The 128233-nt window shown below is 38.7% G+C and overlaps 3 protein-coding genes and 1 long non-coding RNA gene across 7 annotated transcripts; all 4 read left to right on the top strand.

Moving 5' to 3' along the window:
* The first annotated feature begins 21802 nt into the window (after window positions 1–21802).
* On the top strand, window positions 21803–51017 carry LOC108424566 (ubiquitin carboxyl-terminal hydrolase 32-like). The gene is made up of 34 exons (XM_017692695.2): window positions 21803–21943; window positions 22901–23028; window positions 26415–26520; window positions 26677–26795; window positions 27184–27343; window positions 28202–28333; window positions 28494–28601; window positions 29948–30063; window positions 30258–30320; window positions 30812–30895; window positions 31012–31073; window positions 31198–31300; window positions 32478–32661; window positions 32769–32932; window positions 33211–33351; window positions 33456–33573; window positions 35187–35341; window positions 36324–36405; window positions 36505–36579; window positions 36666–36804; window positions 38441–38546; window positions 39020–39193; window positions 39746–39920; window positions 40357–40508; window positions 40585–40702; window positions 41290–41498; window positions 42001–42185; window positions 43005–43091; window positions 43184–43304; window positions 45339–45530; window positions 45700–45934; window positions 46163–46563; window positions 49078–49170; window positions 49283–51017. Exons 1-34 carry the CDS (start codon window positions 21886–21888, stop codon window positions 49454–49456), a joined length of 4719 nt encoding a protein of 1572 aa, XP_017548184.2. The 5' UTR covers window positions 21803–21885; the 3' UTR covers window positions 49457–51017.
* Window positions 51018–54936: 3919 nt separating this feature from the next.
* LOC108413356 (fibroblast growth factor receptor homolog 1-like) lies at window positions 54937–71596 on the top strand. 3 transcript variants are annotated; one of them, XM_037547096.1, is made up of 12 exons: window positions 54937–55021; window positions 61785–61860; window positions 61998–62085; window positions 62202–62424; window positions 63440–63578; window positions 67784–67882; window positions 68423–68583; window positions 68697–68834; window positions 69737–69848; window positions 69975–70074; window positions 70987–71086; window positions 71256–71596. In XM_037547096.1, the coding sequence occupies exons 2-12, from the start codon at window positions 61812–61814 to the stop codon at window positions 71358–71360; spliced, it is 1314 nt and encodes a 437-aa protein (XP_037402993.1). In that variant the 5' UTR covers window positions 54937–55021; window positions 61785–61811; the 3' UTR covers window positions 71361–71596. The 3 variants fall into 3 exon arrangements, with proteins under 3 accessions (XP_037402993.1, XP_037402992.1, XP_017541323.1); XM_037547095.1 differs by having other exon boundaries at window positions 61785–61872; XM_017685834.2 differs by lacking the exons at window positions 54937–55021; window positions 61998–62085 and having other exon boundaries at window positions 61821–61949.
* Window positions 71597–74028: 2432 nt separating this feature from the next.
* On the top strand, window positions 74029–88040 carry apbb1 (amyloid beta (A4) precursor protein-binding, family B, member 1 (Fe65)). Of its 2 annotated transcripts, XM_017685835.2 has the most exons (15): window positions 74029–74159; window positions 75570–76418; window positions 77488–77693; window positions 77975–78028; window positions 78132–78208; window positions 78324–78384; window positions 78551–78697; window positions 78789–78916; window positions 81997–82002; window positions 82376–82490; window positions 83135–83219; window positions 83360–83440; window positions 84099–84214; window positions 84353–84529; window positions 85315–88040. In XM_017685835.2, the coding sequence occupies exons 2-15, from the start codon at window positions 75599–75601 to the stop codon at window positions 85474–85476; spliced, it is 2235 nt and encodes a 744-aa protein (XP_017541324.1). In that variant the 5' UTR covers window positions 74029–74159; window positions 75570–75598; the 3' UTR covers window positions 85477–88040. The 2 variants fall into 2 exon arrangements, with proteins under 2 accessions (XP_017541324.1, XP_017541325.1); XM_017685836.2 differs by lacking the exon at window positions 81997–82002.
* A 1365-nt stretch (window positions 88041–89405) lies between these two features.
* Window positions 89406–122425, top strand: LOC108413357. Its single transcript, XR_001856750.2, has 4 exons — window positions 89406–89549; window positions 90242–90424; window positions 121388–121550; window positions 122340–122425. It is a non-coding gene; the product is annotated as an uncharacterized LOC108413357 (long non-coding RNA).
* Window positions 122426–128233: the final 5808 nt, after the last annotated feature.

Below are 128233 nucleotides of genomic sequence, written 5' to 3'. Positions count from 1 at the left end.
CAGGTGAGCTTGTGAAGAAAAGGTATTTAAGTGCATTTTCTAAAATCATATTTCACATGAAAAGTACACATTTTTAATGACAAAAAGTGTGTTTAAACAGTAATTAAGCTATGATTAAATCTATATTAAATGCATTTATTTGTGTTATTGAGTGTTTTTTAAACAACCTGCGCTATAGTGCTATAAATTGAGTTACGCTGCAATTAAAATGCACAAAAATGTGTTTTAAATTTTATTTCAACATCGCTGAATACATTTAAATAATTTAAACATGTTATTAAAAACTAAATACTAATTACAACTTCTAATTTAATTTATTATATAAGTAATGTTGAAATATTGTATTCATGCTTGCAAGTAGATTTGAAAGTGTGTTGCAATGAAGTCACAAATTTTTAAGAAACAAATTCTACTACACTTAAACCTTATTTTAAACGGTGTACTGATATACAGTTACTTTGATTTGTATTAAAACTAAAATGTACTAAAGCATAGTTTAAAATGCATTGCTTTAAAATGAAAACTTGTGTTGACAATTGAAAGTACCTTGGTTTAACTAAAAAGGGGAGGCTTGCAAGCCAAAAATCACTATCCCAACCGTGAAGCATGGTGGTGGCAGCATCATGTTGTAGGGGTGCTTTACTTCAGGAAGGACTGATCCACTTCACAAATGGATGATATGTGGATAGAAAATCATGTGGAAATATTAAAGCAACATCTCAAGACATCAGCAAGGAAGTTAAAGCTTGGGCACAAATGGGTCTTCTAAAAGGACAGTGACCCCAAGCATACTTTCATAGTTGTGGCAATATGGCTTAACAACAAAGTTATGGTAATGGACTGGTCATCACGAATCCCTGACCTCAATCCCATAGAACATTTATGGGCAGAACTGAAAAAGCAAATGTGAGCAAGGAGGCCTACAAACCTGACTCAGTTACACCAGTTCTGTTAGGAGGAATTGGCCAAAGATTCCAGCAACTTATTGTGCAAAGCCTGTGGAAGGCTACCCCAATTAAACAATTATTTTAAGGCAATGCTACCAAATGCTAGCCATGTTTATGTTAACTTCTGAGCCACTGTGAATGAGATGAAAGAAATAAAAGCTGAAATAAGTATTATTCTGACATTTCCCTTCTCAAAACTGATCCTAACTGATCTAATAGAGGGAATGTGTACTAGGAATAAATTTCAGGAATTGTGAAAAATTTAGTTTAATAAATCTGGCTAAGACATATGTAAACTTATATATATAGACTTCATCTATATATGTATAGGATATGTGGGTACATGCACATGGTTAGGGCAGCAAAGACTAAATGTAAGCAGGGAAGTAAAGGAAAAGGTGAGCTGGGTGGAGCTGAGGTTGGGATGGGTGTTGAATTTCAGCTGTGTCAAAGTGCTTGGTTTAAGTGGATGGTTATGGCCTGTGTTATCTAGGACATCATATGCAGGGCTCAGTTATCAGGGTGAGTGATGAGGAGAGGAGGAGGAGGGGGAGGAAAGTAACTTAAGTACAGAATAAATAGTGAGCAGTGGAGTTACCTTAAGTGTTCACAGTGCTGGAAGGATTGAGCTTCATGCAAATAAATAAAATAATGATGCAAATGAAGGATGTGATATCTGATAGACAAAAATATCAGTTCTTTGATATTATTAAAACAATAAAATTAAAAATAAATGTATATGGTAAGAAACAATTTAACTGCTTTAATTCAACTCAATTCAATGGTTTGGAGACTGTGGCTCTGTCTAAAAGACAGGAGGTTGAGCTGGAGGTGGCAGAGATGAAGATGCTGAGATTTTCGTTGGGAGTGACAAGGCTGAAAAGATTAGAAATGAGCAGATCAGAGGGACAATGAAGGTGGAGCAGTTTGGAGATAAAGCCAGAGAGGCCAGGTTGAGATGGTTTGGACATGTGTTGAGGAGGAATAGTGGATATATTGGGCAAAGAATGTTGGAGATGGAGCTGTCGGGTGAAGGAGAAGAGGTAGACCTCAGAGAAGGTTTATGGATGTAGTGAAGGTGGACATGGAGATGGTTGGTGTGAAAGTAGAGGAGGCAATGGATAGGGCAAGATGGAGGCAGATGATCCGCTGTGGCGACCCCTAAAGGGAGCAGCCGAAAGAAGAAGAAGAATTCAACTCAATTCAATAGTTTGAATGAAACGATACAAAGCAATTTTTGAGTTTAGATGAACAAAAGCATCTTTTAAAATCACTTCAAACCTCAAAAATACTTAAAATCAACTTCTGCCATCTTCAACTTTTTACAGTGAAAGCTTCACTTAGCTAGCTGACAAACTGCTCAGCTAGCAGGGTTCATGCTAGCTAGTGTTTACTTTAGTGTTAAGAGATTTGCAACCAGCTTTCACAAAAGATCACACATGACTAACAATGGTTGAAATTACATGGGCCTATATTTTGTGATTAATGGGGGTATGACTTCATCACTGAGCTGGTATGAACAATCTAAATGCAACTTGGGACATGGCACTCTCTAAAGTCTTCAGTTTTGTAGACTCCCTCCCTGGAGTCAAATCGAGGGCTTGAGGGGCTGCCATAGAAACTTCTTGACCCTCTTGACCCCTAAGATTTCTTAGCTATTTGTTTTCCTCTACTCTGATGTTGCCTGCCTGTCTCCTGTGTTGCAAGTGTTGTTCAGGATGTTCCTTGTAACCCTGACCACCTGTGTTTTGACATCTATTCCACAAATGGTGGAAATGGTCAAAGTTTGCTGGCAGATGTATCTTACTGCATCTGGCTTATAGCAGATGTCCTGGATTACAGACGTTTGAGTTTATCAGGTACAGATTATCACTCACTTGTGAATTTGTGTTTTATGATGTATTCTTCCCTTTGTGACATCTCTACCAGTCTTTTATTTTATGATCATCACTGTTGTAGCAAAACCTTTTATCAGTAAAATTTTAACTGTATATGAAAAACTAGGAATATTTTAAAGCCCCAGAGTACCTAAAGGCTACCGAGAAAAAGCTAACAACCAAGCAAAAGCTAGCATAAACTATATATCTATCAAGTTGTGAATCTGTCTGTCTGCTATTTTTTCTGTTCCTGAATCCATTAGGTTGTTAATCCATTCAGCCATCTGCTTGTTCGTTTGTTCATCCATTTGCTGTCCATTCTTTCTTTATATCACTCAACTGGCTCTGCTAGCATTCCCCAAATGTACATCCAGCAGTAAAGTGAATAAGAACCTAGCCTTCTTTAAAAGAATAGTTCTGCAAAAAATCTAGTTTATATGATTTTTTACTTTCCCCAAATGCAGCTGATCAGCCAAGACATGTTTGGTGTCCAAATTTTGCTTCCTTAGGTTAGAACAAGGGCTGGTAGTCTAACATTGCTAACAAATGCTAGAAGTCAGGGCTCACCAGCAAATGTCATTAGTTTATCAGTGAGCACGCAGGAGAGTTTCACCACCTCATTCAGCAGCTGGAACTTTATGTGAGCTTTATGTGACTTTGTAAACACCACTGTGTCATTGCTAGACTGGGAATAGTTCACCAACCAAAAATATCCAGCCAACAGCATCCTGTGACCACTGATCAAGGACAAGAAGACGACCAACACAAACTGTGCAGTAACAAATGAGCTGTCTCTGACTTAACATCTAGAAGGTGGACCAACACATTAGGAGTATCTAATAGAGTGAGTCTATTAAAGTTTTTGCTGTGCAAGATTTCAGTTATACACATGTGTAACGTCCTGTCTTGCTCTACTTTGTCTTTCCTTGTGTGTGTCTGTTTGTCTGTCTTTGTCTTTATCTTCCATAGTGTGTCTTGTTTAATGTACTTTTGTGTATGTGGGCCATGTGCTTTTATTATTGTTCTAGTCTTTGTCTCCCTCCTTGTCCTGCCTTCTTGTCATCTGTCTCACCTGTCTGTTGTCTGTAGTCCTGTCCTCTCATTAGTCTCGTTAGGTGTTTCTGGTTTGGTCTACATGTATTTAAACCCCTGGTTATGAACTTTTGTGTTCGCTTGGTGTTTTTTGTTCTCAGGCCTTGGTTCTGTTATCTCTCGTTTGTTTTCTAGTCCTATTCATGCTCTTTAGTCTTGTTTCCTTTTTACAGTGGTATTCCATTAGTAAGTGGTCTTATTGTTTTGTTACTTTGCATCTTCATCCTGCCTCTTCATCTCTGTCTATGTTACGAACATGCTATGCTGTGAACATTTCTATTGGTTAATTTCTCATCAAGTATTCACACATAAAAGGTAGCTGGTGTTTTCAAATGGTAAAAAACAAAGCAATGAACTACTATGCTGGTAAAGCTTGCTCTCACCTTAATCATCCTGTTGGCCTGTATATGCTGAGGAGATTCTGAACCCTGTTTATTGTTCCTTGCCCTCTTTAGTCGCACCACCATCCTTCACCTCACTACACATACAAGCATGTAGGTCACAATTTTTCGATGTTTTACACTTCTATGACCCATTCATCTTTTTTTATGATTGAATTCTCGTTCTGTTGCAAGGGGCATTCATCACCGGCCCCCCTCCTCACTCATCATTTCATCCATCTCTTTCTTTGTTAATAACTCCCCCTCCACTCATTTGCCATTAATAAAGATGAACTGACTCCACTGCCACTCACCCCCACCCTCTTCTCTCTCTGCTACGTACTTTGTCTCTTTTTTTCTCCCTCTGGATTTTGCCCTTCCCCTCACTTTTCTCCCCCTTCTGCATGCTTTCCACTTGATCTCACCTCTCTTTCTTCATCTGTACTTCTCTCCTGCCCTCATTCATTTTTTTGTCCTCTTGACAGAGACGTCCATCATGAGCTGAGGCCTGGACACCGGCTGCCCTTCGATACCTGCATCATTTGCTCTCTCTCTCTCTCTCTCTCTCTCTCTCTCTCTCTCTCTTTCAGGCTGACATATTGGGCCATCAATCATGTTCAGCATGCAATCAGTTCAGGCTGCTGTGAACCTACTATGCCTTCGACTATCTCTCTCACACTCCTGCGCTCACCTCGTCCATTGCTTTTCACATACCATCCCCTGAGTCTGCACTGATTAACTGCTGCCATTGAAATCTTTAAATCAGAATAATAAAAACAGAACTGCAATTGACCTGTCCAAGCTCCGCCCACAAATGCATTGCTTCATAGCTACTATTGCATAGTTGGACAAGCAAAAATCCAATCCAACCTAAAAGCGTTGTGCAGTTTGTTTAGAGATGTCCAGTCCTAGCTGGACTGTGTTGTTGCACCAAATCAAAACTAGTTTGAAAACAATAACGAATTTGTCTTTATGTTCATGTGAGAAAATAATTAAACTAGATCTTTCCTAACAGTGTGACATGCATACAAAACTAATCTGATTTAAAATGAATAATGCACTTTACATTTGGGCACACTGATAGAAACTAAGGGGTGCACTACAGTTTCTCATTAAATTTTGGTTAATGTTTTGGTCAGTCTGTCCAACCTAGCAACAGTTGCTTTGAAAAACATAGATAATCAATACAGAATATTTTTTAAAAACCCAAGCTATTAATGTACAGTACTTAGCAGAAGTCCAAGACCAACTTTGATTTTTTTTTTTTTATTTCCAGTTAAAATGGCAATTAAAAAAGGACAAGTTATTAATTTTTCAGTGTCAGGGAAAAAAATGAAATAATAATAAAAAAAACATTTTAACAGAAAATGGCACATAAGCCTCAAAATTCTTTGTCTTTATGTTAGAGATTTGTTTTCAGTTTTTCAAAGGGATATTTTTCACACCTCCAAAGTCTTAGAATTTGTATGTTCTGCTTTCTGCGATTCAAGTGATCCAAACACATTCATTGTCATTAAGATCTGGACTCTGGTGTGGTCAGTCCATTGTTCTGAAAACAGCAGCTTCTTTCTTTCTTTTTTGTTAGTTTCCTTTTCTCTGTAAGGGCTTTTTGACAGCTACACATCCTTTCAGACTCATATTGTTGAGTGGTCTTCTCTCAGTGGAAGGATGGAAAGAAACATCTTTTTTTCTGATCTTAAGCAATAGTGGAGCTTTTTCTCCTCTCTCTCAAAAATGAAAGTACTGTTTATCTGATGGGGCATTTTTGGTGGCCTACCAGGTCTAACTTGTAGGGTTGCCAAGAGTTCCATTTTCCCCTCTGTATCTTATAATCATTTTTAGAACTCTAGTTCTTAAAACTAGTGTTTTTTACATTTGTTTTCCTTTGGTCATCCTCTTCTTTATGCATTTGGATTATCATATGTCTAATCTCAGGAATATGTCCTGAAATTGTGATGTCTTTTTTGTTTTTAATGGCTGTTTTAACTATAAATTAAATTAATGAAGGGTGAGTCTAGACCATTTGGAATAAATAAATAAAAAAAATCTCAGGGGGTTTTTGCCCCAACCAAAACTGTTTTTAGAGACAATAAAAGCTTTCACCTACAGCCACAGTTAATGTGTACAATTACCTGACTCACATACACATATATACTTACAATTAAGTGGAAAAAGAACATAACGCAGGTCATATAAATCAGAGCAACAACCACCTTCTACCTTCTGTGGAAAATAAAATTTAATGACCATTCATGAATTCTAGTCCTTCATACTTGCTGTAAAAACCCTGCTGCTGTAAATACAGGCCTTCTGTTGGATTTCTGGCATGCTTGAACTCCTTCACATTAGGGAACTGAAACAAGCATACCAAAATATACAGGAAAGAAAGATACCATGTCCTCAAAAATAAACGTAATGCAAACTAACAGCGTAGTCAAAGTCTCCTATCCATTTAAGCAGAGTTTCCCTGTATGTGACACATGTGCTTAGAGTCAAAAGTTTCTCTGAATTTGGACAGTGCCTACGTTTCCCATTAACCCCACATATGATTCCCATTGCACTCGTCATTGCGGAGCACAGCCACATGCCATCGCTCAATATTAGCACTCATGTGTATGAAATGTGCAGAGACAATAATGTAATATTACAGGCATATCAATTATGGAAAGACCCTTGGGGTCAGCTGTGGGGGTCCTGACAGGAAATGGATGGAGGAGGGTGAGTGGAATGACTGCATAAGCTTGATGAGTATGACATACTGTTACCTAAAAATACACTGGGTAACTAACAACAGGATTAGCAGCCATCTTAAGGCTGAAGTTTGTCTGTAATTTTGACAACTTGTATAGAACAGTATGTCGAACAGTATCAGAACCCACAGGCAAGTCTGTTTGAGATCATTTGTTTGAGGCAAATATGCATGCAGCTTACATAGTGCTAATTAGTGGGGAAGCTATATAGACTTTTGAAGGTATTATAGCTGGTGTTGTGCCTAGGAACTCCACATCTACATTAGACATCTCTGCTTTTGTATGTTGTGGTAAACAAAATTGTTCCAAAGCCAATACATTTTGCCATACAGACCTCCTCCTGTATTACAGGGTCGTTTAGGAGCCAATATACGATTACTGCTACAAGCAAGCTAACACTGCTATGCATTGAACTGACATCGTATGACTCACCTAAATATCCCACACACACCAGCTAGCTTTGTCAAATCTGGTAATTAAGCTGCCTTGGCAGTAGTATCTACAGTTTGAGTAGCTGGTGTTGGTTTATATAACACTGAAAAATTAGGATTTTATTATAAGCACAGCTGCATTTGCTTTCTATATACTGACTTTTACTCAAAATTAGCTAAAACTCTCACTCAAGACAGTCACTACTAAACCATTTGGAAAAGTTTAGTGTTATAATTGTTTTAGAAGTGACAAATCAGGCTGTTCAGTCATTTGTTTTAATAGAATAAACATAATTCATGTATTGGGTCATTGAAAGCAAAACATTTTTAATTAAGAGTCTGACATGTGTTTTCAACTCTAACTCCAGCTCAGTAGAATGATCCATAATAACATTATTTTAATGAATGATTTGCTTTGCTTCAAAACAAAGACTCAGAGTAATATATTTGATTGACCTTTCCATGCTCCTCCCACAAGTGCACTATTCATTTTAAATGACACTAATTTTGTATGTGTCTGAAAGATCACACTGCAACAAAACTGCAACTTAAACTTATATATAGGGAATTTAAACAAATTTTGGTACATTTAGGTTGAATGCCATTTTCCCAGCATTCTGTAAAGCTTGTCCCACCTTCCAGCAGGTGGGAATGAAAGAAAGCATGTGTTACTGGATCATAGAAAGGTCAATAAAATCTGTCCTAAACTGCTCTGATGTGCATTGTTGGTAATAAGACTGGAGTTATGGCACATCTTCAAGTATGTCACATGGACTGTGAGCATCATGATAACTTTTAGATCTCGGCCCCTCTGGTTCATTTTTAGAGATGAAAGTGTTTATGCGTGCCTGAAATGTTAATGAAATTGAGTTAACTTAATCCAGGGGACAGTGCTGTTTAACAACTGCCATATTCATCCACTTTATTGGATTTGGAACCACTGTCCTGCTCTCAGCCTTCATCTCTGATTAAACCTAAGTGGAGCTGATTGTTTCAAACTCTCTCCCAAACCATCAGAAGAACTGTTTGACATCTTTGCAGCCCAGCCAAGCCTTTATGTTAAGTGCGGTCACGAGAGGATAAAAGAGTCAGCATGAATCACAGAGAAAGGAGATCACAATACAATGCGGGAAAGAAAAGGGAATTACACCAGAGAGGGAAGCAGACACGCGTGGAAAGAAAGGCACTCAGATGAAGAAGCAAAATAAGGAGAGAGAAAGGAGAGGACAGATATTGCATGGGGACGGAAGGAACAGGGAGAAGAGATGGGCTTTAGCTGGGGATTGGGGCGGCCACAGCGGGCCTATCATTACCATACATCAGCACAATGAATGAGGCTTTCAGCGAGCGGTAATAAGAATTTGATAAATCATGAGCAGAGAATTAACTAGACGTCAAAACAATGAGAGGAGCCCTGATGGATGGCAAGACGGGACGACACCGATTAGTCTAGCCAGCCAGCGCGGGGAGAGAGGGACGAGCGAAGGAGAGAGAAGAGAGATGAAGGGAGCGAGGGAGGAACAGAAGGGCCAGACAAGGTCAAAAGTGGAACTTGGGAGGGAACAGGCGGGGAGGGGGGCTGCAATAAAAGCCACAGAAGGAGATAAAAGGAGGGAAGACAGCAGGCTGGGGTGAGAGAGGGAAACTCATATGAAAAGAAAATACATGGGCATGTTGTTTTTAAATGTAAAATACATTTCAAATTGTGTTGCATTCCCAAAATCCACTGAAACTATCTCTTGACTTACTGCCTGTATGTAAATATACTATATATATATATATATATATATATATATATATATATATATGTACAGAGAGAGAGAGAGAGAGAGAGAGAGAGAAATGTGAATGATTTACAAAGGCAGAAATGAACTGGCTTTTCATCTCTGTAGGCAAGCAAGTCAAAGGTCTTACAGATTGTACAATATCAAGAAGGCTCTGTTTCATCTTGGCCATCTTTGTGGAGAGATGGGAACTGTTTTTAACAGCAGGGGATTATCAGCCCTCCCCTCCTTGCCCCTTATAGCTCACTAGCAGCTCCACAGAATCACAGCAATTCACACACACACAAAACATACTTGCCATATAGGAACAACAAGGGAAGTTGAGAAAAAGGAGGTACACAAAGATATCTACAGATGATGCTGGAAGAATAAGAGCTAATCTAGTTTGGCATATTCGTGGACAGAATGAATGCTGACAGCTAACAGAAACAGCTTTCTCCATTCACAAACACACTGAAACTCAAACCCGAGGCACAACTGCCAAAACTATACACAAATCACTTGCACGTTTTCTCCTGTTGACCCAAAATGTAATTTCATAATAGGCTTTTGGCAAAACACAGCACGTAGTTTTCAACACAGGCCGCAAGCCTAATTGCTAAAATCTCTTGTGTTGAAAGAAAAAGCAGTGATCAATGAGTCAGCACAAATCACATGACAATACTGCAGACTGCTCACATTCACTGCACACATGTGAATGCTTACTGAGTAATTGTTCAAAGTGCAATCAGGCTTTAACAAAAGGCAACATGAAAAAAATTAGAATGAAAACTTCACAAGGAGAGTAGACAACAGAACTAAATGATGTGTTTAGCTCGCTAGCTAGATAGATGGACGGACAGACGGACGGACAGACAGACAGACAGACAGACACACACAAGTGTCTAGGTGTGGAGTGTCCAGATGTGCAAGATGCGTGATATGGGGTACAGAAAGTGCAATATGTGCAGTAAGGTGTCCACACAAAGAAACCACTGATTTAGCATGTTATGTACATGCTTTGGTTAAAAAATCTATACTTTAAACTATTAAACTGTACAAAAGTACAAACAAAAAAAGATGTTAGCTTCAAAAGCATGCAGTTAGCTCAGTGCTAACGCATGCAGTTAGCATGCAGTTAGCTCAGCTCAGTGCTAACTGGTGCAGTAGAAGCTTCCATTACTTGTAAGCTACGTTAGCCTCGTAGCCCTAGTGAAAAATAAAGAAGCAAATTTCAGACACTCAGCATGTCTTGGCTGATTGATTGTATATGAAGTAAGTGGAAAGCTGTGTCCATTAGATTTTTGCCAAACTGTTCCATTAAGTGAGCCTTAACTAGAGCAGCCCTCCTGTTGTTTGCTCATTGTTCTTGCCAGTATGGCTGTGCAAGGTGAGAACATGAGCTACTAATGCTCTTGATTTGCTGATACCCCTGCCGACCATTGCATGTATTTTTCATGAGGCCAGCCTGGGGAGGGTAATGAAATCTGCTGTAATGTTTATAACACCTGCTCTTATCAGCACCGCGAGAGCATGACTCTACACAGCAACACTTGTTTTGAGACAGGACGCCCAGTGACCGACTTTTTATCTTACCCTTCTTCTGACACCTGACGCCAGGCCACAAGTGACCAAATGAATGCTGTGCTGAGATTTAAAGCTTTTAATATGAATCTCGTATGTCACCTGTGCGTTCTCATTTGCTCTCAGCCTGTGTGTTTGCGTAGATTGTCAAAGAAAAAGCCTAAATCATCAACCATTCCTGCCAAATACATGCAAACTTCTTTAGAGCTAATACAGCTAAATGATTTATTCTTTCTTCTTGAAATTGTGCATTGTAATTGTTCTTTTTATACATGAAAAACAGATGATTGTTGAAAATGCAGCCTCGTGTTTTTTTGGAAGCCATGAGCACAAATCAATCTTTTCAGAATGCATGTCAAGAAAATTGAGTCAAGTTCATTTGTTCTTGGCCCATTCATGCATGAAAAATGCACAACAGAAATGGTTCATGATCGTACAGCCTAGTTTTTCAAGGCCTTAAACACAAACCGCAAATCATCCATCATTTTAACAAAAGTTCAGAAATGCATGTTAATATTATCCAGACTGACTTCTGTTATTTTTTAGAACGCTGTCCCATGCACAGTGTTCACCTCTGGATCAAAGATGTATTAAGAAAAATACAAAGATATATAAATGTGAAATATAAGTAAGTCGGTTGTCCACCTTATGAAAGCCTGTAAAGTGCTGTACAGAAAAAAAACAGGCAGCACTGGAATAATTTTCTGAATGTTTGCTGAACAATCAGAAAGCGATCCCAGAAAGTAGGCCTGTATGGCAGAATACCAGAGGAAGGCCTGCAAAAAAACTGGACAGCACTAGTATAATTTGCTGAATTTTTGCTAAATATAGACCTGTGTCTGGTATTGTTGAAAAGCTTGACCCATGTCTAGAGTTTAAAACTGTTAAAAAGAGAACGTAACAAAACACTGCAGGGTTTTAGAAGATGCAAGATCATAAACAGGCTGTTCACTTCATAAAAGCTCATATAACACAGGCAGCACTGGTATAATTTTTGGCATGTGATACTGGAATGTTGGTCTGTGTACCACAACACCAGACGTATGCCTGTACTTAGTGCTAAATTAGACAGCACTGGTAAAGTTTGCTGAATGTTTTTTGAATGCAGATATTACTGAATCTTTGTTGAATGCAGGCATTGCTGCATCTTTGCTGACCAGCGTTTATCTCAGAGCTGAATAAGAAAAGAAAGTAACTACAGCGTATTAGAAAAGAACTTTCTGCAAAAGTTCAGAAATGCCTCACAGGTAAAATGTTTTCATTTGTTCTCGGCCGGTGCATAACCTGTAAAAAGTGTAACAGGGCAGAAGTTGATGTTGAGGTTTGAGTTGATATGAAATATTGCCTTTGTTCACATAAGCTAAAATTTTGCTTTGCATTGTTTCATTCAAAGTATTTGCTTGAGTGGAACAGGAACAATGAAACTGCTTGTTACCACAAACCACTTTGACAACGTACAACAAAAATGCACCCAAAACAGCCTCGTTCTTCAAAGCCATAACCTGAAAAGGCTGCCCTGTGCGCAGGGTTCATCTCAAATTTGAATTTGTTTGACCATCTCAGAATTGAATTAAAGAAAGAGAAACTGCCTGCAGTGTATTAGAAGAGGTGGTGCTTCCTTGCATGCGCAAGCCTAGCGGAAGCCCAGCCTTTGTGCCTGATGTAACGCAATATAGTGCTGCTTCACATCCTAAAGACAGTCAACATTGCCCCCTGGTGTGCAATGAAAGGATTCCCATGCAGTTCCATTCTCCCAGTCCATAATCAAATCCCCACTAAGAAAGCTTGCTCCTAATATGAACACATATCCATTCACACTCTATGACAAAACAACACCTCACTTACTGCTGAATAGCCTTTAAATCTTATACAGATTTTGGAAAGCAAGGACGCGCACTATCGCAGTGCCTGTGCCTATTAATCCCCCCCTTCCTGCGCCCCTGGTGTCTGCATGTGTATGATTACTCCATGCTGATTTAGCTGTCAGACAGAGCATGTGTTCCCAGTGTGATTTATAGACTGTGGTGTCGAGCCAGTGGAGCGGCGATGAATTGGCCAATATTGCGCCAGGCTCATTTGCTTGGCATTACATTAGAGCGGAAATGATGGCCACACAAAGTCATGTAAATGAGCCTGGAGAGGCTCCACATCACTCAGCTTGTCAGCCCCTCAGCTCCGTCTTTATTTACTGCTCTAATCACCCTGATCTGCCTCTGGCCGTGACAAACCTGCGTGCAGTCTGTCTCCTGCCAGGCCTCCACTCATCTCAATATACTGTGCTATGATCAGCAGAGGCAGGAGAGGGAGAAAAAGAGTGATGTTTCATATTAAATCAGTATAGCTTAACCTTTCCATGTGCATATGTGTGGATCTATTCTTTTACCGTGTAAAGAACTGTAAGTGTACATTATCATGCTTCATCCTTTGTGAGTTATGGTGCAATTTAGATTCTAGATTTCTAGATTGTGACAAGTGTAATAGTGCTGCCGCCTATTTATAGAGCTGAAGTCATGAGACTGGGGTTGGCTGGAACAGTTTTAATTCTCAGCAGTTAGTCTGGTAAACCATATGTTACAACATAACCTCCCTGTCAGCAAATGAAAGCTTACAATCTCAAAAAAAAACTTATTGACTGTCAGAATGTATTTACTGAATTTAGTTTCTTTCTAATTGAAAGATGCAAAGCTGCTCCAACATTTACTGGAATAAATAAAGTCCTTTATTCAGTGTGTGAAATACAGCATTTTAACACTGAGCACCGTGTATCACATCATATGCTGTAACAGGCTAACTGAATTCAGGGCATAGATTATCTACCTTAACCTCTTTCTGCAGGCCTCCTAGCGGACATTTGGCAGACAAAAAATATATTGTCTCAGATATTTTTAATTATTTTAACCAAATAAAATGTTTCTTTTCGTGACCATGTTCATCAGATTAACTAGGACACTGTTGGCTCTCTGTGTGTGAAATGTAGTGACTGTTGAGTCGCTAGTGAGCAGCTAAAGAGAACAACCGCTGTAAAAACAATTCACACTCCTCGGTAAAGGCAGTTGTGCCGAGATAAAACAGATGGCTCAACTGCAGCTTTCTTGATGTCAAAAGATCCTGTACATCTGCAAAACTGATAACTCAAATAGCATTCAAACACAAAAACATCAGAATGTTGACCTGCTTGCTCACCTACTTAGACAAATATTTAGCTTGCTTGTTTTGCGAGTCCTACAGATTTCCATCAAACTACATTCCCTCATGGTTTGAGGACAAAAAGTCAAAAAGGAGGGACACTGAAAGCAGGCCAAAATTGAATTTTATAGCAACTGTGAAAAGGGGTTAATTTAGTATTCTGTTTAAATGATTTCATTGTCTGTTTACTCTATAAATATAAATGTAGAGAGACTGGGGCAAAATCAAAAACAAGCTTTTTGACCTTGTTAATACATGTTTCATAATATGCCATTTAAAAGACAGAACTCTTGTTATTCTGTGATCTTCCCTCAAAATGTAATGACTTTTGCTCACCTCTAAATGTCTTCTGATGTTTAATTATGTCACTGTGCTCTGGGTAAATAAAAAAAAAAACATGTTTAACCTTCCACCATGCCCACCTATCATCGAGCACAATGCTCAGTCAGATCCTTCCTGATACTGAATACCTGGTGTGATACCTTTCACACTGAAATATGTATGAAATGCATTTTCTGATTTTATAGGAAACTATTTGCTGGAATGGAAGTAGTACAGTCATATGCAAAAGTCTGGGCACCCCAGTCAAACTACATATATTTTTACTTGTACAGTACTTTTAATGTACTCTTTATTAGTCGTACATTTTGGTATAAATTGCCTAGCAGGGGTAATCCATCCTTCTATTACAAAGACAAATACTGGCATCCACACTGTGTTGATTGCTATTAGCAAACTGTAACACTAGCGAGGAGGCGGACGCATGTGCTGAGGTAAGTGACTTTTATTAAGGGCAAATCCAGGGTCATAGAGCCAACACGGATAGATCGAGGGTCAGACATGACCAAACCAGAATACACCACAAACAGAGACCAAGACATGAAGCAAGGCAAGGACAAAGACCAGCAAACACTAAGGCCAAACACAGGGCTTAAATAACAAAGGGTAACGAGGGACAGGTGAACACAATCAGGGGCGGAGTAACCAAACAGGTGGGAGGGACTTAAACCAAAACAAAACGCACATGGACCGGACTGGGAGGGGCCAATCGTGACACAAACGCTGAGAAGCTGAGTATTTTGGGCTTCTGTAGATCAGAGAACTGCACCAGCAATTGCCTTAAGAAAACTATGAAGCATTTAAGAAAGGGCTGATTTATGTTTAGCTGTATATTCACACAGTTGCTCATTGCATCCTACAATTTTGCTTTGACATATATGTGTTTTTATGCATATTAGCAGAGGCACACAGACGAGTTTTAGATCAGCTGCTATAGGTCTTTTTATAGTTTTACTACTGTAACTGTGAGAGACCCATCTCTAATGTGATGCTGCAGTATTAGAGCTGTCGAGAAGTAGTGCTCTTTTAGTCCAGCTATATAATGATCATTATCACTTCTTCTATTCAGTGTGTATGGTTGGATGAGGTGATTCTGGCATACTTCACATGTTGCTGGATGCCATTATCTGAGAAACTGGTTAAAAAAGAAACAATTTGGATTGTTATTTGATTGAGAAACAGATGTATGTCTTTAGATTTTGAATATTGAATATGTTTTGCTGTTGTTATTGTTATATTGTGTTACCATGTAAGTTCTAAAAGTTTCCTGTTGCCTTTCAGAGTGATCTGACCGACACATACAGATAGATAGAGGGAGAAAAGGGACATACATGGAAAATCAAATGGACTGTATTTGTCTTTCTCATCTGCACAAACAGTACTTTAATACTGAAAGTACAACCCCAATTCCAAACGTAAATAAAAACAGAATGCAATGATTTGCAAATCTCATAGCCCCATATTTTGTTTTATTTTCTACCAGTAAAAGAAAAACAGTTGACAGATTTGAACTCTGACTGCAGGTTCAGATCCTGTCACACTGATATGCATCACATTACAAGTCATTACCTGCTTAACAAGGGTGGATATTATCCAGGTCCCACACAGACGCAGAGAGAACATGTAAACTCCTCACAGAAAGGGACCTCTGGTGCACGAACCCAGGAACTTCTAGCTGTGAGGCGGCAGCGCTACCCACTGCACCAGCATGCACCACCCCAGTTACATGTAGTCATGTAAACATTTGTGTGGATTTGCATTTCCCTGAGTATTTTCAAGTGAGAACACTTTAATATCCCAAGTAAATTTGTGAGAACAGGAAACTGCTTACTCAGTTACATTTTATTGATTAACATTTAGTTTCTAATTTAATCTTGTTTTGGGGGTTTAATTTAAGAATCATATAATGAAGTTCAGCAGTTGCTACAATTTACTACAATTATTATATATACCATAAATATAATAGATTACTGAAGAACATTACATTGTATCGTTTGGCTAAACAGAGAGATAGATCTGGAAAGGATGTACAGCAGGTTAGGCTGATAAAGGACAGAGAGGGAAATGTACTAGTGAGTGAACAGAGAGTGTTGAGTAGATGGAAGGAGTACTTTGAAGAACTAATGAATGAGGAAAACGAAAGAGAGAGGAGGACAACGGGGGGAGAGATAGTGGATCAGGAAGTGCAGAGAATTAGTAAGGTGGAAGTGAGGGCAGCTTTAAAAAGGATGAAGAATGGAAAGGCAGTTGGTCCAGATGACATACCTGTGGAGGTATGGAGATGTTTAGGAGAGAAGGCAGTGGACTTTTTAACCAGGTTGTTTAACAAAATCCTGGAGAGTGAGAGGATGCCTGATGAGTGGAGAAGTAATGTACTGGTCCCCATTTTTAAGGACAAGGGTGATGTGCAGAGCTGCAGTAACTACAGAGGTATAAAGTTGATGAGCCACACCATGAAGGTATGGGAAAGAGTTGTTGAAGCCAGGCTAAGGCGAGAGGTTCAGATCAGTGAGCAGCAGTTTGGTTTCATGCACAGAAAGAGTACCACAGATGCAATTTTTGCGTTGAGAGTGTTGGTAGAGAAGTACAGAGAAGGTCAGAAGGAGCTACATTGTGTCTTTGTGGATCTAGAGAAGGCATATGATAGGGTGCCAAGACAGGAACTGTGGTACTGTATGAGGAAGTCAGGTGTAGCTGAAAAGTATGTTAGGGTGGTGCAGGACATGTATGAGGATAGTGAGACAGTGGTGAAGTGTGTAGTTGGAGTGACAAATGGTTTCAAGGTGAAGGTAGGGTTGCATCAGGGATCAACTTTGAGCCCCTTCTTGTTTGCAATGGTGATGGACAGGTTGACAGATGAGGTCAGGCTGGAGGCTCCATGGACCATGATGTTTGCAGATGACATTGTAATTTGTGGTGAGAGTCGAGAGCAGGGGGAAGAGAATCTGGAGAGGTGGTGGTTTGCACTGGAGAGGAGAGGAATGAAGGTCAGTAGAGATAAGATGGAATACATGTGTGTGAATGAGAGGGAGGCAGGTGGATGACTTCAAATATCTTGGGTCAACCATCCAGAGTAATGGACAGTGCAAAAAAGAGGTGAAGAAGAGGGTGCAGGATGGAGTGGGTGGAGATGGGTGTCAGGGCTGATGTGTGACAGAAGGATAGCAGCAAGAGTGAAAGGGAAGGTTTACAAGACAGTAGTGCGTCCTGCTATGATGTATGGTTTGGACACTGTGGCTCTGTCTAAAAGACAGGAGGCTGAGCTGGAGGTGGCAGAGATGAAGATGCTGAGATTTTCGTTGGGAGTGACAAGGATGGACAAGATTAGAAATGAGCAGATCAGAGGGACAGTGAAGGTGGAGCAATTTGGAGATAAAGCCAGAGAGGCCAGGTTGAGATGGTTTGGACATGTGTTGAGGAGGAATAGTGGATATATTGGGCAAAGAATGTTGGAGATGGAGCTGCCGGGTAGAACGAGAAGAGGTAGACCTCAGAGAAGGTTTATGGGTGAAGTGAAGGTGGACATGGAGATGGTTGGTGTGAAAGTAGAGGAGGCAGTGGATAGGGCAAGATGGAGGCAGATGATCCGCTGTAGCGACCCCTAAATGGAGCAGCCGAAAGAAGAAGACTGAAGAACATTACTACAGGATTATACAAAAGTGAAATATTATAGATTTTGATAGAAGTAGTATACAGCACTATGCATATATTACGTATAGTTTCTGGTGGTTTTGCCGTAGATCTGTTTAGTAAGTAAGATGCCAAAAAACACAATAAGGTTTGGTCTATGATTGATCATTTTGCTTGAATTAATATGAAATTCTGACAGAGAAAGTTGACAATGTAAGTCTTATCTGAACTTCATCCCTAAAATACAGTCAGCAGTACAAAGTGATGCAGCAAATAGTCCTAATTTAAATGATTTTGTATTGCATGCTGTTGGCAAGAACTGAAACACTGAACCTGAACATATATTAATCTCATACACACAAACATGCACATGCACACTAGCTGAGCTCTCTGCATTAATGCAGTTTTTAAAATTGACAGTGCTGTTTATGTAATCTTTGAATCAATATGTTTCTTGACAGTTATAGCCAACTTAACATACTACAGTAATTGGACACGTGGTTGGTTAGTGTAGTGGGTAATATCTCTGCCTTCTACGCTGTAGACTGTTCAATCCCCAACCTGGATAAGCACACTACACCAATAAGAGTCCTTGGGCAAGACTCCGAACACCACCTTCGCCTACCTGTGTAAAATTATCAAACTGTAAGTCGCTCTGGATAAGAGCGTCTGCCAAATGCCGTAAATGTACGTAGACACGTTATTGTGTTACTTTTATTTTATTATTATACATGTTAGTTTTTTCCAATATCTGAAACTCAGCAAGTGCCACAAACTATGTGCTAAAATTTCAGAAAAAGCCTCAAAAAAGTGTGCTCTCTATGCAGCAAGTGTGGACTCTGAAGATGAACTTTCCCCTGAGACCAGTGACCACAGAAAGAAATAACCAAGCAAATCAAAAGTAAATGCTTGTCAGGTATGAGACACATGCATACAGTAATTTTATTACAACTACATTTGCAGTACTGACTCATAATTTAATGAATAATAGAGTAAATACTTTATCATCAAGTTTTCCTAGTGAGTCATAGAGAGATTTGTTCATGTATCATTAGTTTCTGCCCTACAATGATTGATTGAAGAAAATAATAAAGGCATTAAAAGGGTAACATGATTGTTTTTGTGTCCTCAATCTCCATTTTTGCCACAGTTATGTGCTGTGCTGTAGTGAATGATGAGGATGCAGAGTAAGTCATCACTATTTGTGGATTAGCACTCAATTTTAAAACCAATAATTTTATCTGATGATTTGTGTCTATTACAGGTAATTTAACACATTAATGTTTGTTTGTTTGTTTGTTTGTTTCTCTTTCAGGAAATTAAGCATGAGTGGTTTAGCATGAGCTAAAGTAAATGGATTTAGTGCAACACAAGGTTCTAAATACTGAATAAAAATCACTGTATTCACAAGTTGTGAGGTTTTTTAAAATGTAGCAGTACTGGTTCTTTTGTCTCTGTTCCAATTGATCAGGTGTCTGTAAAAATAAGTATTATGACATATTGTGCATTGTGAAAATTCTTTCAATTACTGCACTATTTTTAAAAATAATATTATTATTATACTGATAAAAGTACTTTTTCACACAGATAAGAGGCGAAAGTTTCTGAATGCATTTCATTTGATGTAGCTATGTGTAGTTTGTACCTACTATAATCTAAACTATAACAAAAACTAAAATATAAAAACAGTAAAATATGACCTTAGCGCCTTTAACATCCTCTTTTTTCCATTTTAATAGCTACTAAAACAGATGAAAAAGCAGAAGTTCAGTGAAGTGCTGATCAATGTCTCGGACTGGGTGGAATCACCTGTGAATAAAATGTTTTTCCAGCTTTACAGAGGGGGATGGAGCAGAATATCTTCTCCAAGATGTCCTCAGAGAACATTTCAATGTAAAGCAGCCCACATGGAGTGGTGCACGAAGAGACATGCACTTTTCCACTTGAGAGAACTTCCCTCAGCCAGAGATTTGTTTCAGAGAAGAGCAGCCACAGCAAAGTCTGAGTATAAGCATTCTTGAATGGTGAAGTGGATTTTGAAAGAAGAGAGCAGACGATTCCAGTCGAGGAGCCAATGAAACTGCCAAACCAATGAAACTGCAAAGAATTAATAAAGGTCTAAATGTATATTATGTACAAGAGTGAACTAACATTATTTCTCTAAAATGATCAATGATCAAAACATAATGAATAGTTATTGCTTGATAGTGTTCATAGCATCATCTGTGGTTTGTGGTACTGTATTCACTTTAATAACTGTTTTAGCTCTCTCTCCTCAAGGGGCAGTGTAAAATCCCAGCTGGATAAAGCCAGTAAGCCACTGGTGTACCTGAAGCATGGATTGTCTTTGGTGGGCTGCAGTGAGATGAACACCACGCCCCATAGTGAGCTTCTCAGACAACTATTTGGGATCACAAAGCACATTTTCAGAAACGTCCACACAGAGGTCACTGATTCCATATGTAACATTGTGTTACCAAGGATGATGAGCACCCTGAGTAAGAAAACTTTCAACCTCACCTCTGGTATTTTGGTAACAGGTGAGATGCAACAGCTTTTGATTTCTTCCATTTTTTAAAACAAATGTTTCTACAGAAAATATTTATTTTATATATTACAGGTTTAATTAACAGGCCTGCAGGACTACAGCTGATAGATAGATAGATAGATAGATAGATAGATAGATAGATAGATAGATAGATAGATAGATAGATAGATAGATAGATAGATAGATAGATAGATAGATAGATAGATAGATAGATGCCTGTTGTCTAGCAGATAGATTTAACAGACCGGGCTCCTGAGGACATTTACATTTTTAATATTTCACATATTTGTGTTATATTTCAAGATCTACTACAACTGCCTAAAAAATAAACACTGGTCAGTTCAGTTTATAGCAAAATGTCAATTAAAGATGAAATAAAACGTAGATGTTCCCCAGCTCACGGGTTTGTTCAGATTTTTTAATATGGCCCTTTTAGTGGTTGAGTTTGACACCCCTGCTCTAAATGAGCTCCACCCTTACTGAGCATCATTTAAGCCACTTTCTCATTTTTGAGATGCTTTCTTGTTGTTTTGAAATTTATAAGTAAATATATAAATATATTTTATTCAAATATAAATAAATGTATAAATAAATCATATATTTATATATTTATTCGTTTTCATATCAAATGCAGAAAGCATCTGTAAAATAATGAAAAGGTTTCTCAAAATAACAAGAAAAGTTTTTAAAATCATGACTTGATGAGATAGTGTCTCAAAAGAATGACTTAGCATTTTAAAATAATCCAATATTATCTCAAAATAATTACTTAGTATCTCAAAAGAATGACAAGGTATCTCAAAAGAATGACAAGGTATCTCAAAATAATAACATAGTGTCTCAATATAATGACTTGGTGTCTCAAAATAATAATTTAGTATCTTAAAATAATGAGAAAGTATCTCAAAATAATAACGTAGTATCTTAAAATAATGAGAAAGTATCTCAAAATACTAACTTAGTATCCTAAAATAAATAATATACAATAATAAATAACTACGACTTAATATCTCAAAACAATGAGACAGCCTACTGTACCTCCTGTAGCCACCTCTGCACATTAAGCAGTGAATGAATGAAGTAATAAGGGGATGAATTGAATGCGGCTTCAATGTCCTCCGACCCTCGACGATAGTTAGCTCCCACGTCACGACGCGGCTCGCAACGGCGATTCAGGAGAGAGAGAGAGAGAGAGAGAGAGAGAGAGAGAGAGAGAGAGAGAGAGGTTGAGGTTGCAACGGCGATTCAGGAGAGAGAGAGAGAGAGAGAGAGAGAGAGAGAGGGGTTGCGGTGGCGGTGGCAAAGCAGCTGTAGTTGGTCGCGCTATGCTTTGCTTTACGTTATGAAATGAAGAAAATATGGGCGCCAAAGAATCAAGGATTGGTTTCCTCTCTTATGACGAGGCGGTGAAGAGAGGTAAGCAAAGCCGTTGCATATTTAACACCCTTAATAAGCCAGCAGTGCCCTGTTTGTGAAGCTAGCAGCGTTAGCTCGCTGGCTAGCTCGCTTCGGTTTGATACATTTAACGCTACGTTAGCGACGAGTGGCTTAGCACGTTAGCATCAGCTTAGCAGCTGTCAGCCTCAGTACTAGCTCTGTTTATCTAGCGATAGCAAAGGGTTGCCGTTGTTGTCATCTGTCTTAAAGACTTTAGTGCGTCTGTTTGTACCTGATACTATTCCTTTACAGCGTCACTGTTAGTTTAGCCTGCATATATTTACACCGTCGAGCAGGCAGACAGTGCAGCTGTCATTTAGCCTATAGGCTGATGGCTAGCTAGCTGTTGGAGCTAGCTGCTACAGCTGCCACAGCAGCCTGACTTAAAGCAAATACACTGTAAACGAATGCACATTTCTGCCACCGGACAGGCAAAATGATATGTATTGCTATTTGCTGCTTTTCACTTACAACTCTCAATTCTCCCTGGCCTCGTCTCTAACAGTAGCAGACTTGTTTATAGTCTGAGCATTTGGCTAGCCTATTGCGCAATTGCTGTCAGTGTGAATCAGTTCTCCTAAATATCCAATCTTAAAGCTGGAATGACCATCTTTAGCTAAACAGCTCCTTTTACACATCATACTTGCTTATTTCAGAGCTTCTTAAAACACTGGTTACTATTAACACCCCTGTTACCACATCCTGCTGTGTCTCAAACACTGCAGCTTAGCTCTGACCAATGCACTGATTACATTTTAAATATGTAGTCAGATGTTTCATTGATCTCACTTTGAATGGGAGACCAAACCTGACAGTGTTTCTGGAGTATCTGTGCATTGGTGCTTCAGGATGTTTCTGATGCATCAGCAAATTTTTGTTGTTGTTTTGCTGTTTTGTCTTGTATTAGATACCTAAATAGCGTTGTCTCTTTTTCAGTGACTGATGTTGAGCTCAAAAGGCTGAGGGATGCTTTCAGGAGGACCTGTGGCTTCTCCTGCTATATGAGTCAGCAATGCTTCTTCAAGGAAGTGCTGGGGGACATGGTTCCTCTCAATATCTCAGAGGTATGACTAGTCTAAATCTTCAGCGGCTGTATCTGTAGCGGTTGTTGTGAATTCCTTCGAGTTCACAGTGCAGAAATATGACCTGTCTGTGTCTTGGCCATGTGGAATGTGCCTCTGCGAGTTTCAGCAGGTGATAATTGACTTTGGCACATTTTGGTGGAGTTTCTTGTAAGTACCCTCAGTGAGCATCTGCACTCTAGATATGGATGGTTTAACTGTGTGTTTTTTCCTTTTCTTTTTTTTTTGCATTACAAAACACCTGACATGGCAGATTTGAAAAAAAAAATTCTTCTCAGGTGATTTGATAACCCAGATCAAAATGTTCTGCCTGCGTGATGTTTTATTCAGGATAGATTCAATTTCTATTGTAGCAAGCATGGCATAGCGACATTATTAATTAAGCCAGGCATTTTTGGGGGGATTTTTGCCCATAAAAAATGTTCTGTATAAAACTATATACTGTATTTTGCATTAAACTTATGCTGACTCAGAACAGCTCTTGAACAGCTGAAATAGCTGATTTGGCCTTTGTAATAATGCACTTAATTTAGTGTAATGCCTGCTAGACATGTAACAGGATATTGTGGTATTGCATATTATATCTTTAGGCCATACAAGCTTGATTCATTTAACTGATTTTCATTATTAAAATATGGAGGTGAGCACACAGGGATATGTGAGTGAGCTCTGTAACCTAACACAATTACAGATACGGGCATTCTCTATTGTAACGGCAGGCTGAACTTTCTATATGGATGAAACTGAAACAGTTCTTTCAAAGTAATTTTCTTTATTCATGTACACATATTGTATAATCTTTATTTGTGATTCATTTGTATTATAGCTGCTTATTTGGAGAAAGATTATATAAGCAGGCAGCAACACTGTTTGTCCCAAAAAAATCCAGACACTCCTTCTACTACTTTACAGTGCATTCATTGCTGACCCAGGTGTATAATCTTCATAGAAAAGCACTGCCAAAAGAATAGGATGCTCTGTAGCAGCCACGTATGAGTCTCAGGTCACTTATGCCCAATGCAAAGTGTCAGCCAGATGGGGTACAAAGTTCCCAGCCTTGGGCTGTGCAGCAGAGTCGTATTCTCTGGAGTGATGGAGCTCCATCCAATACCTTTGGGATGAGGTCGAGTGGAGTTTGTGAACTAAACATCCAACATCAGTACCTCATCTCACTAATGCTCTCAATCACATCCTCATAGCAATGTTTCATCTAGTGTTAAGCTTTCCAGTAGACTGGAGTCTGCTATTGCAGAAAAGGGGGCACAATTCCTTATTAAAACTCTTGATTAAAAAAAAAAAGGCTGGAAGATCAGGTGTCAAACCTGTCTGAATGCTACGATCATTTAATGTAATCCTATTATGTTCATATATACATATACATAGCTGTTGTCGGAACAAAACCTCATATCTCCAAATAGGTAACTTTACAAGAGATGGAAAGAACCTACTTTACTTATTATGTAAGTCAATGGAAATAGACGTCTTTCCAAGTAATTTTGGTCTGTTTCTTTTGGCCCGTTCATCATGAAATTTGCATAAAATGTAAAGACTAACAGGTATTTTCAGAATATGTCAAAAACTGAAAAATGACAAAAATGGAGGTGTGTGTGTGTGTGTATATATATATATATATATATACATACATATATATATATATATATATATATATATATATATATATATATATATATATATATATATATATATATATATATATATATATATTAGTTTCCCTTTGGAACATGCACTGCAATCACATACATTGATTGCAGTAAATTCTGCCTTATGTCTCGTATTTTTACCATGTGCTGTTGTTTTAAACATTAAAAGAAAATGACTGATTCTGTTTGAAACACCCCCTTTCCCCATATTGCACTCCAGTGTTACTTTCTTTCCAGACATGTGTATGCTTGGAATCCAAGGTTATGGGTGTAATAGTTTAACTATCAAGCTCACTTTGAGAAGTAAACAAACAAACGTTTGAGTGCCAAGCTATATTGAGCTGACACGCAGAGCGTATAATGTTTTCAAGCCGTGACGGGATCAGGACGTGCTAGAATATACTGTTTCATGTTCTAAAGTCATTATCCTAGGAATGTAGATCTCCTTTGGGTCTGAGTTTCATTACGACTGTTCATCACTCTTTCAGTATTCTTGTGAATAAATGTCAGTTCTCATGAATTTGAGGCACATGACCACTTCGTGTTCCTGTACAGGACCCATATCTGTCTCCCTAGGTTTTACTTGCCGCTTTGATGCAGTGTTAGTTGAATAGTACTCCCAGTAAAAAGACCTTTGGACTCAGCTTTATCTTCTGTCCAACCTGGACTGTTGAACTAAATTCACTCCTTTTAGTCAGTGTGATTTTGGCAAATAGAAACTTGATAAACCAGCCAAATCTAAAATATTCATCATAAATATGTTCAAAAAAGACTTTGAAGCAAAAAGCAAGCATAACATATTAACAATAAGGTGATAGCAAGAAAAACACATAAGTTAAAATGCTCACAGGTGATCAGCAAAACCAAGGAATTGAATGGGAAAGGAATATGGAATGTGATTAATATGGAATGTGATTCCTTTGGAATGATTTGGCCAGGACCTCATTTTCATTAACCCATTAGTGTCCATGTTCACAAATAGTGTCCATGTTCACAAATAGAAATCATCTAGTTAAAAAGTGTTTGTCTCTTAATGTATCATAGCAAAGGGCTTATATCATGTTTTAAAGATGGTTTAGTGTTGTTTTAAAATGTTCTTTTACTAGTCAATGCAGTACATAAACGTAAGCTTCAAAAACAGCCAATTTCCTATTCATTGTTTTTGTAATGTTATAAAAAGCAGTACATTTACATACATCCACCTACTTAGCCTACAGCAGTGTAGCCCATTCACTCTGAAGTTATAAGGCTTTTGAATTTGGAAAAATACATGGCGACCAATCATAACAGAGATGACTTGCATATATCGGTCTGAAAGGCACAGTAACATAAAACAGCCTGTTTAATTCTGAGGGATAAAGAGAGTTTGGGAAATGATTGAATTAGGACTGTTTTTGATTTGTACGCTCACATGAATGTCATAAGTGGACCTCAGTGGAAAAATATAAGAGACATATTGGATATGGACACTTTAAATCTAGCCTATTTGTACTGTAACTGTTTATAACAAATGCTCTATAATAATAAATAAATGATAGACAATGGAAATTTGACTCTGAACAAAAGCCAAATATTCAAATGTTTCATGTCTATGTAAAGTTTAACAATACAGAATTTCATCATGTTAGAACAAGTTCTGTGGCATTTTCCTCTTGTTAATAAACGCAGCTGTTTGACATTGTTTACCAACTATTCTTTCTTCTTCAGGTTATCTATAGTTCATTTGGTGGCACGTCGAAAGGCCTACATTTCAACAACCTTATCGTTGGCTTAGTGCTACTGACCAGAGGACGTGATGAAGAAAAGGCAAGATGTGAGTGACGTCTCTAACAGCCAGCTGTTTTTCTGCCTCTGCGGGCATAAACTGATACTAGTTATAGACAAAGTCATAAGCAGCAACAGAGGCAGAGCCCAAAAATTATATGTTTGGTATTCTAGCTGAAGACTTGTTCTTTTTTATTTTTTGTAGACATTTTTAGTCTTTTTGCCAATGAATCAGGCAGCTATGCTACACGTGAAGACATTGAAGCTATGCTGCAAGCTGTGGATGGAGAAGTGCATCCCTCACTCAGGAAGTGTTTTACAGAGGTAAGCTACTCACAAAAAAGTTCACCTGACAATGCATTTTAGGGAATAAGCAGATTTCAGTGCATTGCATTTTTTATTCTGCAGAAATCATGAATCTGATGTAGTGAAAAAAATCTTTTTCTACTTTAATGACTTACTTACAGATACAATCTGCTGTTCATGAACAAAAATAGTGGATCTTGTGGCGGCTCTTTTGTTGAATTGCATCACATTCATTACATAAAACGTATGGCTTGCTCAGGGATTATCAAAGATTTGGAAGATGGTGTTTCAAACCTAAATGTGTCTTATCATTTGCTGACCTGTAAGTCTGAATGCCTTGGTGCGGCACAATGCACTATGTAATGGTTTGTCTTTGTGTATTCTTCCTGTGCTCTGATCTTTGCAGGCAGAGAAGGTAAATTATGAAAAGTTTAAGAGCTGGCTGCTCCAAAACAAGGATGCTTTCACCTTCTCCCGTTGGCTCCTGTCAAGTGGGGTGTGTGTGACTCTGACTGATGACAGTGACACGCCCACTTTCTACCAGACCTTAGCTGGAGTCACACACTGTGAGTGCATTGTTGGCATTCTACATAGTTAATAGGCATTAAACAGTGGTAAAGTAACATGAAAGCTGATTATCTTACGGTATATCGTGCTCTAGAGGAAATTTACAACTCCAGCCAGGGTCAGTGTTTCTTGATATGATGATCTATTTCCCAAAATTCACTGTATCAGACCACAGCATCCTCTTGTTGCTGTTATATGGCCAGTATCCCATATGTGTATTGTTTTTGTCTAATCTTGACTGGTGACTCACTATTTACACTGCAGTTTAGACCAAAATTAGATTAAGGGAATTTTATAATGCACTTCAAATGCAGACCAGTATTTGGTCCTTAATTTTGGGCAGTATGGCCAAAATGTATCTCACAGTGTAAATAAGATTACAAGGTTTCTATATATGTGTTGTTGTGTATTTATGTGTACAATTTTTGAAATAAAACTATTTTATGATGCTTTTGTAAACCTATTTTGTAGATTAATAATGGTATATTTTTCTTGGACATCTAATTTTTAATTAGAACCATATTTAATAATTGAAGCAAATCTAAAAAAAATTTATTTGGAGAAATTTGTAAAAATAGAACCCTGACTTTGTAACCCTAACAAGACAAAAGAGAAATAAAGTGGGAGGTCAAGGAATTAGCATGTTTTGCACCGTATGTATGTTACCTTATCTGCGTGTATTGTAGGCAAACCAATATAACAGTATTGACAAAATTCATAATGTAAGAAGAGTTTCAGTTGATGACCCCATATATCAGCTCATACACTCTTACTGGCATGCTCTGCTATTTTGTGAGTGTCTTGATTTTAACTACATCACAGAAGTGAAACCTAATAAATTACTGTACTTTGAGCAGTAGAAGAGTCTGACATCATTGACCTGGAGAAGCGGTACTGGTTACTGAAAGCTCAATCAAGAACCGGACGATTCGACCTGGAAACGTTTATCCCTTTGGTATCTCCTCCTATTCATCCATCCATAAGTGAAGGTATGTGATTATTAATGAGATTTTATGAACTCTTGGTTAATGATTTTAGTGACTGACCCCTTTGATGGCCCCTTTGACTAGAACACTGTGTTTTTGTGAACAACAGCTATAAAGTCAACTTAAATGAAGGACTGTGTATTGTGCTTTTGCAATTCCTCAGGTTTGTTCCATGCTTTTGATGAGAACAGAGACAATCACATAGACTTCAAAGAGATTTCCTGTGGGTTGTCAGCATGCTGTAGAGGGCCACTGGCTGAGAGACAGAAATGTAAGTGCTTGAACTTGATGCTTTATTGATGCAAGATCTTTTCACCAACACATCAGTGCGTGCCTTTTGAACAGAGAACTGTTTATATTGTGGAGTGACTCAATCAGCTTTGAAGTTTTTTTGCTTTTTTTTCTTCTAAACCAGACCTTAAAGTGATAGTTTGCCAGTTTTACACAAAATCGAATATTGTTTTGTTTCATGTGAATGTTTTGAATTGCCCACAGCCAAGTTCATCGCTTGGTAAATAATGGCAGGTGACTGTGGAGTTCATTTTGTGCCAAAAATTTCATATAAAACATCCACAAGCTAAATATTAAGTATAAGAATACTGCTGCTATGAGGTAGTTGCATGCTTGTCAGGTGGTACAGTTTCATTCATTTATAAACAGCTAACTTTGTGTTTCTCAGTGCCCAAAATGACAAATGTATCCTTTTATACAGGTTGACACAAGATCCATAAACATGTGTTGTCAAAAAAATATGACAAACGTTGCTCATAATGTCAGATATGCCAGTATAAAATTGGGCCGGCTGCAGCATTTGGCACAACATGTTCCACCGTGCTTGGGCCAGTTCACCTGTCACCAGGTCACCAGTTCAGACCTGTCACTCCAAATCAGCTGACCAATAGAAAGTGCAGGTGGACACCCTCATCTTGGAACCACCCCATGTTAAAAAGTGACAAAAGTCAGAAGCAAAAGAACGATTCCAGAAGCAAATATATGTCAATATAAGCAAATAGAAAAATACGGGCAAAAAAGTAAATAAGTAATAATCTTTGAAAGATTTTTTTTTATTTAACTCATTATTTGTATTTGCAACATATTTTGGACATTTTAATCCTTTTTATTTTGCTTGTGGATTTTAGTATTTTAACTTTTGGCACAAATTGAGCTTCATAGGTGACACCCTTTGATTTTTACATGCTTATTAATTTTACATAGCGCAGAAGGTCAGGATTGATTTTATCACTAGTGCATAATAACAAGGACAAAGTCAAAACAAACTCGCACTGTTCCATTTCTAGTATCTGCACATGTTTAAATAAATGTGAACCTTGGAGTAACTGGCTGCCACAGTGCATTGTGGAAGATTATGGAAGTAATGTTCTTAGTTCAAGTTTATTAAGATGTCTATGGTAATAAATGTGTTGATTTTCACAGACTGTTGTGGGGTGATTTAACCATTCTTACGTAATGCACTGCATAGGTCAGAACAGCAGTGAACCACCCTTTTATGGCCTGAGACAGTGTTTACCCAGATAGTAGATTGTAGACTTAACCTGTAATAAGCTGTATATGTCAATACTCTGCTGTTGTTTATGCCTTTGTTTTTCTTTGGAACAGTTTGTTTCAAAGTATTTGATGTGGACCGTGATGGAGTTCTGTGTCGAGAAGAAATCCATGAAATGGTTAGAGCGCTGCTTGAGGTGTGGAGGGACAATCGTACTGACTCCATTCCTGTAAGTTTACCTTTATAGGACATTAAATCTACACATTGTCTCAGGTTAAAGTGTACTTCAAATTTTTTCATTGAATTCATTATTTATCATTTTCAGATTCTTGCTCACGTTATGTAGCACTAACATTAGCATTAGTATCCTTATGTTGCAGTTGCCAAGTTTACCCTTACATTTAATTTATTCTCTTCTTGCAGGAATTGGTGTCCAGTGTGTCAGATATTGTTGAAGACATTCTTAGAATACATGACACTACCAAGGTATCTTTGTGCACTTTTTTTCTTTAGTTGTTAGAAGCCTACTCTTACTACTATTATTATTATGTTTGGATTGTTATTCTAAATAAAGGTAAGTACATAATTAATTGCATTGTTAGTTACGTAACTCTTTACTTTTCCTTTTTTTGTGTTACATATTGACAAGTTTGATTCTGTGTGTTAATTTCATTTTATTTAAAGTATGAGCAAAAACGTGTAAAAATGTAAAGGATATTTTTTCTGTCCCCAAAAAAGTCAGCTCACAGCAATAAGGTTTTATAACAAATATAGCCTCTTCTACTTACCAAAACAAATATGGGATATGAAGAATCTATGCTTTTGACTAATTTCCTTCACTTGTTTCAGCGAGCTACAAATGAGAAATAATATTGAACTACACTTTTTAAGCATTTATCATCATACAATTGTGACCTCAGTCAATTATATTGCCATGCACGAGGGTGTTTACAGTTTCATTTTGCTCTGATGTTTAGAAAGGCCATTTGACACTTGAAGACTATCAAATATGGAGTGTGCAGAGTGCACTTGCTGCAGAATTCCTGAACCTCCTATTTCAGGTAAGAGTGAACACCACTGTGAATGTGTTGATGTTCTGTCATTATGACTGTATTTTAGTATTGGTTTATCACTTTATGACTAAGAAACTGTTTTTTTTGCTCATGAATCTGTTAAGGTATGTCACATTGTTCTTGGACTGCGGCCAGCTACTCCAGAGGAGGAAGGACAGATCATCAGGTTCATATCATTATCCCTTCCTGCTTTCTGTTCCTTTTACATGGTATTCACACAATAAGTGTAGAGACACACTGTGTAATAAAGTTTAAAGTGCAGTAATCAGTGGTTTGTACTCTGTATGCAGGGGCTGGTTAGAGAGAGAGAGCCGGCATGGCCTTCAGCCTGGAGACTATTGGTTCCTCATCTCCACACAGTGGTGGCAGCAGTGGAAGGATTATGTCAAATATGTAAGCTTAAAATTACAACATGGGTAACTTCACTACTTCACTACTTGTTCAGTGCTCACAGTTTGAAAAAGCTCTTAGATGACAAATGCTCTCATTTATATGCATGGACAACATTCTCTGTCACACTTATCTGTACTTATGCATAACATAGTCTAGTTTTTATTCAATAAATTTTACCTAATAGTGTTAAAGCTTAAATTTAAAAAAGGGTCAATGGTTAGTGTCTACAAGGTAAATACATTAAATTAAATTAAATTAAATTAAATTAAATTAAATAAAACTTTGTCATAACAAAGTCTAAGTACTAGACAACAAAATTCAGTAGTCCAGAAAGGTGCAAATAAAACCATTAAAAATATATCATGTGCTGACATAACTTATAATAACACTATGTACAGTACTCACACTTATTTAATTAACAGTCAGAATGTCCATTATTCATTTATCGGCATCATAATAAAAGCAGAAAACATATTTAACAGAACATTAAACAGAGATCTCCAAAAATAAATGACATAGCAAGTTTTTCATTATTTAGTGTGTCTACCCTTTGCCTGTATGCCTAGACTTTGAGTTTTTCAAAGAAATCTGCAGGGATATTTTTCATTTATTCATTCTTCCAAAGTTCAGTCTTAGAAGTTGGTTGCGTTTTCTGCTTTTTCGCGATCCAAATAATCTCAATTACACATAGATCAGTCTGCACAACCATACTCCACATCTCAGATGTTCAGTTTTGGTGTTCTAGTGCAACTTTTCTTCTTGTCCATTTCTTTTTCTCAGTAAAAGCTTCTTGACACTTGCATGCGCATTATCTTAAATCTTCTCAGAAATGTTCCATTTAGTCATTTAAGATGCACATGAAAAAGAACTTTAAAGGGTAGCTTGAGTAGTTGCTTGTGTGAATGTAACTGTCTTTTTGAAGGGGAGCATATTGTCAGTGACTCCTTTGGGAACAGCTTTTTTTTTTTTTTTGGAAGGATGGAAAGTATAAATAATGGCAGATTTGATGTTGTATTTAGTGTATGTGGTTTTTGTGTAATTTTCTATAATATATATATTTCCTACTTTTTTCTGACACTGAAAAATGAAAGCATAATTAAAGGGTTGTTTGGAAATTAGATAAACTTGTGCACAGTACAGTGCATGGCAGTTGATCTTGGTGATACTTTGCTTGTAGGACAGCAAGATGATAGTGGTGGAACAGCCATCAGTATTTGCTGCTGGCAGAAGTCCTACATCATCAACAGGGGTGGAACAGAGTGGTCAAGGGGAAAGCATAGCCAGCTCACATTCTTCCTCTGAGGAGAAGTTCTCTGACAACATCTCCAGTGCATCTGAAGCCTCTGAGACCACAAGTGGCAGTAAGTATTCATGTAAATTTCTATTTCTACAGTCTACTACTGGCTATAAGCCACAGCCACTGAAGCCATTCTTTCTCACTCATATGTTTTTGTCTTTTCTTCTACAGGTGTCCTCCCTTCCGGCTCGACCCCCACAGACATCTGCTTCTCACGACAGCCTGAGTCTTCTGAGGCAGAAAGTCAGAGCTTCCTGGTGCCTGATGGGAATTTGACAGCTCTGAGACCTGGTGCCATAGACAACCAGCCACTGGTTACCTCAGAGCCTCTCAAGGTGACACCAAATAGAGCTGTTGAAAGCAAAATACTTAACCACTTAAACTGGAGTTTATTTGGGCCCACTTCTTAACTCTCTCAACTGAATGGTTTATGTGTTAGTTTTAAAGTAGTTACAGAATAATTTATAGTATTTACTATTATTCATAGAATAATGAGCATTAATATTAAAAATAGATCTACATGTTAAGAAGTCATCCTGCTTAGATACAGTCTTACATCTGAAGATCCCGTTTTGTCATTTGATTAATTACCATTATGACTTCTGCCTAATAGGCTCCTACATTGACGATGGAAGGGGGGCTGTTGAGGCGCTCTCCCAGCCTGCATCTTGGCCAGGACTTTGAGGTTGTTCCTGAGCCAGTCTGGAGGGCTCTCTACCACTGGTATGGAGCAAACCTCAGCCTGCCACGGCCGGTACGTATATTAGTTGTGTTATACAGTCTAGTAAGTTTTACTTAATTCTCATTGCAGTGTCTCTATAGTCTTTCTTTATATGATGGTTTACTTCTGCTGGGCAGGTGATCAGGACAAGGGAGATGGAGAAGGCTGAATTGGAACTCTTTCCCAGACACTTGCTCTTCCTGAGACAGCAGCCTCCAGCCCGCACACCACAGTCTAATGGCTGGATCAACATGGGTAGGATTGAAATCTCTAGATAATCAAATTTGTAGCTTCAAATAGTTTTTAGGGAATTCCACATGTATTTTTCAAAATTTCTGTATTAATCTAGTTGTTAAGTAAATGAAGTAATTCAGAGTATTTTGAGTGCATTGAAGAGAAACTTTCTGGCATGGATATCTATACAGTGGCTGTGTTAGGAACCAGGGGTCAAGATCCATTACAAAGCAAATATAGCCTTCTTCTTTAGTACAGTTTGTTTACATCTTAACCATTTAATTTTGGACAACTTTTGAAAAACTGGTGGAATTCCTCCAGCATCGATGGAACAAACAAAATGCTTGTATATGGACTGTACTACTACTCCACCTCTGATGTACAAAGGGCTGTACAGTCAACTTATTTATAGTTCAGCAATGGGACTGGTTCCCCTAGTAAGTCTTAGCTTGCCAACTGGTCAGCTGGTTGCTCCTGGTCGTGTCACATGACACGTTGTTTAAAGCCTGATGTGAACAGACACCAAAGCCTGGGTGACATGGCATCATTTTTGTAAAGGCCTGCAATCAGCAAGGTGGGCTAACCTTTTGATAGATGCAGAATTTGCTAGTTTGTGCATAGACTGTCAGATCACTTGATAGCTTCATGGCTTTATATATATATCTCTCAACATGTAATTATATTATGTTAGTGAACAGTTAAACAGTTTTGTGCATGTGTGTTCCCTCATGTGTTACGTGACAGTTTGTTGTATGACTACTCTCAAAAGCAAAGCCAAGGGAAAGGCTATGAAAAGAATCTCTAAGTGGAAGACGTGTACTGAGTCTGTAAGAGGGGAAAAATCCACTTCAGCATTGTGAGCTCCCTTTTTCATGTGCACTTTAATGAACGTATGTGGCCGTTCATGAAAATCACAAGACTAGCGGTCTCTGAGCCCAATCATGTGATGTCCGACGCATGTGGTTAGACAGAAAGGCTTGACTTTGAACTAGATGTCAAAGCCAAAGCAAATGCATTGTGTCAAATGCAAGCAAAATGCCAAGTGTTAGAGCAGGTTTTTTACTAAAACTTGCAGTGGTCCAGTCAACAAATAAAACAACTTGTACAAAAAACACATAGTTATCTATTCATTGGTTTTAAAACTTCATTAAAATTGTTTTCATTGTCAACTTCCTTTTTTACCAAGCCATATTGTTGCTTCAGCACCCAAACCAGAAATAGTAAATAACATTAAAAATCTACAAAAATATGTGAAATTGTTTGCTTTCTGACCTGATATCTACCTCTGTCGCTACTTTCTGCTTTAACTAGGTGTCTTTGCCTAAGTTGATTACATAAAAGCATCAGATTGGAAAATTTGCAAAAAAGAACTGCTACTGAAGTTCATGTTCATGTATGTTGCTGAAATATGACAATTTTTTTATGTACATAGACTGGCTTTGCTACAGACTTCCAGTTTTTGACCCTGGGTTTAGAGTATGCATTGAGGCATTATTCAGTATCTGTATTGTTTTGTAATATTTTTTGTAATATCTTGCTTTGTGCACTTTATAATTCACCATTCCATTCTGTTGTTGGATTTTCTATTCAGCATGATTTATGTAACGATCATAAAACTCTCCTGTGTATTGTAGGTAACATGCCGTCTCCCAGTGCCCCTCTGAAGCGGGTGCTGGTCTACACTGGCTGCTTCAGCCGAGTGGGCACAATAAAGGACATTCATGAGTACCTGTCTCAGAGACTCCGGATTAAAGAGGAGGATATGAGACTCTGGCTCTACATCAATGAGGTGAAGAGGCTGTGAAACACACACACACACACACACACACACACACACACACACACACACACACATTCTCTGTGGTACACAGAAAATTACCACTGCATTCTCATTCTCATTTCCAGTTTCTGTTCTGTTCTACTTTTTATGTACACCAGCGTTCAAAAGCTTGGAATCACAATTTAAAAGTTTAGATCACTGTTTTCTATAGAATAAAAAATGGAGATAAATGTATGAGATGATTCTGTTTTGATGCTACTATACAACCTTATATATTTCAGCTAATGAGTAGGAAAAAAGGAGAACTTTTAGATGCGTCCAGAATGAACAAAGCTGTAAACGAATTCTTAAACTTTCAAGGCAGATGCAAAAAGTATCTATTTTTTGTTTATTTTGTTTCATATTTCAGGGCTGTTGTTGTGTTTATTGTGATATGGAGGAATATGATCTAAACAAAGCCTAACTAAGATTTTAACTCAACAAAACAATAATAATTGCTTACTGTTCTGAACTATGCTGTAATAAGCTAGTGCATTCACTAAAAAAAACAACTTTGCATACAGCAAAATCATCTTACTACATATTTTTCATAGTGACAGACAACACGACAACACAACAGAAAGCTGTGCTTTTACAACCTGAAATTGATCATATGATTGCCACTGGGTTTGTGCACATGGCGTAACTCTCTGGCTGCAGACTGAGGTTAATGACTGAGGAAGCTGTAAAACATTGAAAATTAGGTTATAGTAAAATTAGAATCATTATTAGAAAGCCTTGTATTTGATACGTGGTGATCTTAGGAAGATTACTTACCAAGAACTTGGCATAAATAAATAATTACAGTATATTACTCATCATTTAATAACTTTTTGGTGTTCCCAAAAAGCTATAAATGTTAAATAAAACATTGAAAGACCTATCGATGTCTAGCCTATAGTATTTCAGTCAAATATGCAGATACAAATTAGTGTTGTCTGTTCTTTAAAAGAATTACTTGACGCTTCTGGACGATGAAGATCACGCACTGGAAGCACTAAAGATCCCTGATGAACAGTACATGGTTATTGAAGGTACTGTTCTCACAAACAGTTTGCTATTTTTGTCTATTGTATTTAATACTGGAGTGAATTTATCGATCTTACTTACGTTGTTTGTTTCCTCTTTTGTAGTGCGCAACAAAGACATGAGCTGGCCAGAAGAGATGTCATTTCTAGCCAACAGCAACAGAATGAATAGACACAAAGGTGCATGATCACTGAAGTGTTGAAAGTGATTTCAGTGTATTGCATGCTTATGTTTGAAATTTGCTCATTGCTTTTTCTTTCTACAGTACCTACTGAGAAAGGAGCCACAGGACTCAGTAACCTTGGCAACACGTGTTTCATGAATTCCAGCATCCAGTGTGTTAGCAACACTAAACCACTCAGTGACTACTTCACAGCTGGGTACCACCTTTATGAACTCAACAGGTATGTGTCTATGCAAATGCCATCTGAGCTTTTTGCATGAATAATTTTTAGTATGGTATGCGCTTATATATTATGCTAGACATAACAGAAGAACTTTTCAGACTGACTTGGACCAAATGACCTATCCATCTTTGACCCGCAAATAGGTCCTTTCATTTTAGCTGAATGTTGGCAAGTACCCAATTCATCCTAATGAATTTTCAGATTAGTGTTTGAAATCGCTGCAAAGCATTCCAGTTTCCAGTTTAGAGGAGCATTCTGATCTAAAACTAGAGTTATTTGTTGTGTTATGCAGTATTCTGTAGCACTAGCCTGTGTCCCTAAGCTCAGTGGTTTGACAGAAGTTTTTATGCCTTATTCTTATATTTCTTCTCTCACTGCAATACACAACATGTGTTTTGCAAATGCTTTGTACAACAGCTGGTAATCTCTGTGGTATCAACCAGTCCTGACTGCTAGCCCAACCATTGAGCTTTAGGCTAATAAATACAGCCAAGCTAGCATCAGTTTAACTCTTCCCTCAGACAGCGATTCTATCTTGATTCTATCTATGCAGAACAAAATCAACATCAGAGTTTTCAGTCAGGAAAAGGAACCAAACTGAGGTGGGATAAAATAATATGCTAATATTAGCTTTCAGTTTATAAGTCATTTTAGTCATGTGAGTAATCCGTTTTCTACATCATGATGATCATTTGAAGACACAATTTGAAGTTACCACAATTGCACTTAAGATATTTAGCTTCCTAGCAATCTGGCTTCTTTCTGCAATTGACATCTAACAAAAAAATTTTGTTTTTTGCCAATAACAGTCACAAACATCCAGTTTGTATCTGAAAGCACTCATAGTCCCAGCTCCTGAATTAGGTGAAACTCTGCGCTCATTTTACTGTTCCAAAATAGAAAGTAGCCCACCCATGTCATCATTTGCCCATTTTAGAGGAGCAAAGTATATCTTTGTCGCCTGAAGACACGCTGCCCCTTTGTACGTTTTTGTCACAATGGGAAAAGGCTTGAGAGTCACTGCTGTATTTTTCTTTCTTCTAATGGCTCCTTTCAGCATGATAATGCGCCAGATCACAGTGCAAAAGTCATCTCACACTGGGTTTATGAACATGACAGTGGCCTTCTCAGTCTCTGGGTCTGAATCTAACAGAACATCTTTGGGATGTAGTACAATGGGAGCAACTCACCTGAAAAATGTGTTGGAATTGCATGATGCATTTATGTCAACATGGACCAGAATCTCAAAGGAATTTTCCAGCATCTTCTAGCATCTGTGCCAGGAAGAATTGAGGCTGTTTTGATAGCAAAGGAAGGCCTACCCAGTTCTAGTACAGTGTTCCTAATAAAGTAAAAAAATTATACTTCTGTTCAAACAGTGTGACATACAACATAAATGTCATTTAAAGTTAATAGCTGGCAGAGATTTAGAGGTTGTTTACTACAGTTTCTCGTTAAGTTGAATGGGATTTTTTCATTGTTCTGTAAAGCTTGTTCAACCTCGCAACAGCAACTAAAGAAGGCATTTGTGGGCATAGGTACATCAATTGAATGTTTCAGATGGTCATTGGATTGATGTATTTTCTTGTTAATGTAGTACATCACTTCCCTTACTTTATTCTTTTTCCTGTAGAACTAATCCTATTGGGATGCGGGGACACATGGCTAAGTGCTATGGTGATCTGATCCAGGAACTGTGGAGTGGTACTCAGAAAAGTGTTGCTCCACTCAAACTCAGGGTATGCCTCTAGCTTATTTACAGTGAGCAAGCAAATGTCACTCGAAGATCATAGCTTAATCAGGGTCTAGACACCATATAGAAGCAGGGCTGGCCGAACTGCATTTTACCGGCTTTAAATACTTTGAATAGGGGAAGTTTGGCTGCCCATCCATTGTTAACTAATAGCCATTTTTCTTGATAATAAAGTATTTTGTTTACAGTGATAAATGAGCCTCTAACGTCTACATTTTTGGTGGTGTCTGAAGCGTTAAGAAAAAAAATAAGTTTATGAGTTCTACATAAAGAAACAAACACCAAAATAACTAATGATTACTAGTATTCACTTTGTTTGGGCCCGCACTATATTAAAGTAACAGTGCATGAGTGTTATTACAGGAGTAGTATTAGTTTTGAAATAGAGACCGCAATGTTTTCACTTCGTGGTGACCCAACATTTAGTGTTTTTACATCTTGCTTCTGTTCATTTCTCAGTGGACTATAGCGAAGTATGCTCCACGTTTCGATGGCTTTCAACAGCAAGACTCTCAAGAACTACTGGCCTTTCTGTTAGATGGCCTTCATGAGGATCTGAACCGTGTCCATGATAAACCGTATGTGGAGTTGAAGGACAGTGATGGCAGACCTGACTGGGAAGTTGCATCAGAGGTTTGTCTTTTTATAGTTCATTATGGTTGTAATAATGTGTAAATTTATCAACTTCAGTATAAAATATTTCCGGCTAGATAGTGTCCAAGCATGTGGTGAGGTTGTTGAGCTGCCTACGTAGCAGCCACAACTAGTTCTAATTTAAATCTGTGACTTCATAACCAGGGGTATTTGTGTAAGCGTTTTGCTTACACAAGCTTTAGCAGTGAGAATTTCACAGCTTTGCGATACCACAATTTTGTAGGTAATAATGCAGGAGAGTGTAAGAGAGGAAAAATATAAAGCTTGTTCAGGTACATGAAAGTTTAAACTTGTGATATAGAGATACTGGGATATTGGAGTTTGGAAACCTTTCGAAATGGCACAGAACAAATGTCGGAATCTTGGAATGCTCAAACATATTAAACATATAAATTATTTTTTTTGTGCCTTAAGTGACTGAATAGTAGTTCTCCTGTAAATCACTGAATACATTTTTTGCAGTTTATTCTGCAGCAGTGTTTTCATACCTATATTGCTCTCAACATTCCTTTTTTTGCTGTGTCCATTTAGGCCTGGGAGAATCATTTGAGAAGGAACCGTTCCATTGTGGTGGACCTCTTCCATGGTCAGCTCAGGTCTCAGGTCAAATGTAAAACCTGTGGCCATGTTAGTGCTCGCTTTGACCCATTCAACTTCCTGTCTCTTCCTCTGCCCATGGACAACTCCATGCACCTCGAGATTATAGGTGAGTTCATGAGCGTGTGATCACATCAAGATGAAAGTTGTAAGAAATGTTTAAAAAATGAAAGTGGTACAGAAGGGGTGTGCAATATGACGTGATGAAAAGTGTCACTTTTTTTAGCATATTGTGGATATTCTCAGTAGTAAAATAACTCGCTACGTTTGACTACAAAGTGACCATAATTATGCCTGTTTCTTTGGATTTAGTGCAGTGTGCAAAACATTAACTAACTAAAAATCATGGGTTTATTATTATTATAAGTTCTATTCTGCATTTTCCAACCAAATCTCAGAAAACAAAATATTGTGATGAATATTGAGTATTATGAAAATGTTTGTAGTATCATGTGATATAGTGGTGAGACATGTACAGTATATATACAGTATACTCTGTTACACTGTGTTCAACTAACAGCCCATATTGGGCTATCTGTGTGCAGTTATAAGGCTTGATGGCTCTACGCCAGTGCGGTATGGACTTAGACTCAACGTCGATGAGAAATACGCTGGCCTAAAGAGCCTACTAAGTGAGCTGTGCCATCTGAAGCCAGAGCAGATCCTGCTGGTGGAGATCCATTTGTCCTGTATAAAGGTGCTTTAAACATACTCCCTAATTTCCTAAAGCTGTGCTGTTTGTGCCCCAAACTGACTGAGTGTTTTTGTTTTAGAATTTTCCACTAGATAATCAGAAAGTGCGACGTGCAGCGAGTGGCTTCCTGTGTGCATTTGAAATCCCACTGCCTGCATCCCCCTCCTCTGACTTCTCTCCAAAAGATGTGGCCACGGGTAAGAGTGGAAGATCTCTTTAACCTTGGACAATTTCATTTGCACTTTAGCATTTGTTGTGAACATGTATACTTGCCTCTTACACCGGTGCAGCAGCAGTTTCTGAAGCAAGATTTCCTGGTTTAAAGACTACCCCCTATTGATGATGTAGTTTGAAGATGGAAGTACATTTTTAAAAAGACCACTAGAGTTAAGAGGCAGATAATTTTTGTTTTTCACTTGCTGGCTAAATCATTTCTTTAACAACAATAACGTTGGATGACCATTTGAGGTTTGTGCTGCATCACTAATGCTAGCTAGCACGACAGATGTATTTATTTGCCTCTAGATGAGTGGCTTTCCTGAGCTCTGTAGGGATTCCCAATGATTACGTGATGCATTTGCACAGTGCATGCTGAATATTATGAGCGAATCATGTTGGATGAGAACACAAAAATGATTCAGATAAGTCTTGAATATGCTAAAGGGCTGCAATACTACATACAGAATATTACATAAAAAGTTACCTATGAAATACTAGGTTTGAACCAAATTAACATTAGGTTTGTGTCCAATTAACATTTTTTTGATGCTTATTATATTGATAGGCGACTTCCCACGGGTAGCAAATGGAACCAGCCCTTCAATCTCCAGTGGTACATCCCTAAGGCTTGACATAATTCCCAAGGGCATGCCAAATACTGTCGTGCCCTGTAGCACAGATGGTAGCCCTGCCAACGGCCTCCCTAATGGCCACATCATGACACCCCCTGCTGGCCCTTTCTCTGGATACATTATTGCCATCCACCGAAAAATGGTGAGAGCTGCAACTGACTGTTGAGTCTTATTTGTACGTATTTGTTATATACAAAATGGAGAATCATAATTAAAAATCATGTGCATCACTAATCTACATATTTGTAAGAATTTTTATGCAAAGCATACTTTGTATTTTACGTAGCCTTAGAAAACATAATCCATAATAGAAAACATAATTACAGATTATTATGTTATTTCTCTCCAGGATCAATAAAGATCTATCTATCCGTCTATCTATCCATCCATCCATCCAATTGCTGATTATTTTGTTCTATCTATCCATCTATCCACCCATCCTTCCATCCATCCATCCATGCAATTACTGATTATTTTGTTCCATCTATCCATCCATCCATCCATCCATCCATCCATCCATCCATCCATCCATCCATCCAATTGCTGATTATTTTGTTCTGTTTATCCATCTATCCATCCATCCATCCATCCTTCCATCCATCCAGTTGCAGATTATTTTGTTCTTTTTTTTGCACTTTTTTCAGATGCGTGCCGAGTTGTACTTCCTCTCATCTCAGAAAAACAGGCCCAGTCTGTTTGGCATGCCACTGATCGTTCCTTGCACAGCAGATACGCGTGGCCGGGACTTGTACAACACTGTGTGGACACAAGTGTCCCGTCTGGCCAGTCCTCTACCCCCTCAGGAGTCAAGCAACCACGCCCAAGACTGGTCAGTGTTTCGGCTGTGTATTGGCGATATCACAGTGTTTTTTATGCTGTGTGGTTTGGAAACATACAGGTTATCAGTGAAGGGTACTTAGCCTTCTTCAGCCAATCTAATACAACTTCTTGAAGGAGTTAAAAATGAAAGCGGGTGTCACACCTTGTTTTTGCAGACAAGTGTTCAAAGTGGTTTTTAAATCTAATTCCACCCGCTGGCTAGGTCTCTCCTTATCACATAATACTACCAAGCCAAGAAGGTGAAGGCTGGCACATTCTTCCTCTGTGACACATGAAGCACCACCACATCTTTTCAAGTTGTTGATAATACAAAGTAGTTTAATAGCTTAACCTGCTTGGAAGAGAATGCTAACTGTCAGTTATGTTCAGTCAGGCCCACATTGGGAAGCATCACACTAGGTAATGGGGGTAAAGGGAAGGCAGTCCTACCTCAGAGAGTGTGTGATGACTATTATGCTCTCTTCTTTTCTCCACCTGAATTAGTTTCTGCTCATTTATTTCTGTAGAGGTGGAACATCTGCACAATGCTGTGTGACAAGTTAAGAAAAGAAATGGTGCATCAGTCAAAAAGAACACGTGCATAACGCTCTGGTGATTGCTGCTGGTGTTGACATCTTTCTTGATTATAATAGCAGCATTCTGGTTTTGTCATTGTCGCTGTTAGGGCAAAGTGATTGAAAGCCTTTAGAATGAATAAATAAAAAATCACAAGTTCTCTATGCTTGTGGTTAGCAAAATAGTCACTCTAAAACTGAGCTCTGTTTATGTTAGATGATAAACTCTCTTTTGTTATTGTCCTTTCTTTTAGCGATGACAGCCTGGGCTACCAGTACCCTTTCACGCTACGTGTTGTACAGGGAGATGGGAACTCTTGTGCATGGTGTCCATGGTACAGGTATGAGTAAATTCTTTGGAATTCATCATATACTACCTTTTTTTTTGTACCTCTATTAAGAAAAGTTCTGAACCTCTGTCTCTTGCCCTCAGGTTCTGCAGAGGTTGTACCATAGAGTGTAATGACGACAGGGCTGCAGTAGGCAATGTTTGCATAGCAGTTGACTGGGACCCTACTGCTTTGCACCTCCGCTATCAGACATCCCAAGAGAGGGTAAGACCCCAACACCAATCTAGAACAGTTTTAGAAAGCTCTGGAGTCACAAGGATTTAGCTAGACATGCTGCACATCTGAGCAGTATAAGCTAACATTACTTGTTAGATACCTTCATAGCTTCAAACACCACACTTCATTTGACTAGTAAACTAAATTTGATTAAATGCATGTAAATTACTTTTTTTGCCGAACCTACTACTTTAATTGTACCGCTACCTCCAGAGCCACTAGCTTTTTTTTTTTTTTTTAGTAAAGTCTGGTTTTCGTTCTAGTACAGGTCAGTGCTAGTTCATGTTATGAATGCTCTCAGACTAAGTACTGATGCACAAAATCCCTCTGTTCTGGTTTTATAAGATCTTAGTGCAGCCTTTGATACTGTTGACCACAAGAATTAATCCTGCATATTGAATGATGGGTCAGCCTCTCGGGCACAGTTTTAGAATGGTTTAAATCATATTTACATAATAGGCAGTTCATGGTTTCTATTGGAAATCATCAAAAGATTTGCCATTTCTTGTGGAGTCCCTCAAGATTCAGTTTTAGGGTCTTTGCTTTTCTCTTTGTACATGGTACCTCTAGGTGATGCCATTGGGAAGCATAATATTAATAATATGATAAATGTTCTTAGCTAGGGCGGCACGGTGGCGTGGTGGGTAGCGCTTTCGCTTCACAGCAAGGAGGGCCTGGGTTCGATTCCCCGGCCGGGCGACCAGGGTCCTCTCGGAGTTTGCATGTTCTCCCCGTGTCTGCGTGGGTTTCCTCCGGGTTCTCCGGTTTCCTCTGCGTGGGTTTCCTCCGGGTTCTCCGGTTTCCTCCCACAGTCCAAAGACATGCAGGCAGGCCAATTGGACATGCTAAATTGCCCCTAGGTGTGACTGTCTGTGTCTGTCTGTCTGCCCTGCGATGGACTGGCGACCTGTCCAGGGTGTATCCTGCCTTCCGCCCGAAGACTGCTGGGATAGGCTCCAGCATCCCCCCGCGACCCTGACGGAGAAGCGGCTTAGAAAATGGATGGATGGATGGATGGATGTTCTTAGCTAATCTGATGACACCCAGCTATGCATTTCTATTCCTTCTGATGGTCAAGATTCTGTCTTGTCGCAAAATATTCTACAATTAAATCATGAAAAAATGTTAAGATTGATTGTTGGCACAGAAACTCAGAGAAAAATTATTTATGAGAAACTTGGTTCTTTAGCTTCATATACCAAACCTGAAGTATGAAACATGGGTGTGATCTTAGACTCTGAGCTCTGATTTATCCCACACACACAGTCACTAAAGTAGCTTTTTATCATTTGAGAAATATCGCTAAAGTCTGTCCTTTTCTCTCTCAGAGCGACGCAGATGAACTTATTCATACATTTGTTACGAGCAGACTTTGACTACTGTAATGATCTTCTTACCAGACTTCCTTAAAAAAGTCCCTTCCCGTACAACTTGTACAAAATGCAGCAGTGCGCATCCTGACAAAAACAAAACAGAGAGATCATATCGCTCCCATTTTAAAAGAACTGCAATGGATACCTGTATCAATCAGGATAGACTTTAAAGTTCTGATGCTTGTTTTTAAAGCTCAAATGACATTAAAGCACCTGCTTACATCACAGAGTGTCTGTTTATGTTCTGGCACGTAATCTAAGATCTGCAGATAGTGGCCTTCTTCAAATAACCTCTGTAAAATGCAGAAAACATGAAGAGGCCTCTTTCAGTTATTATGCTTCTAAACTGTGGAATTCAATTCCACCTTTTATTAGACAGTCAAGCTCAGTGTTCACTTTTAAGAAGCATCTAGAAACATACATCTTTAACTTAGCATTTAATTAAAACTCTACATCTTGTGGTACTTATCTTCTAATTTGATTTGTTGAATTTTCTTTTTCTAAATAAATACTTATGATTACTTGTACAACTATATTTTATCACCTGTCTGTAAAGAACTTTGAGCTGCCACTGGCATGAATTGTGCTATGTAAATAAAAGTTATTATTATTTATTTATTATTAAGTTCTATGTCCTGCTGTCCTGCAGCTGGTGGATGAGCATGTGAGTGTAGAGCTGAGTCGCCGTGCACAAGCTGAGCCTATTAGTCTGGACAGTTGCCTGCGAGCCTTCACCACAGAGGAAGAACTGGGTGAAAATGAGCTTTACTACTGCTCCAAATGTAAGACCCACCGCCTGGCCACCAAGAAGCTGGACATCTGGAGACTCCCACCAATACTGGTACCAGTACTGCACTTTCTCACAGACCGCAACAAAAATTAAGAGAATTAATGATGATTAGAATTTTTTTATAATGCAGGCTGTGAGTTAATATCTGATTTTTTTCCAGCCATTGTTAGCTACAAAACAGTTATAGTGCAGTTAAACTTGTCTGTGTTCTCTGGTACAGATTGTGCATTTGAAGCGGTTCCAGTTTGTTAACGGACGCTGGATTAAATCTCAGAAAATCGTGAGGTTCCCCAGGGATAACTTTGACCCCAGTGCATTTTTGACCCCACGGGAGGCAGACCACAGCCAGCAGGGTTGGAGAGGCTGTTTGGGAGAAGAGCTGTCTGAACAGGAACACGGGTCAAACTCTGGAACAGGAGAGACGCATTCAAATTCCACCTTGAGTAGCATGAAAGGTCAGTCTTTAACCACACTGTGGTACATTAACGTCATGATTTAAACAAAAGTATGTTACATTGCAACAGTATTAGCAGCCATCTTGAAGCTTTGTCTATTTTTTGTCCGTTTTAGTTAACACCATGTTATACAGTGTCAGAAACCACAAAAGTTTTTGATCAGCAGCTGCGATTTTAAATTTTGTTATTGTTCAGAATATTGTTTGTGTGTGTGTTTGTACTACACAGACTCTCCAGGTTCTGGGAGGTTGCTGTCCACGTCTCTTAGCTTAGGTGGCAGCCCCACCAGCAGCCCCAGAGGTGACAGTCGTAAGCAGGGGCAGAAGCGAGCATCCCGGCTGGATTCCAGGCTGCAACTGTCCCTCAGTAAAGAAAGCTTGGACAGCGGCAGGGAGAGCCCTCTGGAGCTGGAGCCCAGTAGCACTAAACCTGACACTCAGAGTGAGGCTGAAGCCACTGGCCTGGACTCAGCACTTGGTGAGGACACAGGCAGAGACTGTGACAACGCCACGTCTGTTTCAGAACTGGAGAGCAACGGCTGCACTGAAGATAGCATAGACCTGGAGGCCTCACAGGACCAAAGAGACAGGATCTGCCTGGAGCCTATCTATGACCTGTATGCAATATCAGTGAGTGTCCCTACCTCCTGTTTTCATACTTTTTGTGTTGCCTGTGGCTATGCAGGGTCTAAAATTGCCTTCCTCTAAAATGTGACTAGGGCCTGACTGATTTTGTCACAGACTCAATTCAATTCAGTTTAATTGTCATTTCACCAATACGGTTGTATGCTATAGCAGAATACTCTCAGGCTACTGACAGACAGAAGATATAGACAGAAACCCAAAGACAAAAGGTGCATACAGAATAGGTGTGTATGGAGCCCCAGAGGACACAGAGGTAAAAATAAAAATTAATTAGAGTGATCATTTTGCAGTTTGTACGCACGTTTTCTTTTATTTGTGGTCATGATTTCCTAATTTGTTCACACAATTAACAATCCGTTTTCTTATCTTCTTTTAATCGTGTGCATATTTTCTTTACTTTGTGGGTATTTATTTATTTATTTTTAAATGTGTGATCATGATTTCTTAAACCCATCTCTCATTTTATTATAATCATTCTCATGTTTTCTTTTTAATTTAACACATATTGTTTTTTTTGTTTGTTTTTTTTTTTTTTTTTTACGTGCTAGATCCATGCCGTGTTATTTTTCCTGTGCAGAAGTGGCGAACAGCTCGTTGTGCCTGTCTGATGGGTTTAGATGTATTAGATTGATGTGATGATAGACAGAGTTGCTCAATTGGTTTGATTCTGATTTGGGGGCATTATGAAGGCACTGTAGCTCCTCTTCACAGCAAACAGCCCACAGATTCATCAGTGTAGGTGCAGTTTGTTGTTGAAATGGAGGAACACAAAAAACTACAACCACAGTCTTCACTAAACTATACAGATTACAGCTTAGGTGTTTTAGTGTGCATTATTTGGAAGTGTACAGTATGTTGAGATAAACCTAAATATAGTATGTATGGTAAACACCATGTAAACACAGCATCATATTTGTTATATTCACAAAATGCTTTACTGAATGGCATGATTTCTTAAAGTTATTAAACACAATTAAACAGCAGAAACTTACAAAGTCTCAAATAATACAATTACAAAACAAAAGCCGCTGTCTTGATGGGACATGTGACTTATATATGTTCTTATTATAGTCAGCCAACGTCCCATGTTAACAACCCCAGAGTGCCCATCTGTATATTTGGTTATTGTTCAAACAGTGGCAATGTACTGAAGTGCAGTGCTGGGCTGGGAACATAATTCAGCCTTGGACTTTTGTCTACGCTGCACTGACTCTAGGATGCAGTGACACCACTCTACACTTACAGCGACCACCACTGGAGTGTGTAGTTAGCCAGTTAATTAGCCAGACTTAGTTAGTAAACCGTCTGTAGCCTCAGTTTAAAAGTAGACTGAATGAACTGGCTAACTTGACCAGCTAGCTAATTAAGCAAAGCACAGGTGTCGCAGGCTCCGAATGTACCCCTTCTGCACTGGGGTTCCTCGTTCTGTCCACACAAACTGTGTATTTTTTGCATTTTCCGCGTGGTGTTCAAGTACCTTCCTGTTTCCATTGTCATGCACAACCCCACTATGCCTTTTGGAGGTTTTCTCCATCTCTCTGTCTTGCTAGCCTTCACAATTTACATTTCCCAAAATATTGCTCAAATCTAATCACCTATCCTGTGTCTATAATTTGTTTAAGCATTTACCTGCTGATATATTTTAGTTTATTGTACTTTGGCTCTGTCATTGGTGAATCCTTTCATCATTTGAAAAACTGTGGTCTCAGATGGCGTTGGCGTGCTCACAGGGACTTTCCTTTTTGCTTTGGTTGTGGGTTGTCGTGTTTTTAAGTGGTATCACCTGTTCATCTCTCTTTTCCTCATGAGCAGTGATTACAAATCACCTGTTCAACATCCTTTATTAAAACCGAGGCACAAGAGATTTCAACACAACTGACATTTTCATGGATTATCTGCTGCTGCTCTGTTTGAGTTTGTCTGTGCTGATCAGTGCTGGAGAGTAAAAGAACCCAACATCATTTTTAATGACCGTTTTCATTATCATTAAAATGATTTGTAAAACATTTTGACACTTGACTGTAGACATATTTAAACTTTTTTTGGCCAAAATCTCTCTCTATTTTTCTTTCGGGATGCACATTTTAGCCACCAATACCATTTGATTTTTGGCCAAAATCTTTCAGTGGCTGAAGATTTGGTGCATCATTAATTTAAAGAAACAGTATTGGTGCTTTATTGGCAGGATTTCTGCTGATCTTAAAAGCTTAAAACCTTGGAGTCATAATGTCAGCCAATTTTATGGACAACGTGATAAATTGATGGGCCCGAATACAGACAGATTGTGGCATTGTAAAAACTTACTTGTAAAAACTGAGCTAACTGAACTCATTTTGTAAAATATTACAGTTTTTTGGAAATGGGTCATTTTGCTCAGATACCTAACGATGCTTTTGAACACGCATGTTTGAAAACCTTGATAGGAATGTGCTACGAAACGCTTCAGACATGCTATGCCCTTTTTCATTCCTCATGTAATTATTGCTTACATGTTTTCAGTGTCACTCAGGGATACTTGGAGGAGGCCATTATGTCACATATGCCAAAAACCCCAATGAGAAATGGTACTGCTACAATGACAGCAGCTGCAAGGTAAGTTCTCTCACACATGCAGACATGCAGTGTTAAACCTCTGTCATATATTTATAGTAACTTCAACTGGACGAGTCATTGTGAACGTGTTTGTGTGTTTTAATGTGTGCAGGAGGTGAATCCAGAGGAGATCGACACAGATTCAGCGTACATCCTCTTCTACGAGCAGCAGGGAGTAGATTACTCTCTGTTCATGCCAAAGACTGATGGGAAAAAGATAGCTGACACCAGCAGCATGGATGAGGATTTTGAAACAGACTACAAGAAGTACTGTGTTCTTCAGTGATGCCTGTGCTCTTGTCAGCGTCTGAGAAATGAACTCTCTAAAGATGAAGTCTCTCAGATTGAGAGGAGCCCCAACCCCACCCCCCACTTTTTTTTTGTTTTGTTAATTTTAGCCAAACTGTGGTACTGTCCCGTTATTTCAGGCTTGCAGTGTCTGACAGTTCAAGAATGCATCTGTTCTCCTGACAGCCTTGTCTGTCCTTCTCACACAAGGTTTTTAATTTCTTTGTGTTGACCTCTCATGTTTCTGTGTACAGAAGAATTTAGTAAGTGCCGGTCACATACTGTACGAACCCTGCGTGACAACAAACAGTCATTAGCATCAGTATGTATAGACAAGATGCGGTTGGTACTAGTCCTATTTATTGTTTAGAACCTTTGGAATACTTTGTGGCATTGATCATGCTAGTATGATTTTATTTTCAGTGCTATCCTAACCATGGGTATATTGTTATGTAGATTACATATGTTTGATAATTACACATTTCTTTGTAAAGAGGAGTGGAGGATTGTAAGCATTTTATCTTTGTTGTAAGATGTTATGAATACTGGATGCACTTTTATGCTTTAAGTTGCTGTCATTTTACGGTCCCATTCTGCGATGTTGCACATTTTGGCTAAACATTCTATCTTCATGTTGAATGTCATTCCACGCTTGTTTACAGAGTGTGTCAGTTTAGCATATGACTTAACCATTATGCTTATTTTCTGTGACTCAAGCAGTTTTCTCTGTGCCAACACGTCCTGTAGTAGAGTTTGTGCCATTGTACTGTCATCATCGTCTTCGCTCAGGATACCGGAATTATAAATTGTGTCAGCATGTCACAGAGGAAATGTCTGAGTACTTTATTTATTCGTAGATTGCAAAAGAAAACATACAACAAAGAATTCATATGTAAAGGGTTGGACTCTCTTCCACATATCAGCTGTCTATAGCTAAATATGAAGCGTTTTACAGCGTGGACCTGTATCTTTGTGCTGTAATATTAATGTTAATATCTCTATGCCCAGAGAAGTCAGTCACAGAGCAGCGAGTTAAGCAAGTACAATGATTAGTATTGTTTTGATCTTGTTACATTGTGCCACTATGACATTTAACTTGAAGAGGTTGGATTAGTAAATCTTGTCGAAATAGTATTAAATATTATCCAAATGTGGAACCCCAGCCCTCTTATAGTGTCTCTGATTGTCTCTTGCATTATGCTGAGCGTTAATCCGGACTTGGCTATTAATGCTAATCAGTTAGCGGTGTCTTTTCCTTGTCTGTACCGGTTCTTGATTATTCCTTCTCTTGGCTCTCAGCTGAGCACCACTGTAGTCTCCTAATTGGGCCTCTTTTGTTATATCGATAATCTACTACTGAAATGCTCTTTTTTTATATTAACTGTAAATGTTTGTTCATTTGTCGCATTAAACTGTTTAATGGAATCCCTCGTAAAGTTGTACTCCGATCAAATGATTTGCACTGATTTGACTTCTCAAAAGATGAAAATTGTGTACAGAGCATTTTTGAAAATATGTGTACTGGAATGTGAAATATTAAAATATGTACTGAATATGAAGTAAAGCAGTGTTAATTAGTGTGCAGGTCAAAGATGAATAGAAGGTTTCAGCACAATGATTCGGCACAGCTCAGGTCTACATTTGCGCATTTGGCAAATGCTCACTTTTAGCACAACCAACAAATAAATCATGTTACAGAGGAAGGTGAATGTGGCATTAAAGGATGTTGAGATGATGCTTTTATAAACATCACGTACTCAGAAAAGTGAGTGCGCTTCGTGGGGAGCGGGTTAATGTGATTTGTGCGAAAACAAGACTGAGATCATTGATAAACATTTCATATAAAAACTGACGTACACATAAGCATGCAAAGGTAATTCAATCAGGGGCGCCCAAACTTTTGCATACAATTGAATATAGTAGTATATAGTAAATGCTTTTTTATGTTCAGATTTGTGTTGAGTGTTGTACAGCTCTGGGTGTTCAAAAACACCCAAAACTAGCTTTTCCTTCAAGTTGGATGAGCGACTGGCTAGAGACAAGTCGTCCTTGATGTTGATTGGTCACCTGTGATAATGGATGGCGCTTTTTCAAGGCTCTAAGCAGAAAATTTTAGTGTTTTTCAACGTGATGCATAGAGGAGCGTTTTCCAGTTGTCTTGCACATAATGCTCCATAGTGGAAGGTAGCAAGTTTAAAAGAAAAGGTGTCATCTGAAAGCCTCTTAGGAGTTTGGTCAAGCTTAACTGGTGTAGCATGATGTGCTTGCCTGGGCGGGAAGCAAACCCCTGTCTGCTGCTTAAAGATCTGGCGTTAGCCGCTGTGCTGTACCAACAGTAAGTTTTCATTGATTCTGACTGGTGGAAAGGTAAATCATGCCTTCACTAAAAATGAACATGCTTTAAAAAAAAAGGGTTCTTTGGAGTGATGCCTTTGACGAACCTCTTTTGATTCCCTAAACCATTCTTTAAAAAATATTTTGGTCAATGGATGTGTGCGTGATCATTTTTTAAATTAACATTAAAGGAAATTCATTTTTCCTTCTGTATTATGACATATTTCTGAGTGAAACATGGTATCAGGGAGGGTCTTTAATCCATCTGATGTTTTATCTCAGTGCTAGGTGGGAGTGGTGGAAGGGGAGGTGAAACTTTATACTATTGGTTAGGATTATTTTACCCACCCATTGGGTATGTCATCACACCTAAAAGACGTTTTTGAGGCAAGGAAAACGTCAGTCAAAGGTTTAGGAAAATGAGCTTCTTGTCTTTTAAGTGGTAGGTTATGATGAACCGTAGTGAAAATGTCATGAATTGAAAAGGTAAAAAGGTGAGTTTTTTTTCAGGTTGACTTTAAGAGGGTTATGTCTTCGTGAGTGACTGAATGACTATTTAAATGCGCTAACCAAAAGAAACATTTCACAGCTATATCAGTGCTTACAATTATCTTCTTCAGGAGACTCCTTGGATATAACAGAAAAATGGGAAATGGAAGTGATAATTGAAAAGGACACTTGGGATGATCCGTGCAAGAACTGACAAAGTGGTCAGTAATGAGAAATGAGATGCTTCAAAAAAATGATATACTTCAAAATATCTTGTATCTAAATATGATACAAAAAATTCAGAGTTGTGTGGTCTTGACTCTGAGACCTTGCCCATAATATTTGCTACTGTCTGGAACTAAAGCCGTAGACAGTTTTTGCAAGGAATTATATGCCTTTGTAAATGTTGTAGAGTAAAACACAAGGGAGGCCATGATATCCACCATGTGAAATGCTATTTATTAAACACTAGTCAGAAAGTCACATACAGAAGCACTGAACTCATGGGTGCGGTCACTATAACAGTGATCAGCTCACACCACAAAACACCCACAACCCCAGACACATTAATGCAAAAAAAAAAATACACAACACATCTTTACACTAAGAAACCATAACATTCAAATAGCATTACGTGAGCCCCCACATGTGGCTGCTCACATGGCCACACCTCCCAAGCTTCTTGAAGGCTGTGCCTGAGGTAGCGGGTCACTACAAAGGCCTCACTTGCAAAGGTCAACTGTCCCAGTGACCCACCAGCTCAAGCCAAGTTCTATGGACATTGCTCCTTGGTGGCAAGTGCAAACAGTTCTCACCTAGAGCTGTGTCATTGCCTCCCCAGCTCCTCCTGAGTGTGGTATGACTGCCCACATTGTGCCATGTAAAGTCCTGTGCAGCTGGGGGCAACAGCAGTGCTCCTCTTGGCCACCCTGCACTCTCTCTGCCACCCACCACGGCATCGACATTGACATGAGTTCCCCTGTGCACTTTTAGACTCTGCCACTGGTGACCAACCTGACCTGGATGATAATTGCCTTCCAGCCATTTGATGTGCCCCTCTCTGTGTGTGTAAGTAAGCTTGGTTGCATTTAACCTAAAACCCAGGCTCACAATGTCATATGACACTGTGTCCTCTTTCTCTCTTTCTGCAATGCAAGGTCATCAACCACTCCTCTGCTTGCTGCCGCACTTTCATACTGAAGCTTTTGACGGTCCTTGTACCTTGCTGAGCTGACTCTGGTCTCAAGCCTTGCCGCACCAGTTTTGTCATCAAGCTTTTCCTGTGCCTGCTCTGCTGTCGGGCAATCATGCTCTTCTGCCAGGCATGGCCTCTCATGCTAGTTGCCTTCTTTGTAGCACAGTTCCACTCCAGACTGCTGATTGGGTACCATCCCACTTCTGACACCTCTGTGGTATCAGCAAAGACTGTGATGTCTATTATAAATCAGGGCACAAAGGCACATATAGATGCAAGAAAACTTAAAAAAAGATTAGTTTACCACTAACCACTAATATGATGAATATTATTGGGGTTATCCCTGAGGGAGCCTGGGACAAAAAAGCATCTTACATTCTAAGTGGTGGCAAGAAAGATGATTACAATGTCCTGGCTTTAATCACAGACACCAACCAATGGCTAGAGGTTAAATGATTATTTTTTAATGGCTAAAATAACTGCAAAACAACAACTTGACATTTGTGGTTTTGTGTCCCGTTGGTGTCCTCTAATTGCTTATATTGATATGCCCATATAGTAAGACAAGCTTTCAGAGCCGGCCTACAGTCTTTAATATTAAACAGTTTATGGTAAATGGAATCCCAACCAAGCCCATGTCCTTTTACATAACTATTATACATTGTTAAATATTATGTTTTATATAATATTATATTTTATATAACATAGATTTTACAATAAAATTAGAGGTTTAAAAAGTTACATACAACATTCCATTACAGTGTCATTAGACAAATAAAGAAGCATATGTGGTTTTTGCAAGCCAGAGCTTTTAGGCCTCCTGTGAGTAAACCATGTATTCTCGCATCAACATAATTTTATTTGTCCTCAGAGCACTTACTTCATTCACATTGACATGTCTTAACGGTTCACACAATGTAACCACTGTTAAAATGGCGCGATGGAAAAAAGTGTGCACAATGTTAGTGTGTGTGATGATTTAACTGACAGGAAAAGAAACTATTGTGCCCTTCCTCTGCTGTCTGCTTCTAAAGGCTAAAAGTTACCTTTTGAACGGGTGGTCTATGTGTATTTGACGTTCTAGCAACATTTCAGACCTGATTGAGAGAAACTAGCCCTGTTATGCTCCTTTTATCAAGTCTGTGTGTAATCTCAGTTTCTATTAGTGGGCTTTTGGGTGTGACATTTTCAGGGGGATATATAAAATGAAAAAACTATACATTTCTGTTGCTTTCACATTATAATAGAAAACAGCTGTTAGGCTGAGTCAAAATAGCCAACAATAGCAGTATGAAGGTGTGTTTTGTTTTTTTCATTTGGTTTTGTTTTTTCGACAGGAAGCCACAACCATAGTGGGCTTTAAGCTCTGCTGACCTGCTAAAACACTGGATGCAACTCGTGCAGCACTTCTGTATATATAGACATCACAAGAGGAAATGACAGCCCCTTTTTCTTTAGTAGAACTTATCTCCTATGTAGGTTCACCACAGAGTGAGATCACTTAAGACCATGATAGAACACCAGAGTTAATCCTCACCTTTCTAAGTAAGTGGGTTTTCTTTTCTTATTAAAAGCAATGCCTTGAATGTCTAGTATTGCTGCTTTCCCTTAAAATGTGATAGTTTTGTTACTCTTCTCTTCTATTGGCTCAGATAGTATTAACAAACCTGCTGGAATAATCCTTGTTCCCATCATACACCTGCCCAACATTTCAGTTACTATTTATATTAAATTATTAATAATAATACTAATAATAGTAATAGTGTTGGGCAGTGAATGCTCAGAGGGAGAGGTTTTTGCTCCCATCTGGTGGATAATTCTTGCATATATTTCCAATTTATACAAAATTCTGCAGGATTAAATGGTTAAAATGGAAATGCAGTCTTTCAGTGTGGTTTGATGTGAACTGTTCTGTTCTAAAGAGTCCGTTCACAGTGGTGGTGATAGGAACTGGACGTCAGAATAGCCTACTGTCTCTGAAAGTGCTCTCCCAGAAAGTTTGTAAAATGAAATGGTTAGGAATATGCTGCTTTGTCTCTGAATAGTTTTGAGAGAAGGTAACAGATTAAAATATACTTTTTAGAATTCGTTTATGGTGGCAAAGTATCACTTTTTTACCAATGTTAAAAATCTACCTCTAGTTTATCTTTAATAACTCAGAAGTATATTGACAGGAATTTAAATACAATCACTAGAGTGGGAAAACACATGACGTGACTTTTCCATAGTGTCATGCTGAATGTGTGTCAAAATGAAAAGCAATTCCTCTATTCATTGTTTATGTAAAGAGTACATTTACCTCTTTACTGGAAAAAAAAACTCATGAGGATTTGCATTTTAAAAAAAAGAATGCTGAACTGATGTCCAAATTGAACACAGTCCACCTTGAAATGTAATCAAGGCACAGCTATATTGTAGGGATGCATTAATTCCATTTTTTTTGAGACCGAGTACTAGCACACAATTTAGGCTACCTTAACAGTTCAATCATTAAAATCTAGCTAAATGATGTGCATTAGCTAGCTTCTTCTTCTTCTTCTTCTTCTTCTTCTTTCAGTTGCTCCCTTTAGGAGTCGCCACAGCGGATCATCTGCCTCCATCTTGCCCTATCCACTGCCTCCTCTACTTTTAGACCAACCATCTCCATGTCCACCTCTCCTGGACTTCCTCATTCCACCACCAACTTTCCTTGTCTTCTTTCCTCTGACCAGACGAAACACCCAACACATTTTTGCCAGTTTCTCTCACCACCTTAGCTGTAGTCCTCACTGCCCCCAAGGGCCTGTTGCAATTTTTCCCTGAACTGCCTGCAACCATCCTCCTTCTTCAGCTTCCACCATCTAATCTTTGGCTCTGTCTTCACTCTCTTCCTCTTCTTTGTTTCTAATCTCATTCTACAGACAACCACCCTATGCTGACTTGCTACACTTTCCCCTGGTACCACTTTACAATCTCCATTCTCCTTTAGGTGGCATCTACTGCTAAGGATATAATCCACCTGTGTGCACCTCCCTCCACTCTTGTATGTCACCCTGTGTTCTTCCCTCTTCTGAAAATACGTGTTCACCACAGCCATTTCCATTCTCTTTGCAAAATCTACAACCATCTGACCTTCCGCATTTCTGTCTTTCACACCATACATACCCAGCACCTCTTCATCCCCTCTGTTCCCTTCACCAACATGTCCAATGAAGTCTGCACCAATCACTAATCTCTCCTCTCTAGGGACACCATCTACCACTTCATCCATCTTACTCCAAAATTCCTCTTTCTCCTCTAAGTGACAACCAACGCGTGGTGCATATGAACTGACCACATTCAAAATTACACCATCAACCTCCAACTTCAGGCTCATGATCCTGTCTGACACTCTCTTTACATCCAGAACACTTTTCACAAGCTGTTCCTTTAGGATAATCCCTACTCCATTTCTCTTCCTCTCTACACCATGATAGAACAGTTTGAATCCACCTCCAAAGTTCCTGGCCTTGCTTCCTTTCCATCTGTCTCCTGGACACACAGAATATCTACCTTCCTTCTCTCCATCATGTCTGCAAGCTCTCTACCTTTAGCAGTCATTGTCCCTATGTTCAGAGTCCCTACTCTAACCTCCACACTCCTGCCTTTCCTTCTCTCTCGCTGCCTTCTAACACGCCTTCCTCCTCTCCTCTTTGATGGTCTTCGACCTACAGTAGTCCAATTCCAAGTCCTCGACCGATCCAGTATGGCAATCATATTTGTGATCTGCATGATAGTTTTGGCACACGTTTTATGCCGGATGCCCTTCCTGACGCAACCCTCACCATTTATCCGGGCTTGGGACCGGCACCAGAAGTACACAAAGTACACCCCTAATGGCTTGTTTATGTGCATTAGCTAGCTATGCTATATTAAATACCTTGGATCCAGTAGCGCTGCATTGGAGATGTTTGGTTCTAAGAATAGCTCTTCTGTACAGCTGTAAGTAAAGTACATTTCATAGTTTTGATCATTTGACAGTTTCTGTAGCCTAGTAACACAAATGACATCCAAGGTTCCTGCATGTGAGGAGCTCATGTGTCTATTTCTGTAGTTGTACTCAACAACTTGGCATTTGTGGTTCTGTGTCCTGGCGGTGTCCTCTAATTGCTTATATTTATAGGCTTATATTTAAAGGTTTATGATATACAGAATTCCCATCAAGCCCATGTCCCTAGAGTTTAATCAACTTACCCTGATAGAGGCATATTATTTAAGACAATATGAAACATTTATCAATGACTGCCTTGTTGTGTGCTGTTGTTAATTTCTTTATTTCCTTTTTTTCTCTTGTAAAGCCTTTTACATAATGATTATATGTTGCCACAAAAAGAAGGCACAAAAACACTGTATGATCTTAGAAATCTTCTTCTTTGGTGACTCACACTGTGTCAGTCAATAGGCCATTGTGTATAGAAAAGCTTATGTTTTATATACTCACTCTCTTTGAAAACACTTGGTCTGATTAAAGCGCTCAGTGAATCGCGGCCTAAAGCTGTTTCGTTCAAAATAACATACTGTACTGAGCAAACACACTGACAAACTGACCTGTACCATACATGTTTACTGAGACTAAAATAGGTGGTGATTGTATGTGATAGGTCACTGCCATTGCTCTACAGCCTATTGCACAAAAACAGACCCAATTTACATTAAAGATTATTAAATTATATACTTCTCAATTCTCAGTCAAACAGAGTAAAGTCTTTAGTCTTTTTAAAAACCTTAAAACCGCAAATATTGACTTTTTCTCTTCCGTTTAGCTGGCCTGCCAGTGGTTGTGATTGTGTTTATGTGTGTTTAAAACAGTCTGACACAGCGCAGTGCATCTCTGGCAGAATGTTTAAAGTGACTCAAAGGGTCTGCAACATTTCACTGTGCAACAGACCCTCGTTCACTACCAGCTTGAGCTGTCTGTTTATTAGCATGGCGGTGACACTCAGCTAACATTATATGGTATCAGGTGGTATCATATATTAGTCGCAGTGCCTTTTCATGAGGATGAGTGCAAGTAAGTAAACACAGCACAGGGTATGGAGAGAGAGAGAGACAGAGAGAGAGAGAGAAAGAGAGAGAAAACTCATTAAAGTACAATTAATAAAGATTTTAAGGTGGCCAGGTTACTTACATGTTTAAGTTAAAACTCCACATTAGTTTTATAGTGTACATAAAAATCACTCATCTGAAAAGCAGCCTAACATGAGCCTGATGTTTCATTTGCAGACCACAAACAATATTTTTTAAAATATTCTTTCTTTTTTGGTTTTAAGTGAGAAAAGTTCCACTGAAAGATTATTCCGTTTCTAAAAAACCTAAAAACTGCAGATACAGCCTTTCAGTGTTAGCAGGATGTTAGAGGGGAGACGTGTGGAGGAGCTGGTTAAAGTGTAGAGAGAGAGGAAATGTGCAGAGGACTTAATAATGTCCTTATTGGGGAGACATCTCTGTTTTTGACATTTTTTTCATTTTCTGTTGCAGAGGGTTCATATTTTCCTTTTGTTTTATGATTATTCGTATATAAGACACAATAACATTGCTGAAGTTGTGCACATTTTGTTGATGTATAAATCTCTATCTCAAGTAAAAAAGTAGTAGCTGCACATTTTAGAGGTTAATTAAAAAAAACCCTAAAACAGTTCTAGGATACTATCTTAACTTGTCCAGCCAACACCACTGAACCCTACTTTACTGCTTTCCACCATGCAATAGTTAAAAATACAGCAGGATGCAGAAGTTTGAATACCTGTCAAAGCGTTGTTTCTACGTGAGAATAAGTTAACACTCCTCTACAAGAAATAAACATAAATATGGCATTTGTTCTGCCAAATTTCTGTTTAATCACTGAGTTTAACAAATTGGACAAGTAATAAAGCAAAATGTGACACAACCTTTGCACAGGCCAAATGTTTTATTTTTCCCAATATGTTTGATTCAGCAAATAAACAGTAATTGTGCTCTGTTCTCTGTAGATGTGTTAAATTTGAAAATCAACATAATGTAATTTGACCAGCGTGCCTACACTTTTGCATATGACTGCATATGCCTCATTGAAATGCAGTCATAACAGTGAAAAGTGAAATGCAATGAACTTATGCGATATATACACACGCATTTAAACCGTGACATGCAGAAAATGTGCCAAAACAAAAGAGAAAAGATGCATAACATTGCTTCAGTGTTGTTTAGAGTGTATGGTAGAAAGCTACAGAGCCTGTGTACAAAAAGGCAATGATTTTATGTTCCCTTGCAAATACAATGGGTTTTTGCAAGGGAATGCAGAGTATTGGTAAGGAAATATAATGTCATTGCAAATATCATCACAATGGCATATAGGGGCTCTGTAGAAAACAATATAGCTGTGTGCTGATTACATTATATTGATTATATTCAGTTCTGATACAAATACAGCTTTTTGAATGGAAATCCTTATGTGTAATATTCAGTAACAAAAACAGTGGTGCCCAATCCTGGTCCGGGACATCTACCACCCTGGAGAGCTCTAATACACCAGGCCCTAATACTCAGGAGCCACTGAAGGCCTTCATTACCTGGATCAGGTGTGCTTGATTAGGGCTGGAGCTAAATTGTGCAGGGTATTAGATCTCCAGGAACAGGATCGGGCAACTTTGAGCAAAGAGGTCAAACACAATGTGAAAATAATGTAATAGAGGTTCACTTTGGTATGTATTCCACATGTCACTATGGAACAGTAATGTAATGTTTGCATTGCATTTCATGCTTTTTTACTGTAGTGATTGCAAAAAATCCTCTGCATACCGTGTAGGTTCACTGGTACTTTTGGATAGTAAACAAAATGGCCCTTTTTGCGTTGTAGACATTGTGACCCCTGGTTCCTATCACCACCACAGTAAAGAAATCAGAGCCAGTAAGATATTTTACAATGAACTATTTCACATCAGGCCAGTCTGAATGCCATTGTTTACATCTCAATCATGGAATTATGTAGAAATTTAGAAAATTCTGTGGAATTGCTCTTTAAGTTCTAATTAAATGGGATTGACTTTATTACCCTTCTAACAACAACATGCACCTCCATAATGGTACCTTCACAGGAGACGGTAAAAACGTTCCTAATTTCAGTCTAAGTTAATGGAACAGGATTTTATTTCAAGTCATTTTGTAACATTAGCATGTAAGCAACAGTGAACGTAAACATAGCAAGATTTTATTTTTTAGTTTTATTTATCATGAAATGCTCACACACTGTAAAAGGCAGCTTCTGTGTTCAAATGATGTTTAAAAAATACAGTGGAGATGTAAAAACATATATGACGTTTTTTTATTTTTGCTCATTTTTAATCATTTTTGTGTGGCTAACATACAATCAAAATTCTCTGCATTCCAATATCACAAAATGAAAAGGGATAAAAAAAGAATATTTATACATGTAAATAAGTAAAAAAATTAACACTATATAAAAGTGTTCAACATAATATGATGTATTCTGTCTATGGTTATACGGTTATAGCCTAACGTTAGTAGACTGTTTGTTAGTCTAGTTCCCTACATATTTGGAGTAGCTTCACCAATGTTTAGGTTTAAGTTTAGGTAAAATTAAATGACAAAATTAATGGTTGAGGCAGATTAACATTTCCATTAATTATTATTAGGTTCAGTTCTGAAGAAGATCAAATCAAATAAATATGAAATGCTTTTTTATACCATTTTTCAAAGATTTTGAGTAATGGCAGTTGAGAAACACTAATGTTTAAAACTCAAAGAACCCATTTCCTACAGTCTGGAGAGACCATGAGGGAGTTCTAATATTCTGGACTGAGATAATGAGTTGTTTAGTGGTCTCAAGATAACAACTTTGTGATCTTGAGATCACAAGATAATGAAATTATAAAATTATAACTACCCAATGGCCTCTCCAGGCTTCCATGAAATCCTATATTTTTCTTGTGTTCTATTTTTTCATTGATTCAAATTCATTTTTACATGACTGTTTTCCATGACTGTCTTTAAGACGGACGTAGATAAGATAAATGAGCTCTGTTCTGACTGTTTGGCAGTTTTTGGACTATTAACTGGGTAGTAAAGGGTATCTTTTAAAACAATAACACTGTTTACATATTACTTCACCTTTACTTAAGAAAGCAGGGGGATCTGTTTTTTCCATGCAATGGACCCTTTAATAAGGGTAAGATATGTCAGCTAATAACCTGCAGTAAAGTTTTAAGGACAAACATTACAGTATAAACCCTGCATAATGCCCTGTTAATATTCCTCAGTGATAACGTTTCCATTTTCTTTTCTTTTCTTACAGGTCCATATACAAGTCTGGATTACTGGTATGGCAGCCTGTAACTGCACAACAAAGCCAGATGAGAGGGGTGATTCAAGTGAGTCATTTGGTGAGAAAGGCCATATGGAACTTTCCATGTTACTGTCAGTGACCCGTGGGATGGAAAGAAGCTAAAAATAGTATGAAGTAGGCATGCATTGCAGCTTCATTATTAAGATCATTCTTTTTTTACAGATGTGCCTGATATGATGCTCTACATAATTATAACTGCATCTGTCTTCATACTTCTCATCATTGGAATGGCCTTAATGTGGCTGAAAAAGTGAGCTTGCCTCCAAATGGTTTGAAGCTACACCATGAGCTGTGCCAACAATTTTGACTTTGCAAGATATGCAATATGTGACATACAAACAGCTTAATACCCTCTACCTCTTCCAGGTACAGGTTCCTAATGCGCACCATAAGGAAGCTACAGAATGTAGAACAGCCAATGACAGAACAGCTGTCCCCTGTGGACCCTGAAGCTGATCCTTTGAAGCAAAACTTCTCACCTGTGACACATGCAGCAGTCAAACCAAGAGAAAGCAACCTTATTATCTCCAGACCCAGAAGACAAAGCAGCAAGTCAGCTTCAAGAGCTCTGCAGAGGTCACCACAAACGGTAATATGGGTCAGAACGCAACTGAACATGCAAACCCTCCAGAACACGGTGATGTGCAAAAGTCTTAGGTGCAATAAACAAATACACAATGCATTGTAATTTCACAGCTACCATCCAATACCCAGTTCAGCAACTTAATCCTCTATTAAATGAAATCAGATGTGCTGCTGAAAGAATTTCCATGTCTGCAGCGCACAGAAATGTCAGGAATCAATCATGCATTATTACAACTGAGATATAAGCAATGATTAAAACCATTTAAAAATGATTTTACAGGCAATAACAGATATTTATTCAGTTTTTTTGGCTGCCTAAGACTTTTGAGCAGAGCTGAGTTTGCTTGCAATAACCTGTTCATGCTTAATTTCATTTACTTTATTCATAGAACAGAGAAATTCTGCTGAATCTGCTAAACCACAAAAGAAGAGATTTTTTTCATTTTTTGAATTTGATTAGAAGTTATTATTGCACATTTAGGCATGTTTTAGGAAAAACATTTTTCATGCTTGTATATATATATTTTTTTGCTTATACATTTCTTTATGTAAAAACAAAGAGAAAAGGTTCAAAGTATCAGCACAGTATGTAAATCAATAGTAAACATAACTCTTTGAATGTAAATTTAACAGAAATGTGATTCATTACTAAGTTACACAAATTACACTAATTACACAAAACAGTTTGGCCTACGAGTTATTAGAAAAAAAAAGAAAAATGAAAGAAAGGACTCCTAGCTGTCTACAAGAAACATCTGCAAGCTATGATATCAGCCAAATGGGGTCGTTACTAAGTACTGATTTAGTACAGTGTCCAAACAGGCCTACCTTGCTGCAGAGTGTTTACTCCATTTCACTTAAAAACTCAACTAAATATGTAGTCTGGCCAAAACCTTTGCATACAACTGTACATTTTTGGTCTTGGAGGTTGATTCAAATTGATACTATTAGGACTCATATAATAAAAGCACTGGCTTTGGTAACATAAAATGACTGACTGTCTAAACTACATTTCCCAGGATGGCCGATTTAATAAGAACGACCTCATTTTGCATCAGCTCATCAAAGCTGGAGGAGAGGGAGTGTTCTATAAAGCAAACATGATGCATGGAACCATCAAAGGCCACAGCATGTTCACCTGTAAGATCTTCAAAAAAGGTACGATTTCACTACTTTACATTTTTGCAGAACTTGCATTCATTATTTTTAACATTCCTTCATAATTTTTTGGGGGCAGTCGTGGGCTGGAGGTTAGGGATCCAGTCTCATGACCGGAAGGTCGCCGGTTCAATCCCCAGAGCTGACAGCACATGACTGAGGTGTCCTTGAGCAAGACACCTAACCCCCAACTGCTCCCCGCGTGCTGCGGATTGGGCTGCCCACCGCTCCGGGCAAGTGTGCTCACTGCCCCCTAGTGTGTGTGTGCTCACTAGTGTGTATGTGGTGTTTTACTTCACGGATGGGTTAAATGCAGAGTTGAAATTTCCCCATTGTGGGACTAATAAGGGTCATTTAATCTCTTAATCTAATCTAATTAATTATAAAGTTATAATGTAAACAGCGTCATTCATAGCGGCCTGATGTGAAATGTGTCTTTCTAGAGGAAACTCGTTCACAGTGGTGAAGAAATGAACCAGACATTTGCGGGCTTATTCCCCTTAAAGCCCCCTTACAGAACGCTGTTACATGAAAAGATTATAAATACACTGCCTATCCATGCTAAAGCTTTAGGCGTGAACCAGAAAGCAGGACCTACACTTTCTTCTTTTGAAGTTCTTGTACTCAATATACTTGAGCAAGGAACAAATAAACATTCATTTCTATTAATCAAAATTTACAGGCCACCCGGTCCGTATTCTCAGTTCTTACAGGAATTCTCTGAGTTTCTATCAAGCCTAATAACGTTTTCAAATAAAATATTAATTGTCGGAGATTTTAATATCCACATCGACAACCCTCATGACACACTAAGTAAGGCATTCATATCTATCATAGACTCCATGGGATTCACCCAAATTATAAATGGGCCCACACACCACCTCAACCACACTCTAGACTTAATACTGACCTTTGGTGTAGACATAGATAACTTAGCCATTCTCCCCCAGAGCACAGCCGTCTCAGACCATTACTTAATCTCATACAAAATCCAGTTTAGTGGTAATATGCGCTCATCACCATGCTACCAGGTTAAGAGGACTATAACTTCCTCCACAGCTGGCAGCTTTATCAGAAACCTCCCGCAGTTATCAACTTCAGTCAGCTGTCCATCCGATCCTACTGAGTTAGATACTATGACCAAATTCTTAGAGGATACTCTTCGATCTACGTTAGACAGTGTAGCTCCATTAAAAAGCAAAATAGTACGGCAGAAAAAACTCGCCCCGTGGTATAATGATCACACTCGAACTCTAAAACAGACGGCCAGGCAACTAGAGCGAAAATGGCGTCTGACTAAATTAGAAGTGTTCCAGTCCGCCTGGAAGGAGAGCCTTATACACTATAGAAGAGCTCTTACTGCAGCACGTTCAGCCTATCTCTCCTCTCTCATAGAAAACAATAAGAACAATCCCAGACTACTATTTAGCACAATTTCTAAACTGACAGAGAACAAAAGAGTCACTGAACCCCAGATGCCATCAGCCTATAGCAGCAATGATTTTCTGAATTTCTTTAGTGATAAAATTGAAAAAATTAGACAGACAATTCTGAACACACAGTTAAACTCCACAAACCTGGTGGCTTATAATTCCAGTCTAGACCCTGAGAATATTAGAGTCACTCCAGATAGGCTGGAATCGTTTACATTACTCCAAGAAAATGAACTAATCAAAATAGTCTCTTCTGCAAAACCATCGACCTGTATTCTGGACCCGATCCCTACAGGTCTACTCAAGGAAATCTTACCAGAAATAACTAAGCCTATTCTGTCAATAATAAACTCCTCTCTTAGCCTCGGATATATCCCAAAAACTTTTAAACTTGCAGTAATTAGACCGCTGATTAAGAAAGCTAACCTCGATCCCTGTGAACTATCAAATTATAGACCCATCTCAAATCTCCCCTTCATATCTAAGATCCTGGAAAAAGTGGTAGCAAAACAATTAAGCCCTTATTTGCATAGGAATAATCTACATGAAAAATTTCAGTCTGGTTTTAGGCCACATCATAGTACAGAAACAGCATTAGTTAAAATTATAAATGATCTTCTATTATTCACGGACCAAGGAAATGTGTCGTTGTTAGTCCTCCTTGACCTTAGTGCAGCATTCGACACAATAGACCACGCTATCCTACTAGATAGACTAGAAAACCTTGTAGGGGTAACAGGAACAGCTCTTTCCTGGTTCAGGTCCTACCTCACCGATCGATATCAGTTTGTTAATGTAAAGGGTGAATCATCTGTTCGTGCAAAAGTAATTTATGGTGTTCCACAAGGTTCTGTTTTAGGACCTATATTATTTACAATATATATGCTACCACTAGGCACCATTATCAGTAAACACGGCATAAATTTCCACTGTTATGCAGATGACACCCAGTTATATATATCAAGTAAACCGGATGATAAAATTAAACTTGGCAAGATTGAGGACTGTATAAAAGACATAAAAGATTGGATGTCAAATAATTTTCTGTTACTTAACTCAGATAAAACAGAGGTCCTGCTTCTTGGTCCAAAATTAGCCAGAGACAGACTGTCTAACTCAACACTAAAACTTAACAATCTCTCAGTTTCATCAAGCCTATCTGTTAAAAATCTTGGTGTCATGATAGACGCTGATCTCTCCTTCGACACACATATATCTAATATCACTAGAACAGCCTTCCTGCATCTCCGCAATATCGCTAAATTAAGAAATTCATTATCTCTACAGGATGCAGAAAAGCTAGTTCATGCATTTATCACTTCAAGGCTAGATTATTGTAATGCCCTGCTGTCTGGATGTCACAGCAAAAGCCTTAACAAGCTTCAGCTAGTCCAGAACGCTGCAGCCAGAGTCCTCACAAGAACTAGGAAGTTTGACCATATTAGTCCAGTTTTATCAGCCCTGCACTGGTTACCAGTTAAATTTCGCATTGATTCTAAAACTATATTACTGACTTATAAAGCTCTAAACGGGCTCGCCCCTCAGTACCTGAGTGAGCTCCTCTCCCACTATGAACCATCACGCCTACTTAGATCACAAGGTGCTGGCTTACTACTGGTACCTAGAATAAATAAAGCTACATCAGGGGGGAGAGCTTTCTCATACAAAGCCCCCCAGCTCTGGAATAATCTTCCTGCCAATGTTCGGGAATCAGACACAGCCCCAATCTTTAAGTCTAGGCTAAAAACTTATTTGTACAGTCAAGCATTTGGTGACTAGTCTTCCCTGTCAGGTCTAGACCTGCTGGAGTCTACACTGCTCTGTTTTACTGTAATCTGTGGTCCGCCACTCTTTACAGTACTAACTCTGTTTTTTCTTCTCCTTTCTCTGCCGAGCTGATCAGCTGCCCATCCTGTGCGCCTGATGCTGTTGCCTCTACTGCCTTGATTGGTGCCGCTGCTCACCAGCCTTCTGGACCGGTTTGACCACCACTGAGCTTCTTGCTGTACAGCGCTGTGCAGTCCTCACCCTCAGATCTCTCTCTTTCTTTTCCCACTTTACTATAATACTTCTTACTAATAATGTTCGCTGTCCGGTGTCGACCATAGGAGGATGGGTCCCCCTTCTGAGTCTTGGTTCCTCTCAAGGTTTCTTCCTCTTTTAGGGAGTTTTTCCTTGCCACCGTCGCCGCTGGCTTGCTCATGGGGGCTCGGACCCGGATTTTCTTTCTTCTTTTCTCTTCTCTCTGTAATACTGATTGTTCTGTGAAGCTGCTTTGTGACAACACCTGTTGTAAAAAGCGCTATATAAATAAATTTTGCTTGCTTGCTTGCTTGATGCCTGAGATAATCCTTTGTGATAGTTTTGATGCAAAGTTTTGGCTTAAAATTTCTTTATCCATTCATGGTGGACAGATACATGTGGGGGTTTTATAAGGCAAAACTTTTAGATTAAGTACTAATTATATATATAATTATATACTATAATCAACACTGCATCTTCAAAATCAGAAGACATGTAGGCTCACTGGTCAATTTGGATAGTAAATACTAAATCAAATGGTTTTGTCTGTGTTGTAGACTTTTTGACCTCTGGTTCCTGGTTCCAAAATAATAGTCTCTACTCTGCACCATTTCACATCAAACTCTGAATGACCTTGTTTATGTCTCAATAAGTGAGATTTATACAAACATTTTTCTCATTGATTGAACATGTTTCCTTGTTGTTATGCTTTGGCGTGCTGTCTTTTAATAATTTAGTCTTTCTTGCTAGGTTGCAGCCATAGGCAGGTGGAAAGAGAGGTTTCAGTCATGCAGAAGCTGGGAACACACAAAAACCTGCTGCAGCTTTTGGATTGGGACATCACAGAAGGTACAACTCGGTTTACATTCTATCTCTACTGAAAACCGCAATGCTGTAATCATTTCAAAATGACAGTTGAAGCAGTAGAAGGTAGGGGTGTAAATCTCAGACCTTACAACAAATAAATTCAATTATGAATCTTCAGTCAATTGTTCAGTACATTAGCTCAAACTTTACAATGATTTAATTAGATTCAGAATGATTTTTATGGAGTAGAATGTCATCATGGATCATCATTATAATGCTAAATCTAAAACAAAAAAATCTATATTCTTGTGTGACAGCAATACAGCTATAAATGATATATTGACCAGCACTAACGCCAATACATTAGAGCAAAGCCTGTGAATTTTATTCTGGCCAAAAATGGGTAAAAATGGAGCTGACTGCTACCTTCACATTACATGCATCAATGCATTTTACACCCCTAAAGGATTAACCCCTCAAGTACATCAGGGTGTGGGCAAATTGTGGGCTGTGTTTGGGCAAATTCAAGCATACGTACTTTATGTGCTATTGCATTTGATGGTCTGCCCCGTTTTGTCTCAGCTCCGTATATGTTGGTTATGGAGTATGTAGCCCATGGGACCCTACGCAGTTTCCTGCAGGTGAATCAAGAAAGACTGTGCAGGGATCAAGAGCTCCAGCAGCTCTTCACCACCGCAACCTACCATATAGCACACGCCATGGAGCACATGCGCTCTAAAATGGTACTTACACTACAAGAGCTTTGCTTTAACTCTGCATTGTAAAAACACAGATTTTGTTCACAACAAGATGCCTCAGTTTGTTTCTACTCATTGGCTGATTATATATTCATCAGATAGTGCACTGTGACCTGGCACTGAGGAATATATTGGTGCACAGTTTTCCCCATGAAGTAAAGGTAGCTGAGTTTGGACTGGCCAGAGAAATTGCACGGACATGGAGCAGAAGCAGCAGCTGCAAAAAGGACTACAGGGTAAGCCAGATGTGTTTGTAGTTGTGTCTGTACACTGCCTTTCAGAGTATTCAACACTCATGAGTCAACAGTGAACTTAGTAAAGGCCAGAATAAGCCTTTTACCTGCAGAAAGTTTAAAGTGGAATTTCATTGATTCTTGAAAAAAATTCACAATCATTAAATGGTTATGGTTTGAACAACGTCATTTGATGTGGTTTGATGTGAAATCCTCCTTTCTAGAGAAACTTCTCAAGTCAGAATTGTTTGCAGTGGTGCTGATGGGAACCAGACATCTATGATGTTTAATGCCTCTAAAAGCTAACTCGCAGAAAACTGTTACATGATGAAATGGTTATAAATATGCTGTCTATATATATATGGTGTCACTATTTAAGGGGTCCTATGTAAAACATATCAGTAAATTAGCAGTGAAGTAGCTGTAGGTCAGCATTTGAATACACTGCCATAAGATGTTTATGATAATCCTAACCCTAAACTTTACCCAAACCTATTCCAGTTAAGCTCCAGGCACAGAATATTGTCATCAGTGTGTCTTTTACAGCATGTTGAGGATGCTGAGGAGGTCAGTATTATAAATGGTACATGCTCAGTGACCTCACAGGTTAACATCCACAGACAGAGATTTGAACCCTCAGAGATTTGAAAATACAGTGGAAAACAAATGAATTCAGCAGACTACAAACAAATTTTATATATGCAGTTAAAGTTTCTTGAAAATCTACTCAATTGCTGCCGTGTCATAGATATGTTGATATAGATATCTTTTTATATCTTTTTATATATATTAAAAAAAAAATATATATATATATAAAGGGGTATGAGATCACTGCACCTTTATGTTTACTTTCTCAGTTTCAGTGTATAATTTCAGGTTGTGTTGCTCTTCTGTCCCTCCTGCAGCAACGAATTCCCTCGCGGTGGTACCCTCCAGAGTATTTCAAGAGTGATGTCTATGGATTCAAAGGGGACGTCTGGGCATTTGGCATTGTAATATGGGAGATGCAAACATTTGGTAAGTGTGCCATTCACAAGTAATTACAGACCTAAAATAAAGCCCACTCATAAATATGACCTGTTTCATCACTGTTTCCATATTTCTACTAGACAGCTGTGACTAACTCCTCATTGCATTCTTCAGGCACATTGCCTTACCCTAACCTGAACACATCAGAGGAAGTAGCTCGCTATGTGTGTGCTGGCCACAGAAATGGTGAGCCTGAACAGTGCAGGCCGGAGATGTGAGTAGAAGTGGTTAGGTCTTTTCACACCTCTCAGCTTTTTTCTCATCTCTCAGAAGAGAGTTAGAGGAGAACTAAAAGTGTGTTTTAACCACCTTCCATTTGTGAATAATTAAGCCAAAAATAGTGTCAATGGAAATATTATACCTGTTATTTTTAACAGGCTGAATATTTAAGATGAATTAAATATGATCCTATTTTATAATATATATCCAACCTAAAGGGATTTAAGTATGTGCAAGAAAATGACTACTGAAAAGAGGCTTTCAAACACTGGCAAATTTAGACTGGCAGATCTCCAACAGACCAGACCAGCAAATATCAGCGGAAAACACATACATTGACCGTAGTCCATCTGTTTCTCTGCACGAAACACACAAACACAACATCACCATATCAGTTCAGTGTCAATGCAGTGCTGAGAATGACCTACCACCAAAATAGTTTCTGCACTGTTGTGGTCCTGTGAGGGGGCCTGACTATTGAAGAACTGGGTGAAAGTGTGCAAACAAAGTATGCAGAGAAACAAATGGACTACGGTCTGTAATTGTAGAACTAAGTGCACTTATATGTTAAGTGGAGCTGGTAAAATGACAATGAGTTAGATACATGGATGTGTATCACATAATGAAGTGGCTGGACTCTGTTGTCTGTGTTTGAATCTGTGAATAAAAATGAGAGCTGCCAGCATGTCAGTCATTACTTGTGCATAAGTGTTTTAGGACAATGTGTCTGAAACACCTGATCACAATTATTAGTGGGGGTCTCCACATACTTTTGGCCATATAATGTATTATATATAATATAATCTGCAAAATAACTTCTTGTGGTTATACAAAGAGAAAAAAAAACAAGCTAGCTTCTAGTGCAGGCCCTATCTCTAAGAAATACTCTGTATTTTACGCTCCACAGGATACAAATGATGAAAGACTGCTGGCAAGAGCCCTATTCTATGAGGCCTTCTTTCAAGGATATTGTTAGAGTTCTGGAAAACATTCTTGAAAATGACCATGTAAGTGTTCTTCATGCTATAATGCTGAATATGCTTCCAAATCATTCCAATGTATTTGGAGGATCATGCTATAGCATAATGTTGTTTGCAGTGTGTTCCTTCTATGAATGTCTAGGATGGAACTACAGTGAATATTTTAAATTAACCTATTTTTTGTTTATCTTTATAGGACTACTTGGACTTGGACAAGAGAAATCAGAGGGCCTCAATGGAATCTGAAGAGTCTCAACCAAGTTTGAAAACTGAGGTGTATTGTAACACAGACGAATGTTAGCTCTGTGCTGTTGTTCAGGCGAAGACATCATGCACTGTGGTATTGTATCTGTAGTATTTTAGTAAGGATGGTAGAAGTCTATAAATCTGTCTGATGAATTACTGACCATAGACCAAACTACCAGGCAGAAACATTTCAAACTTTATATGTCTGTTTATGTGAACAGTGTTACTGCGAGTAATATTAAAATGACTTAAATAAACAAATAAATGAAATAAAAACGAATGTATAAGAAATTTGGGTCCGTCAAATGTACAATATTGAACTTGGTCCTTTATAACTCACTGACTACCACAAACTATAAACGATTTTATGATTAGTTATGAATGTAGTGAAATACTGAAAAGATCATGTGGCGTCCATACAGTATAATGCATACATCCATACTTCATTCATTTCATTTCTGGTGCGTTCAATTTTCTAAATAACCTGCAGGGACACTTTTGCACAGCTTTAAAGTTTAACAGCCTTAAAAGTTAGGTGCTTACTTCTCACGAACCAAGAAATACCAACTACAAATTTAGTCACAGCAGTACACAGAAGCATGCTGCACATCCCAGATATCCAGTTTCAGCACTTATGCATATTTTCTTCTTTTTTTGGTCTGTTTCTTTTCTGTCCTCCATGCTGCAGACTTGGGTTTGAACCCTGGGCAAGCACCCTAGCTACACCAAAAACTGTCCTTGGGCAAGACTCCTAACACTACCTTCACCTACCTCTGTACAATGATGGAATTATAAGTTGCTCTGGATAAAAGTGTCTGCCAAATGCCACAAACCTAAACACTGTTCAATTGTGTGCTCATAGTGGAAGAGTGGACAGAGGCACCTGTGGATGTGTTCAGACCTGAAGCAAGAACTGAGCTTTATTTTGTCCTCTGTCTCAAAGATGAAAGCTTTAAGTGCTGTTTATCTGATGGTGACAGTTTTAATGGTCTACCAGGCCTCGCATGGCTGTCAGGAGTCCAACTTTCTCTGTATGTTTACATTTTTTTTAACTTCAGCTTTAGAAATTCATATTTTTCACTTATTTTCTTGTGACTCTCTCCTTCCTCATGAAATCGTATATCTAATCTCCTCAGAAACATCCCCAGAAAACTGAATAACTTGTAGTTAATGGCAATTTTGACTGAAAACTAAATGAAGGATGGCCTTCATGCAAAGTACTGTAACTTTCATGCTTATGGTTTATAACATAAATGTTATCTTCACTCATCTGGCAGAGTAGCTTTTTTTCCTTACTTTTGACTCTTTCTTATTCTGCCTTTATGCATGACCCAATATATAATCTCTGTGTACTTTTTGGTTGTTAGTGGAGTTGTGTCGTGGCAACTCAATAGTTCTCAGTAGCAGAGTTTAGTTCACAGTGTTAGTAGATCAGAAGAGCAGGTGTGTGTAGCTCCACCATGTGGCAGTGATGCACCTTTACAGTCATGGAAGATCAAGTTATCGGGGCAGATGAAGAAAACTATGCGAAGTGTAGCCTATTCATAAAATACATTAGAAAGTATGCAAAATATAGTTTAGAATTAAACAAGGCATCTGAACTTCACATATACACTCACTGACCACATTATGAGGTCCACCTTTCTAGTAGTGAATTGACTACCTATCTTGTCAGATCTTCTTATATGTGCACCACATATGCGCACTGTATAGTTCTACATTTACAGAAAGCAGTCCATTTCTTTCTCTGCATAATTAGCCCCATTAACTCCATTTATCAAGGTGCAGGACCCCTCGTGGGACCACCACAAAGCAGGTAGGATCATTCATAGCACTGCAGTGACGTTGGCGTGTTGGTGTGTTAGTGTGTGTTGCGCTGGTGCAAGAGGATCAGACGCAGCAAGTTTTTAATACACCTCAGCGTCACTGCTGGACTGAGAATAGTCCACCAACCAAAAATATCCAGCCAGCAGTGTCAGGATCACTGATGATGATGATGATGATGATGTCTGTGGCTCTACATGTACAAGGTGGGGTGGTAAGTGGACAAGGGGCAGTGAAGCATGGTGGAGCACCCCCCCCCCAATAAAGGAGGTTGGCTAAGTAACGAAATGCGCTCTGGTGTTGAATTCCCTCAGACATGAGCTCTTCTGTGTGGACCTGAATACGGATGACGTGTTCACCGAACTAAGGGAAAAGTTCAGTGGGGCTGCACCAAGCACGGTAGATCTGAAAGCGATCTCAGTTCAGCAACGTAGCGGTAAGAAAGGTTCAAACTGACATTTCGTAAATACACAGCGTAACCGAACGTAAACTGCGGCCCAGCGCGTTAGCTCATGTACCAGAGTAAAACACTTTCACCACACTAACACAGAGCTACCACGTCGGTGTCACTGCAGTGTCGAGAATGACCCACCACCTCAAATAATACCTGCCCTGCGGTGGTTCTGTGGGGGTCCTGACCATTAAAAAGGGGCCTGACAAAGTATGCAGAGAGACAAAATGACAGTCCATAAGTATAGCTAACTACAAAGTGCACCTGTGTGGATCTAATTAATTAGAAATATTTGATAATTGCTTTCTATACAGGTAGAGAGTACCCGGACATTTTCCTCGATACGCTCTAAAAAACACGACAGCATCATTAAAGAGCCCCTTGGTAGGTGACGCTGCGTTGACGTGGGCGGTGTGACGCAGGCGGTGGCTAACGGTGTTAGCCTGGTTAGCTTAGCTGGTGCAGTCCTATGAATACAGCATAGCGGGCGAGCGGAGGAGGAGGAGGGGGACGTTTTCTCCGTTTCATTTACGTGGTTACATGAATTGCTGGATATTAATGAAGGATACCCTGTAAAAGGTGAGCTAACGTCGTTTCACTCTTTATGTTTATGTTCAAAATGGATAATTGGTTGAGGTTGAGTCTGGTTTAGCTCGTTATTCATTGACTGGTTCTGGTTCAGGGTGTGTTTATGTTGTGGGAGTGAGAGATCATGGAGGATGATGCTAGCGTTGGCTAGTAAGGGAATTAGATCGACATTACTGTATTGAATGAACGACATATATAATTATAGTCTTACACTGGTTATTTCAACAGTATCTCGTACCTTTCAGCGTTGTATGGTGGTCGTCAGAAGGCTGTCGATTAGCGAACGTTAGGCTCCAGCGCCACCAGCTAGCTAAATGCGAAGCTAACGTTACGGCCCGCGTTAGCCATGTTAGCTGCACAACAGCTGATATCACAGAGATCTAGCTGCCTAACGTTATTATGCGGACATTGTAGTTACAGTCCACTAATGTTACGATGCTAAAATAAGAACATAAACAAGCACAGACAGGTGTTTTACTCCATCCGTTTTACATGCGTGTAGCGTTAGTGCTGAAGAGATATGTCACGACCTGTTTGAAGAATACTAAAATAATTCTAGACCTGTCATTAACCGCGATGTCGAGCCGCTTTAAGCTTCAGAGACATTGAAAATAGGGAACAGGTGATGTTAATTTGCCATCATGTTCAGATGGACCTTTCTTCTCACTGACACAACGTTGAACCCACAACCTGAACGAAGCAAATATGTAATTTGAGGAATCTGTTCTATTCTTGTAGACACTTACCACGTTTATTAATATCACAAAATACCATCCAGTCTTCTCACGAAGTTGCTAACTACTTGTGCTGGACTATCGTGTTAACAGTTGGGTTTCTGTGTACAGTGTCTAGCAGAGAAAAATGATCACCACCAGATTTGGGCAGTAACTCTTTACATGTACCCAAGTAAAATGTTGATTGATTTTTAAGTATTTTCCTTCATCTCAGGTGTATTTTTGATGCAAGGGAACTGATCTACTTCTTACTTGGTTACATTTTAATGATCCATTTATGTGTTTTAGTTCCATAAGTGTTATATTGGTGACAACACGTAAACTTTGCTGTTGCTCATGTCTCTCACTTTTGAGGTTTACAATTTTATTTTAGATCAATAAGATCCCAAAAGAGAACAATAGCACTTAACAAATAAATGATGCTGTGTTGTTAGCTGCAGATGTACTAAGGAGTGCCAATAAGGTTAACTTAATTCGTATTTTTGTAAAGGTAGTTTTACCGAAGTCATTGTTTAATTGAAGTAACAGTCCCTTTTTCTTGATTATGAGTTTAGGCTCCCCTACCCGCCTCTCTTCACCCCCAAAAAAGTACTGTATTGTGAGTTACTTTTATTATTGTCATGCAAGTGAAAAAAAGTCATTTTTAAGTGATTGTTCTTTTTGACAGCCCTTTCCAGAGGCTTCCAGCTCTGTGCCATGTCTTTGGAAAACTCTTCAGACCTCGTCAATGAGAACACCTGTCTGCCCCCCTCACTGAACCTCGATCTGCGCTGCCCCCACAGTGCCCTTCTAGACACAGAATTAGGCAAAGCTAAAGGCTCGTGTACCTCATCTCCTAAGAGTCGCCGAATCTACGCCAGCACAACCCCATCCCAGCTACTCAACGGCATCATGGGTGGACTGGATGATGACGCTTCCCTCCAACACCGTGAGGAAGAGCGGGCCAGGAACCAAGAAAATGAGCAGGGTCACCCCGTCTCTGGGAGCAATGCCAAGTGGATGAAGGAAGGCCAGAACCAGCTGCGCAAAGTAGCTGAGAAGCAGCAGGACCTAAACAGAAACCCGGACCAGAACCTTAACCTGGTCGAAAATGAAAACGAAAGCCCGGACATGAACCCAAACCGAAACTCCATGCTTGGGGTGCAAGGCAATGATGTGGAGAATAATAAGACCCTAGAGGTATTGTGCTCTGACTTGGATGTTAGGAACGCCGCCAATGAGCCTATTTTAATTGATACCACCGAGGCCCCCAAGGGCAAGGTGGAAGAGAATGAAGAGGAGGAGGAAGAAGAGGAAAAGGAAGAAGAAGAAGAGGAGAACCTCCCTCTCGGGGGTGGAGAGAAGGACACAGACTCCTCTGAGACACAGAGTACCAGTGAGGCAAGGAAAAGCATTGAAGGCGGAGGCAGGAACACATGCTTACTGTTCAGCAAGAATGGAGCTAGTGATGAGGACTCCAGCTGTATGTCTCTGTCTCAGGGGAGCACTGCCAACAGCACCCCTGACGGAGATCCAGGTATCCAGCTTTATGTCCAGCAGTGTAATTGTCATATGATGTAGACCCTTGTAGGTGGCATCATGACAATATTAGGAACGCCAGTCTAAGCAGTTCTTTTCAAGGGTGAAAATAAATGGTGTTTTTGAAAATGCCATTTGTGTTCAGTGGTAAACAAAAATGTTGTATACATTTTACCACAAGGTGTTACTGGGTCCTCTAAATTAAAAGGTTGTGTAGGAGTCAGAGTATATATAATGCTACATACATGCTACACATGTATGTACACCATTGTATACCAACATCAGGTACTCAGACTGAAGGCTACTATTCCCAAAGCAGCTCAACTACCACATTTGACTAAACTTGCTTATTTGTGGTGAGCATGCCTGTCTCAATGTTCGGCATGTCGCAGTGTTGGCTTGCATGTAGCAAACCGACACTGACTCTATAATAATTTGACTCTCTGATTACTTTGTATATATGTATATTATATTTATACTTGCATATCTACATTTTGTATAAGACTCTACCTTCCTATATTGTACACATCGTAGTCACAGCATCACTTACCATGGTTACTTTCCTGCACATTATATGTAAATATTACTATATTTTGCACTTCTTGTTGGATATTAACTGTGTGTCATTAGCTATACTCTGCCTATACTCTGCACAAGTATTAGGTTCAGTCTAATCTAATCTATAACAACCTTGTAATTCAGGATCTGGTGAGATTTGGAGGTGGAATGTATGCTTGGCAAAATGTGTCAGCTGTTCAACATTTTTGTTTACCACAACGTAAGATAGTGGCAGCCTTAAAAATACTCTGTTTGTTTTCCCCATAGATAAAACACTGCTTACGCCCAGATTTCCTAATATGAGCATAATAACAACTGTGTGTACAGAGCTAGTGTAAATTGGGCTATTTCATGAAAGTTGGTTTTAATTAAATAAGATTAAATGGTTGTTTTTCCTGCTATGAACGATTTATGATGAGCATGGCTGTGTGTTGAGATTATAGCCTACTGTAACATTTCAATTTTTTTTCTTTAATACCACCCCCACCACCATCTGGCATGAATATTAGAGTCTTATTGGGACCGCAGCGCATTTGAAACAGACACAGACCTGCCAGCTGGATGGATGCGGGTGCGGGATACCTCAGGCACCTACTACTGGCATATTCCCACCGGCACCACACAGTGGGAGCCACCGTCTCCCCTGGAGGAGGGTGCAGCTCCAGAGAGACCGTCAAGCACCTCTCCTGCTATTACCCCTTCGGAGGAGCCACAGGTACAAGCAGCAAGCATTATTGATTCCAGTATATAGAATCATAATAGACAACCTTGTTCTTTTTTTTTTTAATTTACAGGGCATGCACGTTTTTGTAAGGCATGTAAATTTGCAAGATGTAATAAACAAGCATATTTAATTCTGGACAAAACATGTTTTATATAATTAGCTAACTATACAGTAGTATTGGATAGTTAAGACACTGAAGATAATTCAAGTTTTATTTCTGTCATTGTGGTTGAATGTATGTCAAGACTGAAATATAAACATTTTATCTTTAGATGACGTGGAGTAGTGTGTCCCGTCCAAATAGATTCAATGATGATCTGTGGAAGGTAGGTGAACTCTTTTTTTTATTATGCTGGTCACCAGTGCAGATGTTTGAAGAATTGGTGATCATGAACGTCTTACATTTTTTGTGTCATTCTTATTGTTTAGGAAGAAGATGTAACTTCTGATCAGAGTCTGAAGGAATTTGAGGGGGCTACTCTGCGCTACGCCTCCATCAACCTCAGGTGTGTCTCTTTTTCATTTAAGCTTTCAGAGTTGTGTATGAGTGAATTGCAAAGTGCTGCTACTGCTGTGTTCTTCATAATTTTGAGATGCTTTTCTCTTTCTGTTTATGTTCAGCTGTTCACAGACTGAAGGAGAAGAGAAGCCAAATTCATACAGCACTGACGTGGAGGCCAAGGTATGGAGCAAGAGATTAACATTTCTTATAATGTGTAACCTGAAGTACTGCTCTTTAATCTTTTTAATTGGTGCTAATTCTTACATTTTAAATGTTTAAATATAAAATTATATAAAAGCTGTACTGTTTCTAACCATTGTTGCTTTACATGTTTGTGTTTTTATAGTGCTTTGCTGTGCGATCTTTGGGTTGGGTGGAGATATCAGAAGAAGAGATGGCACCTGGCAAGAGCAGCATTGCTGTCAACAACTGCATCAGACAACTCTCCTACCACAAACATAACCTGCATGACACAGCTGGCATCTGGGGAGAGGTATGCATGTGTTTATTTAATGGAGGACACCGTGAGACATTACCCATGGAATGAAGCTTACAAGTTAGTGACATCTTCTGATGTTCTTCAGGGTAAAGACATGCTTCTGGTGCTGGAGAATGAGATGCTGAACCTAATTGATCCTCTGGGTCAGACCCTGCTCCACACCCAGCCCATAGTCAGCATCCGTGTGTGGGGTGTTGGCAGGGATAATGGCAGGTCAGTGCAAGCTCCAGTCATACCTGCTCTTAATATTACAGAAAAGGTGAAATTCTAAGGTTTTTACAAGATGTTGAGAAATGGCACATTCATATATCCTGTCTGATCCTAAATCACTCTTTGCTCACTAACAATTAGGGCTGAATAGTCTTGGGGGAAAATATCTAATTGTGATTTTTCTGACCATTCTTTTGGTTATTGAGTTTATGATTAATTTCTGTAATTCTGTAATACAGAATGGCATATCTGTCACTGCTACTCGGGGCCCGGAATGCCTTTTATAGCACTATGTAACTTTGAAGGAGCAGAGCCCAAACCTCTCAAGATAACTGCATAATGCTTTATGACACTGTCACACAGCTAGCTATAGGAATCTAGCTTGATATTCTCAGCATGCACTTCATGGTGGAGGCTGCGAAGAACGCGTGGTCGGCGGAAGTGAGGAAGAGAAGGTGGCTTGACAAGACAGGAGAAGAGTAAATCTCAGACTGGCTTTTACTTGTTGGCAAGAGAAAAAAGGATAAAAGGATGCAAGACAGTCTCATGGCTAATGGGCAAAATGAAAATCCCACATCAGAGTGTACAAATCTGCGAATGGTACTTATGAAAGATTCTGACAAGACTGTAATTCTATCTGTGTCATCCCGGTCTCACAGAGTTTTGTAGTTTTTCCAGATGCCAAAAAGTCATCTAACCTTAGTTGTGTTTCAGGCTAGCATGCAAAAAAAAAAAAAATCATCTCATACCAAAAGGTTTGAACAGTCTTTGTCAGCCTAACAAGCACTGAAACAACCTCCTACAATAAAATCCTGTAATACACTGCTCAATAAAGGGAACACTCAAATAACACATCCTAGATCTGAATGAATGAAATATTCTCATTGAATACTTTGTTCTGTACAAAGTTGAATGTGCTGACAACAAAATCACACAAAAATCATCAATGGAAATCAAATTTATTAACCAATGGAGTCACACACAAAATTAAAGTGGAAAAACACACTACAGGCTGATCCAACTTTGATGTAATGTCCTTAAAACAAGTCAAAATGAGGCTCAGTATTGTGTGTGGCCTCCACGTGCCTGTATGACCTCCCTACAATGCCTGGGCATGCTCCTGATAAGGTCGTGGATGGTCTCCTGAGGGATCTCCTCCCAGACCTGGACTAAAGCATCCGCCAATTCCTGGACAGTCTGTGGTGCAACGTGGCGTTGGTGGATGGAGCGAGACATGATTTCCCAGATGTGCTCAATTGGATGCAGGTCTGGGGAACGGGCGGGCCAGCCCATAGCTTCAATGCCTTCATCTTGCAGGAACTGCTGACACACTGCAGCCACATGAGGTCTAGCATTGTCCTGCATTGGGAGGAACCCAGGGCCAACCGCACCAGCATATGGTCTCACAAGGGATCTGAGGATCTCATCTCGGTACCTAATGGCAGTAAGGCTACCTCTGGCGAGCATGTGGAGGGCTGTGCGACCCTCCAAAGAAACCCCACACCATTACTGACCCACTGCCAAACCGGTCATGCTGAAGGATGTTGCAGGCAGCAGATCGCTCTCCACGGCGTCTCCAGACTCTGTCACGTCTGTCACATGTGTTCAGTGTGAACCTGCTTTCATCTGTGAAGATGAAGTTGTCTATTCCATTTGCACAACAGATGTGAAATTGATTGTCAATCAGTGTTGCTTCCTAAGTGGACAGTTTGATTTCACAGAAGTTTGAATTTCTAGGAGTTATATTGTGTTGTTTAAGTGTTCCCTTTATTTTTTTGAGCAGTGCATTACTGTTCCCTTTAAGTCGACATGGTTCTTTCTCTTCTGATGTTCTTTGGTGTTCTGTCATGCTGGCAGAATCTAGCTCCCCTTTACATGCATGTGCTTGACACAGGCATATGGATGCTACAGATTACACTGTACAACTTAGAAACAACTGAAATCGTGAGGGTAATCTATAGCATCCATACACCTGTGTGACTTATGTCCGTGCAAAGGGGAGTCAGATTCTGTATCCTACGGCTTGTCAAGAAATGCTTGTGTATGGCTGTCCCCAAAGCGCAATTGTATTTATGACAGTGATGTGAAAGGGGAATGCACCTCGCAACTATAGGAGGAGCCATAGAGCTAAAAATACCAATTCTCGCATAATGCTGCTTTGAGTTGTGGGACTTTTTGTCAGAAGTCTAGTACATCAATTTTATTTTTTTGTCTTCAGGCTTGAACAGTGAGTGTATTTTGCAAGGCTGCCATTGCAGAAGCTCTGTGATATAAAGACAGATATAATTTGCCACTATTGTGATTTGAACATTGCACTCTTTCCTATTTATTATTTTGATTAGAATGATTAATTGTTCAGCCCCACTAAAAGTATGTCCTATTAACATTGCTACATTTTATGAGTAGAGTATTTCTGTGAAGTTGTAGTTTTCCCAGTCATTTTCAGTCACAGTTCTGAATATTAATATTTTAATATACGATTAGATGATGTAACGTTCAGAGTTAGATGTGCTTCTTTTTTTTTTTTTTTTTTTTTTTTTTTAAACACATCATTTTTTTTAGATTTAATTATTTCCGTCTCATCCTTACTCGGGATATGTCTTCACCAGTCCTGAAAAAATGTGAAACTATGATGATCTGTTTCAAAAGAGAATTTTGATGGGGATACTGTGGAAGGCATGTCCTAAATGACCGCTATATGATAATATAAATAATAATTCTTTTCATGTAGCAGCTTTCTCACACTGATGGATGCTTTACAGTATAAACAGAAAAAAACTCAATGTTCTCACTCTTTTAAACATAACCTTCAGCGTAGGTCGTTTGTCCTTGCATTCCCTGCCACGTTATTTTTTTTGTTGCTGTTTTAAGTTAAATCTAGCTTGCATTGTGTAGTTAAATAATGTTTCATAAATAGTAAACATTGATACATAACAGTAATGTTCAGTTACATGCATGCTTTGTTTGGTTTAGCCTTAATTTGACTTTCTAGACCAAGCTGGACTTTTGTTGTGCTCCCTCTTTTGTTTTGCTATTCAAACCTTGTTTAATTTCTCTCTATGCTGCTGCGTTCTGGGACTCAGGGAGAGGTAGTGTATTGCTATTATTGTGCACGATTTTCCATATATGTGGTTGTCATGGCAGTGTGCTGCTGCAGCTCATTTTCACCCATCCAGCCTCACTTTTATGAGCTTCTCATTGCTGTGTGAGGTTTTTGATGTCTTAATTGTGTTTAGAAAGTCTAGTAGATTCATAGGGTCAAATTATACATTTATTGTCAGTCATTTCTGTAGCTTTGTTTTAAATGTGGAGTCTTTCATTTAATACAGTATCATTTTCCATTTTTTTTAATTGTAGTCCTTTAATTCCATAGCCACCTCATACACTCCCATATCTATTTCATACACTGAAGGCCAATATACTTTAATGCACACAAGTACTAATATCGATTTCTCAACCCAGGGACTTTGCATACGTGGCTCGAGACAAGCTGACCCATGTTCTGAAGTGTCATGTGTTCCGATGCGATACTCCTGCCAAGAACATTGCCACCAGCATGCATGACATCTGTTCCAAGGTAAACATTTTTCAGCTATAGAGATAGCATTGGACATACACTCTAGTTGCTTGCGCTTCATGGCAACTATTTTAGATGCTTAAGTAAATTATTTTTATACATTACCCCTAATCTTAAGCATATACGGACTTGTCTGGGCCAGGCCCTACATGGTGCCAAGTGTTGTTTTAGGTCTCAGTATCCTCAAGTCATCTGTCTCACATGCGTCCCATACACTTGTGCTTACATCAGTGACCGTTCAACACGGCTGGAATTTGCTTAAGTCATTCATAGTAACAATTCCAGTTACTGCTAGCTGAACAACCTTAGACTACCTCAGACCGCAACTGGCTGAACAGTGGGAGGTGATCGATGGACTGCTGCATTTTTCTTTTCTCTTGAAATATCTCAAACATCCCTGACTCAACCACTGAGCTAAACACAAAAATGTTTTTGACTTGTTTTGCTCTGTCTGTGTGTTGCACTAATTTCTATAAAGGATGTGATAAAACTCACCTTAGCAAGACTTTCAAGTATACAGGCTGTAACTATAACTCAACTATACAACTATAACAGCTATACAACTATAACTCAACTATAACTCTCACTACTGTGGGCATAGTTGTGTTTATTGTATGTAATTCAGACTGGCCCTTTTTCTGCAGATTATGGCCCAGAGGAAGTCCTCAAAATCAAGTCTGAATAGACTCAACATTGACCCTTCCAAGCTGGTGGATCTTCCATTCCAGGGTAAGATATACAAATCATACAACTAAGAAGAATGTATTATGTGTGACATCATGACAGCTTAAATTGCAAAGCATTATTAGCACAGTCTGCAGCTTCTTACTGTCTCCTTCATCCACATTTTCTCATTATGTAACATTTAGAGTTCCCAGCACCAAAGAATGAGCTGGTCCAGCGTTTCCAGGTGCGCTACCTTGGTAATGTGACAGTGGCAAAACCAGTAGGTAAGGAATACTACTAATTCTTCTTATTTTAAGTGGATCTACACTTTTTTCTATGGGCTTTCTATGGGAAACTGCATTTGTAAAAGCCAGGGATGCCGGCTTGCCACTTTGTTTCGATGATTATGAAAATGAGTTAGGTCACTGCTTGTCTGACTCAACTTCAGAGCAATGTTTTCTTCTTCTTTTTTTTTTTTCTTTCTTCAACCTTGTTACTAACATTTTAGTTCTTACCACCCTTTGATTTAAGTATAGATGCTAAATGCAGTAAGTGCACCAGTTCTTTTAGGTGCATTGTCTTTCTCTGCATGGGACAACTTCTGTTCCTGCTTTATATGACCTTTTATTTTACATTTTTTATAGTAAAGTGTAATACAAACTTTTTTAGAATTCATTTTGTTATCTTTAAACACCCATTAAATTGCTTGAAAACAAAAGGTGTGTAATTCTTTTCCCTCTTCACGCTCAGGTTGTGGAGAGCTATCTAATTGACAGACCTGAAAAAAGCAGTTGGCTAGGTCTAGGACCGATTTGACTAAAGTAGTTGGCACATTTCAGAGTGGTTAACTCTCACTTACATTAGCAGGAAGTTTGAATTTTTTATTTTTATTTAGGTTTATGTTACTGGACATTGCTGTTATTGTGTATATTCTTCATTTAGGCATGGACATTGTTAATTCTGCCTTGGAGACTGCACTTGGTTCCAAAGACAAAGAAGAATGGACCCCAGTGACTGTGAATGTGGCTTCTGCTACTCTTACTATCCTTGTTTCAGATGTGAGTATGCCAGTATACGTATTAGACATTACATTGTATACTTGTGTCTTTCACATTAGAACTCCAACGTTCTATAAGAGATTTTTACTTTTGAATTTTTTTCCCCGTGTCTATTTTGTGTTATTTGTGTGGCTGTAGACTGAGGAGGTTCTGTCAGAGTGTCGAGTGCGGTTCCTGTCATTCATGGGTGTGGGAAAGGACATCCACACGTTTGCCTTTATCATGGCAGAAGGCCCTGGAGACTTCATTTGCCACATGTTCTGGTGTGAGCCCAATGCTGCCAGCCTGAGTGAGGCTGTGCAAGCTGCTTGTATGGTAAGTGAGAGGATATTAATCCATAACATACTGGAGAACGTGTGGAATTTACTGAAAACGTCATCCATTTAACATTTGAAATGTTTTAAGTTCTACGTTCAAAACTTTGAAATCAGGAATATTATGAACCAGTTACGTGTGTGTGTGTGTGTGTGTGTGTGTGTGTGTGTGTGTGTGTGTGTGTGTGTGTGTGTGTGTGTGTGTGTGTGTGTGTGTGTGTGTGTGTGTCAAAAATATAAATTGAACAAAAAGTTAAAGTAAAATCTTGAAGAATAATGAAGCAGCACAGTATTTATTACAGAAAAATCTAATCACAATTATCTAAGATGGCTGCAATTATTTTCCAATATTTGTACAATCACATGACATCAAGCAAAACGTGTGTTGTTATTTTTATCAGTTGTTTTGAGGCACATTTGAGATTTGTGGAAAAACTGTCTGACGGACGCTGTAAAACAATTTAGAGGCCGTTGGTAAATAAGGTTTGTTTATTTGAGCTCACACTCTCTGTCTCCAGAGAGCTGCTAAGTATAAGCCAATGTCAACGTAAGGATCTATATACTTTAAGAGTACAGAGGTAGTTGTGTACAATTAGTAAAGAAAGGCCTTGCAGTTACTTACATGGCACGTAATTTGTCTGGTAAAATGTCATCACGAGAGGCCTGTTAGAGATTATACAGATATTATTACATATTAAGTTACTGTTGCATAGAGAATGACATTATGCCAACTGATTTTCAAACTTCTGAAGATAGTTTACTGCAACATTTGTGCCCTTATGACAGCTGAGGTACCAGAAGTGTCTGGATGCAAGACCCCCAAGCACCACTTCATGCCTGCCGGGCCCTCCTGCAGACTCAGTGGCACGCCGGGTGGGCTCCAGTGTCAAGAAGGGCGTGCAGAGCCTGCTCGGCAGCTTCAAAAGGTCCGGATCCCAGACGCCCTAAAAGAGAGTTCATCCCACCCACCTCTCTCCCGTCCCAGCACGTCCTCCACCTGCCTGCTCCCTCTGTGGGATTTCAAACGGGGCACGGCGGGCTTTCATCAAGCCTAGAACACACATTTCACTTCTCCTGACCTCTTCTGAGGAGCTCAGGTTTCCCTCTTATCTCTGTATTTTTGTGTTGTATGAGTGAGATTGAGTGTATGAGAGAGATGAAGGAGGAGGAGGAGGAAAATATTGAATTATAGTGCAAGACGTGATTGTTACCACAAAAGGCAACTGTAGTTCACTCTTTGGTCTAGATAGTTAGTACTGTGTATCCAATAACAATGATGATTAAGCAGTTGTACATTTCGGGGTTGAGTGTTTGAATGTCTACCATTTACGATGTCTTGTCACCTTGAAAACTGGACCAAAATTGATTACTGTAATAATAATGTATACATGTAGGTGTGCACATTAAGAGGAACACTACACAAGCTGTTAAAACACTAAAACTACTAACAAGCAACACTACAAGTTAAAGCTTGGTACTATTTATGTACTGTAACACTGTTATAGAGTTTCCCTGTCTTTTTGATATTGAAAGATTTGAAGGGAATAATAGTTCAGGTTCACTAAAATTGTGTGCATTACACACTGTCAGCAGATCACACTAATTTTTTTAAACTAACTCCTGTGATAGATTTAGTGCAGCCACAAAGCAAGGCCTGCACTCAGTTTATTACCTTTACCTTTGCTGCCGAATACAGAATCTGACTCTTTTCTGTAAGTCATTTCTGTACCTTACACATCTAATCACATGTTGATGTGACCTTGTCAGCTTTGTATGAATTATTATTTACATGTTCTGAAGGTTTTTGGCTGAGTTGAATTATTTAAGCAGATTATTTATATTCTTTCCTGAAATAGCATTAATGGATCTTAGTCTTCCAAAAAACTCGCTCGGTGGAGAGCTCCTGGATATTTCGCTAGAATAGGTGGGTTTTAGTGGCTTACACTATGTTCTGAAAGTGAATGTTGCTTTGTTTTTTGGGTTTTTTTTTTCCTTTTCTTCCAGGACTTTAAGTTGTGCACTCTGTGGAATGTCTTTAATTTTCCCTGCTTAGTGGGAATTCTGTTTTTAGACACTTGAGGTCTCACCACTATGTGGTTTTGGCAAACTAGGCACTCTAAATGTGTACAATTCTCAACTCTAAATAAGGAAAATCATGCCCTTGCATAAGAGGTTGAGAGTTAACCCAGTCTGGTCTTTGACTGAATCGGGTTAGAAATTATATGTAAAATAGATTTGAACATGTTCAGATCACTTAGGTATCTGAGAATTCTGTTTGCTTCAGCTTTCTGCAGGTGTGCTGATGCACAGGTAGAGGGCGCTCTCTGCATTGTCTTTTTCACCAGACTATTGGATTGTACAATACTGGCAGGCCCATTGCTTAAATGGTGATTGAGTGTGTATTTTAGATCTATTAGAAGGATTTGACGTCTGAAATTTATCACAGACACTTCAGAGCCATGTCTCACTGACTGTCTTGTACATGCACATTTGTAATATACTGTGCCATGTGTTGCCTCATAGTTAGGCCATAAAACCATTAACAGCCATTCACAAATATGCTCTACGATTATTCACTAAATGTTCCTGTATATATTGACACTAATATAGTAATAGTAGCAGAATGCACCCCTATCCAGTAGCATATTTCTCTGAACACTATCTTACAATTTGTGTTTACTGTACTCCTCCCTAAAATAGAACTGAACATGCCCTTATTTTGGTTCACACTCCAGCTGCCATGTGGGGGGAAAAAGCCTTGGCTTGTAGCTCAGCTGTTAAAAGGAGGAACATAGACATGATTGAAACCTACAGCTGAAAATGAATGAAAGTTGTATGGAGGGAACTGTATTTCTCCTTTTTTGTACTCATCTTGTCACGTTGCTGCGTTTGCTCTACTAAACAAAACTGTGTATGTGATTGTTTCCCAGCATTTCGTGTGTATATAACGTAAGGGCCTTTGTTCAAAATGCACTCTACAGACTGTAGATCTAGATCACTTCGTGTGATAGCTGAAAAAATGGAGGTTGATGACATGGAATAATATCTGTGTATTGTATCTTATTAAGGGAACGTAAATGTTAGGTGCTTGTAATTCATCCAGTTTAGGAAAATATCATTCTCACTTAAGTCCACTGAGGAATGAATGACTGTGCAAAAGCGCACAGAGATAACATCTTAACCAGCCTGCCGATCAACATCATATTCCACTATGCATAATCAAACCGTGATTTATATGAATAGGAGGTATATGGTAGGGCATTTTCTTATCTGTAATATGCAGATATTATTCAGATGTTACAGTTGGTCCTCCCTGGTGTTTTTTTTTTCCTAGACTTGTAAGAATGCGTTTTATTTTATCTGAAGCGTGTGGTGCAAGAGCGATTGCTTTTTTTCCTTTTTGTTATTGCTTGTTTTAAATTACTTTCTAAAAAAATGTACATTAGGTGTCATGTATTTGTATATACATGTATATTAATATTATGTGTCACTGGGAAAAATAAAATGTTAATGTCTGTATTCAGGTCTCCATTCTCTGCTGCTTAATCAGTTTGGGTTATTTAGGATCGCTGATCAATCAGCATAAAGTTACATCTGTTTCAGTCTGTAAAGAGGTAAAGAGGCAGCTCCAGCTGTTTTTGAATAAAAGCACTTGACACAAACTCTATAAACATTCCACGGTAAACTCCAAGTGAAACACTGGGGCTGTATTTGGATATAATTCCCAATATACATTTAAATAATTTGTCTGGAGCCATACAGAATGAATGTGCTGGGAGCATTTCTCCCCACTTGATATTCTCCTACTAATTCCAAGTACTGAATCTTAAATAGTCTCACCAGTACCAACATGTATGTAGCCTAATTTAATACTGAATAGATCTTGATACCCTGCCTACCGCCCATAAGGAATTACAAGCATAAAACAATAGGATCCTACTATACCGGCCTGTTATACTGTTATATATGCTGTTGTTGATGGCATAAATGACCACATTTGCTTCATATTTGAGTATTAAAGAATTCCACTTATTCTATTTCTGCACAGTTTAGTGGCTGAGATGTAAACAAAGTCATTCAGAGTGGCTTGATGTGCACCGATTCATTAAGGTGATTTCATTACAGCGGTGGTTAGAGGAACCAGGGGTTGCCATGTCTACAACGCAAATATAGCCATCCAAACCCACCAATGAACCTATATATACCTTCTGAGTTTTTTAATGTAATGTTGTTGATGGTAAAATAGTGATAAATCTAAAAAACAAACATCACCTTCACCAATGAATTAACCTTATCTTCAAGTTTACTAACCCTTTCATCCTGGGCGTCAAGTCAATTTAAGCCTCCAGAAAATGACTATAATTAATGTTGTCACCCAAGTTTTTGTCAGGTCGTTTGTTTCTTTGCCAAGTCAATAAAAAAAATGTCAATAATCTGTTTAAAGATGTTTAACGTTGAATGAGGACAACTATAATAGGAGGGATGTAGTAAATGGATTCAAATACATTTTAAGCCAAAACGTCATCACATAAAACAGTGTGTCAGACAGCACATACTGTATCTCAACATCTCATATAAAAGCTTTCTCTGAGGGAGTTTACTGAGGCATTCACCCCTTCAGACGTCTGGTTCCTATCACCAGCACTGCAAACAATTCTGACTCGTCAAGTTTCTCTAATATGCATTTCAAACTAAACCATTCTACATGAGGTTGTTGAACCTACATGTCAACGATTTCATTATGAAAAATAAAAAATCGGCGAAGTTCCCCTTCAAGGCTGCAGACAGCTCATAGCTTCATTTAGCAGATTCATTAGCCTAATTATTTCTTAACAAGCCTCTTCTTGCTTTGGATAGAACAGCAGGCAGAAGTGAAGGCTGCAGCTTTTAAACAGTTATTTAAAGTACCTTTATAGCTCATGTAGTCGTGGTTTTCCAACAGAAGTTGTTTTAGCGGACTTTCACCAAACAGTGCTCAAGAAGTATGTAAAGCCTAACGTCAGGGAGGAGTAGCTGAAGAGGTGAGCATCCTGAGTAATTACTGCTCCTGTGTTTGGTTCAAGAAAATGCAAAGATTTAGCTCGCTAACTTAAACTAACGCTAGCTAAGCTAACGCTAGCTAACCAGGTAGGTTAACTATGTAGTTAGGCTAACGATATGCTAGCTGGCGTTAGCTTAGCGGCTTTTTTAAAAAGTGTTTTTGCTTAGTTCAAAAGTTGGCTGACTAACGCCATCAAAAGAAGTGGTCAAAATAATATTTTACATATTTTGAAGAACACAAAACAAATAAGTATAACTTCACACAAAAATCACGATGACTAACCAAAAAAGGTCACCATTAGCGTTAGCTTTCTAACCCTAGCGTGTTCCGTTTGGTGGTTAGGTGTAGCTTTATCAGTGAAAGTGCTGTTTTTTGTCAGTTAACACGTATCGTTATTTTTTTATGCTATAATATCCCTTATAAAACACCATAAAATTTGTAATGTGCCACTTTACTTTGTGTTACTTCTGTAATATTTTCCCTTTCATATAGCTTAGCTAGCTTGCTAAGCTAATGTTCTTAGAAACGTTTTAGGAGTTATTCCAGTTTCCAGTAAGACTCCTGTAGAAATGAATGTAACGTTAGTATCTGTGTATTTAATTTGAATTAAGCTCCTCGCAAAAATACACTATACAAGTTATTAACTAATGTTTGACTTTTGTACCGTTACAGGCTGGTTAAGGATGGGCGATGTTCCAAAACAACAGTGTTAAAGAGAGAAATACAAAGTAGATGAGAGAGAGCTGGAGCATGGCGTTCACCAGTCAGGAACACGTACAAGGGTGATATCACTGTTGTGCACACCCACCCCATCCTGAGCTGACATTTTCTTATGCAACAAAATCTGGTTTTGTGGTAAGAACGTCAAATTTCCCAAATGGATTCACTCAGTTGTGGACACTAAATGTACCAACTAATCTGGTGTAAATCAGCAGTTTCTCTGCACACATTAAAAATGCACACATTAAAAATGATGGCTCTTCAAGGGTCTTTAGTAAGGAAAACTAAACAGCTGTGAAAATGTGATTCTAAAAAGCACCAACGAGGGTACTTCTACTTCTAACAAGCCTCACATCGTAACAAAAAAGAACCCTTTTCAAACAGGTGCTATATAGAACCATCTACAGCTCGTTCTCCATCAGTCTGAACAACCCTTTCACAATCCAACAGACCCTTTAATCATGGAAAGGGATTTTTGAAGGTTAATGGTAATGTATGGAACCATTTTCTTTACTAAGGAACCCTTGACTCTGTTCACTGTTTGCTCTTCTACACTAGAACAGTATGTCTAGAAAAAAAGCCACATACACAAAGCCTGAACATTTATACATGATAAGCTAATGAATATGAATGTGATGTGTGTTATTGAGATAATTGTCATGTGTTTACCCAAATTTGAGGAGCAGGAATGCTGATCATGTCCTGGGTTCCTTCAATTTACATATTAGAGTAAATATTCAAGCTTGATGAATATGTATGACTTCAAATCAATAAAACAAAATCAACAGGACTATCACCCCCCTCCCCATGTTCCAAGTTGTTAATATTCAGATAGTGTGAGGCGTGTGGACGTGGAGGTAAATATATTCCCATGTAAATATGCTGTGTTTTCAGTTGACACAGTTGGCAGATTACAAATTTCCATTTCCACGCTCTTTGTGTGTTTTCCGCTTACCTAGGATTTGAGTCTCCTCAGCAGTCTTGCTGTTATATATTCGTGTCTCTTTCCCATAGAAATCCCCTGTTTGTCATAGAAACTTGCATTTGCATTTGTCTGCAAGGGACAGTGGATTGTTAGGCTTTGCGAGCAGTGCTTTGTGTGAACTACAGGCATACAGTGGATATCACTCTGGATCCTGTCTAGTTTGGCAGACAGAATGTCTAAAGCACAAGTGAATTAATTTTGTTCATAATTACGCTGGCTTTCTTTGATTTGGCTGAATTGATTTTCCTCCAGGAGCTCGTACTTCACTCTATTTTAAGAATATTTCACTTCAAAAGTGCTCCTGACCTTCTGATGATATGCAGTGCTGTCCACAAATATTGGTAAACATTAGAAAAATAAGCTGTACTAAAAAAATCTTTTGATATTTCATTCAAAATATATTACAAGTCTAATCTTTATTTGAAGTACAGTGATGAAAAGAAAAGACTAAATCTTATGAAATAAATATTTTTTCAAGTCTGTGTGTGCCACAATTGTTGTCACCCCTTCATTTGTTACTTTGTGAGACTGGAAAATGCATGGCAGGCAATCTGAGACCATTCTTCCATACAAAATCTCTCCAGATCATTCAGATTCCAAGGTCCACACTTGTGGGCTCCCCTCTTCCCCTCTTCAGCTCATCCCCATTTTTCTATGGGGATAAGGTCAAACCACTGGGATGGCCATGGCAAAACCTTGATTCTGTGGTCACTGAACCATTTTTCTATGACTTTGAGGTGTTTTAGATTATTGGCCTGCTGGAAAATCCAACCACAGTCGAGGTTAAGCTTCCTGGCTGAGGCAGTTGGGTGATTTAATATCTTCTGGTACGTTATGAAGTCCATACTACCATGTATCTGAACAAAATGTCCAGGGCCTTTAGAAGAAAAACAATCCCACAACAACAGAGATCCACAGACGTCCCTCACAGTAGAGATTAGATACTTGGCTATCTTTGTGTCTACGCCAAACCCAACTCTGGTCTTTGTTGTCAAAAAGCTCTCTTTTGCTCTCTTCTCACCGTAGAACATGTTCCCACTGAAAGTTTTGGTAACGTCTGGCAAACTGTAGGTGCTTTAGTTTGTGGGTCCTTGACAGCAGAGGGTTTATTCTGGGACCCAAACAACCAGTGGTTATGTAAGTGGTGTCTGATTACAGTCTGGGAGACGTTTTGACCCCAAGACCTAACCAAGGTCTGCAATCGATCCCTAGCTGTGGTCCAAAGACTCTTCAGCCACTCAAGCCATCCCCCTCACTGTGTGTGGCATCAGTAGATTTATGTCCTCTTCCTGGAAGATTCTTAACATCTCCAGTTGCTTTAAACTTCCTAAGTATTTTCTGATAGTGTAAATGGGGATTTTTAACTTGCCAAATCTGTCCCGGGAGCTTTGACTTTTAAATTATTTCAGGCCTTACAGGGTGACTCGTCATAATGTGTTGTTTTGTCCACACTTCTTTCAGTTTAAAAAAACAATTACATGGTGCTGCTTTAGGTGTGCCCTCTGATGGACTGGTGACCTGTCCAGGGTGTTTCCTGCCTTCCACCTGATGACTGCTGGGATAGGCTTCAGCACCCCATGACCCAGAAGGATAAGCAGCTTAGATAATGTGTGTGTGTGGGGGGGGGGTGTGCTTCAAGTGTTCCTAATCACTCTGGTTAGTTAGATTTCATTAGAGCTTTTAGGGTTGCCAACAACTCTGGCACACATAGATTTGTGGTAAAATATTTATTTCATGATAAGATTTTTTTTTTCGTTTAATCATTGACTTTTTAAAATAATAAGCAAAAAAGATTTTTAAATTTTTTACAGCCTGTTTTGCTTGTGAGTAACAGGGATGCCGAAATTAAGACTAAGTCTGCCTGAATCAGCAATATAGAGAAATTAAACATTTGTCAGTATCAGATTTAGAATGTTTGAAGTCAGAGTGACAAATGAAAGTAAAATTAATGAAATGCAGACATTTTAGTGTAGCAGTGCAGCTTCACTTAAACATTCTGCTCATCATCACATATTCGTTTGATTTATCAGTAAAGTTTGGCTGATGTCGATTATTTATGTAATACAGAATCTACCGATACCAATATGGTTTCAGGCTTACCGTTTATCTCTAAATGTAGCTATTGGATGTTATGTAGAAATTGTACATTTTGTGTAAGTATATTTAAAAATTTCACTTCCCCAGCATTATACCGACTGTACAATGCATTTCCCATGAAAGAGTCTGTAACAAAATAATGCAGTGTAATGTCATGACTCATAATTAATCTATTAAATCGATAAAAATCATCAAATAACATTTACTGTGTAGGAATTAGAAATGGTTAGTTGACAGTTTGCATGATGATTAATACATATTGTAAATTCTCCTTCTGGAACACAAATGTGCATGTTTTGCTACATAGTGTGTATATATAGTTTAATTGTTTGTCCTTTTTACTTATTTAATAATACACACACACACACACACACACACACCTTCTAAGCTGCTTCTTCTTCAGGGTCGCGGGGGGTGCGGGAGCCCATCCCAGCTGTCATCGGGTGGAAGGCAGGACACACCCTGGACAGGTCGCCATTCTTATTTAATAATATGTTTATTTAATTCACATAAATGATTGAACGTCCCATTTTGCTGCTTTCGGTAGTGACTGTTCTAGTAGGGAGAGTTTCAGCTGATTTTAAGTGTAACTCAGAAACGCTAGCCAGTACATGACTATCAAACACAGCATTGAACAGGTGTACATACATGAATTCATTATATTTTTGGTAATAATGATAAAATAATGAAAAAAAATAATAGCACAAAATGTGTTTCGTTAGCGATACCTCTTAATGTTCCGCACTAATTTCCAGATGTTGCGATAAATCCACACACAAAAAACAATGAGATCTAACTGCTCACTATGTGGCCATGAGGGACAGGGATGCATCTCACTTCCTGCTTGAAAATGCATTGGTGTGGCTAAAATAACCATCCACTTGTGGACTAAAACTCTGTGTTTCAGTAGTGACATGAAAATGTTTTTTTCTACTTAATTTTTTAAAAAACATTATGAATCTGATTTCAACTTCAGTCAATCCAATCTTTAAAGAAAGACATATTTAAAACAACATAAAATGTTTTGAAGTCTTATTTATAAAAGTATTTGTGTCACAAGTTGAAATTTAGGGGTTAGGGTTTGGGATGCCCACCTCCCAATAGATCCTTCAGATTCCAAGGTCCACACCCCTCTTCAGGTCATCCCCATTTTTCTATGGGGATAAGGTCAAGCCACTGGGATGGCCATGGCAAAACCTTGATTCTGTGATCAGTGAACCGTTTTTCTATCACTTTGAGGTGCTTTAGATTATTGGCCTGCTGGAAAATCCAACCGCGGTCAAGGATAAGCTTCCTGGCTGAAAACAGCATATAATGTTTTGAAGTATTATCAATAAAAGTATTTGTGTCACAAGTTGAAATGTAAGGGTCAGGGTTTGGGATTAGCACCTCCCAATAGAAAGTACCCTGTAAATAATTTTGTATATATTTAGCTTATCAGTTCAGTCAGTGCCTTGTAAATATTTAAGGTCTTGGTTGTTTTTACTGTGGGACCACAGTTGGAACTCATTTGTTTGAATAGTCCATATAAGAAAACAGTCTTTCCCAGCTGAACTGTAAGTGATCCTAGACATTCACAGTAAGCTGGTTTCAGCAAAATACTCTGATTACACAATTAATGTGGTGTTCCTTAACCATGAGCTGAGGTCAGTAATTTTATCCTGTTATTGTGTTTCCAATTCTGCTAAGGAGAAAACGAGTTAAAAGAGGCATGTTTTCCTTTAAAAACCAAATCACATCAGATCACAACAGCACAGCCTGCTGCTGTTCACTTTACAGACTTGCTGAATACTCAGTTTGTGTAAAACTGCTGTTAAATCGCGTTTAGGTTCTCTGTGATGGTTCATGGCCAGAAGCACAGATGTTGTGCTCAGCTTTTTTGACGATGAGGAGTTTGTTTGACTATAAGATTAATTAATGTGCGCAGTTGCTGGCATTACAGTTCAGCTAAAAAGCAATACTATTTGATTATTGCAGCAAGCTTTCTGGCTTTTAATTGCTCCGTTACAGGCACAAAAAAATAGATCAATAAGACCTATTGTGGATTGTTTGAATGATGATGGTCATTGAAAGTTGGCATGTATGAATCGGAAATTATAATATATTTTCCTTCAGCACCAGAACCTTTTTTCAGAGTGATGTTAGAGTATGAAACTGCTCTCCTTTGATGATTTCCAGCTGTGCGCCCACCTGTGGACCACTGACTGGTCACAGTAGTTTGAAGTGTTTGACATTCAAGATTCAAGAGTTTTATTGTCATATGCGCAGCAGAAACAGGCAGTTACGCTGTACAATGAAATTCCTACTTTCCTGTTCCTCCATTCATCAAATATAATCTTAATATAATCTTAGAATAAACAAATAGAAAAATAGAAAAACAATAGAAAATATAAGAATAACACTGAAAACAATAGTAAAATAATAGTAAAAAGTACAGTTATGTGCAAAGTTGAAGACAATTAAAGTCTTGCGTATGTGCAAGTATGTAGAGCAGCAGTTCATAAAATAAAAAACATTGACCTCATGAAGGCTAATGAGACTAACAACTCTGAGCACCCAGTCAGAGCATACATTTATTATCTTGTTGAATTCATATTCAGCTACAACAAAAACATTTATTTGTATAGCGCAACTAGTGTTGTCTCAAAGCGTAAACATCTTGAACTGAGTAAAGGAAGCTGTGTGCAGTGCAGCAAAAGAAAGTGAAATTGTGCAGCATTGGCCTTTATTTTTCACTCATATTGAGCTGAACATTCATTTTAGGCTTAAACCGACTGCAGTTAGCTCAATGTGCTTCCTGAAAGTTCTGTAAAACTGTAAGATTCTCACACAGGAACAGTACCAAATCTCCAAAATTGTAACTTGCATTACCTCCTTCCTTTTTTAAATTCATCTATTAACCCCTTAAAATCTTAGGCTTATTACATACTAAGGCTTATAATTCAGTAACTACAGGGACTTCAGTGCAAGCTGGCTGAGCTATTCTTAGGCCTATGCTATCCTGGCGGGCCCTGGCCCTTTAGGAGGTTAAAGTGGAACAAGTGTTGAGCTTTTCTTATTTCAATAGAATATTCTTACGTCTATACATGGACTCCTTTTTTATTTTCTTTTATTTTTTTTTTTACTTATTCTTGTGATTCTTCCATAAACTGCTTTTCTGTAAAGCTGCTTTGAGAAACACTAGTTGCGCTATACAAATAAATCTTGTTGTTGTTGTTGAATATGAACTCAATAAGATAAGATAATAAATAATGTATGCTCAGACTGGGTGCTCTGAGTCGTTAGCTTCCTTAGCCTTCATGAAGTCTTGTGTTTTTTTATTTTTTATTTTATGGAAAAAAAAACTAAAGCTTCTTAGCAGCCATACAATGATCCAAGATATATCTTTGTTAAAAAAGAGATTTATTTTAAGCTGTGAGATAAGCCTTACTCTTTTCTGATCCACCTGTATTGAGGCAGATAGACTTTGATGTAGAACTTGGCTAAAACCTGTCTCCTTTGTCAGGAAAGAGGTTGACTGGCGTGCAAAATTGCCAACCACAGAGTGATTTTGCATGACGAAAGGTAGACAAATGCAGAGCCAGTCAAAACATTAAAAATGCATGTGTGAATCATTTGTTTACAATGACTGTATTAAAAATGTCCATGAAACATTTCCAACTAATATTTACATCCTTTGTGTGAGGGTGTCCACCAAGTGGAAGACGATCTTTATGGAACTATTAAACTAAGCAGTTAGGTGTTAATCTTGGCAGGAGAAGCAGGTTATCAAAACTAATTTGAGGAGAGTTGGCAGGTTTCAGTATTGAGCTTAGTTTAGGTTAGTTTAGCTGCTAATTGAAAGTTTTGTTAATGAGAGAATGCTGTCAAGGAAACAATTGAATTTCACAACAGAAAAACTTCAATCACTATAATAAATCTCTCAGCGTTTATCCCTAACACTCCATTACGGTACATACTTAAGAAGAATCTCTGTCTTACATTTTGGTCAGAGGTTCTGAACTGTGAAGTCCAAAGAAAGAAATTTGACTGTAGGACCTGTTTGTTTAAGTGGCATGCATATCTTGCTCTTCAGTGTAAGCTTCCTTTTTGGAAGCTAAGCTATCAAAAATATCTTCATAGGAATTCTTCCAATATCACAAATAACACAAACAATAATAAAATCAAAACATTGGAAAAAATCACTCACACTTTGGTTGCTTGGACCCCTAGAAATTCATGCTTGCTGTAGTGACTGCTTATACCACTAGTAGCAGGAACATTCCTGCTACTCTTGGTTTACTCCTGTTTAGGCTCCATGAGAGAGCTGTTTTATGAGGCTGCTGAACACCCCTCCTGCTGCTGTTATTAATCATGATGGTGTGTAAGCAGGAAGCATGCGGTGTCGTGGTAGGGGGGCTCCCCAGTGAGACAGCCCCCAAAAACACCTCAAACATGCCTTCTGTCACAGCTGCAGACAGATGAAGAAAATGCGGGCACACGGCTGTAAGTGATGTGACACAAATTGCCGCCACCTTCCACTTTTATTTTCACTTTGCTGACATTTGCCTCCAAATCCCTCGCTGCAGAGCGTCAAAAGGCACACCGTTTGATAAATCATCCTGGAGAGACTTGGATAAACCACATGAATTTTAATTTAACCATACTGCATGCCTGTGCTTCACCAAAGCCCCGAGTGACTGTGTTGTGGGACAAACCATGTCGAACAGTGTTTTGAAATAAATACTAATTCACAGATTTCACATATTAAGAGATTTTGACTGGCATTTCTGGATTGAGATAGTGGGTGACCTGATGATAAAAGGCTTAGGTTGTTCTAAGGTTGTTCTATCTTCTAAGCCACTTCTCCCTCAGGGTTACAGTCTAACTAAATTTTTTAAATTCTAAATAATATTTTTTCTGTGTGCATCTTATTCTGTTAAATGGGGTTTTTGGTGATATTCTGTCAAGCTTGTCCAACTTTGTGACTGTACAAAAATGCATGTTGTTGGTTTAGTATTGATGGATCAATTGCTAATTCAAAACACTAGAGGGAGATGTGTGCCTTTTACCTGCTAGAAGGGAAGGGAGACTATCCAAATCACCAAATCATGCAAATCAGCATGTCAACTAGAAAAGTTAGCTGGCTTCATTGTTGAAGTTATTGGTACTAAAAAGGCAGTGAGTTTGTATGTATCCAGGATTATCATGTTCATCTCATGCCATGTCGTGATTTGCAGAAGGTGTTGTCTTGTGTGTTAAAATCTCTCCTTCATTGTAATTCTGTCATTAGTGAGGAAATAACGCTCTGATCTCCGCGGGGGAATAGGCTGTCCTTGGAGAGCCTAATTGTTTATGAATGGGAATGTTTAATGAAAGGTGGAAAATCAAGTGTTGATGATGATTTATTGTCAGTGCTGGGAGATGCATGCAAGGGCCAAGAGGGACTGCGAACACAGGGATAGGAACATGCAGGGCATAAAAGGAAAGACATGAAGCGGAGAAGAACCCTGGGGATCTGGATGTGTGTATAAAATCCACTCTTATTCCACACGCAAGCATATTGCCCCTGTGGCTTTGCATATTTGCTTTCATAATCAAGGTTTTATGGCATTAAATTACCATTTAGTCCCAAGGATAACAGTTTCTCTCAGATGGACTATAAATCCCATAGGTCCTGTGTGTTTTTCGCTGGATAGAGGACGGCTTCTCTTTTTCTGAATTCCTTTGTAGCCTTCTGTTCTGTGCTAATGTGCTGTTGCCCTCACGCTTGTCCTTTCTCAGGGATGTTTATGTGCATCTATTTATTAGAGGTAAATGATCTCCTCTACCATGATTAAAGATTCAGACGGGGTTCATTAATCACTTCGCAGTTCTTGGCCAGCAAGAACCTTGTGGCTGGCTCACACACACAAATGTGCATACTAGTACAACCTCTCTGAGAATGGAGTGGTGAGGGGAAGAATACAAACTATGTGGTACATGCAGCTGAACAAATGGATAAGTCCAAGTAGAAGAACATCCTGAGCCACTTTCTCAGAAAATAAAGGTACTAAACTGTCACTGGGGTAGTATAATCAAGTATGTATCTTCAGTACCTTTAGGTAGGTAACATAATGTACCATAACATGACTTCATACAACGTGCCTTAAGTCCACACTTTCCATTGGGAACATGAAAGTAGTGCATCTTTAAAGTTGATTTAAGGTGCGCACTTGCACCTTAAGACAACTGATGTATCTTTGAGGGTACATTTGCATTGCTTGTACCTATACAGTATGTTTTTTCCAGTAGTATAGCTCAACATTTCACTTGATGATAAGTATGCATGATAGATGTTGGAGACATGGCATTGGTTAATATTCTTAGTGATACATTCAAAAATTCACTGAAAATGAAATCAAAATTGAAATTTGCTGTTTTATTTATGTTACTGAATGAAACATTAAAAAAAAATTCAATTTAATGAATTTAAAATACTTTCATTATTGATGAAGTTAGTCAGGGCAAGCCTGAACTGACAGTAAACAATTATAGTTAGGATAACTTTAGATTTTTCAGTATATGCCTGCATATGGCTACAGATGTGTCATTGTGTGTCATTCTACTTAACCCTTTCTACTTCTGCTCTGCTGTATTCTGTGTATCAGGCAAGATGGAATTGTATCAGGAATTTAGAAGTTCTTGGAAGTTGTACCCATGATGCTTTTTTATATTGTAATATCCCTTGAAGAAACTGTGAAATGGTTCCCCACGGCCGACCGACATTTGCTGCTTTGATTTGCTGCCACTCAGACTGTTTGAATGTGTCTGTGGATGCAGGTGCAAAGAAACAGTGTTCTTAATCAGTGATTCTAGTTTTCATTACTATTTAAATTATTAGTGAAGTGGTGGATCCTCGCTGGATTTTTTCACTCCATTGAAGACCAATTAATGAAGTTTTTGTACTTTTTTTTTCTCTTTCCAATTTGACCATTTTAGGTGGTCAGACATTTTGTTAATCTTTAAATACAGTTTTATCTGATCAACATTTTTACATTTTAGACTTTCATAAGATTACAGGAGAACATATTTGTCTTTTTAAATAGTTTGGAAGGGTGGATCATTCTTAATATGAGTAGGGGCATGAACGAACAAGGCAACATTCTTTATTTCAGACATACTTGCCATATAAACTTGCTTATGTGGCTCCAGTTCAAAACCAAAGAACCAAACTTTTTAAAAGACAAAACATCAAGTGTGCCTTGGCTCATTGACTGCATTTGGGATTAAGGGGAAAGTTTGGCTTAAAGCTAACATGTTAAGGAAACTAAGGATGGAAAACATTTATCTTATTTAGTGTTTCAGACAGGTCTCTTGACAACATTTTAGAAGGAGTGCTAAAAACAAGTGCTAGAGGGAATATTTCACTGGTTTAATGCAGGCTCTTTGGAAATTAAATGGAGCACATTTTCCAGTCCAAGCACATTGGATTAGGTGTTCCGAGTTGATTCTGTGTTAAAATGGACCAAAAATGGATGAACTTATGAAATTCAATCATAGGCCTGTTTCTCTGTAGACACCTGAAATGTGGTTGTTGAGGAGGTGCGCTGATTCACAATGTACTAATACTGCAGCATGGTATGTCCTTTTAACTGTTTTTGGCATGGTTTTATTCAATTAACCATAACACAGAGATGTATGTAGTTAGAATCTTGGTCATCTTATGGTTATTCATCTAAGTAAGAGTGTTGATAAAGCTCTCAGGGCATTCATGCCTGCATGACAGATATAACGTGTCCTTTCGCTGCAGAGTTATTTATGAAAGGCACACACTCTCCTCTTTCATTTGAAGAATACACACTTGCTAGTGCATAACTATTCCAGGAGATGGATGATGTGTTGAGGAAATAAGACTTGGATTGGAGGAATAGTCTCTGTCTCGTCGTTGTCATAAAGAAACTCAATAATGTATCAGGTGAAAAAGGTAATAAAAAAAGGCTTACATAATACATACACTCCTCTTTTTCACCTTTTCACCTCAACTATGACTGCACCTGAGTAGCCCTGTTCAAACATTCTTTACATATTTTTAACCTAATCTATTTACTGCATCTGCAGTACGTGGTGGATATCATGGACAACAATTTAAATGTGTTTCCCTGTAGCATCTTTTCACTGGCTTCTTCTGTAAGTGAGTCCACTTTGTGATCTTTCACTAGGAAATAGTGAAATTATGGAGTGTAGTAATTGACTGTATGCCACAGAAGTGTAAGGCACAGGGTAATGCAAAGAAATGGCAACCAAAATACAAAAGGAAAAGATTAAATAGGAGTACCCATTACACCAGCATACAAGAGTCATTGAGTCCTACTGACTGACTGGATACTTTTACATGCACAGATTTTTGGTTGAATATGTTATGATTATAGATGAAGACTGAGGTGTTTATATGCACTCTACTCAACAATCTGATGAAAAATCTCTGTTTAGTTGCACAAGTAATCCGATCCAAAATGACACGCTTACGCAGAGTACCACTTATAGACGTTACCATGACAATAAGCAACGTGTGTCTAGTTAGAGTGAGACGCAATTTTTGTTTTCAGATGCTGCACTTGTGTTTTTAATTACTTTAAAATGATGCCAGACTCAGGAAGACATGCTTCACATGTACTTATTTAAGAAGGCTGAGAGGAAGGCGGCATGTTCTGAGACACATAAGCTGGATGCCCGTCCCACCACCATTTTTTTAGAGTTCAATACATAAACTTCGTCTCCTCTGCAGACTAGTTTCTGGTGAGTGGGAATGTAATCAGATACAGGTGTTTACATAACTATTATTTTTCTATTTAACAGATTATTTAAAGGATTACCCACCTCATTCAATCAGATAGAAATTGTATTCTGAATGGCCTCAATCTGACTAGACTATTCCGACTGAGGTGTATACATGGATGTGTTCTATTCCTATTAAGCTTTTAGTTGGAGCATAAACGGATTATCAGGCTGCATGTGAACGTGGCTGATTAGGGACTGAATGATGCCATTCGTTGAAAAGTGTAGGTGGCAGTGTGCACCTAATTAAATGATGCTATGTTACATACATGTCCACATTACACACTGTGATGATGTTACTCTGTGAAGAATGTATGAATTTACACATGGGCAAGTAGTCTAGGTCGACTGAGGGTGAGATGGCGTGAAGAGATGATACTGCAGACATGTCCTTTCATACATACATAACATCCATATCAATTAATTACAGAAATAGTCCGTACGGTGAGTAAAGGCAATAACTAAAGCAAAAAACACCTTTATTACATTTACAGCATTTTGCTGACGCTCTTATCCAGAGCGACGTACAATTTGATCATTTTACACAGGTAGGCCAAGATGGTGTTAGGAGTCTTGCCCAAGGACCCTTATTGGTATAGTGTAGGGTGCTTGCCCTGGTCGCGGATTGAACCCCAGTCCTAACAGTGGGTGCAGTAACACAGCAGTGAGCAATGATTTTTACTGATGTTTATTAGAGTTTGGGTTGTGTCGGACTTCCTGTTGGTAATATTGACCTTGCAGTATAAGCAGTGTTATTTAGCAATTTTTCACTCTTTCTGGGGAGGATAAATTCTTTAAGTTTTAGAACATGACCACCAGAATGTATAGTACATAATAATCGAAAAAGTGTCTGGTGTCACTATCGCTAGTTTTAAAACGATAATTTTTTAGATAGTTTGCCAGTGTAATGTTCACTAGCTTCCAATGCTAGTGCTATTAACTTAAATGCTAGCAGCTAGAAGTGATTATTCTCATATTTTTACACTTTCAAGGAAAAAAACTAAATTTGCTTGACTTAACACATGATTATGTGCAACTGTAGCAAACTCTAGACATTTGTGTGAGTTTGTGTTCGAGTAGAAGTCCTCTTAGAGTCTGGCACTATGTTAATAACAGTCTAATTTAGTCTAATTTAGACCTTGCCAGAGGGTTAACTAAATCGTAGGGTTGCCAACCAATCCCATAAGATAAGGAGTCATCCCGTAATCGGAAGCTAAGAGATGTTCTGTATTGAACTGATATAGAGTGTGCTTTGTTCTGGATTTTTCAGAATCAGTTCCGTGCAGATATATGGGAGACACTATGAAGACAGAGACATTTGTATGAGACAGAGGAAAGCCTGCTGCTCTCCCTCAGCCGGTCTGTCATGTGTTGCCAAAAAGAATGCGTCAATGTTGCTATGACACACCTGACAGCGGCGCGGTATTTAAAAAATGGCAACCTCCGAGGACAGTCTGCCAGCGAAAAAAGAAACTAATACAAAAATACAGGAGGGAATGGGAAAATGACTTCCAGTGGCTGGAGGAGAGAATGTGTACAAGGCTACTGTGCCGTCTGCCACTGGGTTTTCTCTTTGTCACTGAGGAATTTGTGACATCAAACAGCACACATGGGAGAAAATGAGAAAATGAGGTTGCGGTAGATGCAGAAAGGGAGCACTCTCAAAGGTTTTTGTCTGCCAGTCAGAGGCTGATATAGTATGTACAAATCTCATATCAGTTTTTTAAAATGTATATTTGGTTGATGGATATCAGTGTTGGAGAAGCTACTTGAAGGAACAGCTTTGCAAGCTATCAATTTACTTCACACTGGAAGATGAACTAACTTACAGTATAGCTATCATAAGGAGAAGTCTAGTTTGGTTATCTAAAGCTACTTAAAGTACTTTAAACTACTAAAGTAATTTCAAACTACTTTGTGTTTTCTACTTTGTATCAAATTGACAATGAACTTAAATTAAATTGTAACAAAATATAATACAAAATAGTGACATGCCAGCAAAGAATGCCCACTTATTCACAGCTCATACAGACAGCAAAAAAAACAGTACCCCACTATTCATGGGAAAGTGCATGGAACATTAGCTTTTCAGAAGTTAACTCACAAAATGGAATTTACTTGAATCACATGTGAAATGAATATACTTGAACCACCAGCAAGCTAATGCAGAATGCTAATGCACTGTATTTGTTACAGATCGGTTCTCTCCAGTTCAACAACCCCGCCTCCTCCTGTTTATTTTCCATGTCAGGGTTCATGGATTTATTCTTGTCATAGAAGCGGGCTTGTTCGAATTGGGAAACAAATCCATATTTTAGTTTTGTTTACAGATTTCTATAGTTATTAATTGGGGATAGTAGCAGTAGTAGTAGTAGTAAGTATAGTAGTACAGTAGTCAGTTTCTGAAAAAGTTGGGATGCTGTGCAAAATATAAATAAAAACAGAATGCAATTATGTGCAAATCATTTAAACCCTATATTTAATTGGAAATAGTACAAAGACACGTCATTCGATTCTAGTTTTGGATTCTAGTTTTATTTACATTTTGCACAGCGTCTCAGCTTTTGTGGAAACGGGTTGTATTTATGTATTGATAAAAATCTGGTAAAATATGTAAAAATAGTCTAAATGGCGTCCATGAGACAATATGAGCAACTAAGTTGTTAATTTGCTGTCTTGTGCATAATGCAAGGGGTTTTCTAACCTGTATCACAGACCCTTTTGTGCCACAACTAGCATGCAGTTCAGCAAAACTAGGCTCACCTTGTCTTGTTTTCAGTGTCATTTAAGAAGCCAGTATAAACTGGTGATTCAGCAGAACCTTTATGTGTCTGCTTGAAACGCTGCCACACACACCTATCCTCACAGTTCTGTCACTGACACAGATTCAATGTCAGTTCAGCAGAAGATGCCAGAAGAGGGCGATCATGAACCATGTTTCTTCAAGACCCAAATAGTGATATTTTAGTATTCCATGAAACAAGCGCATGAATACCTGACTGGCAGAATAAGCATCTCAGGGATTATTTGGCTATATCCACATTAGCCTGTTTTAGCCTCATAGCTTTTATGCTGCTGCCTTTTTACCTCAGAGATCCATAAGCTGATGAAGGTAAAGCCAGCTGCTGCAAAGTATGTTGATAATCCGTCATCTTTTTATCTCCCCTTGTAGTGCTTAGAAAACCATCATTAGTTCTTTGGCCTTGTGATAAAGTAATCACATTCTATTGTCATCAAGCTTTGTAATTTGTTAGTGTCAGAATGCCTTGTAGAGATCCAGAATGCCTAGGAATGGTAGAAGCAGCGTTTTTTGGCTAAAAATCTAATTTACCTAATTCCACCCTTATCCAAAATGTAATGTCATTTAGCTAAGGCATTTTTGGTGCCTTTGTTTTGCACTGGACCTGTGAGGCTAAGGTGGCTAGCAAGTAATGGAAACATGTACGTAATTAGCATCATGTACAGTGACTGACGCATCACACATTTATTTGCCTTCAACCATTATGATTTATTTAGTAATGTCAAATAGACTTGCTTGTGCAATTTCTATAAAAATGAACACTCATAGCACCTTTAGACCTGAATTTTATCCATACTTTGTATACAAAACCACATAAGGACAGCTATGTGAGGTTTCTTAACAACACCACAAAATTAGAGGCAAGTGTGATGATTGGCAGTTTGCACTGTGCTGACAGCTGAAATGATTCGTTCGATGTTAGCCACATTAGGATGCTTGGTGCATGTTTTGACTAATTGAATGTTTTGGAATAGGGCTGAAGGATTTTGGCAAAATATATAATTGTGATTTTACTGCCAAATATTGTGATTGTGATTTAAATTGCAGTTGTTTATAATTGCGATATGAATTCAGGTATGGCCGTTTTTTTGGCTAAGGAAAACCAACATAAATTTTTTCTAGCTCGACATTTGAACTGTGCGCTAGCCTGGTAGTTTCTGTGTTTGTGATGTCTCAGCAGTTCAGAAGCTCTTATTATGTACAATTTCCCTACTTAAAACCTGCATCGCATCAATGTGTATCGTGCTTCAATATAAAAACGGTCAATCTTTCAGCCCTATTTTGGGGTGAGCTGTGCAATTTTATTTTTCACCAAACTGTCACTTTTTGGGGAAGGAAAATAAATGGTCTCTTTATGGCTGCATATCCCATTGCGTTTTACATTCATTAGTTAGTCTGGCTGAGCTGAATGTACGCAAGGGTATTATGAGGAGCAATAGCAAGAGTCGTGTTCTCAGCCTGGTCCTGTGAGAGAGGATTAGGGGGTGGTCCTCTTGGGGTCAGGGGAAAACGGAGCACAGGAGGGAAGGGAGTGTGGGCGTTCAGACTGAGGGCACTGCATGAATCGCACTAATCCCTGCGACGGATGTGCAGACACAGGGAAAACTCTGCAGCCAGCTGTCCCAGCAGATGCTGCGTGTATATGCTGGGAAGTCGAGCTGTGGGCCAGGCATAGAGCAGCATACTAGTGTGTGTGTGTGTGTGTGTGTGTGTGTGTGTGTGTGTGTTTTCTCACTCGTGAGTACATACATGCGTCTGCATGCCTTGCATATAGAGTGAATAGTGCTGAAGCCCAAAGAGGTGTGAAGTGGTCTCTATGCCGTATAGGATAGATTTAATTATGAGTAATGCATGTAGATGTAAGGTGGTGCAGAATTCTGGTTTCCTAAACTCCTCAGTTCTATGAAATTCATCAACACAGATGTAGTTACAAGTGGAAATACCTTTGCAGTGCCTAGTTGTAAGTAACATTTGCCTGCATGAGATGAATAAAATGCTGGTATTATATTCAGTATTTTATAATTGTATTCATCTTTTTTATTGCATTGGTTGCGACATGGTAGATTTCATGATATGAAGGTAGAGGTAGATTTCATGATATGAAATGCTGGACAAGAATTGTGTTTTATTTAACATAATTCATGATATTCCTAAATGTCATAACCACAAAAGTAAAAAAAAAAGATCCGATATCCATGCTAATGCTTTAGCTATGCTAACTCTTTTGTAGAGACATCACGCAGTGTGTCAGTTACAGAAAACACAAAGCTAAAATAACTTGCTCAACAATGATGTTTACAGCTTCCAGTTTGCACCACTACTCAGTTGTAGATTGTCCTGTGTTCCTCCAGTTGTTATATGTAATGCAAATAATGGTCAAATATGGAAAATAAGGCAACCTTAGATGTCTGGGTCCTTCACCACTGTGAACATTTCTGACTTTTTCTAGAATGGTGTATTTTACATCAGCCCACTCTGAATGACTTTGTTTACATCTTAGTGATTTAATTATGCAGAACATTTGAAAAAATCAGTTGTATTTCCCTTTAAAAACGAACTGGTCAACCAATAATGTGGCATGATAAAAGATTAGCCTGCATGTCTTTGATACTCAGTGCTGATCATATTGTGAACAAACTGTCATTATATAAGGTACATCAGCATGGATTGTGTTTTTTGTTTTACCAGTCAAGCATAGATACTATTTATTTACCTGATTTCAAAATGCTATTAGTAATTCATCTTCCCTTATTTCTGTTAGAGTATCAATTTAACCATCAAATGCATTTCCTTTCTCTAAATGCATCCTCTCCCTTCTGGGCAAATAAACCACAATGCTGAGCTGGTGCTTATGTAAATGAAAGAGTCAAGCACTGATTCTGCTCTGTGGGTCTGATACTGTGGTTAATTTGTGTTTTTGCTTTATTATATCCCTGTTTATCTAGGGCTACTCTTTATCAAAAACAAATAAAAGGCAGCTTATGTTGTAACACAGTCATGCTTGGTGGAAAAAATCTCAACAGAACAATGTTTTAGGGGTAGAATGACTGAATTTGCTTTTGACCACTTTTCATAACATAGCTTGTTTAGCCAATTTATGCAACAATGTATTGCTGAATAACATTCTTCTGTAATATCTTTTGATATAAAATCACGAAACTTGAACTTTTCCGTTACTGGTACCTTGACTACACTTTCCTGGACAGATTCTCAGCACTACTGTAACACTGACATGGTGTTGTTGGTGTGTGTTGCACTGGTACAAGTTGATCAGACGGCAGTGCTGCTGGAGTTTTTAAACACTGTGTCCACTCACTGTCCACTCTATCAGACACACCTAGCTTGTTAGTCCACCTTGTAAATGTAAACTCAGAGACAGTAGCTCATGTTTTGCTGCACAGTTTGTGTTGGTCATCTTCTAGTCCTTCATCATTGTCACAGGATGCTGCCCACAGGACACTGCTGGCAGGATATTTTTTACTGGGGTGTTTAAAAACTCAAGTAGCACTACTGTGCCTGATCTACTTATACCAGTGCAGCACACACTAACACAAAAGGAAGTTCAGAGACATTGACACCTGTATTTGTAAATGCTTAGCAGACAAAATTGTTTCTGTTGGCAAATCAAAAAGTGGGTGATATGCTGGAAGTGGGCATATTTGCTGATCACTATGGTTTGTAGCGTTATCAAAGGATGACTTAGCAGAATTGGAGAAACTCTGATGAAAATATGCTGACTGGAAAGACTGAGAGCTTTGGGGTTGAAATTGGTCTTGAAAGACAGAACCATTCAGTACTCATGAAATAATTTGGTTGGCAACATGAACTGACTTTCGATGCCCAGATCTAATAGTCTAAATGTTGGACTATTTATTATGCCTATTTTGAATAATTTGGAGAAACAGCACTTCACCCTTCATTGGATGTAATAATACGCATGTTACTCCTGATCAGCAGATGGAAATTAAAGGGTGTAGATGCTCCCTGCTAATTGTTTTCCTTGCATGAGTTTCTCTCAACTGGGAGGCTGCAGTGATTCCAGATATTAATGATTACCTTTTTGTTTTTGGTTCCAATTATGCACTAGGATCTTTTACAAAAGACTGTAAAGGTGTGGCATTGCATTAAAAGTGCATTTTATTGATCCCCAAAAAGAAATGTAGTTGTTCTAGGGTAGAAGTGTGTGTGTGTGTGTGTGTGTGTGTGTGTAGTCAGTTATTGAACTTGCCAACATTAAAATTTAAAATAGAATTAGCGACCACTGTCTGTATATTACTCTGTTTGACTAAATAAAATGAGATATAAACATTAACACCTTTAAATCCTAATACATGCAACTGTTTCCAAAAAGTTCTAACACTGCAATACATATAAAAACAGAGTGCAATGATAAGCAAAATGTTTAACTCAAAATAGTACCATATCACTGAATTGTGCACTTTTTGAAACATGTAGCTAGTCAGTCCTCTTGAAGTACTCACAATACTCATGATATACTTAGAAAAGCTAATTGTAACATAATTTATCATGATAACAACAAATTATTCTTATATTGCCTTCCCCTGCTTGTACATTTCATACAAGTTGTAAGACCAGAAAATATTATTAAAATTAAAGTACATTCATTTAATGAGACTAAGTTGGACCATTTCTTTTAATTATATTTGATGTTTATGTATGTACAGGCACATGTAAAAATAAAATTGAAGCTTACTTAAGCATTATAGAAGTTTGCTGAACATGATTAAACCTTTAAAATACATGTAAAATTCTAATTTAAACCATTTAAATAATCTCTTGATTAAAGAATTGTGATCTATTTGTTTTTTTATGCAGAAGAAACTGTAAGAATCACATAGTAGCAACTATAAACCTTTATACTTATTTACAGTGTGAAAATGTATGGGTGTGCAAATTGGAAATGCCCCCATGCTGTCATAGTGAAACTTGTGGTGCAAGCGCAGTTCCTGCTACTGGACTCCACTGTATAGTCCTCTCTGTAGCAAATTTTTTGTATGTTGGACCATGGTAGGCTCTGGTTATTTTGTGAAGTACAAAGCTAAACGCCCAGTCTTTTTTATAAAAGCACTGAGTCTATACTTTATTTAAATTTTAAATTTTAAATTTACCCTTTTTGTACCATATGTGACAAAGATACAAAGAAGAGTTGACTATTAAAAGGCACGTTTTTGAGTACATAGGGTCTATAAACATTATAGAATGTTGTGCTAGCAGTAAGCTCATACAGACTTAGAGTGCCAACGTTGCATTGGTTTAAATAGAAAACCACATCAGGTCCAAAGTACTCCCACACAAACAACTTTTAAATGTTGGGTAATGTAATATCCTACATTAACACCACGTTCTTTGTACCTGACATAGATAGTTCTACAAATACAGCTTCGCTTGTTAAACACGACCTGTGCTACAGTCAGATATCATGTCTGTACAAAAATGGTACAGTATGCATTTTAGGACATCCTCACACCACAGCATCAAGTTTCAGACTGAAAACAATGTTGGTCTCAAGGAGAACACATAGGTAAAACCCTGTCTCAGCTCTCATCCAGCAGGCAAAACAGCCTCAGAAAAGGATGCAAAGGGCTGAGTTAAGCAGCTACAAACTCTCACATGGTAAATTTTGTGACATTTGCAATTTTGTTCTTTTTTACTAGGTTCGTTTAGATTTTGCAGCGACATTATCTTCTTTTATCTGTTTAAAATTAAGACTCAACTCTCCTGGCATCATCATGTTTGCTCTAGCATCCACTTCAGTCTGAGGGACCATCAGATAATTACAGAACAAAACGGTAAAGCAAAGAAAGAAAACATGTGGCCTCCAACCATTTATTGTGGTAAATTTTAATTAGGACTCTACTAAATGAAATGAAGCAAATTCTATGGTAAGCTCTGCGAGGCAGCCCTGAAATACAAGTTCGTAGGTGTAGGTTTCAAGAAACACCATCTTTGATAAAGGTCCATTTGACATGCAAAATGTTTAATATGACGTGCCACATACAAATTTGGCTTAAGGTTGGCAAATGTTTGAATCTTTAACTGACCACATACGCTCTCAAACAAAACTCAACCTTCTTAAAACTGATGTTTTCTGGTTTAGCGACTATGCTGATATCTTGCTCTGAAAGTCTTATTAGTTTGTAGATGCAAGTGCTTGCTACTAGCATTTAGTTTGATCCCATCACACTGATAAAACCAGTGCAAGGAAGCACAGATAGCCAGGGCCAGTTTTACTTCTCCAAGCAATGATGAGATCAGCTAATCAGAGCAGAACTTGTTTACGTGTGTCTTAACGGCACAATAACAAACATTCTTAAAGATATAGAGAGGTTGAAAAATGGCCAAGTAGAAATGAATTCCGACCCACACAAACGTCATAGGTGGACCTCGCAGGGAAAGAAAAAATAAAACATAGCATATGGGCATATGATGGTGTTCATTCCTAATGCTGTAATGACATTTAATACCAGATGTTGTTAACAAAGGAGGAGAACAAAGGGGAGCAGAGGCAGAAGAAGACAGAGGCAGGTGGAGCTGGAGGGGTTGATTCAGGCTTGGTCGATTACGTGGCAAGAGTCTCTCTGGGTAAGCAAGCTTCAGATATGTACTGCGCCGGTGCACAGATAGTTCAGGCACTTTAGGAGGCACACAAAGAGTGTCCACAAGGATGTGTGCTCTCAGTGAAAAACAGAGGGCCACGAGCCTCCGAGCTCACTCTAAATATGATCAAAAGCAAGCCGCCAGCTACTGCACACTGGCTGCACACTGCCAGACAACAGCCTTTTCACCAGGGCTACGTGCTCTGAGATAATAGGATGTGGGTAGAGAGGAAAGACTTTGGTGTATGTGTGTGTACAGAGGGAGAGACAAAAATAGTTTAGATTTGATATGAGACTCACTTCAGTAAGTCTGTATTGCATCAGTTTTGTCTTTCGAGCAAAGAAAAAGTAGACACACAGAGGCTTGGTGGATGTTTTTTTAACAAAACCAGAGAAAATGCCCTGTCTCTGCAGTATCAGTCACTAAAAAGCCCATGTTTTTCACTTATGTTCAAACAACAAGACCTCCTTTGAGCTGATATGGGTGATATGGCAAAAATATAACTTTGCAATATATTTTCACAATACATGATATACATGTTAATGTTTAGTTAGGAATGGGTAAAATGTACCAGCAAAATAGCCAAATTTTAAAGACGGACATAAACTATGAACACATCAAATAAAACATCTTGCTTGATTAGACAAAAACGTTGTAAGGAAACAAGCAGTGAAAAACATTGATAGTCAAATCGGGGTCATAGCAGGAGAACAAACAAGTGAGAGGTTCGGTACGCACTGGCAAAACAGAGTCATTGTTTCACTATGGATGAAATAAACCGACAACTACATATACAAGAGGTAACGGGTGACACCAAGTAAAATTCAGTTCACCTGAGATCTGACGACTGATACATAATTGGTTGGCTGGGTCACTTGACTGACTGATGCATCTTCAGAGTTTAAGATTTTATCTGAGAGCCAGGAAGTGACAAGATGGACTACAGTCTGTAATTGTAGAACTACACAGTGCACCTGCATGCTGAGTGGAGCTGATAAAATGAACAAAGGGTGTAGATACCAGGAGGTGTAATTAATGAAGTGACCGGTTGGTGTATTTGGATGTTTAGATTTTGCACTGGAACTTTGAGGCTAATTTTGCCTAATTTAATCATGACCATTACACACAGAAAAATTAATTATATATTAATTATATACACACACGCGCACGCACACACACACACACACACACACACACACACAGACAGACATCTTCTAAGCTGCTTCTCCCTCAGGGTCATGGGGGGTGCTGGAGCCTATCCCAGTTGTCATAGGGCGAAAGGCAGGATACACAGGGCAGACAGACAGACACATTCACTCACACCTAGGGGCAATTTAGCATGTCCAGTTGGTCTGACTGCATGTCTTTGGACTGTGGGAGGAAACCAGAGAACCCAGAGGAAACCCACACAGAAACGGGGAGAACATGCAAACTCCACACAGAAAGGACCCTGGTCGCCTATGAATTATACAGTGATATAATTTTTTACTGTTAATCCTGAATGTTCTAACTGAAGATATATGTAAAAATGGAAAGATTTGAAGATTTGTATGGTTCACACATCAACAAGTCAACAAAACAAAACATTCTTGTTGCATTTTTTATATTGATGCTGATGCTATGTATTATTTTTACTGGCAAAAACATTTACTGCCAGCATCAGCAGTTTCGAAGGTTTTTCTTAGCTGCCTAAGACCCAGTACACTATGTTTGAATGGCGTACACCTCACATCTGGTGCATGTTTTGGACAGGTATCAGCACACCTACCACTGCACATCTGTTGATGGGTAAAAAAACGTCACTACCAGGATAAATTACAGCGCTGAAGTAACTGTATACAGCTTTCTCAGACATTTCTGAAATATGTTCCAAGCCAGTATGTGATGCCTGCTTACCAACGGTTTTTATATGAACGTTTACAATGAAATAGATTTTGTTCATAGTTGCTAACTCAGCAATGCTGTGCTTTTAAGTGCAAGCGATTTTTCAGGTTTGAACATGAGCACCATAGTGCAGTTTATCTGTTCGTGAAGATAAACATGAAAGTTTTTCTAACTCTTCTGATTCTGAATGATGCAAAAACCTTTTCAACCCCTTAGACTGCAAGCATATTATCCCATTATAATAGTCTCTCTGGGTTTGAGGTTGATAATGGAAAATGACTAAAATAAAGGCTTCAAAATCAGATTTCTACTATTTTTACTCAAAATGGCAAACAGGTTAGATATGTTTGTTGTCTATAGATTTACACTGGAGCTATGAGGCTAATGCAATACAATATCTCATCAGCTGGCATTGTGCAAACTGCATACGTAAATCATTTTACACATGCTTCAAACCAAATTCTCCCAAATGTCTTCAAAATATTTAAAACACAAACATATCATCACTGTCCAAAGTGCCCAGTGGAGGCAGATGATCCGCTGTGGCGACCCCTAAAGGGAGAAGCCGAAAGAAGAAGAAGTGCCCAGAAGTTCCCGTCCAAAGTGCCCAGTGAATCTGGACGTCTTCTGAGTTTTTACATGTTGGTAATAGTGAAATAGTGGTAAATCCTAAAAAAGCCTTCTTTGGGTACTGTTTTGCCTTATGTCCTGCATGCACCGCTCTGCCATAAATGGATTTTAAAAATACATTTAAGGTCAGAATCTTATCTCAAAACTTTATTATAAAGTCTCATGCATCTGGTGGTGTATTCAAAACCATTCCATTTACTATCTTTCTATGAGGGAGCTTTAAGTGATGCTTCAGACCATTTTCTTATGGAATTCCCCTGAAATAATATCCTAAAGATGTGGTTTCTGACACTGACATAGTGCCTATAGAAAATCGTTTGTTTATTTTTGCTGAACCATTGCTTTATTGCTGCACTGTGTAAACCAATATTATGCGCATCTTCTAAAATTTGTTGCTATTCCAAGTTTAGTTCAAAATGTAATTTATGGTCTTTAAAATAAAGGTGCCAAAGTGGTTCTTTGGACTGATGTCATGTGAGAACTGCCTTTGGTTGCCTAAAGAAACATCGAGTGGATGATTTTTTAAAGGTAAAGTCAGCAGGTTTCGAGGAAAGGTTTTCTGTTTGTTTACTAAGAGTAGGGAAACGTGTCTAAATTATTTTCAGAGGTAATTGTAGGCTTGCTACAGATGCAGGAGATGGAGATTAGGTTGAAAAACACTGAAATCGTCTCTTGAAAGGTTCTTGAGTGAGCCATAGGTGTTTTTTCTATAGCATCGCTTCACAGAACCCTTTGGACCCTTACTATGTAAGCCAGCTGGTTCCGGCTGATTTAGTTCTCTGTTAGCATCTGAATGTTAAGTGAGGGTGTAAACAGCGTAGAAGGGAGACAGAATGTTGTTTCACAGGTTATTTCTAAGATTGCAGATAAACTGTATATGAATGTGTTCATTAGACTGTTTTATTCAATACACACTGTAGTGCTGCTCCAGCTCCTCAGTTCAATAATGTTTTTACACCGTTTTAGGCATCGATTGGCTCTTGTCTGGGAGGGATTTAATTGTCTTGGTGGGCCTTAGCTTGTATATGTGAAATCTCTGTACCTCGGCTAGCAAAGAGAAAAGGTCAGCATGGTCAGTCGATTGCAAATGAGGTCATTTGCAATAGATCTGATTGACTAATTGGCTGCAGTCCAATTATGGTGCCGATGTTGAAACGTGATGTTCTACGCTTGTGAACATATGGCGGTTTTGAATGTCGTGATTGGAAATAATAAGCCATGTATTGAGCAAGTAGGCTGTGTTGTTATAGATGGCGCTTTTTTGGTATCTGTAAGTGATGCCTGCTTCAGGATCCTGTCAGAGGGCTAACATCTAACACAATGTGTCATTATATTCCATCAACATGAATTTTCTTCCATTAATGACACATTTACAGTGCAGGAGATTTGAAGAGCGTTTTTGTAGGTGATTGTCCTGAGCTGTTTTTGCAACTTATAGCACGATCAATAATATTGATCTCCATAAAAACGGAATGGTTCTCCAGATGAAAGCGTCAGTGAAGTATTTTCCAATTTCATTCTTTTTCTTTCTTTTTTTGTCATGAGTTTGAGAACACTTCAGTTCATCCAGATGCAGGATGACCAATAGTCAAGGCAAGAGTAAAAGCCAGTGCTTCTTCGAAGATGAGATGAATTATAGATCTTTCTCTCACGTTCTCATCTATCTATCTGTTCTATCTGTCTACTTCCCTACCTACCTACCTACCTACCTACCTACCTACCTAACTACCTACCTACTTATTTATCTTTTGCCATTTTTCCACCAGCCAGTACGGTACAGCATAGAAATCCAAAACCCAGAACTATCTTTACCCTGATGTACCTGTGTCTATTTCAACCCACATATCAGAGGCTACAGTTCTCTTTATAACTAGCTATTCACTAGATTCTGGATAGCTACTAGTTCTATCTACCTGCTGTAAAATATTCAATATTAATAAAATAATAAATATTTTATCATTCTGTAAGATCCTTTTAATTCAGTGCGCCCAAGTATTATACAATACATTCAACAGACTGGAGCAAATGTAGTACTTACTTTGTTTAATACTGATTATATTGCATGGAGTATATCTGTCTGTCTATCTGTCTGTCTGTCTGCCTGCCTGCCTGTCTGCCTGCCTGTCTGTCTGTCTGACTATCCATCTCTATCTATAGATGGTTCCTAACACTGAGCGTGTCTGTTGGAAATGGAAACCTTGTTTAATGTTCTGCGTGCTACTGCCAAAGAATCTTGTGTGTTCAAAGTGTCTCCCAAAGCCCCCTTCATTCACTGAGTCAGCTGAAGCCCCTTCTGTCCACACACACACACACACACACACACGTGCCACATACACCAACACACACCACACAGTCCTTTCTCTGGCTGCCCTCTTGTTCATTTCTCTTGCAGTCATCCGCTTGGCAGTATTGGCGGGGGGACGGGGTTGTTGAGGAGAGGGTAGGAAGAGAAGATTAATGGCTGAAATTAAACGCAGAGACATGCACATCAGGAGAGCAGAGGTGAGTGGGGATCAGATGTGTGAAGAACTGTGGGGCGTGGCCATATGCAGTGGTGCAACTAGGATCTTATGTGCCCCAGTGCAGAAAAAAGAAATGCTTGCCTGATGTCTCAAGCATGTGGCTTTTTGCTGTGTTATTGTAGCTATCTATGAATCAAATTGCAGAACTTGAGATTTAAGGAATATTAGGCCCTCCCTGCTTTGGGCCCCAATAGGATTGCCTTGTCTGCAGTGTTAGGCCACTAGTCATGTGTATTCTCTTTGTATTTCTATGAATCATTGTTTACATGAAAGACAAAGGAGACTAAAGCTAGACAAATATGACTTACTCCTTACATATGCATTTTATATTAGTTAGTAATTCATAGTAATTACTGGAAATGTGCCTCCAGTTGAATAAATCAATAATAAGTGCTAACCTGTTCAAACAATGAACAAACCTGAAGTGGAGATGTGAGCAAACACATCTGAGTGGGGTGTAATTTTGGACTCCAACTTTGTCTTTTAAATCGATGCTATCATGCTTGAAAAAAGGCATTAAGTCCTGTTATTTCCAAGGATGAAGCTGAGGGTTGATTGAAAAGAGCTATTGTAATTCATCCCTACATGCAGATATCTTAGCTTTCATATCTATTTGTTGAGGAGACAGGACCTTTTCATCTAAGCCAAATGAGCGACATCACAGTCGTCCTGTTATCCACAGCCTAATCGCTTAAATGCAAATGAAGCCACTTTTGAATATCTTCCCTACCGACAATGCAAGCCAATACCTTAGTGCTTTGCCTAAATAAAACCTTTTCAAAAATGGTGCATTCAAATATTGAAGCCAAATAACAAATAAACAAAAAAGAGGAGAAGCCAAGTTCTTCAAAGGCCCTGGCTGGCTGGCTGCCCTGAGTATAAAGGGTGTTTGCAGCCATGCCACTGTAGGGGCATTGTGGAATGGTTTGTTTGCCCAGTCCTCCAGACGGCGAGCCGTTTTGTCCAGCTGTCAGTCTCTGAGAGGCGGAACAACAGGATGTTATCGGTGCGCTTCGCCTTCAGGCTAATGAAGGACGTCTGGCTCCCTACAGGTAAAGGTCAGGCCCCAGAACAGCCAGCGCCAGCTCACAAAGACGTCCACATCAAACCCTCACTCTGTTTACCAGGCCGTCCGCCTCCACTCTGATTGACACTATTTACCATTACCTACATTTCCACACACCATGCATTCACACCATGCATTCATGCATTCACCATGCATGCATCAGCCAGCTGAACTGGGCTTGGCTGGACTTTGAAAAGTGTCAGGGCGGGGCTGCTTTTTTCGTTATGAGTGCTGCATGCTTTTAGGTTCATCGTTTTACACTGCTACAACATGAATTTAACACAATGACCGTAAAAGAGCATCATTTGTTATTAACGTTAAAGTTCAGGGTTATAGAAAGAGTTGCATCTTTTTCCCCCTATCCCAAATAAAGGTGGTCAGCCAAGGCATGTTTGGTTTGCAAAAGGGCCCAGAGAAAAAGCATGGACAGAGTTCAGGGTAACAGATTTTACTAATGATGTGAGCTATGAGACTTTTTTTTTTTCATTTTAAGAGCTAACAGTATGTGATTTCGTGCATTTGGGGAATGGTTTGTGCGTAATGGCGTGCAGTTTGCAGGTTGCTAATAATGTACTTAAGATTCCATTACTTGTTAGCTATATTAACCTCATATATCCAGTGCAGAACTTGACAAGCTAGAGCATAAATCTGGTAATATTAAATACATACCCGAATGACATTAATAGACTAATGTTGTAGCCCAGTTTGTTGGTGATAGCTAGTTAGTTTAGTAGTTTCAGCAGATTTCATGACATTGTTAAACCTAGAAAAATGCTTCTACGTCTGAAAGTAGAACATCTGTCAGATGATTCACAGGTTCTTGGTTAACCAACTCAGCATCTTAATACAATGGAATGTATAAACAACTATTCACATGTTCAGAACATACAGTACATTATGCTATTCAGCATATAAATAATGTATGTGCTTGAATCGTTTAATATGCTGGTCATATATAGGTTCGAGAGATTTCAGTAAGGGGGAAAAAGCTTGTTGATTTGCATATTGTTTCAGTAAAGACAGTGATGTCAAATGTAGTGATATCCAAGCTTCTATTGGTGAGGTTAATGACTTGAGGTTGATGATATTTTACAGAAAAACAGTTACAAAAATATAATGCTGCATTACAATTGTGAATGTTTCTGGTGACATGGAGACCAATAATTCAGCATGTTTGTTTAAACATAAGCTATTTACGCATATTGAATGTGTTTAATTCCAGTTGTAATAAGGTAAGTTTTGTATGTACATACATGTAAGTGTATATGTTGGGTTTTCTTTTGAAGGAACAGCTGAGGCCCATTGAGCTGTAGATGGGAAGACAATGATTGATTGATTAATAACAGCAGACCATCATCTGTACTGAAGTACCATTGCAGGTAGTTTTGGCTAGTGAGAAAGGCTGTGGAGGTTGAAAATTCTGTTTTTAGTGCACTTTCAGTAAGTGAATGATTCTCCAGTTCTCACAAGCATCTCACAAATGCAAATCAGTGCAAATACACACAGAACAAACAATGAACAATTAGAGCCGCTGGCGGTAAGGTTGGAGATCACAGCTATTTTTCCTCTCCCTGTGAAATCCTTTGATTTTTGCATTTCATTTCTGAGTTCCTCGTGAGACCACAGGGTTTGGTCAACATCTGTGTGCTTAATAAATGTAAGACTCTTTTCCCAATCAGCAGCTCAGCAAGAGACTCACAGTGCTTTAATTACATTGCCCATGAGAGACAGTGTTTACAGGTAGAGCAGAGAAAAGCAAAAGCCCAAAATACAACTTAGGACTTTGCAATCATTTTTTTTTATGGATAAACCAGTTGTTCCAGATGTTACACCAGCTACCAACAGGTTTTAGCTGAACCCATCAACATTTGGATCTAACCATGCACACACTACTGGTTTTTGTATAATTAGAACATTGGTTTTTGCCATTCTGGCATGGAGAAGTGCAATTATCTCCCTCTTTCTCTCTCTCTCCAACTCTTGTCAAAACTGCTGTTTATTTAAACAATAAGCAATAAACAATATTTCATATTTGGTAGTATGTAGGCAGTTTCAAGCAGAGGTGCACCGATCAGGAGATTTTATGGCTGAAATTTGCCTGTGTTTTTTGCCATGTTTTTGAATAATTGAAGCGCATGGCACCTGGGTTAAATAAATGCATGAGGCACACTAGACCAGTACTGTTTATTAACCAAAGTTGCCATTTAAATAACATAAATTACTTGCTCTTTGACCAGCATTTAAAACTAGAATTTAAAATTTGTAAATTAGTTAAATAAAGTTCATTAAAAGTAAGAAAAAAAATATTGGGCTGTCCAGCACAATACGTCATACATAATTGTGCTATGACATTTTGGTACAGAGGCTGCAGCGTTCAAATACAACAGTGCTTACATGGACTCATGTTGGTTACGTCATAAAATTGCAACACAGATCATCCAAAATCAAAGTGATAAAATTGCTGATTGCTTGTCTGGAGAAAAAAGTCTGTTTACAATCCTGACTGATTTGAATTGTGAACCTTTAGATTCCAGGTTTAATTTTATTGTGAAACATTTCTGCATGTATGCAAATCAGTTCAAATTAATATCAGTGCATTTCACTCATGCAGTTCAAATATATACACTAATATGATTTGTATGGGAACAGACATGCATTGAATATGAGTACATATTTGCTTAGAGTGTAAAAGCCTTTCGTGAATAGATTTACTGATAGCTTTTAGTCAAATTGCAAATTACATTGCAAGTGGCAGTCATCGGGGTCCAAGCATTTCACAACTTTTCCAGTCAGTTTAGGTCTATTAGCAAATAACACAGAGTTGGAATTGGAATTTATAATAACAAAAACATAAGAAAAAGTCTGAAAAAGCAGTACAGTTTTTGACATGACTTGCATTGTTTGACATGACTTGCAACTTTTTGCATTGTTGATGAACTCAATGATCAGAATCATTCTACAAACCTCTGGATCGCTACATGAAGTTGGTTTCTGAACTTGCTTTGTGATTAGAGTGTTTGCTACTGAATGCGTGCTCTCAGTGTGATTCATGCTTAATAAGCAAATGTATTTACAAATGTATGGAACTCTTTGAACTTGAAGGAAGACCCTGAACAGAAAGTGTGGCCCCATTGTGGTCCCACTTAAAAAATATTTAAAAAAACCCAACTGGGTAGTAGTTCAACTGGCGTTACAAACTCCACCCACAAGTGCATTATTTGATAGCAACTGTTTCAAGGTTTAACAAACTTTACACAAACTTTTGGCAAAAAAAAACTGAGGTTTTCTGAGGTTTAACTTCAGTGTTAATTTTGTTTTTTTATTTGCTTGTATGTGAAAGATCATTCTCTTCAGCATGTAATTAAGGATGTTTTATGTAATTTGTGGCAATTTGTGATTTCCAGCCTGCCTGATTTTGATTAGCTGCAATGTAGTCTAGCTCACTAGACATTTTAAACTGGCACCTCAATGGTACGTTTCATTTTTTTACACTACCGACATTAAATTGACTATTGAATAGGAACTTTGCCAGAGTTCAGTAAATCGTGCACAAATGAACACATTTGTGGGCGGAGCTTTAGATCTATTTAGATCACCTGTTTCGTTGCATTACCCACTGTTGAGCCTATAGGCTTCTAAAGAGGAAATGGGCAAATAAATGCGGTGCATATCTGAGCATGTTGTTTTCTCTTGTGTACAGCACCAAGGAATGGAGCAGCAGATGGAATTATGGGAGAAGCTTATTCAATACTGGAGAATGCTAGTTGCCTAGGAGACCAGTTGACTGACAGCTGCCTTCTTCGAGAGCTCTCCCTGGGCTGTGTTAGAGTTGGGAAGATTTACTATCAGATGCTCTGCTACAGGTATGAATTCTTTGAAGCATCATGCTACCTTCCTCTTGAAATCATTATCTTCCCCTGTTGTGTGTTCTTTCATTTTTCCCTCCAGTAAATGTCAGCTTAAGCGTAGATCTTCTTTCTCAAGAGTATAGTATTGTATATTCAGCGAACATAAAGCTGTATTACACTGTGTATTACATATGTAATCTATAAAAATGGTCAACGGCTCATGAGCAACAGCTTGTCTTCAGCTGCTGCTGCAGTTTTATGTGGTTTACTTTGCTCATTCATTTTTATAGATAACAGCAGAGGCACTGGTAGGAATTTTGGGCCTCTGCAGATGTCATGCATAATGCCCTTGCCTCACCTCATTTACCTTAGCAGACTCTGTCACAACATTAAAATGTGCCTAATGTTTGCCCATGACGGAAAGTCATTGAAACACGTTAATTAAGTTGTAGCCATGACTTAGTAAATTGTGGGAACGAGTAAGTTAAGTCATGGCCACAAGTTAGTAAAATGTGGAAATGAGATGTAAATTATTCCCATGCCTTACTAACTTTTGATCATAACTTGGCCTTATTAAGTTGTAGCCTTGCATTATTTTAATACATCACCAGCCACACACCCCATAGTGGAGAGAAGATCTTATCAGAGAAGCTGAGGGTATGTTGCACTACTGATTTATGAGGAAATTCTTAAAATCACAAAAAATCTTGCAGTAGAACATTTCCTTTTATTTAGACAGCTCTGTTGCATCTTTTCCATTTTCAGCTGCCTTTACAATGGTACCAATTTTCTTTCCATTAACAGATCCATCAGTGCATCTTGAAACCCACCTTTATTTCTAAAAAAACATACTGTTTCACTTGTTTTTGCTGTTCTTATTTTTTCCTGGCATTTGTTCTTATTTTTTTGGCATCTGTGTTTGAATTAAATATAAAAGTTTCTTAGTCTGAGAGTTGTTCTTATGGATCGTGATTGGGCTAAACCACTGAGCGTTTGCAGGGAGGGGGGGGGCATTGGAGGGGTGACAGAATGAAAGATGATTTTAATTAAAATTTCACTATGCCAAAAGATCACATGCTTTTGTAGGGCCGTGTCTCAGCGGGGCCCTTGGAATCATCCTAATCTTCTGCCCAGTTTATCACACCATGTTAAAAACCAAAAAGACTATTTAACGGATGACAAGACCTTTGATTGATATGATTCAGTTTCTTAAGTGTAAGCTTCTTTTACTTATTAACTGCATTAACTATATTTGCTTTGTAGGTCTAGAGCAAAACTAAGAAACAAATTTGAGAAATTAGATTTTTTCCACAGAATATCAAGGCAAACAGATTTAAAGAAGCTATGGTAACACTTTACTTGAACCCTGTTTTGTAAGATTGACATAACTGTGCCATAAACATGCCATGGCAGATGTCATGTCATGACAATTAATGGTAACATAATCTGTCATGACAACTTTTGACCGTGTATGACATTTGCTATGACATGTTTATGTTATGGTTATATCAAACGTTAAACGTAATTTTTACTGCCGTTTTCATCTTTGATAAGCACTGTTGTTTGTTTTTAAAGATAATAGTATGTCATACAGTGTCAGAAATCACGTGTGACATCACATTGTGATGATTTAGCTAGTGCTAACTGGCAGAGTATTAATTATTAATTATTAGTTACATCAGCCTAGTAGCTCCAGCCCAGAAGACAGCTTCAGACAGCAAACATGTCTTTGCAGGTTGACCACATTTGTGGCAAGGAGACAATTGTGTACATTAGATGCTTCGCTAAAATGTTTCATTAAATTTCAAGGCCTCATTAAAGCAGTTATGTTTAGCACTATAGGTGCTTGTTCTGAACTGCAGATAGTGATAAACATCTCACTGTCACATCCTCCTGTCCTCACCCTAAAGGTTGATCTGAACATGGCCTGATACTTCAGCGACAGGCTTCATATTACTGGAAAAGAGGGGCATCATTGGAGGGGACAAGGCTGGACGCCTCTGTTCTATCACTGTCAACCTCAAATAGAATTATTGAGTGCGCGTTCTACACTGATGAGCAAAGATGTCACATTTATGACTTTTTGATGGTCTTTGATGTGCAGTGACCTTAATTGTTGCAGGTTGGCTTCATGCAATGTCCCTTTTGAAGGGCTCTAATGGTATATTTTATTTTTTTGGGTCAAACTTCAATGAATGCATTATCAAAGCTCTCTTTGGTTTGGAAAGTGTAAATGGCTGATGATGGATGTACCGTCCCAAGTATTTGCTACCGAACTCAATACTTTTGAATATGTTTTGTATTTTTTAGCATAGCTCTTGCGCATATGACACAACAACTTTGGTTTGGTTTTAGCAGTTTAGCAACACACCGATGTACAGTGGTGATAAAAGTATTTATTAGGTTCATTTAATTCTGTTTCAAATGTGTCCAGTGCAAATACATGGTTCAGTACGTCTATGTAATAATGATTTTGAGAATCATCTGATTGGGGATGTTATCCATCGAACACTTATTTTTTCCAGTGTTTTAATAATAATTTGTTAGTTTTAAAGAATTACTTTCAATCTATGCTCTGTTTACTCAGCGTTACTGTATCCATTTCCTACCTGCACTGTGTGGCCAAAAGTATTTGGACACCTGCCCATCACACTTGAATGAGCTTTTTAGACATCCCATTCCAAAACCATGGGCATTAATATGGTGTTGCCCCCCCACCCCACCCCACCCCTGTTTGGGCCTATAACAGCCTCCATTCTTGTGGGAAGGCTTTCTACAGGATTTTGGAATGTGTCTGTGGGAATTTGGCACTGACAAGAAGTTTTGACTTGCAGTCAACGTTCTAATTCATACTAAAGCTGATCAGTAGGATTCAGTGGGCTCTGTGCAGGCCACTGGAGGCCCTCCATACCAAAATCATCAAATCATGTCTTCATGAACCTTGCTTTGTGCACAGGGATGCAGTATACTTTTCTGCTGTGTTGTCCTGATGCTGAAAAAGAAATAATTTGTTTTTAGACTGGAAGTTAAATAAATAAAGGGCGGTTTATACACCAACGCATACTAATAAAATCCACGTACATGCTTTTCACATTTTGGGGATTAGTGATGAGTTTGGATAGCACTGAAGATGTAAGGTTATGGATTTTTTGAAAGTCAGCATGGTGTACAAATGGCCGTTCATCTTGTGGGGGCCCTGTTGAGTATTCAGATCCACGGAGAGAGCCATTGAGAGTCAGCATGTGTGTCGGGGTGGTCCTGGGTTCTGCTGAGTTAGGTCTGGAATCATGCCTCTAATCTAATAAAACGGTAAATAGCGTTAGTAAAGAGTATGTGCTGACATAGCAAGATGTTCAACTTTACCTTGACCTTGCTGAAGGATTCACACATTTGATGTGCCTGTGGATTTGTGACTGTGCGTGTGAGGCGGGGGTGGGGGGGTGGTTTGATAGACAGTGGTAGAGCGAGTGATGTGGGATGTGTGTGCAGGGAAAATGCGCTGTGCTGATGGTGAGGATCTGAAGGTCACAGAACGGATGGAGGGCTTCCTTGCTCTTCTGCTTTTCTTCTCGGGGAAAAAGCAGGAATACCGTGATTCTTCCAGCAAAAAACATTGCACCTGCTGATTGTGTGCAGTAGGGCTGCACGATGTTGACAAAATACTATTACCATATTGTGGTTACACTGGTACATATTGAAGCATGGAAATCTTTGTGATATAATTAAATTATTTCTCATAATTAAAGATTGGCCAGCACTCTTTTGACCAGAATTATGCTTGTTGGATTATGTGAATGCCTTGATTAATCTAACCTTGATTGATCATCAGTAGAAGCACTTGAAGACCATATGATCACACAGAGCAGATGATAAAAGATGTCTGTCATTGGTTAAAGGGTTCAAGTGCATATTGTAGCCTAGAAAAGATATATTAAGGTGTCAGAAGTGTTATCTATAGGATACCAGCATTAAAAAATGAGATAAGTAAAGGGGATAAACATGTAAGCAAGACCTGTCAGCAGGTTTCTTTAGTGTTTTTGCGCACTGTACAGTATATTGTTTGTTAGCATCGTTGTGATATTCATCAAGCTTAAACCAAAACGTATATTTACACTAGCCTAAATTAGCCTATATTTGAATATTGAACTACCTGTGTGAGTATTCTTTGTGTTATGTTGCAGGAAGACAAAATATACAGGAAGAGACAATATACAGACCAACATTTCAGTGAAAAAAGTAATTTTATGTTTTAATAGAACTCGAAACACAAGTGTCTTAAGGTCTTTGCCAAGAATGTGACTGAAGGTCAGAACAGCACTGCTTTTATTGGTTTTATTGGCTGATGGTAGATCTAGAAACAGTGAAAGTATATTTCTGTGACAAACATGTTTATCAGTATCCAGCGTTGTACTGGTTAGCTCTACTTTTGTGGTTGGTGTAGTGTAGTGGTTAACACCTCTGCCTTCTATGCTGTAGACTGGGGTTCAATCCCCCACCTGGGTAAGCACCGTACACTATACCAATAAGAGTCCTTGGGCAAGATTCCTAACACTACCTTCGCCTGCTTGTGTAAAATGGTCAAATTGTAAGTCGCTCTGGATACGAGCGTCAGCCAAATGTCGTAGATGTACTTTTAGCTCATTAGCTCACCTGAGGCCCTATTTGGTCTCCATTATGTTACTCATCTATCATGAAAACCTACTGGCTTCCTTCAGCTATTTCTGAAAAACAAAGCATGATTTGAAACGTATTTCTTTGCATGATGGAAAATGTTGGTGCAGCACCAGTGCTGGTACCTAAACAGGTGAGCCCTGCTGCTCTATCTGCTCTATCTTGTTTACATCAGCCAAAAGGAGTTTTTTCATCTTTTGATGTTGTTTTTTTTTTTCTCTTCACAAGGAACCAGATATCTGTTCATGAACTTTTACAGATGCTCAGATATCAGACTTGCAACTTGTTTGGCAGCTAAGTTGGCAAACTGTGACTTTAAGGGAAAGTTTGATTGCAGATTTCTTGCTCCTTCCTTATCAGTATTCTTCTTTACCCACCTGGCAAGCCACTTCCCTTTAGGATTACCCAATAGTGTCCTGCCTTCTGTATTACAAATGCTCTGAAAAATGTGATTTTTAAGTGGTTTATTCCTCTTAGATGGCCTGTTACGATTATATAGGCTCAAATTTATATCAGATGTGTTACTATAACAATATAGAATTCACATTTTTTTAACTGAAAGCACAGACTTATTCAGAACATCCTAAAAATGCATTACAAACATAATTTAGGTGCAAGTTCTGGTTTGTATGAGTAAACAGAAGTGGAAATATTGCAGCTGACTGAATAACATAAAAAATACTATGCCTTAAAGCTAAATAGCAAAACTATTCATCAAAAGGTTTCTAAAGACAGGGTTCCAGAATTAAGTTGTTGTCAGATGCAGTATCTGGGACAGGGGTGCACAGATCCAGTCCTGGTGGTCTCCCAAGCTAGAGAGTTTAGTACCCTACTCTAACACACCTGGTCCGGACAATCAAGGCTCCAGGAGCATTAGAGTACAGTCAGGTGTGCTGGGATCTATTCAGGATAGTTTCCAGCACAACACAAAATAACCGGCCATGCATGATATACAGGGAATTCGGGACGGTAGATTATCAGGACTGAACTTGGGCACCCTTGTTGATGAAAATCTCATTAGTTTTAATCCGTTCAGTTAGACTCAAAAATGGCTTTTTTCAGTATGAACAAATAGTCACGGTGTCAACTAAGTCAGTCAGTGTGGTTTGATGTGAAATGCTTTCATCTATAAAAATCTTCACTCTGTCAGAGTGATAACTGTAAGTGGTAATGAGTGGAACCAGATGTCTGAAGCGTTTAACGCACAGGTACATACAGGGTGTTGTTAGGTTAAAAATAGTCCCCAACGATTTTTATCATTATCAGCTCTGTGTATTAAAAAAAGTTAACGTGCAGGTTCAATGTCTGTATTTGTGTTGAAGACATCATGACCCCTGGTTTCTATCACCACCATTATGGTAAGGTTTCTGTAGAGCAAAATATTCCACATCAAACTACTCTGACTTTCCTTATATCTCAATGCTTGAATAATGCAGATGGGGGTCCTCCACTATTAAAGGATAGCTACTTTTGCACAAGTTGTGATGCTTTATTTTCCAGCTGTTGTCAGCCATAGCCATGCTGTACATAGGCAGAGTTTTTCTCTATTAGCTCACTCTCTACCCAGCTCACACCTCTCACACTCTCTTTCTGCTCACACGCATATATATAAACCCCCGGGCAGTTCTTGGCCACGCCTTCTACAAAAAGAGGCCATAGCAAAACAAACCAACTAACATGTTAAAACATTTATCATGAACATCCTACAGTGTCATAGCTGGAATTACGGCAAGTTAAGCCGTAGGCACACAATTTCTGAAATATATTACATTGCCAAAAGTTTTCACTCACCAATCAAAATAGTTGAATTCAGGTGTTCCAATCCCTTTCATGGCCACAGGTGTATAAAACTAAGCACCTACACATGCAGACTGCTTCTACAAACATTTGTGAAAGAATGGGTCGCTCTCAGGAGCTCAGTGAATTCCAGCATGGTACAGTGATAGGACACCACGTGTACAAGAAGTCAGGTCGTGAAATTTCCACGCTACTAAATATTCCACAGTCAACTGTGAGGAGTATAATAA

The sequence above is a fragment of the Pygocentrus nattereri genome, chromosome 18 (genome assembly GCF_015220715.1).
Source record: "Pygocentrus nattereri isolate fPygNat1 chromosome 18, fPygNat1.pri, whole genome shotgun sequence".
NCBI lineage: Eukaryota > Metazoa > Chordata > Actinopteri > Characiformes > Serrasalmidae > Pygocentrus > Pygocentrus nattereri.
This window is presented reverse-complemented; position numbering and strand designations above follow the sequence as displayed.

Bases quoted from the DNA above. Each gene is read 5' to 3' on its own strand.
- apbb1 (XM_017685835.2), top strand. From the start codon at position 75,599: ATGTCTTTGGAAAACTCTTCAGACCTCGTCAATGAGAACACCTGTCTG. The intron at 76,419-77,487 runs GTATCCAGCTTT...CATGAATATTAG, and splicing joins CACCCCTGACGGAGATCCAG to AGTCTTATTGGGACCGCAGC. The intron at 84,215-84,352 runs GTGAGTATGCCA...GTGTGGCTGTAG, and splicing joins TTACTATCCTTGTTTCAGAT to ACTGAGGAGGTTCTGTCAGA.
- LOC108413356 (XM_037547095.1), top strand. From the start codon at position 61,812: ATGGCAGCCTGTAACTGCACAACAAAGCCAGATGAGAGGGGTGATTCA. The intron at 61,873-61,997 runs GTGAGAAAGGCC...CTTTTTTTACAG, and splicing joins TGATTCAAGTGAGTCATTTG to ATGTGCCTGATATGATGCTC. The intron at 70,075-70,986 runs GTGAGTAGAAGT...TACGCTCCACAG, and splicing joins GAACAGTGCAGGCCGGAGAT to GATACAAATGATGAAAGACT.
- LOC108424566 (XM_017692695.2), top strand. From the start codon at position 21,886: ATGGGCGCCAAAGAATCAAGGATTGGTTTCCTCTCTTATGACGAGGCG. The intron at 30,896-31,011 runs GTAAGAGTGAAC...GAATCTGTTAAG, and splicing joins TCCTGAACCTCCTATTTCAG to GTATGTCACATTGTTCTTGG. The intron at 39,194-39,745 runs GTTTGTCTTTTT...GTGTCCATTTAG, and splicing joins ACTGGGAAGTTGCATCAGAG to GCCTGGGAGAATCATTTGAG.